Source organism: Mixophyes fleayi, chromosome 8, assembly GCF_038048845.1.
Source record: "Mixophyes fleayi isolate aMixFle1 chromosome 8, aMixFle1.hap1, whole genome shotgun sequence".
Taxonomy (NCBI): domain Eukaryota; kingdom Metazoa; phylum Chordata; class Amphibia; order Anura; family Limnodynastidae; genus Mixophyes; species Mixophyes fleayi.
In genome coordinates this window covers 44,046,310-44,167,798 of record NC_134409.1, presented here as the reverse complement: position 1 = coordinate 44,167,798, position 121,489 = coordinate 44,046,310, and the positions used below count along the sequence as shown (strand labels likewise).

The following is a 121,489-nucleotide window of genomic DNA, read 5'->3' as shown; positions in this document are numbered from 1 at the left end:
CATATATGTGTGTGCAGATTTAACTCTCTCTGCACATTTAGGCTGTGGTTTCCCAGGGAAACCACCACTCTTTCCTCTAGCAGAAGGTGGCAAAGTATCCCAATTGCCACATACTCCTCCCCTTAGCTTCGTCCAGCCACACGAAGCGGACTCCGCGGGGAGCGCAGTCCTGCCCTCTTTGTCATACACCCGTCCCTTTGGCTTCATCAACCCCAGTGAAGTAGATACTGCGGGAGGTGCATTTTTATTGAAGTGAGCATCCGCATTTTTAAGTTTAGGTCCTAGTCTATGCCTTCTCAGCGGGGTCTCCTCATGCCAGATTTGTAGAAAAGCAACATGTTTAACTTGCCGTTTTTGACTTTTCTCCAACTGGCGGACTCTATATCTCATCTTTCTATACAAGAAGGGTGCCCCTATAGTCAGGTTTTGGAGAGGTATTTTTACACTCTGGGCAGGATAAGCAATAGCTTTTTACAGCCCTATGTATTCCTGGCCAGTAACAGCGTCCTAGTACTCTTTCCCGAGTCTTATCCTCTCCTAAATGAGGCCCATAAAGATGTGTGTATGTGGTTTCCAATATTAAAGGCACGTGTACCTGTGATATTAACAGCTGTTCAATTTTTCTTCCATTTACCCCACACTGTAAATTGTAAGAATATTAGAAATTACCAGTTTTCCCCGTCCATATAAAGACACAAGGCTGCAAGCAGTGTGTTTTTACATATTTTTGTATACTTACTGGAAATCAGAGGTATAATACACTTATAATATACATACACAAATGAACTAAAGTGATGACACTTGTTCATACAACTATTTCTATATTATAAGTTACCGTATTTCCCCATGTATAAGACGCAGCTTAATTTTGGGGCCCGAATTTAGTAAAAAAAAATGTATGTGTAGGGGGCTTGCTGCCGGCGGTTGCACACTATGTGCAGTTCCGTTCAGCAGAGAGAGTGTGCTGGCCGGCTGCTCTGAACACAATCAGAGCAGCCGGTCTCTGCCGAACGGACCTGCACATAGTGTGCAGCGTCCGACAGCAAGCCCCTGCAATCGCCCCTGTCCCTGCCACTGTACCGCTATCCCCCCTGCCACTGTATAAGATGCACCCAGTTTTTAGACCCCAATTTTTTTGTAAAAAAGGTGCATCTTATACATTGGTAAATACGGTAATTATTTTCAACGTTGGTAATGTAATGTAGTATGAGTTAGTCCCATTTGTCTTGTGAAGAACAGGACATAAGAAGTTATATAGCTATATCTGGCTCCAGTTTTCACTCGCCTCAGTCTTCTAATCCTCACATAAAAAGTATGTACCTGCTCCTCCCACTGCTTATTCCAGTGAAGGCCTCAGTCTTTCTGGTCTCCCTTTGTCCCAAAGGAGCATTGATAATGCTGGATGCATGTGGCTGGTGTATACCATCAGTTTTGTAAAATGCAGCTATTCCTCACTAGGTGCAGCTACAGAAAGCTGCACGGTGTACGCCTGGTCCTTTCCACGCCCAACAACCGGTGGTCCTAATGCTGATCATGGCACTTTCATAGCATGATCTAACAGTGGTGAGGAACTGCTAAAGATGGTGATGCACCTGATCTTACGCCGGCCAGAAGCAGGAAGACGACAGCGAGGAAAATCGACTTGGGAAAGAAGCTCTGCTAGATCCCGCCTGCCGGGAAGAAGACATCGGGAGCGACTTTAGCTGAAGAAGCCTTCCCCTCCTCGGACCCAGCTCCAGCGGAAGAAGCACCTCCTCCCAGCGGAAGCCCTGCTCTCCTCTGTCCAGGGGGAGCATACCTGCACTGCTCCTACCCCCCCCCCCCCCCCCGGAAGAAGATTGTCCTCCAGAGCAGCCTTTCAAGCCTCTTTGCCCCAGGAGGAAGAGCCAGGAAGATGGCTTCAGCTGCTGCAGCTTCTGCCTCCACCCCTGCTCCTGTCTCTGTGAAGAAGGAAGGAAAGACCCCGGCACCAAAGCCCCTCCCCAGGGCTGGAACCTCTTCCTCCACCGCCCCTGCTGCCTCGGGATATGGTAAGCCCAGCCAGGATGCCCCCAGACAACTCTCACTCTGGAACCCTGGATGAGGCAGACCATTGTCTTGAAGGTAAAGGAGGTGGATGGAAGGGTCCCAGACCTGACGGTGGAGAACTTTGGGAAGATGATCCTCGATAAGGGCTTCTCGAAGGCTGAGACCCTCAGCATCCAAACCTATATCAAGGGCATCTTCTATATCACCTTTGCCTCCACAGCCATCTGCAAAAGATACTGGGAGGCAGTGAAGACTGCGAGACCGGACTCCCCATTTGCTCGCTTTGTGGGTAACTGCCCCATCCAGAGGGAGGAAAGAAGGGTGACCGTCTCCATGAGAAACCCTCACAAGCAGGCTAGGATATCGCTACTTCCTTCAGACGCTTCTGCACCGTGGTTATGGACCCCTCTAGAATCCTGGATGGGAACGGCTTCAGGTCAGGCAAGTGGTCTATCATTACCCGGCTGAGAAAAAGTGACACTACAACCGACGGCCTCCATCACCTGCCATCCAGCGTCTCCCTGGGTGGCTCTGCCAACCTCCTTTACTACGTGGATCAGTCAAGGAACTGCAGAAACTGTGGGCAAGCTGACCACATGTGGAGAAACTGCAAAGTCTCAGCCTGCAGGAATTGCAGAGTGGCAGGGCACGAGACCAAGGACTGCCCAAAGAAGACAGCCTGCAACCTCTGTGGCCTGGCCAGCCACATCTACAGGGACTGCCCCCAGAGGGCAAGAACCTATGCTGCAGCAGCCAGAAAACAACTTCTGGAAAGTGGACCCGCTTCAGCCCTTTACGTTTGGGTAATAAAGATTCCAACCCCTCTCCTCCTACCCCCCTTCTAACCTCCCTCCCCACTCCTTCCATCCTGCTCCCATTATGATAGTATCTCCCTCCCTGCTGTCACAACTCCCCCACCATCCCCAACCTGCTCCTGTCCTCTTCCCACCTTCACCCTCCCCCCTCTCTCCCCTGCAGTAACACTTACCCCCTCCAATGTTACTGCAGCTCCCTCCCTCTCCCTGGAAGATTTTCTCCCACTTGTGTCCGCTGCAGGAAGGGAGAGCAAATCGAGGTGGAAGAGGTAGGAGCTGGACAGCCCAGCTACCGACTCTGATACCAAAAAGCCAGCAGTCAACCTCGGAGAGGACCTCCTTCCGCAGGATGAGGCCCTGGAGGAGATGGTAGAGGAACTGCTGGCGGCTCAGGATTCCGAATCGGAGGTGGACTAATTCCAGCCTTTTTGACCAGCTGGAGGAGAGAGGTCTGCTCCTCCCACCAGACAAGAAGGGTAAATAATGTATTGAATGTGCTTTCTTTTTCCTCCCAGCTATTGGCTAATTTTTCTCTTTTTACCATTAATGTGAGGAATGTGAAGGATAAGATATGACGTCATTCCGTGTTTACCTTCCGTGACTGTCAGAAATGTGATGTTTACATGTTACAGAAATATTCTACTCTGAGAGAGGGAATGATCACGATTCTGTATAATGCAAGGGGGAGAGATGTGGCCTTAAAAATTGCCCATCTCTCTCCTGAACGTGGACTACAAGATCCTCGCCAAAGTACTAGCCAACAGGCTAAAGGTTCTCATTGGGCAGATGGTTCATCCAGATCAGACTTGTGGCATTTCTGGTCGCAGGATTGCAGACAGCCTTGCGCTGTTGAGGGACACGGTCCACTACATCAAAGATCGCCATGCACACATGGCCCTAGTCAGTCTTGGTAAGGAGAAGGCCTTTGATTGTGTTTCTCATGATTTTATGCGTAGGCTTTTGTGCAGGTTTGGATTGGGTGATATGTTTTGTTCTTATGTTAACCTGATGTACCTTGATATTTACAGCTCGGTGTTGGTAAACGTCTGGAAGACTGACCCCTTTTCAGTCCTGTCTGGGGTCAGACAAGGCTGTCCTCTTTTACCTCTTCTTTTTCTTTGTTGTATAGAGCTTTTCGCGATGTGCAGGCGGAAGTCAGAGATAAGAGGCATCACTGCACTGGGTCCAGACCGTCTAAAGGCCCAGTATTCACTTTACATGGACGACGTCACTGTCTTCAGCACTGACCAGCGTTCTGTGTCAGCACTTGTCCAGACCTGCGAGAACTTTGGCCGAGCTTCAGGGGCAAAGGTCAACTGCGGGAAGTCAGAGGCGATGCTCTACGGACAGTGGCACCTGTCATCCCCCACTGCATTCCCCTTCACAATTAAGTCGGACTTCATCAAGATCCTTGGAGTTTGGTTTGGTGGATAGGAGGCGGCCCTGAAGTGTGGGAAGAGACTTGCGACAGTCAAGCCAAAGATTGGCCTGTGGAGCCTCAGAGACCTTACCATCGAAGAGAAAGTACTGGTGCTGTGCAACGAGATCCTTCCTGTTCTGCAGTATACGGCCCAAGCTTGGCCGCCTCTTGCTACCGTCTGCAAGACCATCACGAGGACAGACTTACACTTCATCTGGGGCTCCAAAATGGACAGAGTGAAGTGGTCAGTTATGTACAAGGAGCACCTCAAAGGTGGGAAAGGGATCCCGGATATCCCCACCATGCTGCAGGCCTTCTTCGTTTGTAACTGCATACGCAGGACCCTCATCGAAAAGAACATTTGCTCTGCTGGGAAGTCCATGTCTCATTTTTTCCTCCTGCCTCTTTGGAGGTCCCTTGGTTAGGACAACTGGACTACACCTTGGTTTAACCTGTATGTCGGACAATTTGTGAGGGAGCACCATCTGGAGGTACTTAAACCAGACTTGTGGAAGCCAAAACTGTCCACAAGCTCATCAGAGCTAAATACATTATGGAGTCTGTTCCAGGGCTCCCTGCTGCAACAACAAAACACGTGTGGGAGAATGTGGCCTCTAAGAGGCTGACTAATAGACACAAAGACATTGCATGGATGGCTTTCCAGGGGGGTCTGTCTCTCAGGACATTCATGCACTCCCGGAACCTGTGCCAAAATGTCCACTGCCCCTTCTGAATCACCAGAAGGGAAACAGCACAGCATATTTTTTGGGACTGCCCCACTGCACAGGCACTGTTGGATGCCTTGGAACATGAACTCAAGGACAGTGTGTCCAGGACTTGCCTTTCATACCATTCGGTATTTTATGGATTATTTCCTGGGACCCACACCATTGGGGCAATCCAGGAGGCCTGGCGCCTTATGAACTGTTTTAAGGACGCTATGTGGCTGGCCAGGAATCACCTCATTTTGAAGCAGAAGATGACCATCCAGGACTGCCGCAGGCTGATCCACAGCCTGCTAAGAGACTATAACACCCTTGACAGTCCTGAGGAAAAGGAAGATGATTGATCGCTGTCTCCCTCTTCTTCTCCCCTTATGTGTATTTTTAATATATATGGATGACACTGTGGTGAGGTCATACAACATAGAGATAACATCATTTTATGTTCAAATGACCCTCTCAGGACTACAAAACATTGACTTGTATAGAAATGACCAGACCATGACTTATTCAGAAGACTCTTGATCCAGTTACAATTCAATTGTGACTCCTGTCATGTTTCGATTTATTACCCAAACAATTCTTTTTTTGACCTTTGGTTCTATAATATACAATTTTGTTTTTTATACATGCTGCGCAGTTCCTCTAGTAAAACAAGGTGAGAAAGTTCACCCCATTATAGGGGCAGCAGAGATGAATATATCACCTTGCTTCGTGTACTGCTTATTCCCCTGATGCTCTGGTCACTGGCTGGAAACTGCAATAACTTACCACAGAAAGAAATTGTCACTTTCTGTCTTTTCTGCAGTATATTGGGACCATAGTGACTGCGGGTGAAGTGGTGTCAGGAGAGGAAGTATCCACTAATTATGCCAGGCTCCATGGTCCCAATACACTAACTACAAGAGGGTTACTTAATCACTGTGATTTTTCCTGTAGTTAGCTGTGGCAATGTGCTGCCAGTGACTGGAAGCCTTTACAATTGCTGCACCAAGTATCAGGTACTTTTTCACATCTTGGACCACTTATTTTCTGTATTCAGTGCTTTTAGCCAATCAATGGAAGAGCTATATATGTTACACACCGGATATGACGTCAGACTGTTGCAACTCTTAGCTGCCCCTGTGTCACGCAGACTGTCACTGGATAGACAATGTCAGAACGTAACCACCCCTATACCCTCTGTGGTTCAGTCCTTGAGACTCTCATGTTTGATAACGGGGATCAGAAACTTGCATTGCCCAAGGCAGGTACAGAGCCTGACCGTCCTCGTCTAGCACCATAGAAAGCTCTGTTGTTGGGAAAGTCTGAAGTTGCCACCCATCTCCAGAACAAACCAATACGTTTTCAGAGGGTGGGGGAGGACATGAAGACTTGTTTGTGATTTGCCAGCGCTGACCCGAGTGACGCGTCCTCTTCCACCTCAGCTGTCTGCACATTGGAAGGCGCCGCTGAGTAACGGCCGCGTTGGACGTGTGGTCACGTGTTGCTGGCTGTGCGAGGAGGAGTCGCCGCTGACGGTATCGGTGCTGTACGGACTCCAGGACAGGACACCGCTGTAGCGGCGGCCACAGCCTCTGGCACTAGAAGGGCACTGGAGATGCCGGCGAGGATGCGACAAGACGCCGGGGAAAGATGACGAATCGGCTGCTAATGATATGCTGCCACCTCCTGATCTCTTTCTTATGGTGAGATTTGGTGACAGGATGTCCATGTTGTATATGTAGTGACCCTATATAGATGATTACATATGTAAATGGTGGATATGGCTATTTATAATGTATCTACAATCTACCTGTAAGTTGTATACGTTTTGTGTGTTTCTGTCATGTAGTTGGTTCATGTCCACTGTTTCCTATTTATCCTATATGATATGAGTATAAATATCCTCCTTACTGTCTCCTGATGGTGAGGTACAGTGACAGGCTGCCTATGTAACATATATACTTTATGTATTATTATATATGGTGTGTTTCCATAATGTACCTGGATGTATCATATACCAAACATCACTGACCTGTCTCCCACTGACAGTCTCTCTGGTCTCTCTAGGGTTAGACTTGATGACAGATGTCCATCACTCTAACATTATACAGTGTGCTGACTTGTTCTTGGAAATGTTTTTCCATATAAGAGAGATCTAAGTACATTGTTTTTTTTTGTTCTGTAGTTTTTATATTTGCTTTCTTATAATACTGTTTTGTGTGCAGCATTCATTTGAAAATATGTATTTGTGTGTAATTTGTCTTTGCTTCATAACATTGCATTTGATTGAAAAGTCTTGACATCTGTACAAAGTGAGCTGTTTAAGCGGTTTTTGCTTAAGTCTTAAATTTAGTTTGTGTATTATATCCATCTATATATTTTCATTTGAATTATTGTTTCACAAATCTGCTTTTTAACCCACTGATCTGCTCTTAATAAAATCAATCGCAGGTCCACGCAAATTGTTATTTTACATTCTTGCTAGTGTCTGAGACAGCTGAATTAAATTCCAGATCCTTACATACACAGGACCCACATGTTATAATCAAACTATATTTTTATATGTTTGGGACCGTTGCTGAATATGCATTTGTACTAAACACTAGTTTTCTGTTTTGGCATCATAGTGAGAGCCTGTTTTGTGTGGCTGGCACTAATGGGAGACTGTAGTTTTGGGGATTACAATGTGAAGGCTTGTAATGTCTGGAGCAGTAGATATATTTAGGATAATATGTAGGCTTGAAATGCTTATAACTTACATTTTTAACTAATGAAAGTGTAAAAAAATGCCGGGGGCAAAGTTTTAGATTCTTTAGTTACACAGTTCCTATAGCAGTCCTTTACTTATATATTCTGAGGCAGTACTGAGAAATTATAGTCTTGTTGTTGAGTAACCGTTCTAGCTGTTAACTTATCTACTGAAAATGTTTCTCATTCTTCTTCAGTGATGCTTTCTTTACCTCTTAGTTTTGTTGCATGTGTTTAACACACTTGTGTTTCATTTTTATACCTAGTACATGTGCGCTATTTTTGCCTAACTCAATGCTAAGCAGTTATTGTTGTTAGAACATAAAAACTAATTAAACCAGCAAGCGCTGTAGATGTTTTGTAAATTCTTGGTAAGCAAAGAAGGCATTAGTCTTGTAATGGGCAGCATGATGATTTTAAGGTGGATTTATGCTCTAGTTTATTATGGTTTGGTTTCATCTTCAAAACATGAGCAAAGTAAATTTATTATCCTTTTATAAAGTTCCAATAAATTACATAATACTGTAGATTGAGGAGGTCAGGATAAAACTAAATGACATGCAACAGATTGTAAAGATGGTACTGCCAACATTAGTTAACAATCGAAGAGGTGCGTGGAACAATTGATACATAAGTTAGTGTAATAACAATTATAGTTGGTGGTGTGGAAAGTGTGTGTGTGGTAACTGTAACACAGAAGCATTATCAGCCTCCCAATACTAAAGCAACCATTGGTGACCGTCCTTTCTGTGCAACTACCAGTGTTGTTGTACGGCTGGAATACAGAGACACAGTGGAAATGAAAGATGAACCAGTCCCTGTAGAAATGTCAATCAGCTGCTGGCAACCATGACTGTCCTTCACTATTATCTCAACTGTCCCTTATTCCTCTTCTAATTCTGGACAAGGCTTTGACTCTTATGCTGCATGGACATCCCTGTAGTTATTGATTTGTATGGGTTATTTACTGTACTCCAAGCATTTAGGTAAAAAGCAAATGTGCTTTGTTTTCCAAGGTATTTATATACTGGTGTGACAGGAAGTCTGCATTGGTTGGATTTTGCTGTCTTTTGTATCGCTAAATTTCACGGTTCAGTTCCTTGTATGTAATAACGCTTCTTGTACAATTTTTTAATCCGAGAAAATTACATATGGGGATGCCACTTAACCTTTCAAATGTATAATTTTGCTTTTTGTAGTGTTGACCAAGTACCTGGTAGTTATAATCTGAATCAACATCTCTCTCTAAGAAGAGATGGGATTCATGTGTTTGTTACTAAACTATTTTTGTGTAAATTGGCAACCAGTCATGTATGCATATAAAAAAAAAGTGTATTATATATCCCCAGCCTGTAATATGCCTCTCTATTCTGTAACCTCCAAGATACTACCAATATATATTTTTACTTAGTGACACAGACGAGTGATATGTTTTCGACATGCTATGATTGCATTTGTAAAGCTGGGTACACACTACAGAATTGTCCACCAACTTTTTATGCCGATGAATTTTACATGCGATCGATGGTCCGATCGCTCTGTCCATGGACTGCATACACACTTGCCTTGTATTAGAAGATAAAGGGAAGAGCGGTCTTCCCTTTAGCGACTTTTTACAGCCATGTTGTCGTGAGCAATGATTGCAATTTCGTACACATCGGAAGTTTATACAGACTACATAACGGAATCGAGATTGGAACGAAAATATTAAACGGTACGACCAACCAAATGAGGCAACAATCGTCCATTTGGGCAGACTTTCGACCATTATGTCACTTACACACACTGACCCGACTTTTGAACGAGCGGTCATGTGTCGGCTGATTGAGCCGATTATTGGACGAAAACCGTGTAGTGTGTACCCAGCTTTAGAGACATCCAGCCGTGTATGTATTTTGCATTTTGTGTGTATATGTATATATGTACAGTGTGTGTATACGTCTATAAATGTGAATATATAAAAACAGTGTTCATAACATGTAGACAATAACCAGAGGATTCATTTAATGGGACCACCAACTGAAGGAGTTACTGGAATACTCCCAGTCCATCTGTTTCTCTGCTGGGAATTTCTCAAAGTAACAGTTGAACACTAGGTTACGCTCTTGTGTTGCTGTCATGTAGGATGTTGTGAGTCCTACTTAATGGAACATGTAGCTGCAGTGGGCAGGGATCTGTAGTTATATTTTCACTTTTTCAAACATTTGCATTTCAGGAAGACCCAAAGTCCCACAAAAGTTGTTGCAGTTTGATTGTAATGAGGGGAATTTCCAACACTGGGATATGGGTACGCACCTGTGAAATTGGCGTATTTATATAAAGATCTTTGCACACACATGTTGTGCACTTTATTAAATGGCATTTAGTGTGATTCTCCTTTTTTATTTTTCAAAGACAGCATTATTTTGGGTCAGTCTAACAAATCCAGACAATGGTGCAAAAACTATGCTTTGAAGAAGAACCTGCAGTTACGAGGGGAACATGTTCTTGTATTTATTAAAACATCATACTCAACTGATGCAATGGCAAAAAACACCTTTGTGTCCTTCATCCATTGTTTCAATGAAGTGTATCTTTTACATATACCTTTTTAATTCGTAAAAACCTATAAAAACACATTAATGAAATGAGAATGCCATTAATTAATGTGTTTTGATAGATGTTATGACATATGCCAGTTTACTGTATAGCCAGTATTTTGGCAACTGACACCACAAACAGAGAAGTGTAAAGAAAATGTATGTTTAAACTAATTATATTATGTAATAAATGGTGGTTATAATTGTGTGCAATTTTATATTCGGATTAGACAGTTCTGTACGACCTTTAGTGGTATTTTAAGACATGAAGCTCTATCTTCCTATCCATGCTGCGTACTCCTGCTCTGCTAGTGGAAATGGGTATCCATTAGTGATGTTTGACAAAGTGTTGGCTGTCGAGAAGAATGATGAAATAAACAAACACTTCTAGTTAAATCCTCTCTGTGCACCGTTTCCCAAAGACTAGTTCTCCAGAAATACATTTCTTTAAAAAACAAAACCATATAATATCTTTTAAAACCATGTGAATGTGTGGATTTCTTAACACTGGCTGAATTGCAGCATCAGCTTGTACAAATCCAATTGTCTCCCTATATCTTAAACTCAGATTATATTAGGATCCAAGCTCAACCTGAATAAAATGTGATTAAAGTTCTTGTTCAAATGGCCTCGCTTTTTTAACATTGTTCTGGAAGGGTATATGAAATCTCTTTAAGCTTACAAGCTGCCTTTTCAGTTTTACAGGGCAGAAAAATGTCAGCTTATGCTTAGTCAGTGATACTTTTCAGGAAAATCACTGTTTGTGGCAACTTATATTAGAAAGTTGGGACATAAGGCCCCATTTAGAGTTAGTCATAAAACCATATGGAAGATGCATATTTGTGCCCCTTGGCAAACAATGTTGCACTAGGGGGATTAGCCAAACTCTAAATTGAGTCTTAAAAAAAAAATAAAAAAAAAAAAATGCAAAAGTGCTCGTCAGGAAGGATTACTGGGGAAACATTTTAGATTTGGTTGCTAAATCTTTAGTTTTGGTCATAATCCAATATAATAACGGGTTGTTATTGGTTAAAATAGAAGTATCTCAAGTTCCAGATAATAGGGGAGTTGTTCATTTAAAAGAGCGTGAAATAGCTACTTGTATTACTGATCATCTCCTACATTGTCAGCCAGTTATAGAATTTGTTTTATATTCTATCATTCGGAATCTGCAGATTTTAAACCTTTTGATTGTAAATAATATGGAACTTGCTTTAAAATTTTTGTGGTGTTTGTTTTTTAATTAGACTTTATAACCCCACTGTAAAGATGGTTTGTTATATTTTCTGGTGCAAAAAGCATACATTTAAGTTGTTTAGAATCTATCCGCATATGAACTATTGCCTAAGTGCAGCCACTAAATGTTTCCTGATTTCCATGTGGCCTCCGCTAATCCTGGTGAAGAAAGTTGTCTGCAGGAAAGCAGCAAGTGCTGATTTGTATGTCTACTGGTTGCCTCTTAGTAATATATAAAACTCCATTGGCAGAGTTACTCTTGATCACCAATAGCCACTTCTGTTTGTTGTAAGCGGGATATCCTAAATCTTCAATATATTTCTGTGCTTGGGACTGCAAAGACCCTGGACGCACGTTGCTATTCAGAGGTTGCTTTTCAAATGGGTGCCGTTACATTGTTATGAAATGTATGCTGTTATTGTGACAGTGAAGAGTTATCTAATCATTAAGGTCCTGTGACTTGCAAAACTCTTTCAATGTAATGTGTACTGTATCTTAAAGTTATGCATTTGACCACCAAAACTTGGTTGTCACCACCTTCTTTGCCGGTCCTACGCTATAGGTTTCAGTCTGTATGAATATTTTCTTTTGGTAAAGATAGTAGTTTTGAGCTTTCACATCCCCCCCTTCCTTACAATATCTGTACCGAAGTTTGAACTTTGATGGCAGCTGATAAAAGCTAAGTCCACTGTTAAGCACTATGTGTCACCATGATGTTTTTACTTATAAAGCGCTCTCAAATTCAAGAGCCTACATTGACCATTCTGTTTTAAATATTGCTGACTGTAACAGACAAGTGGCAGTTATGTTTGTGCTTATATAGGTGGTATATGCTATCAAATATTAGTGGAACCTGGGTTTTTCTAGATAAAGGTTTTTTTTTTCTGTAATATGTAACACTGATTAAATTGCTTTCAAATTGTACAACAGTCTTTCTTCACACAGACACTGGAATTACCCCTTTTGTTACGTTACTTTGTGCTCTGTAGGAGAAGGCTTTTGGTGAATGTGCATATGACTCTTTCACCAAAATGCAGCAGTTATTTACTGTTCTTTCATTCTAGTTTTTGACCCTCTGCTATATATCTTTTTATGGAGTGGATCTATTCCTAAGTGTATAGACATCAGCAGTCTGTGAACATTAGGATTGTTTGGTATGTGTTATTTAGAGCCTACATTGCGAAGGAAATTGTTTCCGTAATAGTTCAGTGCTCTGGGTGCAAGTGTCTTCTCTTGCAGTCGTTGGGAAATCTTTTATTATTAAATGCCTTTTTATTGCTTTCTGAGTTCTTCGTTATATAGCCAGTCATGATTTATGTGCAAAATATATTGACCACAAAAAGTTGTATTGAGCTTTGTTTTGTTGTGTCATACTCTATTCACATAAGTTTGTTATTCATCGGAAAAAAAGACTTCCACACGAGTGGGTTATAAAATTGCTTATGTGCGGTATCGGCACATCTGGTCACTTTAATATTTATTTGGCCTCTCTCCAAAGTAGAAGTTACTAGTTTTAGGTTCTTGTGAATTTTTATACTACAAAACACCTGCTGCTTTACCATGAATTTCAATACAAAACTGCTTTTGCTCAGTATTTCTACTCAAGGTGAGTAACTACCATCTAGAACACTGTGATTTAAGTATCTACATGAAGAAGGCTGCAAATACATTGGAACTCGTCTTGCAGCCAAATATTATTTAAAACTAATAGTCTGTGAAGGTTGGGAATACCAAAAAGGCTTGATGAACATTCGCCTTGTGATTGGTTAGTTGGAGAGCTCTGCTGTAGTAAGTTATGATTACAAACCTAAATATGAATTCTATGCAGTTCTCATGACTGTACCACTATATCCTTGCTTTATTCAGGCCTGTGCTAAACTCTGCAATGTCACCCTTTAATCCTTGGTGATCAGGAAGAGACACAGTGACTGCACTATGGGAAGAGTTTGATTGTGCTTCTGCTCTGCGGATAGCAAACTTGTCAGAGCACATTAATGTAAAGCTATTCTTTCCTGCACAAGAAATAAAATTCCAATACAAAGAGAGCTGGTGAGAACACTATATTACCAGCGAGATTTTAGGATTAATGTTGTTTGCATAGACCTCAGTAAAGTACAATTGTGCTGAGCTCCTCAGTTTTATCATTTAATACGGTTACTGGGCACTAACCTCTGGAAGATTGCCAGGATGACAAAAGCTTTTTGCAATAATGCTGAGAAAAATGGTGGTTTGTGAACAAAAATACCCATAATGTGGTATGGTACATTTATTGTTTGTAGTCAAATGAAACAAAATTAATTTTATTTTTACATTAGACAGGTTCATGTTAAAGCTCGTAGACCAGTTAAATCAAAATCAAAACCTTGTACTTTGTTCAGAAAGTGTGTGCGTGTAAAGGGTCCATTCACATCCATTATTTTATGGACTATGCTTTTCCGAACGAGGTTTATTGGCTTTGAAAATGTGCATTAACCACTGTAAAACACCTGTGTATATGATGCCTTAACAATGCACACGCAATGGGCAACTTTCCAGCAGTGCGTGAGATGGAAGACGTGACAATATTGGTACGAGAAGAGTGAAATGCTCTCAGTGCAGGTTTATCTGTTTTTTTGTTTTCCTGCTATAGCTCGCTTGTATTTTTGTTTCCTTGTGTTTGTAAAGCGCAGCCATCAAGCATCAATCTGTCTTGTGGAGAAGTAAATTGGTGCAGTTATATGTACTATATTTATTTCCGGAGGCACGTTGCTTGGAGAGAAAATATATCCAAGTATAAATTGGAGTTTATTCTTAAGTGAATAGTAAAACATGGTGTTTTTTGTGCTGACAGTGTGTTTTCTCTTTTGTATGTTTGCATTGTCGTTGTGTTGCATTATTACGCACATACACAAGTGGGCAAATCCTGATAGATTGGTAACCTGCTATGTAAAAATGTACTGCTGGCACCAAATTTGTTCTGGTAACAGAGATCACGGAGTGTTGTCTCCTTGCTCCGTAAAAGCTTGTGCTGGTTCTTGAATTCTAGATCATTCTATTTCTGTGCCTGTAGGAAATTCCTTCTCAAGCTTGGAGTACACCGTTGTGTGCGGATAGGTGGAAGAATTGTATAAAAAGTCCAACCTCCTCCACTTTTGAACTACCTCTATTATTAAATTAAACTTTACCTTGCTCTTACTAACATACTGCTCAGATTAGCCTTCTTTTTATAACTTAAACTAGTCATCAGAGATGGGACGCTTGGACTGTGTATTTACATGTGGCACTTTTATGTGTTTTATACTGGCAAAGTGTTCCTAGAAATGTGCTCCTTGACTGAAGTGCAACCTATGACGAGACGCCATTCAATTCATATCCTTTTGGTGCCTTGAAGTGGCCCCTCTGCACAGCAAGAGTCGTCCATAAGTCACACGCTCCACACAATGAAACTTTATTTCTGTACTTCTCCTTCCAGTTGGGTGCACTAATGTTCCTGTTCAGTGCTTCACAAGGATCTCCCTCACTGTGCCCTATGGCCTTTGCAAATGCCACCATTTTGCTGCTGAAATTGAGGTGCACAGAACTTTCAAAATGGGATTTGCTCTGCACCTCTGCTTTTTTTTGTACTACAGAAATGAAGCTCATTGTCGTTCTGTTGTGCAGTTACTAATATAAATAGTAAATTGAGTTGCAGTAGTTCCATAATCTTAATCTTTAGTGACTGCAGAGATCCTAATGGTGTCTGAGTGGGGGATAATGTGTGGAAAATGTGATAATGTTTTTTTTTTGTTTGTTTTTTTTCGGATGTAAACGATGGAATAAAATACTTTGTTGATAAGAGGTCTGTGTATTTATTGATTCAAATCAGGAACTTAATATGTGGAATGGAATTTCTCAGACACATGTAGCTTACAGTGAGCATCTTCAGTAAAGAGTTCTATAATATAAGAAAAGGTAAGTGCGAGCCTACACTCTTATACAATGTATATAAAGGTTTTCTGGCACTGTTATTTTTGAGGGGTATTTAATTAACTGTAAGTGCCATGGGAGCCTTTAAGCAATATGCATCCTGTGTGTACTTCTGTTTTATACTGCACTGAAATCTTAGCTCATTTATTGCTCATACCTCTGAGTGGCACTTCAGTATTAATTGGATTCACCCTAAGAAGAGTTGCTATAATAGGGGTTGTGTTGGTTGGTTTACAAATAATTAATCCTCAGTGTAAACACTATCAGATAGTTTGGCTTCTAATGTTTGTCAAACTTGCTGTTCCTCAACATATTTTCAGAATTGTCCTTGGGGCTCTATAGATTTAATGTTTTATAAATTCTTTTAGAATCTCTACACATACTGTAGTTGAACCCATCCGCTGGATTAGGCATCAGCAGTGTTGCCTGCACTCTTGTTTTGTTGCATTATAATATACTTGTTTAATGGGGATTTTACTAGCAGTAATATAGAAGATGAATTTTCTTCAAGCTACTTATAACCCCCAGTGTGTATTAGTCAGCAGTATGGATAGGGGGTATAGGTAACCAGTAGTATACACATTATCGCATATAATGGTTGGATAGCTAAAACACCACAATTTTGGGGATGCATTGGCGAACTTGTCTATTAAGATCGTGGCAATAGTTTGGCAAACATGTCCGTGCAATTGATAAATGTGATGGTCCATTTTTTTTTGGCTGTTATTTGCCAGGCCACCGTTTTAACAACACTGCAGTAACGCGCCCACTTCTACTCATTCTGACACACCTACTGTATTAGACTCTTCACATGACATATTGCACCTTATAACTATAACTCCTCATCAGGGTGTTTGAAAAATGCACAATCACAGCACATTACATGTAATTACACCTCGGTGGAAGGTCAGGACAATATTATTGAAGTTGTGAAGTGCTCAATCCTCTTTGTGTGTTTATATGTATGTGTGTGTATATGTATGTATGTATATGTATGTATATATATATATATATATATATATATATATATATATATATATATATACATACATTAGTTTTTATACATTTCGAGTACATCACAACTTTAATGGTGCTGTTGAATCACATCAGTTTCATATTATATTGGCATTAGATTAGGCTAATAAAATCAAATGTCACAGATATTCACTTTTTGCGATCTCTAATTTTAGATGTGACGGATCAGGGTGTGTTTTGGTGATTTCATCTTATCACACACTGCTTGCATCTGCTGTACCAGCTGGCTTTTTACAGTGGTAACATTAGACATTGAATTTTTGCAAATGTGAGCGTTAACTTAAAGGTGCAGAGGCATCTATTTGAGACTATGCATCTCCATATTTAAGTATTAGTCACATCTGGCGATTTATAATCAAATAAATGTTTTAGACCTACTTTTTAAACTGTTTTTTTTTTTTTTTTAAAAAAAAAATGTTTTATAAAGTGTTTTTGTGTATATGGGACACTCCTTTCCAGGGAAACAGGGATGTTGTGCGAAGATCACCTTTATTTCAGTCCATTGTTCCCAATCTGTATGTAGACTGGTGGAGAGAAGAGGCTCAATCGCCTGCATTGAAAAGATTTAGATCCAGATAAGGAGCCTTCAGGCACTTAAATTCTGTTTTGATTCCAGTACTATAATCAATAAAACATATTACCAATTAATTTGCATTAATAAATGATACCACGATAAAAAAAGTTTTAGTTTGCCTCTATAGAAAAAAAAATGATAGTTGTTCCCATACATATCAATCAATACAAGTAAATATGCAGAGAAATAAGGTTCTGGATGTAAAATAACTAATTGTGATTTATGTTTACAGAAAAACACAAGTGTTATTACACCCTACTGAAAAAGAGAAGTCATGCAGTATATTATGACCCATATAGAGGCCTATTTATTAAGCCAGAAACCATGTGGAAACTGCATTTTCCGCATGGTTTAGGCCAGGTCTGGCCAACCTGTAGCAATCAGTGTATAATGGTTTAATATTAAATAAAATTGTCTTGGAAACAAAAAAAAAAATAGGTAAATGTTGCTTATGATTGAATAATTGACAGAACATAAATACTGTGACTGTACAAGAACATTCTTTTCTTGTCCTTTTTCATATAAGCCTTCTTTGAAAACCTCTACATGCATATTAATTTTAGAATTTCCAGAACTCCAGTTTACGACCCTGTCCTCTCTATGAATTAATTTTGTTTTGCAGTCCATATTCTAGGAAGCATCTGAAGTATTGTGTGTCTTAATGGCATAATGGGACGATGCTGCAACCTGCTCCTTGAAGTTTAGGAGTTTTAAGTTCTAACTAATATTGTGCTACTTAATTCCTGTTCATGTAGAATTTTATATTGATTTCTTGTAACACATTACATGGCCAAAAGTATGTGGACACCCCTTGTAATTAGTTTGTTTAGCTATTTCAGCCACACCCATTGCTAACAGGTGCATAAAGACATGCAATATCCATAGTCAAACATTAGCATTAGAATGGGTTGTACTGAAGAGCTTAGTGATGCCACCTTTACCAGAAAGTCAGCTTGTTAATTGTTTGCTCTGCTATTGCTGTTCCGGTCAACTGCAAGGGCTTTTATTGTGAAGTGGAAACTTAAAGGAGTAACTGGTCAGCCAAGAAGGTGTTGGTCACACAAGCTCACAGAGCGGAGTAAAAAAATCCTCTTTCCTCAGATACTCCGTATCCCGTTGCAAACAGCCTTGAAGCCATGTCTGCATAAGAACTGCTCGTCTGGAACTTCATGGGTTGCGTTTCCATGGCTGAGGAGTGACACACAAGCATCAGATTACCATGTGCAATGCCAAACATCGACTCCATTGGTGTAAAGCACACTGTCATTGGACCCTGAAGCACTGGAAACGTTGTCAGGAGTGACGAATCGCCCCTTCACTGTGTGGCAGTATAACGAACCTGTGTTTGGCAGATGCCAGGCGAGCGCTTCCTATCAGAATGCGTACTGCCCACTGTCTTTCATGGTTTGGCCTGGGGCCCCTAAGCTCCGAAGAAGGGAAATCTTAGTGCTATAGCATACATTGACATTCTAGAGATTTGTGTTTCCAACTTTGTGGAAACTTTGTCATGTTGAAACAGGAAAAGGCGTTGCCCAATGTCCCAGTGCGCAATGCGAGGTCCATCACAAAATGGTTTTCCAAGTTTGGTTTGGAAGAACTTAACTGGCTTACACAGAGCCCTGACCTCGACTCAATTGAACACATTTGGGATGCATTGTAATGCAAACTGCGACCCAGGCTTGACCACACTAATGCTCTTGTGGTTGAATGGATGCGAATCCCCGCAGCATGTTCCAGACTCCAGTAAGAAGCCTTTCCAGAAGAGTGGGGGCTTTTCTAGTAGCATCTGAGGTGGGAGGAGAAACAGCTGCATATTAATGCCCATGGTATTGGAATGTGATTTTCAGAGAACTGTGTGTCTAAATATATCTCCTATGGGCCTTGAAAATTAGCTGAACAAATGTGATCTAAATGTTTACAATGTATAGTTTAATTGTCAAATTCTGTAATGAATTTGTAGAAATGTTGACATTTTCTGTAATATTGTGTACTGTAATATTCCTGTTACTGATTTTGCACCTTTTTGATGGCTAAACTTCACAATAATAGAATGTTTGTTACAATGACGTTACCTTTTAAATGAGTTATCCTAGTTTTATGTTTGGTTTTCAGGATATATAACTTCTAAGTTCAGTTTTCAGAATATGCGGTTTTCACACATTTGCAGCAAATCTATCAAATGTATCCTACATTTTATTAACGTTTTCAATTATATTTTTGATGGTATATTAACATTTCATAACACTGGCTTAGAAGTTGCTGAGGGAGTGATGACCTAGGCTTTTTAAGACTTTAGGCTTCCTTCCGTGAAACACCTATGATGTCACTGGTTTTCCCTAAACCCAGATGCAGCTTCGGCTGCATGACAGTGTTCTATGTGAGATCACTGTTCTGTGTGATCTAAGAGGGGTCAAGCAACCAGAGGGCAGTTCATTCTGTTTCCTGGACTCGCTGACACTCTAACTTGTAGTTTTTGGCTAGTGTTAAGAAGAGTAAGCCCGTGACTGCTTAACAATGTAGTCTTAACAAAACTGACTTCCTAAGTGTGTGCTTTGTTGTATAACCTCTGGTGTTGGTGGCAATAGGCTTTCAGTGGCTGTCCCATGACTGAGATGCTTTGTTTAAAAATGTTCATTAAAATACAAATATATGGAAAGTAGTAAGGGGTGACTGACTTATGAATGCTAGTGCTTTTCTAGCTGGAATAGTACTAGTGTGTAAGTACAGCATGGGTACCACCGTTCATGTCACTTAAGTTTTAAGCTCACATTTGATTTCTTTATTGGAATTATCAATTGCAAAGTTTTGCTTTAAAATAGATTGGTCTGTTAAATAACACATTATTGAAGTACTTACAGTGTAAAGTAATACTGTGACTTTGTATTGTGCTCTAGGTTTCCATCTCGCCATGTATTTTGCAATGAGGACACTGTACTACCTGCTGCCCTGGTCGCACAAAGTGATGAAGGTACAATAAATGAAGATGATTCTGCCACGACAAAGGTGTGTGCAAATTTAATTTGAAAAAAGAGGTTTGGTAGAAGACCAACTTGATATGTTTTTGTAGAAATTATCTAGTACATGAATTGCAAATTGAATCCTTTTGCGAATACCAAACTGCAGTGCAATTAATGTCACAAAGGGCATCAGTGATTCAGCATTGAAGGTATAATTGCACAAAAAAAAGAACATTGAACTTTAAAAACGTTGAAATGTCGGCTTGACCAGTATTTCTGGAGGGTTGACCTTGTTTGCGGACCTGCATGCAAGCATTGAGTAGATATGTCACTACAATGGATAGAGATATTAATAGGTTGAGCATGAGTAACTTGAGGGCGTTATCATAAATTTAGGTGTTCTAGTGTGGAGTTGAAATTTTGGTTGGTGTACAGGAGGCTTAAGAGTATGCTGCACAATAGACCTACAGGACGCCATCATTGCAGAGTCAGTTTTTGTTAGCAGAAGTGTTACTGTAACAATTACCTTACCATAATGTAGATGTAATTGGGGGTGAGCTTAGAAAATGCAGGTGTTTTGATTTAGGTTTTCATAAGTTTGTAAATATAATCATGTCTTTGAGCTTCAAAGGTATATAAATGAAGTGTATATATGTTTTGCAAAATACTCATATCGTTTAGATATTTGATTATTCTGTTACAGCAATTTTCCCACAGCTGTCATCATGCAAACTTTTATCTTAAGTCTTTATCTTTATGATAAGACAGTCTACTCCTTCACCTGTATACTGTACCAGAGTATGCTCTTCTTGGCACATCCAACTTCTCATAACAATTTGTAGAGGCAAAGAGAGCACACAAAATAAACAATGGAGTGTCAGAATCCACCTTTGTTTACGGATTGCATTTGTCAGTCTCTGTGATGCAGTTGTGAAGGAAATCAAATCAAATTAAAAACACTACTTACAATTTGTAATATGATGTTGTAGTGGGCAGTTGTAAAGCCTTGAATGTGTCCCCCCTACTATTCCTCACGCTTTGTATTACCTTGTCTTGTCCATGCCCTAAACGAATTGTCTGTATAAAACAAACAATTGCATAAGGCTGGGTACACACTACAGAATTTTCCGACCAATGTGTTATCTACAACAGTTGTACCAACGTAAAAGAAAAGTCCTGATCAATGTGACTATTCATGTGTGCACACTATACATGTTTTAAAATATTTACCCTCATATCTGTGCTCTTCAACTGTCAACCGTTGGCTGAAAAGATCTTGACTCTGAACTCTATGGAGTTCCTGATCATGAGTGATGGAAGGATGTCGTTCCATAGCTGAACGAGATTTATAGTTCTGCTGAACAGTCAAATGATGGTGCTCTGGAACGATTCTCACACACTAATGCAATATTGGGCCAAATGGTCGTTTTAATCATTTGATTGACCCAATACTCTGCTGACAACACTGTAATCTGTACCCAGCCTAAAGCATTGCAGATCAGAAGTTTTTTTCAGAACAGCCAGAAGCTATTGTTTAAAATTAAACCAGGAAACAAACTCCACTTTTCAACGCTCTAAACTTTGATGTCTCTGACTGCCTCACCAAGTTTTGTATTCCGTAAAAGATCTTTTGGTAATATTACAGGAAATGTTCTTCCCTCAAAAAATATCTCTTGGTAATGTAACTATCGATCATAATAAGCGATTACAAGCCTTCAAAAACCATTTTATTACTGCATGGCAAATCTTAGATCACAAACCTGTGCATTTCTAAAGTACCAAGCTTACTAAGAAACTATTCCAGTTTAGTTTCCCGTATGAAGTATATTCATTATCTTTTGCATCATTGAAAGAGAAGATTTCCTCCAGTTGGACATAAGAAAAAAAAAAAAGCTGGCATGGATACCGTCTACACATGCTTCCTTTTGTCTTTAATCGCCTTTAACACATCTATTAAATTTGTCCCTTTCTCAAAGGAGAGCATTCCCAAGCATCTCATTGTTTAAATCTGAAGATCTCTGTGATCCATCTCCCATTTCCCAATCAGAGCTGAACCTAGTACAGCAAGGTAGCTCAGTGGTTAGCACTTCTGCCTCACAGCACTGGGGTCATGAGTTCAATTCCTGACCATGGCTTTATCTGTGTGGGGTTTCCTCCCACACTCCAAAAACATACTGGTCAGTTAATTGGCTGCAGATGAAAATTCTCCTTACGGCTGTGTGTGTGTTTTAAAATACTGATCCTATTTTCACCTATTATGTATCTGATCACTGCCATCCTAGAAGGAACCATTTCCTTAATTGTCTAAGCTGAAAAGGTGTGTGTGTGTGTGTGTATGTATATGTGTGTGTATATATATATTTAGTGTATGTGTGTATATATATATTTAGTGTATGTATGTGTATATATATATGTGTGTATGTATATGCGCTATTTACTACTTTACCACAGAGGCTTGTGCTTCATCACTGGTCTCCAATCTTCACCAAATACTGCTCTTTTATATACAGTCAGAGGTTTGGGAAAATAAAAAAGCAGCTCTCCAGGCATACAAAGCTATTGCTGATAAAACTTATTGTTGATTGTCTCCCAGTAGGCCTGGGATATTTGCCCTCAAAAGCTGTTCACCAGTTTCTATTAAAGTACCAACATTTCTAACTCCTTTTGAGAGAGCTACCTTAGGGTTCGTCCTACCATAAATCTGGAATGTGCCACTGCTGTAACTGAAACTGATGATTCATGTTGGTATTACTGTGTATAAGCTGTGTATGAGAGCTTATATTTAAATATATATATATTACACAAGCAACTGCTTTCAATGATCTTTGCACATTCCACTCACCTAATTCAACCTCCCTGTTTTCTCATCCTCCTTCCCCCTTCCATCCGTGCATAACTCATTGTCGAGTCATCTATTTATCTGTTGTCCTAAATCTCACCCCCCCTCACTTATTTATATTCCTATTCCTTGAATACATAAAGAATATAATTTCCTTCCCTCCCAGTGTCCAGACCCCCTTTTCCCAACATTTGGCTAGCTCTCCTGACACATCTCCCTCTTGACATATTTGAGTTCCCTTTTACACTGGCTATGTCTCTTTACTTAAGTGAATACTACAATCTCCTTTTTGCACTACAATGCGTTTACTTTGCAGAATACTAAACCACTTCTATTTTATTTGGTTAAAATTGGTAACGACTTGCTACGTCATTGCATGTTCTACAGTCCAACTTTAACTCAAATTTGTCTGTATATATGTATTGTTACTTGACTTAATGCAGATCTCCCTTATAAATGAGCTTGCACAATAGTGTTTGCCTGGAAAAATAAAGATTTTAGAAGTTGCTCAATATTTGCTGCCATATTGCTGTCAAGACAAGTCTTTCAAATCAGAGATCACTTACTGAGTAAATAAGCTTACCAGTGAGTAACATTATATGCTACAATAATTCTGTTTGCCCATCCCCTCCTTTTCCAATCTTTATACAGCAACATATTTCCATTACCATGGGATGTACTTGATTTAAGCTTTTACAGCTCAATAGAGATCATTGTGGCAGCTTTCATTCAATGTAGGCTGAGATTTTATTTTCAACAGCATTAGATGATTGTAGCTTGCTTTTGAGGATTAAATATGTTTTTAATTTTAATGCTCCATTTTTAAGTGAATAAGCCAGCCAGGGAGCACTTGGTATTTATTACAGTGTGACATGCACATATAATAAAGTATTAACACAAACACAAAAAAAGAAACAAAATTTCCTTCTCCTACCATTAGCCATCGCATAACCGCTCGCCCCTCCAAATAAGTCATTGCTTCCAATGCATGTAAGCAATGAAAACCCTGTAACTGTGCTGCCCACAGCTTCAAGTTTCGTGGCATTTATAGTTATAGAGCTGGATCAATGTGGATGAGCTCTTTATTCCTTTGGTGTGGTTGTTGTAGGACTGGGAACTTTTAAGCGTACCCCCCCCCCCCCCCCCCCCAAAATCTGGGCTGGCGGCGGGGACATGGCCACACACTGTGGGCGTGCGTAGCGCTTTTGAAATGCAAGGCTGCCCACTGTTCATTACCCCCTACAAAACCCTTCACTATACAGCACCCGTTCACCAATGCAGAGCAGCAGTGAGCAGATTGCTTCCTAATTTACTCACCTGCAGTCCCAATCGGGATGGCGGGACAGAGTCCTCCAATCAGCATAGTTGGAAGGTAGGTTTAACTTGGCAAAACATGTAACATTTTATGGCCGAATGAGGAATTTAATGATTTTGGTTCAACTAATCAAAAGAATGTATAATTTTACTTGAATGACGTATTACTCAGTGACAGAAGTAAGTTTGCTGTAACCAGCAAGAGAAGAATGTACTCTTCAATAAAGTTATGGCTTTTTTAAAGTAGCCTATTTCCCCAAAACCCATTTCTAAAGTAGCAATTGCACAACATGTAAAATTATACAGCAGGGCTTATTTCTTGATGGTTTAATGTTGCAGTGTCCTTCGAAAATGCTCATGTATGAAGACAGGTTTTGACATATTGTTTACTTTGTTTCTAAAGTGGTAAAATGATTTGTTTTCTAACCATATAGGAGGAAAAAAAGCCGTTTAAGATTTCCGAAATTGTAGAATCTATATCACCGGTCCAAACTGGAGAAGACGTTCTATTAGAAGACTGCACAAAACATGAAAAGGTAATGGATATTAATTACATATTCAGTATTTCCAAGTTCTTATTTTGATGTTTTCGTTGGCATCAGTGTTATGTTCATTTTATTGCTCCCAATAACCATTGTCCGAAGCGATTATTGTGGTTCCAGCGCACAAAGCAATTTAATAGCAAAAGATAACAGGATTTACAGTAAGCTATGCTGGAGCATAAAAGATAGAACAATAAACAGGGAAGTATAACAACCGAATACATTTCATTTTCGCTAGCGCATCCAGGGCCCAGGTCCATGTAGTCTGCAGTCAGGAAGATAGAGATTTTAACAATGGCCCAGGAGCTTCCTTATATGCAGTTTGATTTAACATAAACCAAGATGTCACAATTATGCACAGATAACACCAAGAGAGGTATTAATTGGTCCAGGGTTAAGGATGTTCCAGTTGTCTGCTGATCATAGGTCAGTTCATTGGATCTTTTCCAAGGGTGGAGGGCAATTTACTCCAACTGTTGTCTGTGTGTCTTCCTGCCGAATAACCAGTTCAAACTGACCCATAAACCAAGTAATTTCGAGTATTAAACTCGTATTGCTCTTAATTTGCGACCGCTAGATGCGATCGCTACTCTGTCGAAACCATGTTAATGCTGGTGAAATAAGCTTTAATATGAGACCAAACTCTTTACCTCTTAGAGGACCTGAACCATAAATACCTGAACGTTTATGTATAATTAATCTACACTTTACTAATAAATAAATGTGGATTGGAACCTTAATAATTGTGTATTATTTACAAGTGTAAGTGCGAATGTAAATCCGTGTTTTTAATCTGCGATTACGTCATTACATGTGGTGTACTAATCGCAATTGCACGATAAATCAGTTTAGTTTACTTCATCCAATTATTTGAATTTCTCATCAGATACAGTGGAGTATTGAGTTGTGTGACCAGATACTTTATACTGAGTAATGTGAATTAAGTGTTGAGCACTTTCTTGAATACCTGTGCTTTTGAGAAGTCATGGACAGGTTCAAAGTGATGTATATTTGAATAGATCACAAGTCAACATTAATTATTAGAAGAAAGGAGGTTTATGGTAAGAGGGGTAAAAGAGGAATGTCGCCAACATAAGCTTTTGTTGGTTGCCCAATACTGCTGTCAGTATCGCAGTATGTGTGGCCAACTTAAGATGTACAGGAAGAGGTGGGGCTGCATTGGCTGCACTTATTGTCATTGTTTATTTCTGTGTCACATGTTTTAGTTTCCTACTTAAAGGACTTACATTCTTATTCATCTGTAAAGGTGTTTTTGTTCTCTCTTTGACTTCAGACTGACATTTTTGATTTTGTGCAGGACAATAAACCAGAGCAGGTGCTAAATGTGCTTCTTGGCGACACAAACACTAAAGACCTGGAGAACGAAGCTATGCACTTGGCTACCAGCGTTGAAAACATTTCCAGTTCATCTACCTCAGAGATCCCTCCTGTCCCACTCCCTGAGTAAGCCTTTTGCTTTCTAAATTGTGTTTTAAGCTTTTCCAGATGTAATATACTTTGTTGTTTATAAGACACATCGACTTTTACATCGCTAAAGAAGTAATATTCTACAATGAATGAAGTGCTCTCTGGAAAGTGAATTCCTGTTTTGCTGTCCTGCCAGGCAAATGATTTCCTTCTATTTTGTTTGCTTATTTAGTGACATTAATAAATGAAACTAAACAGGAACACATTCTTCACTGATATTAAAAGGACGCTGACACGTTTTTAAGCTTGAAAGCGTCTGTCCTTGTATAGATAGCTCAAATTCAAACCCTGTACTGAAACTAGAATAAAAGGATGGGAAAAGTCACAAGTTAATTTTATGTCTCCAAATTTACATGCCAACAGTAGGTACAAATCTATAGGTGGAAAGGGTCTAATTGCTACAGTCTGTGTGACTTGTGTTCTAATGTTGGGGTAAATTTACTAAAACTTCTAAAAAGAAAAAGTGGAGGTGTTACCCATAGCAGCTAATCAGATTGTAGCTATCATCTTCTCGAATGTACTAGATAAATGAAATAAATTCTGTGGGCAACACCACCACTCTTCATTTTTAGAAAATTAAGTAAATCTACCCCTTGGTCCCATTAAAAAACAGTGAATTCAACTTTCTAGCTGGTAGAAGTTGTAGAGTAATAGCTGAATATAGTCTGATTACATAGCAGACTGTTGCAATACAACAGGGGGATTAGGTTGCTAAATATCTACTTCTACCTACAGTTGAAAATCTATTTTTATAAGTTGTGCCTCTTATTTCAGTTAAAATTTAATGTTAGGTTTAATGTTGCTAATTTCTTGGTATAATAGGCCATTAAAAAAATCCAATAATATTTGGAATAGCAGTGGCGCACGCAGGGGGGGTTTATGAGTCTCTAGAAACCCCCCCCCCTGCGCTAATTACTGTATAGGACAGCGCTGGCGAAACGGAGCTGCTTTTTTTTTTTTTTTTTTTTTTTTTTTTTTTTTTGGGTCGGCGTGGAGAACCCCCCTCGACAATCCTCTGTGCGCCCCTGAATAGATTTATGTTTTAAAATTATTGCAATCTGGCAAGATTGATAGCTAGTCTATATTTTAAAATGCTCTTAGCTACTCACATTGGAAGCTGCCATTTTGTGGTCTGAGATTTAAGCCTGTGAATTCACTAAAGCAATAAGCCAGAATTAAAACCAAGTATTCAGGAAGTTATATACCAGAATATTGGTGATAATATAGAGGCATTGTGGGTGGAAATATCTAGCGGAGGAAAAAGTTCAGAGAAGTTTCTGATAGGGATATGCTATAAACCGCCAGATATTAGTACGATTGAGGAAGCCCAACTTCTACAGCAAATTGAAAAGGCTACACAACTAGGTCAAATTTTAATTATGGGGGATTTTAATTATCCGGACATTGATTGGAGTACTGAGACCTGCGGTACAGCTAGGGGAAATTGGTTTCTGAGCACGCTAAAAGACCATTACATGTCCCAATTAGTTGAGGAACCAACTAGGAACCGGACTATACTGGACCTAGTAATAACAAACAATGTAGACGTAATATCAAATATTCAAGTAAAGGCGCACTTGGAAAACAGTGATCATAATATGGTCTCATTTGAAATTAGTTTCCAGAAACAACAGTATAAGGGATCAACTAGGACTTTAAACTTTAAAAAGGCAAATTTTAATATGCTAAAGGAGTCTATAAAGAGCATAGACTGGGACAAAGCCTTTGAAGGAAAAAATACGGAAGAAATGTGGGCTGTCTTTAAAATGTTGTTGGAAACATACACGTATAAGTTCATTCCTATGGGAAATAAATGTAAAAGAATTAAGTCTAAACCAATGTGGCTAAATAAAAAGGTAAGGGAAGAAATGCAAAGGAAGAAGCGTGCATTTAAATTGTTCAAGTCTGAAGGGTCAGAGGAGTCCTTCCATAGGTACAAGGAATGTAATAAAACATGCAAAAAGGAAATTAGATTAGCTAAATTAGAAAATGAAAGGCACGTTGCAAAAGAAAGTAAGACAAACCCCAAAAAGTTTTTTAAGTATATAAATGGCAAAAGGATTAAAAAAGATAATATAGGACCACTAAGAAGTGAGATGGGTGAATTGATAAATGATACTAAGGAAAAACACGTTCTTTTCTTCAGTATTTACCAGAGAGGAACAAATGGCAGGAGTAATACATAAAAATGGAAATGAAACCATGCCATTAATTAATACTTGGTTGTCAGAGGAAGAAGTCCAAAGGCGACTGAAGAATATTAAGATAAATAAAGCTCCAGGTCCAGATGGCATACACCCAAGGGTCCTTATGGAATTAAACTCGGAAATAGCTAGACCGCTATTCTTAATTTTCAGAGATTCAATCTCATCAGGCTCAGTACCAAGGGATTGGCGAATAGCAGATGTGGTGCCGTTGTTTAAAAAGGGGACGAGATCACAACCAGGGAATTATAGACCTGTAAGCCTGACATCAACAGTGGGGAAACTACTGGAAGGTATTTTAGGGGACAGTATTCAGGATTACTTGGTACGCAATAAAATTATTAGTGGGAATCAACATGGATTTGTGAGGGATAGGTCATGTCAAACTAATCTAATTAGTTTCTACGAGGAAGTTAGTGGGAACTTAGACCAGGGCAGGACAGTAGATGTGGTCTACTTAGATTTTGCAAAGGCCTTTGATACAGTGCCACACAAGAGGTTGGTTTACAAAATAAGGGAACTGGGTCTAGAAATCAAAATTTGTACTTGGATCGAAAACTGGTTAGAGAATAGGGAACAGAGAGTTGTGATAAATGGAACATTTTCTAATTGGTCAAAGGTCTTAAGTGGAGTTCCTCAAGGTTCCGTGCTGGGACCACTCCTTTTTAATATATTTATTAATGACCTTGGTGATGGTTTAGAGAGTAAAGTTTCTATTTTTACAGATGACACTAAACTCTGTAAGGTAATAAAATCAGAGCAAGATGTAGCTTCTCTACAGAGGGACTTAAATAAACTGGAGGATTGGGCGGCTAAATGGAATATGAGGTTTAACACAGATAACTGTAAGGTTATGCATTCAGGGATCAAAAACAAGAACGCAATCTATAAATTAAATGGAATTAATTTGGGAGAATCTATAATGGAAAAGGATTTGGGAGTGCTCGTAGACAGTAGACTTAGCAATAGTGCTCAATGTCAAGCAGCAGCTGCAAGGGCAAACAAAGTATTGGCATGCATAAAAAGGGGCATAGATGCAAGGGAAGACAGTGTAATTTTGCCACTGTATAAATCATTGGTAAGACCTCATCTTGAATATGCAGTACAGTTCTGGGCACCACTCTATAAAAATATAATTTGGAACTAGAAAGGGTTCAGAGAAGGGCGACAAAATTGATAAAGGGTATGGAGTCATTAAGTTATGAGGAAAGGTTAGCCAGTTTAGGCATGTTTACTTTAGAAAAGAGGCGCCTAAGGGGAGATATGATTACTATGTACAAATACATTAGGGGTCAATACAGAGAGCTTTCATGGGAACTTTTTACCCCAAGGACCATACACAGGACACGTGGTCATCCCCTAAGGTTAGAGGAGAGGAAATTTCACAACCAGCAAAGGAAGGGGTTCTTTACAGTAAGGGCAGTCAAGATATGGAATTCATTGCCAGGGAAGGTTGTGATGGCAGATTCAATAGATATGTTTAAGAAAGGGTTAGACAAATTTTTAGCGGAAAGGTGTATCCAGGGATACGACCGTTAATTTAAAATAAAGGATAGTAGCGGATATAGGGTAAAAATTGGATTGCAATATTGAGTCTGGGGGGATTTTCAAAATTGAAACAGATGGGCGGTTGCCTACTCTGGATTAATTTCAAATATAAGTGCAGGATCGCAGGAGATCCAAAATAGGTTGAACTTGATGGACTGGTGTCTTTTTTCAACCTCATCATCAACTATGTAATAACATGAGGCAGTTCATGACAAACATTGATGAGAGCCTGGTTCCTTTTGTATAGGTTGGTTGCACTTTCTTGAATATGGTTTAAAGCCACAAACTGATAGCCACCTTTCAACACTAGTTCTCCAGTATCTCAAACAGTGATTTGGTTTTCAGAATTTCCCTCTGTGGTATCTGATGGGATAATTACTGAGCCAGTCAAATAGGTTAAATCACCTGTGAATGAATAAGGGAAATCTTGAAAGTGTGACCTGTTTGGGAGTGGATGACTGCACTATATTCTTCTGTTAATTAGATGTTTTTTTGCCTTAAAGGAAGAAGTTGCTGCTACAGTCTTACTCCTAACTGAGCATTTGTTTTCCCAGAGCTGTTGAGCTCAGAATAAATTCTGGCACAAAGCTGTACAGATCTTAGGAGGTTGTGGATCCTTTCTATGGGGCATATTCAACTAGCTTTCGGATTCGCGGTAACGCGCGTTACCGCGAAAAGTGCGCGTTCTTGCGGGTATTACGGTACCGCATTAACGCGGATTTTCGTTCGCAACCCTATGGGCTGCGAATGAAAATCCATGTTATTGCGGTACCCTGTATTACGTTTCGCGGCTGTTCCAGCGCGTTACCGCGAATCCGAAAGCTAATTGAATATGCCCCACTGTGTCTTACAAAGTTCTCCCCAACATGTATATTTGAGTCTTGTACATCCCTGCAGGAAAATCTGTAATGGTTTTCAGTATATAAGTATACATGGAATGTTGTACATTCCTGCAGTCTAAGCCAAAATGGTTTCAGTATATATCTTTATGGTAACTACATGTTTTTGTGTCCTATTTCAGGGGCCAGCAATGAGTACCATGTTTGCTTTAAGTTTAAAGTCTCTCTTGCTTTCAGCTGGCTTTCTTTTTGTTTTATGAAATCTAAAATGGCATGAATATGAATTAAGTATGAATTAAAGGTTGTCACAGGCACCTATAGCTGAGCTACCCTTGACTGCATAAACAGACTGGTGAAGACAATGTGTATTGCTTCAAATTAGTGATCTAAATTGTCTCCAATTACTGGAGAGACCATGGATGCCAGTACCGTAGCTTGCCGTTCATTGGCAGTCTGTACTAGGAGTATGCACTCTGGGACCTTTTTACAAAAAAAAAAAATCAATGGATTTACCTTCTGTTGAATACATTGCAGTACAACATACCAATGCGGAGAATATACTCTACATATGTATTTACTATAGGGTTTCTTTTGGGATTTTGGCCTCTTGCAAGTCTGCTTTCAATAAACATAAATAAATAAAAAATTGTAATTATGGTACTTTGTTAAAATCGTAGTGCCACAATGAGTTCAGTAAAAAATAACCTGTCCCTGATGCAGATTGTCTAGGTTCTAGATAGTCCTGAGAAGTATACTTTTATACATAAATATTGAATTGCAGTGCATTACTAAGTAACATATTAAGCTGGATACGTGAGATCTAAAGTAACTTTGTGTATTAGGAATTGTCTAAAGTTTCCTTTCTTAAATAAACTGGAAAAGAAACCCTGTTTCCCAAGGAGACCTGTTCAGTGCACTTAGTCTGCCATTCGGTCAAATATTTAATTGTTTTTAAGTACTGTTCAATTGTTACATTTTGGGAAAATAAGTGTTTGCATATAAACAATTGATATCACTACTTTATAAGCTAAAATGCCAGAATAGAGTAGTAGATGATTTATCCCCCCTCCCCCTAAAAATTAAGGAACGGTAGTAATTGGCAAAACGCTGTTTGTCCTCAATATGTTAACGTTTTGCTAATCTGCTTCTCCAAACTCCTTTTAGTTCCTGAGAATTCTGATGTCCCAGTTCATGTTGGCTAACCAACATATTGATTTTTAGATGATGCAGCACATTTTTAATTTTAGTTAATTTATTTTTTTGTTTATTGTACTTCAAAGTTCCATCTGGATTAACCAAAAAAGACAACTAAGTTTTTTTTTTTTTTTTTGACAAAAAATGACTTTATTGGACCCCATCTGACACTTGTCTTTTACAGCAGCTGTAGCACAAGTCAGCAGCTGTCTTCATTTGTTAAAGAATAAAATCACTGAAGGCTCAAACTCCCATGATTCCAGTTACATTTTCATTAACCCTTACCTGGCAATGCATGCACATTCCCTTCCCCTTCTGCGCAGAAACAATTTGATGTGTTTTAAAGATCCTTGTTTCCATGTGGTTCTCTAGTCTCTCTGTTACACTGTAATGGAAGGTAACATGATGGTGCTAACTTGTCAACTCTCTCGGAATGTCCGTGAGACTCCTGAAATTCGGGGAGGTCTCCCGGACTCCCGGGAGAGCAGGCAAATATCCCGCAAACGGCATCTTCCTGTCAAAACGAATCGCGTCATTTTGGCCCCGCCCAGCGACAAAAACGGCATTTTGGCGTGGGGGCAGGTCCAAAATGGCGCGATTCACCGCCCCTTGCGCCCTCCAACCACGCCCCTCTGCCTGGGATCTCCCGGAAAGAAGTTCCAAAATGTTGGCAGGTATGTGCTAGGTCCCATAGCATATTACAGTGCAGCAGGGAGGCCAAAAATACACATTGAAACCTGTTTATACAAACAAGTCGAATCTGTTTCATGCATTCTGGGAGCTGAGGAATGTGTACTGACCACATCTGTATACTGCTTGGTCTGTGCTGGAATTGTCGGGTAAGTTGAAAGTAAAATAAATTGTTAACATGTGAATAGTATTTCATAAAAAGTTGGGGACAATTTTATGTGAAGCACCATCTAAAGCAAGCTTCTATTAAATGTCTTACTTGATAATCTAATATGCATGTGAGTATACCATATTATGCTTTCTTTGCTGCAAGGTTCTTCGTAATATAAATAAGTGCTTTTGTTTTAACTTTATTTCTTTGGCCAGTATAAAGTGTACCTGCGGTCTACATACATTGGGGAAAATATTTGAGAATGCAGCCTGCAATATTCATACATTAATATGCAGCTGGGAAATCAGTATTCTTATGAACATTGGTCCGATCAACAAAATAGTATCTTCACTGTGTGTAGACAACAGGCTCACTCTAACTAGTCACTTTTTCATTTGCAAGTAGATTTTTGGAATGCAGTTTGCTGTGCAGCGTATTTTGATAGCCTGGCTGTTACGCAGCTTAGTCTTTTGCATAGGTATTGTCTTCTCAACCTGAACGCCATGTTATCTACAGGAAACATTTCTTCCCTCAGTAGTAATGTAGATATCTGATAAAATCGCAGTCGCGCAAGTGGTCAAGTGTGTAATTTCCCATTAACAGCATTTTCTTTAAGCCGCAACTCTGTTGGTTCACAGACAAATGCTGCATTTAAGACTCTTGATAACCTCCATAAAAATCTGAAATAATTGTTTGGTGCACAGTATTCATCTGCTATCCCTCTGTATTTGTCAGCTCCCCAATAGGCTTTGATGTCCATTTATAATGTTTGCATGGTAAGATTTTTCTCTGAAACTCCCCCAGGGTAAAAAGGATGTTATTTCTCTCCCTTCAGTGTGATAGAAGCGTCCAGTGCCGCTCTCCCTCTAGTCAGCTCTAGTGAAGTTGTGCAGTCAGAACCTGACTGTGACATAGGGGGGGCAGTAGAGGTTGAGCCTCAGAGGGAACCCTCCTTTATCAATCCATCGGCAAGGTGAGTATTGAAGTAGGTTGCGCATGTTAAAGCAAAAATCATTCCAAAAGAGAGACCGGAGAAAGGTAACTCTTAATCTGCTACTAAGGCCACGCAGCATTCAATCGCTCACATGCTCTGCTTGCCTTTCTCTTTGCATCTGCAAATCTGCATATTGTGCATGCATGAAATACATCAGAGGACAACTGTAACTGAAAGGCTTTGAGGATATTTCCGCCCTGTTCTAAAATAGCTGATTTCATATTTTAAACCAGTCTCCAGATTCTTATACTTCATTGTTAAATTTTGTACTTGCATTGTACATCTCAAATTTAATGATGACCACACATGGCTTTATGTAATTGTGGGGAGCAATTTTGTAATTTTTAACTATAGTACAAAGGCTTTGCTCTGTGTGAGGCCATAATGTCCCACAGTCCTGATCACAATCTGGGGGTAAATGTATGAAGCTCCGGGTTCTTCAACACCCGCGAGTTCGGCGTCTTCGGTGCTTAAATTTAAAGCGGCGCTGCCTTGTAAAGGGAAACTCCCCTTTACAAGGCAGCGCCGCTTTAAATTTGAGCGCCGAAGACGCCGAACTCGCAGGTGTTGAAGAACCCGGAGCTTCATACATTTACCCCCTGATGTTTTTGGTAAATTTAGTCTGCCGACTGCATTGGTTAGACCTCCCACAGTCCATAGCTCCACAAGTGTGGAAAATTTAGCTATTGATCTGGTAGTTTTGATGATTAGGCCACTTGGTCGTATCTGAACATCTGTGGCCTGCAAATTTGATTTAGTCCATAGCAACCATGTTATAAGCCTTCAGTATTCTGTATGGCCATATCATGATGGTAGTCGAGTTTGCCAAACAATTTCCTTTACGTTTTTGCAGCTGTACATTTTGCTTTATGTTTAATTTATGCAAACATAAACAGTGCTTAATATTTAAAATAACATCCAATTAATTGTTTAGAGAGCATGTAACATTCTTCAGTTTAATAGCTTTTTTTTGTGATGGGGGGGAGGGATGAGTGTGCAGATATCTTCATGTTTTATTGTTCTCTATTCTATTTCTGTTATTGCCATGTCAATGCTTACTGCACCTTTTATAGAATATGCATCTTTCAGTGCTTGATTTGCAGATGTAAGATTTGCATGATTTACTGTTTGCAGCAAAATATATTTTTGTATATATTTTCCCTTTGAACAATTCCTTTTTTAGTTTTGTGAATGAACATGTTGAAAACATCTCGGTATCACACAACAAGCAAAAGGTGACCTCCTCAGAAACAGAAGCCAAGGTCTCCACACCAGACGCTGAGACAGCAGAGCAGAAATTATCCCTGAATTCTTCACAAGAGTTAGAAAGAGAGGTAAGTGTCCCAAATGTTGTTCTTTTTTTGAAGTACAATAAAGCCACTATCCTGTTATGGATACTCAGCACTTACTGGCTTCTGATCACATATATTAATGTGATAATTTTGTCATTGAATTGGTTAAAATGATTTTGTTAAAATACTTACACTATATAACTGAATTTATGCATGCTAGGTCAGAGCATGTATTATATTCATTATTTATATCCTTCATTTCCATGTATAACCAATTTTGAAGCTAGTGTGCTATAAGAACTTGTAGCCAATAAGATGATCATGCTACTGAAAGCAGCACAGAGAATTTTAGAAGATAGAAGGGCTGATCTTGTGGCAGCGGTGACCTGTCTACTAATATAACTAATTGAGTTACTGACTGCATATGACAGTCAGTGTCAAGATGCCTAGAGGAGAGAAAAGGTCAATAGAAATTGACAAACCGGAAGGTAGTGGAAGGAACAGTTACAGATTAATAAGGCTCCTTTCAAACTGGTTCTAGACAATTTTTAAACTATCTCGTTGTGTAAAAATACTTCTATGCATTCTTGTCTTCTACCCTGGAAAAAAGCTTTAAATGGGGCATTTACTTTCAGACAGTGATACATTACATTACTGTTTCACTACTTATCACTTTTGTGGAAAATATATTAATATACTAGCCAAATAATGACTGTACTTTTAGTTTTCCTTTTCACAACAATGTGTATGAAACTTGCAGATGACCAACAACAAAGAGGCAACTGGAGGTGACCCAGTGGTCCCTGGGAACACAAAGGACCCCGTTGACATTCCAACCTTCGATGAATGGAAGAAACAAGTCATGGAGGTGGAGAAAGAAAAAAGTAAGTTATTCCACTTGCATGGCACTGTAATGTAAATAAATATAAAGGGTTTCTTTAAACAAAAATAAAAAAAATATTTATTGCCATTGAATGACAATATTTAATAAAATAAAAGTTGCTAGTCTATGTAAGATAATAATCATCATCATTTATTTAGTGCCACTAATTCTGCAGCGCTGTACAGAGACCTCATTAACATCAGTCCCTGCCCCATTGGGGCTTACAGTCTAAATTTCCTAATATAGACACACACTTACTCACAGACAGAGAGAGAGAGAGAGAGAGAGACTAGGGTCAATATTGATAGCAGCCAATTAACCTAGCAGTATGTTTTTGGAGTGTGGGAGGAAACCGGAGCACCCGGAGGAAACCCACGCAAACACAGGGAGCACATACAAACTCCACACAGATAAGGCCATGGTCGGGAATTGAATTCATCAGTGCTGTGAGGCAGAAGTGGTAACCACTAGGTCACTGTGCTGCCCAATTTGTCAGGAACACGCTCCCAGCTGCCGTGACTTTGGGGTGTTTCCTGTATGAGGTCACACACGATTTCAGCCCGTAGTCTCTCTCTACCTATCACACAGGTTATAGATCTACGGAATCACCCACAAACAGCGCTCTCGCACCCCCAGACACGTCAGGATTTGCCACCACCTATTGAGTACCCCAATATACTCTCCCACACTGGCACACAGGCTTCTAGTTCCACAAACTAGCAAGACCCACACCAGCACACACAGGGTTAACTCTTCACACTTCCAGACTGTTACACAAATGTAAATGCAAGCACACACAGCTCGTTAATCAAATGTATCAACAAATCACACACTGGCATTCCAAGGGTTAACTTGGTCGCGCAATCTGTCTCTTCTAATAGGCTAATGGATTCGTTAGATTATCAAGGACGCAACTTATTAAATGATAGATTTAATATACAAAAAATACAGGGCATTCAGATATAATGCATAAACAATTAATATATTGACATAACAATATATTGACATAAGATGCCTATGTTTTTAAGATAAAGCAATATAAATGTGGGTGGCTAAGAAACATCACTGTCCAGGCCTTTTAGAATACAGTATAATTTATTGCAGGTAAATTGATGTTTCAGTCCACCGAACAGCGCCTTCCTGAGGGACATTACCAGCATAAGTGTGGCAAACACTTGAATCAAAATTTTAATTTTGTACCATTTGTGTAATGACTGAGCTGTGCCATGTCAAACTCTTTTATGTATTACATCCACAAGCCGCGCACCCAGGCAAGTTTCCTCTTTTACACTCTGTGCACAGTATGTAGGTATCTTCTGTCAATGTTTATAATTTGGTAGCTTGACAGAATTTCTAATATTTATCATTGGATACGAGTTTGCTGTATTTAAGAAAAGTTAGGTGGGTTTTTTTTTTGGTGTGGATTGGGAACATACATAAACCCACACAGAAGAAATACAGCTAATACCCCATTCATACTGCACCAAAAACCCGGGTTTTTGCAGGGGCACGCTGAAAAACCCGGGTCTTGGTGCAGTATGAATAGCCCAACCCCAAAATCCCGGGTCTAAAATCCCGGGACTTAGACCCGGGATTTTGCGAGGGGTAATTCCCGGGTCTCACCATTCATACTGTAAAAAAAAAAAATGTCAATGGAAAAAAAAAATGATTTTAATGAATAAAACATGCATAACAAATGTTTACTTACCTTATTTTCAGCCATCGGTGTCACCGGTGCGTTGCCGGCTGTCAGGGGGACCTCTGGGTACTAAAATGACGTCATTTCTAATGGACTAGAAATGACGTCATTTTAGTACCCAGAGGTCCCCCTGACAGCCGGCAACACACCGGAGACACCGCTGCCTGAAAATAAGGTAAGTAAACATTTGTTATGTATTTTTTATTCATTAAAATCATTTTTTTACACTTTTTTTTTGTAAAACCCGGGTCGGGCAGGTGCAGAATGAACCCGCCCGACCCGGGAATCTTCTTATCTATACTGCCCTGTGCCCCGGCAATATCCCGGGTTAACAACCCGGGATATTGCCGGGGCGGCAGTATGAAAGTGGTATTACATGCATCAACTACACTTTCTAGACCACAGCAACATGTAGTTTATCAAAGATCTAGTTGCTTATTTAAAAAAAGAAAAAAAAATTGTGTTCATCTTTCTTCTTGAGGGAGAAATATAGTATGTCTGATATATAAGGCTAGGGGGTATATTTACTATACTGCAGGGTTGAAAAAGTGGAGATGTTGCCTATAGCAACCAATCAGATTCTAGTTAGCATTTATTTAGTGCATTCTGCAAAATGACAGCTATTATTTCATTGGTTGCTATAGGCAACATCTCCACTTTTTCAAACTCGCAGTTTAGTAAATATACCCCTAAGTTTGTGTGTGCCCATCCTCTTTCCAGTATGTGTGAGTTTAAGCAATAAGAGCTGAGTGCCCTGTATGGAGATACATATATTTTACACTCCATAGGCTCATTATTAGGTTCACCTGCTCGTTTATGCAAATATTAAAACAACCAATAGCACCAACTCAATTCATAAAATCATGCAGACTTAATCAAGCGGTTCAGTTGTTGTTCAGACCAGAGAGGATAAGAAATCTAATGAGGCTTTGACCATGGACTGATTGTTAGTACAAGACGAGGGGGTTTGATCTCAGAAACTTCTGATCCTCTGGATTTGTCACACACAACAGTCTCTCGAGTTTACTGAGATTGATACACAAAACAAAAGAAAACATCCAGTGAGCTGCAGTTCTTTGGGTGAAAATACTTGGCTATAATTAAAGGTCAGAGGAGAATGGTTAGTGACTGGTTCAAGCTGACAGGAAAGTGACAGTAACTTAAATAAGTATGCTTTACAACAGAGTTACATGCATCAGGCAGTTTTACACATCAGTCATTTATACACATCCATGGGCAGCACTTCTGCCTCACAGCACTGGGGTCATGAGTTCGAATCCCGACCATGGCCTTATCTGTGAGGTGTTTGTATGTTCTCCCCGTGTTTACGTGGGTTTTCTCCGGGTGCTCCGGTTTCATTCCACACTCCCAAAAACATACTGGTAGCTTAATTGGCTGCTATCAAAATTGACCCGAGTCTGTGTGTGTCTGTCTGTCTGTGTGTGTGTGTGTTAGGGAATTTAGACTGTAAGCTCCAATGGCTCAGGGACTGATGTGAATGAGTTCTCTGTACAGTGCTGCGGAATTCTTCTTCTACTCTCAGCTAAGAGCAGGAAACTGAGGCTGAAATGGGCACAGTCTCACCAAAATTGGACAGTTGATGATTGGAAATAAATTGTCCATCTGACAACGCTTTATTTCTGCTGTGATATGCAGATGGTTGGATTCCAATTTGGCATAAGCAATGTCCTTTCTGCCTTGTGTCAAATGTCAACGGTACAAGGTGGTGGTGGTGGTGTAATGTGCAGCCAACAAATCTGCAGCAACTAAATGACGCTGTCATGTAAGCGTGGACCACAATCTCTAAGGAATGTTTCCAGCACCTTGTTGAATCCATGGCACAAAAAAATACAGACTATTTTGGGTGCAAAGGTTTGTCCTACCCTCAAATAAAAAGGTGTACCTAATTGACCTGTGTGTGTGTCCATACCACCATTTCTCCTACTGTTTTCATTGTAAAACTGTCAAAATCCATTCAATGACATTTTACATGCGGCCGCTTCTAAATTTTCACTTTGATTGATTTTAGGATTAGTAGGTCTACATGGTGCTGTGGTCTAGGAAGTGTAGTTGACACCTGTAAGTACCTTGCAAAGGTAAATGCAATGTCAGACAGGTCAGGATATTGGAACTTTTACACACACCTTTTTAGTAGCTCCTTTAATAGAAGACCAATGTATTTTAATCCCATTGTTTGTTTTTTTGTTTTGTTTAAACCTTGTCCTACATTGTTCCACGCAGCTTGCAAGTTTCACTGATCCTGATATCCACCTAAAAGCTTTAGATATTGGCACAAAGAAATAACATTTGAAAATTGAATTTTGTTATTGTAAAATAAAGAACATAGTTCACTTTCCATTGTACACAACCTATCAACAGGTCGCTGTTTGTTTATTCAAAGATTTAAACCATTGCCACAGACCAAACTTCATCCTTCACTTTCTTAATGTTGAGACAAAAATAGCCACAGGCTGCAGAATAGGTTGGGATCGTTGTCCTAGTCTAGTCCCTTTTTTGTAGTTTACTTTCTCTAGAGCTTATGTGTTGTAAGTAGACAAGTAACATGTCATGTACTAAAAAAGCTCTACCTGGGGAGAAAGTGTTTAAAATGTGGATTTGGTAGCACATGGTAAACATTACACCACTGTATTCAGATAATTCTTCAGCAGACCTGCGATTTGTTTGAAATTGTGTAAATCTATTAATACTACATGAAGTTACAATAACACAACTTCATGTCTCTGCAATCTGTATTATAATAATATGTACACCCTTCTGTATAACATAAGTATCTTATAAATCCCATTAGAGTTCCTTGAACTGTATAGAAGTAGTATTCTGAGCCTGTGTATGCATTTGTGTTTATGCCGGGTGTTGCAGCCACTCTTTTCCTCCTTACATCTCTACCCTCCTTTCTGTCCACACTCGCTTCCACACATTACTGTACCACTGACCTCTGATTACCTCTTCTCACTCCTGCATCAAAGACTTCTCCTGTGCTGCTCCCTTCCTCTGAAACTCACTCCAACGTTCAATTAGACTTTCACTTCCATCCCATCTGGGGGACACTGCTACTAGTTCAATTTGTTAATCGCGATTATCGTGAGTATAAAAAGCTTCACACACGCCTAAATACTCACCTATTCATAAAGCTTACCAGCACTCCTAACCCACTTCTTTTCGCATCACCACCTTCTTACCCGCAAATTTGCACCCTCTGTTGTACACCTTCCCCTTATATTGTAAGCTGTTAAGAGCAGGGCACTCTTCCCTCGTATCTTTCTCCTATCTATCATCCATGCCACCAATGTACCTATATCCTGCACCTATCCCAGGGTACCTATATCTTCCACTTCCTCCCTTAGCCCTGATCTTTCCCTCCCTCGGTATCTCTGGTGTGGTTTGCTGCACCCATACTCCAGGGTACAGGGTCAGCTTGGGCTGATTTGCTCCCTGTTCCCCCACATCATGTTTGCTTGTTTTATTCAGTTATAGTGAGACACTCTGCTCATCCTGCTGTTTAGTCTTTAATTCATTGCAGTTTGTCATTGTGTGTTGTTTATATTTATGCATAAATGCTTAAATAAAATGTGTCCCACAGGAACACATTAATTGGAGTGAAGAGCTCTTAATTTATATTAAAACAGAACTTAAGACAATGCACATGGAAATACTGACCTGCTTAATATGCTAAAATAATTGTAAAGTGTTTGTATTTGTGACACATTGTGCTGTTGAAAGCAATGGTTTGTGAAAAGGTTGCACTTTTACTGCTGTACACAAGCAGACTCTTACTTGACCTTTTTGTTAGATGCACTTTCATGTGGATATTAATAACAAAATACATTTCTGGAGTTGGATGATGGTCAGATGACTGGGTGCATGGCCCCTGAGGGGGAATCTGTCTTTTAGTAAACTGAGTGTCTTCACAACTTATAAGTAGACGTTGAAAGTTGTTCTGCATCACATGAGCACAACGTTTTTCCATCCATAGAGTAGCTGTGTGAATAAACTTTTCCATCTATAGCTTGTACTAATGTGCAGAAAAAAATTGTACTCATTCAACATTTTATACTTCTGTTTTCTAGGCCAGTCAATGCACCCTTCTATCAATGGGGTGCAGCACACTGTAAAGGTCCAAAAGAATAGAAACAATTATGCCTCTGTTGAGTGTGGGGCAAAGATACTTTCTGCTAATCCTGAAGCCAAGGTAAGAGTTATGTGGCATGCTTTAAAGATCCTCAAATAAAATCCGTAAATAAAATAAATCATGAAGTATATTTGAGATAGGAAAAACATGTATCACAGTTTTGCATGGGATTTACCCAAGTCAATAAGCAAGACCGGACAGGACAGTTCAAGCAATATCCAGCACAACTCCACTGTTATACTACCTTATTTCAACCCTGTAATCCACAAATCCACCCCCTACTAAGTACGCTTTCCTCCGAAAGCAATTCAGTTAATAGGGAGGTAGAGGTTATTTGTTCAGAATAAATCTATGCTAGCACAGATAATAGAAGAAAACCTTTTTTTTAATTGTAGGGAATAATATTTTATTATTGCATGCCTACAAGTTACAATTTATAAACTATGGAACGTTTTTCTTAAAGGAAAGCCAAGCCAATGTTAAATAGCATAATAATAATGCATTACAAACATTAACAAGTAATCATTTTGCAACTAATACCAGAAATGCAACATCTACCGAGTTAACTAGCTGCAGCACAAATTATACTGTCTGTGTAGTTCTCTTTATTTTTAATAGGCATGTGATGTGATTGTCCCAACATTCCAAATTTTTCCAAACTTTTAGTTCCTGCCAGTGAACAGCACTACTAACCCATAAAAATGCTTTTCTGTCCTTACTCTCATTTAGTGGTAAGGATGGGGAAACAATCCATTCATTCTTCAGATTGAAATCTAACCCTAACCCACAGTAGTAATTTTACAATTATCTATAATATAAATGCCTAGTGGCGTGTGTTAGTCTGTCTGTGTGTGGAAAAAATAAGACCAAGCTGCAGCGCCACCTGCTGGGCGGAGTTATACACTGACCTACTAAATTCTTAGTGTGTGTGGGAAAAAAAAATTCAGAAAGGGCTGAAATTTGGTATACTAAGATGTTTTTAATTTGTTAATTTAATTTGTTAATTGATAAAAGTGTTTATAAAGATTTAAAAAAACATATATATATATATATATATATATATATATATATATATATATATATATATATATATATATATATATAATATATATATATAATTTCTTGAAGGAGAAGTGACAGTTGGGAGTGGTTGGTGGTTGCCAAGGGTGACAGTGGGGAGTGGTTGGTGGTTGCCGGGGGTAACAGTGGGGAGTGGTTGGTGGTTGCCGGGGGTGACAGAGTGAGAGGAGTGTGATACTCAGGACCGCTGAGAGAGATCCCTGTGTCTGGATAGACATCTGGATAGATGTGGCGATGAAAATGAAGGACGAGGTGATGGAGAAGAATGATGAGGTGGTGACATGTGGACAAAACCACGTTAAAAAAGGGCGCTTACGTCGGGAAGTAACGCATAACAAGAACCTTCTTAACACCTTAAGTAGCTTGATTTGACTAGAATGCATGAGTATCATGCACGGGTTAACTTGTTATATATATTTGTATCCTTTTATCTGAGGTTGACATATATTTCTCTTAGCGGCTGGGAAAATGAATTGCTTACACTTTTGTATGGCAGCCAAGTGTATCCACCATTCAAATAAGCAATAATCATTAATAATTTTTGCGAAGTGTCACATATTGGTATGGTGCCCAAACCTATCCCATTTCTCTATGTGAAAATAGCTGTTCTCAACGCATGGCGGATGTTCCCATCTTCATAAATCAGTATGAGAGCAGGTGCAAGCACAAAACTCAGCATGTGCTCTGCTCAATACATGACCATATATATGAGTAATTAGAAATTTTATGTAAAGTGTATTCTAGATATACCAGATAAAGAAGAACAAGGAATGGATTGTGACACATGTGGAATATTTTTGCAATTTTTCTCAATTCTTTTTCTTCTGTTTTTACGTTTATATTTTTAGAGCACATCTGCCATACTTATAGAAAATATGGACCTGTACATGTTAAATCCTTGTAGCACAAAAATCTGGTAAGTTATTATGCATAACCGGTGTTTACTGTATAGTTTGTGCAGATGTCTCATTCAACATGGCTTTAGAATTGGGATAACGAAGATTCTGTAAAGAAATGGATAGCAATAAACTTGTGTACAGAGTTCTGTCTGGAAGGTTGTGTTGTAGACTCCCAATGTGGCTGCTTGTTGTATGGTCATTTGTATATGGTACACTGCATTAGTAAGGTGGTCTTTCTTCCATTTTATTGCTGAAATAACTATAGTTACTATTGTAATGGGTATAATGACATGACACATGTTCCTTTTTGGAATATCTGTTATTTATTTTCAGGTTTGTAATTGAACTATGTGAACCCATCCAAGTGAAGCAGCTGGACATTGCAAACTATGAGCTATTCTCGTCCACTCCAAGGGATTTTCTGGTTTCCATTAGTGACAGGTACAAATCATTTTTATATATAATTTTGTACCAAATTATGAACTCCTATATGCAAGAGGCTTACCTTGATTTCAGAATTTAGAATCGTTTATGCCACATGCTATTTCAGAACTAGAAGTAACAGCTCTGCAGCTGGTTTCTACAATTAGTACTGCATGTTTCACACAGGAAGCTTTAAAAAAGCAATGTGTTATTTTAAACCTGCTCTATTTCTGTTTTGGACTTTTTCATTTTTGTTTTCCAAACAGAGATTTGGACAGATATATGAAGTGTAAGCTTTCATTGTAGAGTATGAAATATTTGTTTTGTATCTAAGTTACAAAAACAAAATGTGTCCTGTCTTTGTATCACAGGTACCCCACAAATAAGTGGGTAAAACTGGGTACTTTTCACGCAAGAGATGAAAGAACAGTCCAAAGTTTTCCTCTTGATGAACAGATGTATGCGAAATATGTCAAGGTAAGACTGCTTCATCTGTCCTTTTAATGCCAATAAGTCACTTTGTCCCCATATCTTGTGTTCATAGAGAACACTATAATGCTGAAATGCATCCTGTTTTTGGAGAAGAATCAGAAAATCCTGGTCAATTTAAAGTGAACCAGTCATTTAGAAAAAGATACCTAAATACACAATGTTTTATAGTTATATACAGTATTGACGATATATTATACACTTGTTTTATATAGCAGTTTAGCACAAAAATCTGCTAAATGATCAGAACTATAGTAGTAAGTTCCAAAGGAATGTATACACTATACTATAATCTGCCTCATATCTATTTTGGACTGAGCTCACAACTTGTGCGGTTATGTATATATTGCATAACCCAATATACCTTGCTTGTTCAATCAGTCAGAGCAGGACCATAATTCTAGACAAGACTCAGCGCTTTAAAGCTCGCAAATTAAGTTTTGGGCTTTGAATCTCCTCTTGCCTGGTTAATTTGTGGAAAGAAGTAGAGGACACAATGGCATGCAGCAGGTGTTTTGATAAATATAACAGAAAAATGAAAAATATTCTTGGCTCTAGCCACTCCTCTGACTATGACCATAGCAATTACTTTTTTTTTTTTTTTTTTTTTTTATTTGTTATTTTTGAGTCTAATAGAACAAATAAGATCATTTCTATAATGTTAACTGTAGAGAACAAAAGCGCATCATAATTAGCACTGTTCTGCGCAAAATCTGGGGTTCACTCTTTGCTTATTGATGGCTCTCTCCCTAGCTCTCCATGGAGATGCTTGTTATAGGAAAGTTGCCTACATCTCAACATTCTTTTAATCATATAATTAGACTTGCATGTCAGCAGTAAGCCGTTTATTATGTTATAGGTCTCTGAATGTCCTTAAACATGTACAAAGTACATTAAAAGACTACAACAATAAATTCCTATATATGTTTGTCAATATAAGATGCTGTTGTAGGCGGTGAAATACTTCTGGTGCGTTTTACGAGCTTCATCATTTAATATGCATGTGGGCTTTTTAGTCCATAGACATTGTTTCATATCCATCATAAAATCCAGAGTAACTGCATATTTTCCTCTACTGCTCAGGGGTATGTAACATGTTAACATCGTTACATGATATCCTGCATCTTTTAAGGTGTATGCAGAACAAAATGTGTTTCATGGTTCTTTAATGCAACCTGTCGTGCACAGTATTGAATGATATATATATATATATATATATTTTTATTATTTTTTTTTTTATATATATTTATTTTTTATTTTATTTTTTTTATTATTGTTTTTTTTTTTTTTTTTTTATATACACGTTTTGAACTCTACCATGAAAAGACAGCAGATGTCTTTTATTAGCTGATTATTTATTGCCTGAGCTTTGTAGGATTTGCAACATGGCATAGATTTCAGAAGCTGCAAGCAAAGGCTTATTCCTGTCATTACCTCTTTTCTATCTGGTGGAAAATTACATAATCTGCTTCTTTCTAAAACTGGTGACTTGCTTTCTAATACTTACACTCTGTGGCTAACTTGTATCCAAATTGATAAAGTTGTAGTATTTATTTATTTTTGTTTTATTATGGACACCTTATAGCATAATCTTTAGTTCGTGTACTGTACAAAATGCATAACCTTCCCAAAAGTTTCTTTAAAGATTGACTACATGCAGGAGACTATTCAAGGTGACTGATAACAGCTTCCAGAATTATTGGCACCCTTAGTAAAAAATGAACAAAAAGGGGAGTATACAATGACATTGTCTTTTATACAAAAATGGGGAATACAATTATTTTAAAAACATAGGTTTAAAAATGATTGGACCCTCTGTTTTTAGTATTGGGTGCAACCTCCTCTAGAATGGATAACTGCACAACACCATTTTTAATAAGGTTGAAAAACTCATTGAGGGATCTTGAAGAAAATTGCTTTGAGGTTTGTCTAAGATCTTTTATGATCCTTTAGTTGTATCCTTATGGTCTGCACTTTGCATTCAGACCACATGACTTCTCTGGTGTTTTAGTCTGGAAACTAAGATGTCCATTGCTAAATGTGGCTTTTGGTAACTATTTCTTAGGGGTATGTCTGTGGTCATTTTTGTACTGTACATTTACATCCACGTTCTTGATGCCATTTTATCTTAACGAGGGCCTTTGGGGCTTTAGGAACAGTATAGCCCCACAATATCAACAATCCACTGTCTTATTTCCCAGTGGTTATAAGGTTTTGTTCTTGGCATTTCTTTTTACTGACGCCAGACATATTGCTGGTGTTCGTGGCCAGAGATTTGGATTATATGGTCTCTTATGACCAACCCACCCCGGTTCCAATCCAAGTAGCATTTAGCAACTCCAGTCACCTTTTTAATTTGTTTATCATGACCCCAAAATGAAAATGTACACTGTACCTCAGGGGTGTCAAACTTGCGGCCCAATAGCATAGTTTTTGCAGAACGCGGTAAGCGGGGTAAGCAAGGCAATGGGGGACGCAAAGCCTGAGAGGCGCCCCACCTGCACTCCCCCACTTCTCCTCCGGCACCCGCCTCCCCTCGCACTGATCACATCCAACATTTGCAGTGCGGATCGCCCAGAGAGGAGCCTCAAGAAGAAAAGAAAGAATGCAATAGAAAGGTAAGTGGATGGGAGAAAACGCAGCATGGAGGGCACAGTGTCAAGCATCAGGAAGAAAACATTAAACTTTTATTTCTTTCTTAATATACCTTAAATTGCATACAAGACTATTTTTTTTATTTTTCTTACAGCCCACACAATCTTAGACTTTGATTATTTTGCCCACCTGGAGTTTGAAATGCCCGCTGTAGTTCTACTATGACCCTTGGATTTTTTTTTTTTTTATTTGTTCTTGTGATCCTCCCTCACTCTATCTTCAGATCCCTGCGTTCTCTTTCTGGTAATTTTATCACCGTTTTAGAGATTTGTGCTGCTTGTATGCCCTGGTTTAATAGATTGTTGGGGTAAAAAATTCCTTTTTATAACCTGCATTTCATTACATATTTCATTTTGACTTGACAATGTTATGTTTTAACAGCAATAACACGCAATATATTAGTATACTACAATGTATGTTGTTACAGTTGACAATTATGTCTTTTTAGTTTGAGACAACACACTAAAGTAGCGGTGGGGAAACAGGCTGAGCCTTCTCTTGCAGCTCCCCAGCCGACTGTTTCTGATCTTATTAGAACAGGGGCAGCTGAATTTCATGTCACGTGTGCAGGGAGTTCACGTGGGATACCCAGAGGAGGAGGAGGAGTGCACTGTACTCTCCCTCCTTCCTCTGTAAGGCCCCTTTGAAGCCTACAGTGGCCTTCCAGCTATTTCATGTTGCCCTTCACTGTATTAAAAAAACGAAACAAAAAAAAAAGCAAGAACAAAACTCAATTATAGTGCGTGTATATATATTTAATATTACACACAGTCTAATAGTAATATAGTAAAATGTAGTGTTCATTTATAATTAATCTTAAACTGCATTTAGCAGTTCTCTTTTAAAGAGGGTGACCAGATTTTAGTATTTAGTACTTTGGAAACAATCCTTACCAATTTTAAGAGACACACAGTAAATAATAGATTCAGATAGTTTTAGTTAACACACATGCAATAGAATTTTGTCCACTATGCAGTTTCTTTTCAGTTTAAATTAGTAGGTGGGAACAGTAAGAGCAAAGTGCGGACATTCATGCCTGCCAGATATTTTATGACACAATGTTGACTGTATGAACAAAGTATATGCAAGTCTGGTCTTGTGCTCGGGTTCCTTATATTCTCTGATTCACTTACCTCGGTGATTCCCAACCCATGTCAGTGCTGCATGTATGAATAATGTACATGCATGTCTAATCTTGTGCACAAGTTCCATATATTATTCTCTCTGATTCTCTTACCACAGTGATTTCCAACCCATGTCTGGATATCAATAGGTGAAATATAAGTCAAGGCTACTTTTGTCTTTCATTACGAATACCAACCTCATTCACACACTCTACAAATATACACTTCACACCAACTTTGTCCATGGACAGGTCACCCTGTCTTCAATGAAGTCCACAACATTACTTGTCTGTCCACTTTTACTTGCCTGTGACAGTGACTGAGCCCATGTAAGATATAGGGATTACAGTGGATCCTCCATCGGGAGGGGAAGGTCGGAAACTTCTATGAAGTGACTTCGCCTGCCTTTGTAGCTAATACATACAGTAAGGAAGTACATCATACACACTAATCTACCTCGCCTGTCCTTGCAGAACCCTGACCCACTGTTTTCTTGCAGCTCATCGGTTTCTTGTTTTCACCACCAATAACTTCTACATAACGCACCAAAAGCGTCACTTTACCTGTCTACCTCTTGAGAAGGAATTTTTCCACTTTATCTCGCAGCTGTGAATGACAACACTATTTTGTTGAGGTTCAGCTCACTGAAAACCACAGAATAGGCTTAGAAAAAATGGAATGTACTATGGAAATAATGCTTATTCGATCCCCTTTACGTCTTGGCTGTCACTTCCAAAGGGTGGCATTTCTATTCCCATGCGTCTTTGTAGGGGCCAGATCTTGAGGCGTGCCAGGGCATATACAGACGTCATAGATGCCTTTACATGCGTTATCGTGATCTGTCCAGCATGACCCTTGTACTCGTTATCTTTGGTCATTTAAATGCACCACTGGATTTAAAACATGACTCGATTGTGTCCATTACTGTGGTTTATTACATAATAGTAAATTGTGTACCACAAACATGGAAACCACGGACTTGCCCACATGCTAAAATATCTTTTCCAGCAGCAGATAACACTTTAGCCAAAAATAAGTTTTGTTTGCATTATTTCTTGCTTCTCTGTGAAAGAACTTTACGTTTTCTTCTGGGTTCTAGAAATAGTCCATTGGCTCCATTCCTTGCTAATGTTGAATAAATGATGTCTATCACAACGAAGCAGTGGAACCTGACTTTCAAGAAACTTGTCACAAATTGTACCACATCCTGGTGGAAAAAAAAAATGACCTAAGCTTTGTAATCTTACCATTGTGCTATAGTATGCAAAAATACAGTAAGGAGATAATGTGGCTTATTTGTTTGCACCACACCAATGTCAACAGGATATGAGTCCTTTACACTGTGTGACTTATAAATATTTGCAAAACACTATTACTAAAACCTCTCTTCCCTCACTATATTACACTGGGAAAATACGAATTCAAGGCTTTGCATTTGCAGCATACACCTGCATTTGTATTGTCCAAACTCCAAATTAATTATTTCCATACAAACACTTATCTGCCACTTCTGAATTTTTTTCTTAAGTTTATAACATAAGTATTTTCGTTGAAATTTGTGCAAAATACTACAACTTTATAAATTGATCTCTTATGGTTCTTTAATGATCCTTCTTTAAATGCTGATTCTTTAGTTATGGCTTGTGGCATGTATCTTGTTTCTGTACTGACACTTGTTTTTTCTCTTTTCCTTGTTGCTTCAGATGTTCATCAAATACATAAAGGTTAGCAACCTCTGAATGTTTTATGTACAGCAAATGAATGCATGGCAAGAGGCGCTTTCAGATCTTGTTACTAGAGCAAATTCATATTTGCTTTTAGGTGCGATTTAAGTAATCATAATGATGCTGTTATTTAAAACAAGTTTGCAGCTTGATTTCACTTCCTCTATTCTGTAGGTGGAGTTGATATCTCATTTTGGATCCGAACATTTTTGCCCATTAAGTCTTATAAGGTAATGTGGGAACGTGTACAATGCTATTAAGATTATTGTGGTAGCTGAGGGTGAAACTTTGCATACAAGAAATTTTATGTTGCATTAGTATTTTTTTTTTTTTTTTTTTTTAGCTTAACCCAAGTTAATAGGACACACATTAATCAATATTCTTAAATGAGAATTTTGCCCAAAAAAAAATAAAAAATTGGTTTTGGATGCAGTTAGGTGATGCAAATTGGACAAGAAAAAATCGTTCACTTGTGCTCCTCTGATCCGGTGGATCCCATATTGATGGTAATGGTGGGTTCTTTTTTAAGTTTCCTACAGAGTTGTTGAAGCTCTTGAGGGGGGGGGGGGGAATGAGCTGCTGACAGTGGAGCAATTATGACAACATTGCTGGCAGTTTTGAAAAATTTAAAAAACTTACACAGGAAATTTAATTTTTTAGATTATTTTAAATCTAGTACACTGGTGTATTATCAAAGTTAATAAAAATAACATTTTAGCAGTCTGCCTTCATTATTGGCCACTGTGTTGGATCTCTTGTGCTCTGCAGTGCTCAAATTATTACCAGTCATGCCCCACAGAAGTCCTGGTCTTACGTAGGTACATTGATCCTGCTCCATAGAATTCAGTTGTTGGTTCTAGTGGAAGGGAGTAATATAATGGGGACTGGAGAAGATCTAAAAAACAAAACAAAAAAAAAACCCTTTAAAAATACATTTTAAATTTAAGCACTATTTTGATGCATGTCATTTTCGTTCACGCACTTGAGGCATGCTAAAATGCCAGTGTTGGTATGTGTAACCTTCTCAGCCTGCTGATGAAGCTGAATGTTGTTCTCTGTATAAAGTTACATTCTGTATAGAAGCATTGTGTAGAACAGTCATTGCTGCATGTGGACTAGATATATGCTTGAGCTGATCAAAATTGTAAAGGAGTCTTACAAAAGGAAATATTTTCTGTGAAGCTGTGGGCAACAATATGTATGGAGAAGTAGTAATCCTTGAAGGCTGTTGTTTCATGAATTTATGTAGCAGAGCTATACCCACTTGTTACTGCATTTACATAAAATAAAACGCAAGTTCAAACGGCATGTGAAAATTAATATGAAGGTTATGAGCTTGATGCTTGAACGCAACTTGGCTGTAGTTTACTGCCCAAAAATGTGCACCCAAATATAGGGTATTTCAGTTCACATCTGTAGCATATGCGTCAGCTGAATGACAGGCGAACTTAGATACGCAGCACTAGGTTGTAGGTGCAGTCTTCATTTATATAGCACAAGCAAATGCCTTAGCACTTTAAACTTGGGAGCAAACACAGTAAAAAAAACAATACTGGGTAATACAGAGAGGTAAGAGGCCCTTGCTCACAAGCTTACAATAAATCTTTGTAAACGTTTATTTCCATTGGGAAAAACCCATTCACTATTGGGTGTCCTATAATACAGCAAATATAACTTCTTTCATGTGTATGCATGAAAGTAAAAATTTTTTTTAATCCGCACACAAATTCCTATAATATAGTCATTGAATATGTCACGGGAGAAGGAGTGCAAGAATACTGCAATCTTTACATGAATTTGCACAGAAAGAAGATAAATATGTAAAAATTAAATAAAGAGAAAAAGTGCTAGCAGAGCAAATAAAAATAAACAAATGTTAGTTATTGGAATGTGTTTGTGTGTTAAAATACATGTACTATTCGTATACAAACTAAATTTTAGTGCATATACTGGACCCAAAAATAAAAGCAAATATATAGGTATTTTGTACACTGTGATTCCCCCAGCAATCTGCAGCTTGTAATGTTTATAGCGCTTGTGCTGGGGGTAGGGGGGCGTACAGGAGTGTATGGAGCAACAAGCAGGATTAGACCATAGCAAGTCTGGAACGGATCTTGCCCTATAATATACCTAGAACCTCATCCCGAGCCGGATGGTAATTTGCAGAGTCTTAATTCAGTCCAAACAATTCTTGTTATGATCTCCAATACTTGTAAGTAGTATTTCACCACCGCGTGAAACGCAAAATGTTTCTGAGCCGCACAGAGATGACAAACCGCGTGAACCCAGTTTCTAAGCAGTAAATTTTACTTTTGTATATGAATAGTAAATGTATTTTAACATAAACACACATTCTATTCACTAACATTTGTTTATTTTTATTTGCTCTGCTGGCATTTTCTTTTTCTCCATTTTATTTTTACATATTTATCTTCTTTCTGTGCAAATTCTGGAAAAGATTACAGTATTCTTGCGCTCTTTCTCCTGTGATGATATAGATTGTATTATAAAGAGTGCTCCACATATATATCCTTAGTCGCCAAATATGAATGCAAATGGATATGTACATACAGAATGGAAATGGTTTTCATTTGTGATGGTAGTGTTTTATTTACCATAATGTATTTCTCATAATATTAATGTTTCTTTGGTTATTTTGTTTCAAAGTAAGCTCTGCTTTTGATCATTAAGATGTTATACTGTTCATGTCTTGAGATATTGTCTATGTGTGCTTGGCAACTTTTAAACTAGAAGTGTCAAAGCATGTGAACGTGTCAAGTGCAGATCCCACACAAATGATCATTAAACAAAACAGAAAAACGGAACCAGTTTATTAAGAGGTCTTGTAACATTCACAAATGTAGGTGTACAAGTTTCACTATGACAGATCAGAGATTTCACATTCTTTATAGGTGAATTCCGCCTATTGATAGTAATCGTAGACTCCCTTGGAACAGTGTTTATCTTAAGTCCTAAAACGCTGGCATTATACATGTTTGTATGTGTGCAATATTTGTAGACAAGCTAGTATCTAGAATGCTTGGGATTTTGGGTTCTTCTGGGTATGGATTTTCTTGTTCTAGACTTTAAAGTACTATGCTTGCAACATACTAAATGACCACCTCCGTTACATTGTGTAGCAGCACTTCTAACAGTGACTGCTATAGGAGGCACTTGGTGATTATATATCTATAACATTCTCCCTGAACACCAACAATGTACTTGATAAGTTGTTCAAGAGTATCGGAGAAGTAAAGGTGAACATATAAACTAATTAGTCCTAACATCCCATGTCTTTCAGAGTTTTTGGCACCAGCATGGTGGAGGAGTATGAAGAAATAGTTGACTCTCAGTATCACTCAGAACGTCCAGAAATTTATGATGAAGATGAAGGTACCATTATGCAAAAAGCATTTTCATTAGTTGATTAATGTGATTTTTGTTTTGTTAATGTGCTAATTTCAGTATTGTTTAAGTTCGTCATTCGTAAAACATATTATGACTTGGAAGCACAGACAAGAGCAACTTGCATAAATACAAGGGAAGAAATATTTCAGCAATAGTCCTTCTTCCTTGTACACGTGTTCTCAATCATGCCTGTTAAACCTGCTAAACACTTCCCCCCCCCCCCCCCCCCTTCTCCTTAACCAAGTAAACGTGTATATCCGTGAGCCATGAAGACATATTTATCCCACACCTGCTTAACCCTTTCTGTTCATTCAACCAAAAAATATAATATATATATATTTTTTTTTCCTTTAAATTATTTCTTATGGATTTTAACCCCACTGGCTACTCAGGGAGAGTGGGACTCTCTCACTACTTGCAGCTCAGAACTGGGAAGGGGCAAATTCAACTCTCCTTTTAGTTAAGGGGTTACAGGAAAAGCCACAGATCAGTGAGACCTGCTGCAGCATCATGTATATCTGTGTGCCACCAAGGGAACAAGCAATGAAAAGGGCAGTGATAGGTTGACGCTGTTTCATAGCTGCTATTTCATTATGTCTGGCTCAGAAAAACATGGGGGGAAATTTGTTTGAAAGGGGTAAGTCTTCTCTTTTAAAGAAGTGTGCGCTTGTTTAATTACCTGTTGACATTTTTTTGATCAGCTGACAATAAATTAACATTAAAGTCATCAGAATAATAGTATTCATTAAATAGAACGGGTGGCTTTTTTAGAAGATACATTTATGCACTCAATTTGCATAATCCGTTGGGGGACGGGACACTCTTCAATGAACAAACAAGGGAGAATATTTTTATCATAAAAAACCCCCCATAAAAAACATTTTATGTAAATTAAAGCAGTGGGTATATATTTATTCCTGGTATCCCATTTACACTATGTCAACTGATACCAATGGGGCAACATGCTTCTTGGGAAACCAGCAGCTATTCAGAAAGGCATGACAATCCCTCCTCTTTAACTGTTTGCCAAGCTCTTATTTAGTAAATAAATAATGTGGAAATGTTCCTCTATTGCGCCTCCTCCTTGATACTTGTGAATTCCAGGCTTGGGTTAGAGATATAATTGACCCCTTGTTTGATGCAGTAGGTTATCTAGTTTCCTAAATGGTATACCATCCCCACATTTTTTATTATCTTTCTCAGCATGATCTTAACAATGCACTCATCTCATATTGTGGGGGAGAGAGCAAAGAATGTTAATGTTCTTATCTAGAACCCTGCAGCTACTCGGCAATGTATGGTGATCTCCCTTTTTAATTCTACTGTGTGCCCATTAAATTATTTTTTTTGTTTAACTAAATGAAAAATGTATTTCGCCACAGCTCTACTTTACAGAAACTACTGTGCATTCTAGTCATGGTTTATAAAGAAGTCAGTGGTATTTTCTAAATATCTAAAGTCTAGAAAAATAACACTGGATAATCTGTGTGTACTCGTGTGAGTAATTCACAGAAACATTACTGACAATGAAGTTAGTACGTGATGAGCCCAAAAGTAATGGGGTAAGCCCGATGCAGGGGTGATTGACAGTGAATGGGTTAAGGGTGACTATTATTGATAATATTATTATTATTATTATTATAATATATGGATCCATACATCTTGCAACTATAGTTATATGCACGTTACTATCAATTATGGTAATGAAAAAATCTGCTAGATTTTGCTAGCAAGTAATAAAAAAAATATTTTTTTTTACCAAGTAACACATCGTTTGATGCTACTGCGGCTAATTGAATCTCCCCATAGGCTGTCATACCAGATTTAAATCTCTGCTGCCATCCAGTGGACTACATATTCTCTATAAATATAGAACATAGTGCTCCTTTCTTGCAGCCTCTACATTTCTCATGTCCGGACCTGGCATGCAGCCATTTGCTTAGCCACATTGTTTCTATACTACTCTATTTTCTTTAACGAATATTTTTTTTTATTGGTTTTTAAAGTTTTTCAAAAGGGGTACAGAAGAAAAAAAAAAGGGGGGAAAGGGTACATAAAGGGGATGGAACACAAACACAATGCACTTGAAAACATACAGAATCAAAATCAAATGTATCTGACTATTCGTTGTATACATTAGGCTTCTACCTTACACACAAAAAAAAAAAAAAAAGGTTCATTCACCAGCGTCATTAGAGGGCGAGGGTAGAGAACGTGATGGATTTCCCTCCCCATCTGTCACATAATTGTGCCAGGCTCTCCACTTAATCAGCGGGGACGATGTTGACGTGGAATATGGGACACCCAGGGTTTCCATTTCGAAATTGAAATTGATTTTGGAGATCACCTTGGCCAGGGTAGGAGGGAGAGGCTGCTTCCAAACCTGAGCTATAGCTGATTTGGTTGCTATCAATATCTGGCCTGTCACGTATCTATCCCAACTGGGAAGAGTAGGGGGATAGTATTGCAATAAAGCTAACTCTGGTGTGGGGAGGACCGAGTGACGAAGGACTGAGCTTATCAATTGAAAGGCCTTATTCCATATAGCCTTACTACAGGGCATGACCAAAATCTACTCTATTTTCTTTCAGTGTGAACTGAAGTGTAATTAAATGTGATTTGAAGTTCTAAGTATCTGTCTATTTTCTATTCTCAGATTATCCACTGGATTATAATACACGAGATGATAAATCTTCTAAAAACCTGCTTGGCTCTGCTACCAGTGAGTGACATATTATACCACAAATCAATATTAAAAAATATATATTTATAACATTTGAAATGCATTTTTCACTGTGAATTAACAGTCTTCTGATCCAGTGGTTTTTTACAGCTTAATTATTTTGCTGTTTTTTAATTTATTTATTTTTTTACTTTTATGTGTTTTTAATCTTTTCCCACTCTTTCTAGCTATGTTTATTTTCCTGCCTTCTAATCTAAAGAGTTTTCTCTTCTGCCACTGTGTTTTGGAAGATATAATAAGTAGTTGTTCATTCCTGTGTTAAACTCAAAATCTTGTAATAAATTTAGTTGTTTTAAATATACCCATTATCGTTTTATGTGGAGGTGACTGGTCCACTTTAATGTAATTCTTGCATGTATAAATGTAGTCATGAATTTGTCAGTCAGTAGCTATTGTGGAGTTTTCACAATTGCTCAGTTTGAAATGTCAGTATGTTGAGAACATCTGGGCCGATGGACAGTATTTTCGTTTTGCAGGCTCCTCTAAATAGTGCGCAGTATGTGTAACTACAGGTGTGGGCTGATCAGATAGATATCTGGAAACCCTCTATTCAGAGTTTTTTGGGTTTTTTTTCCTTCTAGAATACATTGATGCTGTTTGCTAGTAATGTCATACAGTTCTGATCCCCTAGTGATTTCTCTCAGTCACTGCGAGGACCTCTGCTAAACAATTTATTTAGGAAGCAGGGAACTACCATGTTTGCAGCGGTATTTATTCACAGTGACAGTGACCACTTACCAAGGGTGCACTTTGGAGATGCGGAGCAGCATGAAGGGAAAAGAGAAGCATCGGTTGTAACTACTGTCAGCTGGCATGATTGGTTGATAAAGCTTCATGACAGGAAATAGAGCTGTATGGTTTCCAGGCTGGCAGGGGGTTGAGGGTATGTAGAGGGCCTAACCCCTGCCCGTTATGACACTGTGAGGAAGGAAATTGTAGGGCAGCGTGTGTGTAAATATGGAGTTAATTTTTTGATCGAATTGAACATCTGGAATACACCCCAAAAAGTCCCAAGCATTCCAAATAGACCCATGTCTATATACTTATTATGTTTTATTACTGTAATTTGATATCAACGGTTAGTTCTTGTCTTATATAAAATGTATCAACATTTTGAAACACCTTTTAAGGGGGACCCTTTTTTGTTCATTGCAAACTGTTTATTTGTTTTTGTGTATGTTTTATTATGCAGTCTCGTAAGAGACCGTCTTGAAAACAACTGCTGCTGTCTGTGTTTTGGGCTCCCTCATTGTTGCTATGAGCTAAGCTGCTGAATGTCATCTGATTAGCTATTTATCTTTATTGGTACTCCCCTTTTTACATGAGTTTGACAGACCTCATTACCTATCTAAGTTGTCAACCTATACATGTACGTTCCGAAGTACAATAATGTATAATGAATTCATTTCAAAAGTTCAAGTTCCATAATTGTGAACCTTAAGTTAAAGTATTGTATAATTGACCTTCACTTTCTGATTTCTTTTAAATCGTTTATTGGCACTTCTAGGTATGTGTTTCCCATAAGCACAGTTTAATATTAATCTACTTTAACACTTAGTATATCATTATTTTTTTAATATTCCTCAATGATGTGGGGAATATGAGATGTGCTTTGTGGATCTATAATGTTGAAAACATACAAAGTGCCAGACAGTTGATGTATAGCCGAAAGTTTTATTTCTAATGTGAGCAGAAGTTCACACTGTTCACCTGGTGCATAACATTGACCCATTATAAACCAATGGCCATTACCTAAAACATGGTGTACTTCTATTGAGTATTGTTTTCCCTCCGTAAAGACAGCATTGGAACGAGTGCAGTGAAGTAACATTTGCTTGTGTTCCCTGCGTTCTCTTCAGATGCCATTCTTAGCATGGTGAATAATCTTGCAGCTAACATGCTGGGTGCGAATACTGAGGAAGAAATCACTGAAGGGAAAGGTAGCTGCTTTACGTTTTGTATTTAAGCATTTAAAATAAGCTTATATGAAGGGAAGAAAATGTATTTGAATATCTTATAAAATGAGAGGTCCAAGTAGGGTTTTCCACAGACGTTCCAGTTTACCTGATGGACTGGTGTCTTTTGAACCTCAACAACTATGTTACCATTACAATACTAATGGGTGTTGTAATTCTACAGAATGTCAGGTAAGAGTTCAGCGGTTGTCTTTGGTCTCCAAAATAAAACCAGCCCTGCTTAAAGTTCAGTAAACGTGTGACAAAAGGAGCTATTGGGGCTTTTATTGGTGATTGGTTTGCAAACAGGCTTGTGTGTTGCATTGCCAAATCTGTTTGTCTGCCTACACTATATATTCTATACAGATTACAGGCCTGATGGAGAGTCAGTCCAGTAAAAATGAGGCTTGCATAAAATTTGTTGCACTGCGCTTGTAGACAAGTTGCGCCCATGTCTTGAGCAGCTGAAATTTGCGTTTGGAGAGGTGGTCAGGTGCTTTCATGTGTGTCAAGTTCAATACAAGGGCATGGAGGAGACGCAGGAGAGATGTATCAGATTTTGCATGTATCTTTTTAAGATTTGCTTCTTAGGAAGCCTATCTTAGTGCGTTCCATAAGCTTGATGCTTAGTTTGAGAGTTGTTGATGGCAGCCCAAAATACAGTCACAGAAACATGGACACACTTTGGCGTGTTTTACATGTAACTAAAGCAGGCCCCTTATGTACAGCTGCCTTACGTTAAATGCTTTCAGTAGTGTAACTGTTAAACAATATAAGTAAGTAAAATATGCATTCATGCAAAGTACCAATTTGGTAATAACACAACTTTTAGCAGGAAAAAATTAGAAACCTGTTTTCTAATTGGTAAATGGGAAAGCAAGTTGTAAGATCTCTTACTGACTTGAGAAATATACTGTAGCTTAAGCACAACAGATCTTGTCTCATGGCTTCCAGTCCAGAGATCACACATTGATAAGATGAGTTGCTGGACTTTCCCTCCTATATCCTGCATTATGAATTGCTCTTTTCTCTTAAAGAAGCCAGTCAGGTTATTCTTATTTGTTGTGGTTTGTCTGTTTAGAGTTCTTTACACCTCAAAACATCTAAACTGATAGGGTGCATATGCAGTTGACATATTCAATGTTCTAGCAAGATAGCTTGTGAAACATGTTTTATATGTAAGATGTCTTTTAATATTATTTATTAAATCTATATATTTATATATAACACTTTAGAGTTGAGAACAAACAATGCAATAATGAAACTCTGGTTGTTGACAAACACTTTACCTGTTTGTAAGAGCTACATAGATTATAGTTAGCCGACCACAGTCGCCAAACGACCTTTATAAGAGCCAGCATAAAGTTTAGTTCAGCATCTAGCACAACACCTTGACTTTGCTAAGCACTCTACATCACAGTGACTTAATTATATTTTTTATATTTTTGTGTGTCCAGACATCTTCTGACTATCCTAATGTATAAATATGAGTATGTACAATATAAATTATATTTCTAAATAGTTTGATTATTTTCTTTTTTTTTTAGTTTTGAATGGCAGTAAACCCCAAAATGTTACCGCAGAATCTTCAGATGCAGGTATAACAAACATCATTGAAGAAACGCCATCTCCTACAACTACGTAAGTGTGCTTTATTATGGTTTGTTTATTTATTATAAGAAAGATGTAATTTGTGGAAACCAAATAAGAAAATATAGGCGCTAATGCTATTCAGTGTAATAAAGAAGCGGAAAAGCACAGTAGTATAATGTAATTAGCATGAAATAATTTCAACCCCTTTGTATGACGAAGAATAGCCGCCATCCTTTGTGCACCTTTTTGTTTTCCAGGTATAAAAATAAGAGATACCCAATGGTGAAATTATTTAAGTTCAACAAATGGTGACATTCCCCAAAACGACATGGGTGGCTTCATATCAGATATATTATATTGATAAAAATGTATCTGTATTGTTCAGATTCCAGATAATCTTGTTGGAGTGTAACACACTGTGTAACAATACCTAGAAACTCGGATGGATAATCAAAATATATAGTGTAATAGAGTTTAAATTATTGAATTTCATATGAGACACTTAAAATTTTATATATACAAAGTATGCAGTCAATATTATTTTGAAGATATAGTTGCTTACTGTGTATTTTACTATTGTACGATTACTATGAAATATGAACAGTGAATTCGATAGTACAAAATAAATTGTCCCCTTAACTGTTAAATTTACCCTAGCCCATTCAGGTTCTTATATGCTAGTGTGCCCTATCATTGCATTGTGCTATTAAGGTTTTCTCACTGCACACAACTGTTTTACGTCATTTATCTCCAAGTTGATGTCACATCTTTCAGTGCGCTTTGTATCTAATAAAGACCATTAATACATTTTTAAACAAGTTAATGATGATTTTGCTTATGTCAAAATATTGTTCTGTTAACCTCCAGTTTGCTTTCGAAGTGAGAGATGGAATGTGTACTAAATGTATTATATAGGTTGTGTGGGTTTAATGTGTCATGTATTTTCAAGGTTGGAACCCGAGAGTGTGACTCCTCCTGCAGTGCCCATACCAGAACCAGATGCTGAAAAAGAAAGTCTCATTGTTCAATTGGCTCAAGAGGAAGAGGATGAACAGCCAAGCCAGTCAACGGTGACTCTATTGGGCAACGATGACCAGGAAGATGAAAAAGTGTCATGGTTTGAGTTTGAGACCCAACTTTACTGTGGTGAATTCACAACCATCTGCTGTATATCCAGCTTCTCTGAATATCTTTATAAATGGTGTTCAGCTATTGTGGCCATTCACAGGCAGCATGGTAAAACAGCAGAGTACAAGCAAAGGGAAGAAAATGACACTGAATCCCCTCAGCAAACTTTAATAATGCCAACTGTTACTGAGATGTTGATAGAATCGTCCGAGAGTAAAATTGTAGAGAAGGACACAACAGACTTTATTTTGGTAATTCCAGGAGATACTTTACAAACTGGTATACAGTCAATCAGCCTGGAACCTAGTCAGACACAGGCCATTTCTCAGTCTCTTCCTGCACATGCAACAGCAAGTGAAACACTTTCATCAACTATGTCTCTTCCAGAGGCCACCAAAATGGAGACAATCCCTGCTCTTAGCTTGTTTTCACCAGATGTCATACAGGAAGAAACAAAGGAGTTGAAATCCAGCGAGAGTCTGATTTATGATAAGCCAACTGTAAACTTGGAAAAAAATATTTTGACAGATGTCCTAGATAGCACTATCAAAGAACGTGTTGACTACACTGATGTTATTCAAGCCACCGAGACTCTACAAGTTCAGGAAACCACCACTCCTCCTGTGGAGGGTGAATTAGAAGCTAAAGAAACCCTAAAGCCTGTGATGACACAAGCTGTTGAGAACCCACCTACAGTGGACAAAAAGGAAGAAGACCAAGTTATAGAAGATGTTTTGCTTGCCAGTAACACGGCCAGAACTCCTACTGATTTCTATGCTGAACTACAAAATTCTACAGATCTTGGATATACAAATGGAAATCAAGTACATGGTTCTAACCAAAAGGAGTCTGTTTTTATGCGTCTTAATAATCGCATTAAAGCCCTAGAAGTTAACATGTCTCTAAGTGGTCGCTATCTGGAAGAGCTTAGTCAGAGGTACGTTTTTTTACGCACTACCTTGTATTTATTTAAAGAGGTAACAGCAATAACACTTTTATTGTCCTTTATACCATCTTGTTTGGTAGGTGCCATATATGTATGCAGAGGTATCCAACCAGTACTATAAAGACCATATAAAGATGCATCCACTGGGGCTGCACTGATTCCATTAAAATTGCATTGCTGGTCGCCCTGTCCTGCTTCATGTGCTTTTAAAAAATGTCCCTTATTATTTAGGAAAACTATTTAATACGAGAGTGTGCGTCAGTGACTGCAAAGCCATAGTGGAATAATGGAATTGCTAAAGAATACTAATCACCCATCAGATCAGAAAGACGAGTGCGAGACGGTGAATGCCATTGACAGAATGGAGTGAGGGAGTAGGGGATTATTTCTTGATAAGGTAGAGGGAGAGGAGTTAGAGTGCTTTATAGGTGAGGGTAAACTGCTTTAATTGCATACTGGAGGGAATGGGGAGCAAATGAAGAGCGGCACAGAGGGAGAGGAAGATTTGTCCAAATTGAAGGGGTGGCAGACGTGACTAGAGAGAAGGAGATGGCAATAATCAATGTGGGAGATGACAAGCACGTGGACCCCTCTGGGTAATTAAGACAGACCATAGTTGCAATTGTCTCATTCATTTATGGTTATTTCCTGATATCCACTTTGACTTTTCTATGTAAAATTGAAAAATAAGCTTCAGAGTGGAGTGGTAGCGCAATTTAGAGAGAAGACTTTCTTAAAACTTTTTGCACTAGTACAGGTCAGTGACTGTAATGAGATTACATGCATTTCAATAGATAAAAATAAGCATTACACTATTAGCAAAAAAAATAATTATTTTAAATAACTCACACCAAAGATGTGTGTCTATATAAATACAGAGGTCTTATGGAGTCTATGCCTCGAAGGGTCAGAGCTGTTTTGGCGGCACAAAGGGGACATACACAATATAGGCAGGTGGTTTGAGGAACATGACAATTTCAAGGTGTTGGCTTGGCCTCCAAATTTTCCAGATCTCAATCCGATCGAGCATCGGTGGGATGTGCTGGAAAAACAAGTCCGAGCCATGGAGGACCAACCTCACAACTTACAGGGCTTCAAGGATCTGCTGCAGGTGGTTTTAATGTTGTGGTTGATAGGTTATTTGGAGCATTATTTAAATATCAATTTTAACTGCTAAGTTCTTTTTATGTGAATCTGCCCTAAAATTTTGTCTTTAAGGTACCGAAAACAAATGGAAGAAATGCAGAGAGCTTTTAACAAGACTATATTAAAACTTCAAAACACTTCAAGGATAGCAGAAGAACAGGTAATGGCTTTCTCCTAAACAATTTGTTTGAACTTTTATAATTGATTTGTGTTCAAAGCTGCCTGACTAAAAGGAAAAGTGTATTTTGTGAATTTAACCTTTTAACTTTTTGTAATTGCCACGACAGAACCATTTCCTAACAATAATAATGTTGCATCTACTGAAAAATGGCGACTCCCCTTACGATATTTTGTTAAAGCGGCAAACCCACCTAGCTTATTTTTTTCTTTAAATTGGAAGTGAAGTAGACTTTTTAAACTTACATTTGATAGTCCTTGTTCTTGGCTATCCTTCTACAGATCATTATCTAATTTTTCATGCCTCTCTGTAGGGTAAACAAGTGTGGCTGCCAGAAAGTCATAACTCCCAGCGTGTCATGTTACGGCAGAGGGGGTTTGATGTGACCGTGTACAGTGACGACACAAAACACATTGTCTAGGTGCCAGACAGAAATTCTCAGGCTGTCAGCATATCACAGTGAAGAAGAGGTCAGGGGGGGTGTGCCAAAGCCTCTCTGCGCACTAACCATGTACCATGTGACTGTTGTTGCCATTGTAGTCCATGACACTGTGAAATCTGAAGAATTATCAATCATTAATTGTGATCTGAAGACACAAAAAAAGAGGATTTTTGTACTTGCGTTAAATCCGTTTCTCTGATTCCGTCTGGGGGGACACTGCTACCATGTGTTGCGGAGGGGAGCACAGGAGTTGGCACCTAGCTATTTAAGTTTAGGAACTGCTGACAGACTCCTCCCCTCTACAGTCCCCCTGTCACCTCCCAGTTAATTAAAAAGCCCAAAGGAGAAAAGGCTAATCAACTAAGAGCACACAGAAGAAAAGCAGAAGGGAGGGATCGCAGTGTCCCCCAGACTGAATCGGAGAAACGGATTTAACGGAATTACGAAAATCCTCTTCTCTTTCATCCAGTCTGGGGGACACTGCTACCATGGGGACGTTCTAAAGCAGCCCCCTAAGGGTGGGACCACTCTGAAAGCCCGGCCCGTAGAGCACTACGAGCAAAATTTTGATCCGTGGATACAAACGCATTAAACTGATAGAAGTAAAGGTATGGACAGTGGATCCAGGTGGCTGCTCTGCAAAGCTGGTCTGCAGAAGCCCCATTTCTCACTGCCCAAGACGCCCCTACCGACCTGGTGGAATGGGTCGTAAACCTCTCTGGCACAGAACGGTTAGCCCTGATGTAAGCCTTAATAGTTGCCCTAATCCATCTTGCAATTGACTGTTTAGAGGCTGGCCAGCCTCTTTTATGAGAATCAAAAAGGACAAACGGGAGAACTTAAATACGGAGAGCCCTAACCACATCTAATTTCTCCATATACTGCTGATCAGAATGAGAAGCCGTCCTAAAGACCGGAACCACAGTTCTTAATACCGCTCTGTCCTCGTGGAACACAAACTATGGTTCTTGATAGGACAGAGCTCCAAACTTTGAAACTCTGCGTGCAGATGCAATAGCTAAAAGAATTACCACTTTCCAGGTCAGAGACCTAAAATCTGCCGCAAGTAATGGTTCAAAAGGAGGCCCTGTAAGCATCTCAAGCACCAGGTTAAGATCCCATGGTGCTGTAGGCGGAATGTAAGGAGGCTGGATATGTAAAACTCCCTGAAGAAACATCATGATGTCTGGCAAATCCGCTAACTTCAGGTGAAAGAAAATTGAAAGTGCTGATACCTGTACCCTTAAGGAACCTAAGCGGAGACCTGCCTCCAGACCATCCTGAAGAAAAGCCAGTAATCGGGAAAGACAAAAGGAAGACGTATGACCAGACCTATCTTCACACCATCTGATATAGGCTCGCCAAATGCGATGATAGATGCGAGCCGAAACCGGCTTACGAGCTCGCAGCAGTGTGTTCACTACACTGGGGGAGAAACCCCTAGCTCTCCAGAGCCTGGCTTCAACAGCCATGCAGTTAAATTCAGCCGAGGTAAATCCTGGTGATGAATTGGACCCTGAAGGAGAAGGTCGTCTCGTAGCGGAAGACGATGTTCTCGCCCTACCACCGTAGAGATTATGTCCGCGTACCACACTCGACGTGGCCATGCAGGTGCTACCAGAATTACCGGCAGACCTCCCTGCCTCACCCGTCTGAGTACTCGAGGAATCATGGGAATTGGGGGAAATAGATATCCTAACCTGAAATCCCATTGCATTGTCATGATGTCCACTGCTACTGCCAAGGGGTCTCTTGCCCTTGCGCAAAACCTGGTAACCTTTCTGTTGTGTCTGGAGGCCATGAGATCTAGATCCGGCAGACCCCACCTCTGAACCAGAGACTGAAAGACTTCCGGATGGAGGGACCACTCTCCTGACATCATCGCATGGCGACTGAGATAATCGGCCTCCCAGTTCTTTATCTCTGGAATGAACACTGCCGAGATTGCTGGAACATATTATTCCGCCCAGGTGAATATCTGAGCTGATACCCGCATTGCAGCTACACTCCTGGACTGACCAAAGACCTGGACCTGGAGACGGACTACGGCTCCCCAACCTTTCAGCCTGGCATCTGTGGTGACTATGATCCATGACCATGGAGCAAAAGACCTGCCCACTGACAGGTGATCCGGAATCGGTCACCACTGAAGCGAATTTCTCGCATCCAGAGACGGGGAGATCCTCTGGTGATCCAAATGTAGGTGGGGTTCCGACCACTTTGTCAAAAAGTCCCACTGAAAGCACCGGGAATGAGCACGACCGAAAGGGATCGTCTCGAAGGAGGCCACCATCTTTCCTAGGAGACGCATGCACAAGTGAATTGAAGGACTGGGAGAGGACAAGACCTGAGATGTTATCCTCTGAACCGACCTGATTTTCTCTTCTGGCAAAAACTCCTTCTGTTGTTTGGTGTCCATGATGATTCCTAAGAAGATCATGCATTGCCGCGGAACCATCTGGGATTTCATTGTTTATTAACCACCCATGTCTCTCGAGGAAACATGGTGAGGGACAAGTGCTGTTGTAAGCGAACCTCTGAGGAGGATTTTATGAGAAGATAGTCTAAATAAGGCACATCCTGAACGCCCCTTGAATGAAAACAAGCTGCCATTACCGGCATGATCTTTGTGAAAACCCTTGGAGCCGTGGAGAGGCCGAAAGAAAGAGCCCGAAACTGATAGTGAGAGGCCCTCACAGTGCATCTCAGGAGAGACTGATGACCACTCCAGATAGGAACATGGAGGTATCTGTCTTTTATGTCTATAGAAGCCATAAACTGATTCCTTTCCAAGCCGTTTATTACTGACCTCAGGGACTCCATCCGAAATTTGTCCACTTTTAAGTGCACATTTAGGTTCTTTAGATTTAAGATGTGTCGAAAGAAACCGTCCGACTTCCTGACAAGAAAAAGATTTGAGTAAAAACCTTTCCTTTTCTGGTTTTCTGGGACCCTTAACTCTTGCTGAAAGAGAAGCAACACAAATCTGTATCGCTTGTCGTCTTTGTGGATCTCGGGGTAGCAGGGTTACAAAGAAACGATGTGGAACAGGACCCAAAAGATCTATCATGTACCTCCTTGTTATAATGCCCCGAATCCAAGGTTCCTGAGAGGACGCTGTCCACTGTTCTTGAACAGACATCCCCTCACTATCGCTACATACCTGGCGAGTAGAATGGCAGTCAGGATGCAGGCTTCTCCTGAACCTTGGCGGCCTGGCATCTAGCGGAGAAAGAGGACCTACCTCTGACTGAGAAGCCTCTAGAATTTGGTTGTCTGCCCCTGGATGACTGGCCCCTAAGAAAGGAGGTCCCCCAAAAGGACTGCCTAAAGGAGCTGAAACGCAGGGGACGGGCTATGCCTGTGCTCACTGGCAAAAATGTGCTTTTACCACCCGTTGCCTGAGAAATGATACTGTCTATTTCCAGCCTGAACAAACCTGATGCTGAAAAAGGAATGGTTTCAAGGGATTTTTTAGATTCCGAATCCACATCCCAGGATTTCAGCCATAAGGTTCTTCTTGCTGAAATTGCCGAAGCCTGAATAGAGGAAGAAACAGATGCTGCGTTCTGAGCTGCCTCATAAAGATACCCAGATGCCTCTTTCAAATGTAAAGCCAGGGGAAGCAATTCTGAATTCTGCAAGTCCTCAGCCAGCTGCTCTGTCCATACTTCCATGGCTCTAGCGACCCAAGCCGAAGCAAATGTGGGTCTGAAGGAAGAACCCGCTGCTACAAATATAGACTTCAGCTGAGATTCAATTCTGCGGTCAGTGGGGTCCTGCAGAGCTGCAGTGTCCGGGACCGGCAGGGAAGTGTGGCGGGCTAAACGGGCTACAGGGGTATCCACCTTAGGGATTCCTTCCCAGCAAGCTAGATCCTTCTTGTAATGGATATAAGGAGGAGAATCTTTTAGGAATGGAAAACTTTTTATCAGTTTGCTTCCAAGCTCCCTCAGCAATATCTCTCAATTCTCAAAACGAATAACCTTTCTTCTGGCTTTCTTAAAGAGACTTCTCTCTATAGCACTAGGATTCTCTGCCTCTGGGAGGTCCAAGGCCTGCCTCACCGTAATACCAAATCATCAATGCCCTGATATCTGGCGGTTTCTTCCTGATCAGATACCTGAACCTGGTCAGGATCCAAATTTGTTTCCCCTTCAGAAAAATCCTCAGAATCCGAGGGGGACAGGAGAGGATTAGAGGATCTAAACTGCTTTCTTTTAGAAGGGCCCAAATCTGGGGATTCCAGTAACTGGTTTAGCCTGTCTAAACCCTTAATGATGAGGACCATGCCGGTTCTGCCGAGACAGGGACCTGATCCGTCATCAAAGAAGGGCCTGCTATAGCCTTCCAAGTAGAAGCAGCCGCAGCAGGGACCTCCAAAGCCTTAACTGCGTTATCCAATACAGAAGGAAGAGCTGCCGAGCTTGTCAGTAACTGAGTAGATTTAGTGCGAAGCTGGGCTAAAGAGGAAACCGACTGTGAAGCTACCCAGGCCGGTTCCTCCGACAGAGGGGCTAAAATCTGCTGAGTTTGCGTAGAGGGGGGTCTACCTTCGCAATCGGAGCAAAGCGTCAACGGGTCCTTCTGGCCACAGGGTAATTTAACCTTACATCTAGAACATGTAAAATATTTTCCCATAGGACCTTTCCCTTTATCTGACATTTTATAAAGGAAAGAATCGCCAAGCACACCAGACTAGAGAGAGACAGAGAAAAGAACAAGTAATCAACTAATCTACCATAAAAATTGCACTAGTACCTTTAAATAAACACTGATTTTGGCAAGTAAAGAGTACAGTATTACCCCTACTAGCCCCACTTGTCAGCAAATAAATACAGTATAAGTGCTTAATAAAAACAGAAATACTTAGCCAAAAGGGCCAAATATAGGAGAGGAGTCCCACAGCAGTGTCCTGGTGCCTTCTCCCACCGAGATGTCTCTCTTCCCGGGCTTCTTTTGGCGCCAGAAGACCGGAATGTGCAAAGTGTTCTGAAGAGCAGGGGAGCTCTATGTAGCTTTAGCTTCCCCTCTTTCGATTTTCTTCTCTCCTCTTTTTATTTGTTTTAAATAAAAAAATTTATATTCAGCAGAGTAATAGAGACCTCTAAAAAGCTTGAGGTCATCTGCAGCGGTGGGACCCTGATCTCCCCCTCCTATTTCTGAGGGGGGATCTTGGTCTACCCCTTCTTCCTTCTTCTCTGACTGCCCGGGCTCTGTTGTAAAAAAAAAACAAAACGGCGCACGGCTGATGATCCGATAACCAGCGCTCTATGCCTGCCGTGGCAGCGCCGGTTATCAGGGAGGCTGTGAGAGTGACAGCAGTCTGGAGAGACCGCTTGTCACTCTGATTCGGACACCATAAACTCTGCCAGTGAGAGCCCTCGGCTCTCATCTGACAGACCAGTGTCCGTGCTGCGGTTCTGGGAGTGTGCTCTCTATGGAAGAACACACTCCCAGGTCTGCTTCAAAATAAAAGTCCTAAAAAAAATTTTTGCCGTTTAAATAAGGAAAAATAAATTACATTTAAATAAAGTATAATAACATGAAAAAATAGCAGCCCAACTCCTTGGGCACCTAGAAAAAACTGGGATGTGACAGGGGGATTGTAGAGGGGAGGGGTCTGTCAGCAGTTCCTAAAGTTAACTAGCTAGGTGCCAACTCCTGTGCTCCCCTCCACAACCCATGGTAGCAGTGTCACCCAGACTGGATGAAAGAGAGAAGTTAATTGCCAAACTTTCTAAAACCTGCTACAGTGATTTTTGTTAAAAAACCAAAAGCAAAGCATATCTACTTTTCTGTTTGGATTTTCTGCTTTAACATACAGCATAGCATATTGTTAAAATATATGTTCACAACCACCATTGTAATGGTTTAGCGAGAGAGGGAAATAAAGGATCATGCGATACACCTAAATGCATTCATTGGTAACGTTTCTTGAACTAATAAAAAAAACCTTGTAATAAGAAATTTCCACTAAGGGTATAATAATGCCTTCTGGGTCCAGCATCTATCAGCCATAGGAAACCAACGTCTGTTCTCATCTTATACCTGCATATTACAGATAGCGTAAACGCCTATTAATAACCACAGCCATGTATATGCTATCTAGAAGTTTTGAAGTTTTTCCTGAGGCTTCAATGTGTGCAAAAGTTTAACACAGAGCTCCGTAGTGTCATTTTAACAGTCACACAATTGACCCTTAACGTAGGAAGTTACATGTACACTGCAAATTGTTACAGTACAGAATTTCCATCATTCAGGTTTTTTTTGGGCCAAAGTGTTTTGTTGCCCCAATTAGTCATGGAGACCAGGCTGACGTTCCACTGGTGTTTGCTCTGATTAAAAAAAAAAAGTGTCTACAAGTTTTGACAGTGGAATTTTAAGTGGGTAACAAAACTGAAACAAAATACCTGTGCACCCTTGACTAATTATTTTTTTGTTTTGGTGTCAAATGACCTTTTGTGTCTTGACCCTTATAAACAACATAATTGGTATTAGTCACTGTGTGTTTTCAGTGTGTTCTTCATCATATAGATAGAAATTTTCCCCATGTCTCCAGTTCTTAGACCAGAAACTAAAATGACCTAGATGAGACTTGGACAGACTTTGTGTAGTACAAGAAACTCCTGACTACACCTGATAATAGTATGAAAGATGATTATTCGTAGCATGCTTGTTAAAGGAACCCGTGGAATCCCAAAGTGTATCTGCTAATTAAAGTGTAGTGATTATAACTGGGTATATGTGTCCCATAAGTTTCTTTTATTCCAGTTCACAACAGGTCCTGTTTTGAGTATGTCTATAATCATGAACAGGTTAAATTAATCTATTTTACTCTGTCCCACATGTAGATAGATTAGTGTGCTGTGAACATACGAAGTAATATTCTGATGACAAATGAACACTTGAGATATGACTATATTAACGTCTTAATCTGAAGCATTCACAAAGAAACGTTTTTATACAACTTTTGATTCAGAAGCCAACTAGAGAATGATATTAAAAGCAATGTAATTATTTTGTTTAAAAAATAGGTTACATCAGTGGTTCCCAATCTTTTGCAGTTCGCGGCACCCTTAGAGTCTCCAAATTTTTTCAAGGCACTCCTCCAAAATAATTATTGAGCAGTCCTGTTTTAGAAGTAGTTGGGTCAAAAAATTGTAATAAGTATTTGCATCCAGACACACTGCCCTCTCTCATACTGCCCCCTCTGTCACGCTGTCCCCCCTCCACTGCCCCTCTCACGCTGTGTCCCCCCTCCACTCACGCTGTGTCCCCCCTCCACTGCCCCTCTCACGCTGTGTCCCCCCTCCACTGCCCCTCTCACGCTGTGTCCCCCCTCCACTGCCCCTCTCACGCCGGGACCCAGCAGCCTCCTCTCCCCACTGACGTCGATATTCAGTGACAGCTGCTGCGGGGAGAGGAGACTGATGGGTCCCGGCGCCCGGCGGATTGGTAAGTTTATGTGTTCTTTTTTTTTTTTTCCATGTCTGGCCCGCGGCACCCCAGTGACGGCTCCGCGGCACCCCTTTGGGAACCGCCGGGTTACATTATCATTTTAATTTGTTGCGTTTCTACTTTTCAATGCATTGGGACTATTGACAAATATCCCACCTTTACATTAGCCATATACAAGGGCGTATCCATGGAAAATAATTGGTGGTAAGTCCTAGACACGAGTACACATATGAACTTGAGTGTTCTGGCGAGAATTTCAGGAATATATGGAGAGTATCTTATTTTTGTCAGGAAAAAAAAATGCTGCTGCGGGGGGAGGGTTGGTGCAGGGTGGGAAGTTAAGGCATCATCAAATTTTGACATGCATAATATTTTTAATGTTTTTTTTTTTTTACTTTAATTTTAGGCTGTTTTGTTTAATTTAAAATTCTAGCATGACTTGTGAACCCGCTTAGCTTCTATTTTTTAATGGACAGTTTTTTTTTCTTAGAATGTATGTTAACACATGTTAAATATTGTGTTTATTATGTTTGAGCCAATGTCCAATACGTTTTGGAACTTTCCCAAATTGCCCAATGTTTTAAAGAATCTGTTTCTTGGGTTAGATGTAGATGTTGTTCATTATGTTAAAGAGTCAATCTGAAGTATGCAATAAGTCTACCGATACCTGTTTTACCAGGATCAACGTCAGACTGAATCCATTCATCTGCTGCAAGCCCAACTCCTCAATATGACCCTCTTAGTTTCCAATCTGTCTGCAACAGTCACTGAACTAAAACGGGAGGTAAATATGAAATATTTATTGTAAAAGCTTTAATAACTGTTTTTTTAAAAGATACCACCACACTTTATAGCCAACATATAAACTCAAATATGTGATTTATGGAGCCTTCACCGTAACCATAAGGTGCATGTATAGCAATGTACATAAATACAACATAAAACATGTGTGTGTATATGTATGTATGTATATATGTATATATGTAATAATCTACTGATCAGCAAAAACATTAAAGGGCAGCACGGTGGTTAGTACTTCTACCTCATAGCACTGGGGGTCATGAGTTCGATTCCTGACCATGGCATTATCTGTGTGTATGTTCTCCCCGTGTTTGTGTGGGTTACCTCCGGGACTTTGGTCCAGCAGGGAGGCATCACTTTCTATCAATGTCCTAGAACTGAAGGGCATTTATCTAGCTCTACGGGGGGGCTCAAGCCCTCCTCCAAGGAAACCGATTCATCTACAGTCTGACAATTGTGGCATACATAAGCCATCAGGGAGGAACAAAAAGTGTAAGCGCCATGCTAGTAGCGACTTGGATCTTGTCCTGGGCAGAGGCCTTTGTCCCAGCGATCTTGGCAGTATTCATTCCCGGAGTGGATAATTGGGAAACGGATAATCTTGGCAGGCATGCAATTCTCACGGGAGAATGGTCCCTATATCCTAAGGTCTTTCAGGAACTGTTCCAGAGATGGGGCCTTTTGGATCTGGATCTAATGGTGTTTCGGCACAATTGCAAGGTATCCAGATTTTGCGCAAGAACCAGGGATCCATTGGCAGTTGCAATAGATGTCATGATCATGAGATGGGCGTTTCGTTTGGGGTTCCTCTTCCCACAGATTTCAATGATTCAGCGCTTGCTCAGATGCATAAATATGGGAAGTATTCCCGTGATTCTTGTGGCACCAAACTGGCCCAGGCAGGGTCCGATTTATCATCAGGACTTGCTTCGGCAGGCTTTAACGGCATGGCTGTTGAAGCGTTCTTGGCAGGCCAAGGGGTTTTCCTTCAGGGTAGTGGTTTCTCTAATGTGGGCAAGGAAAACTGTTTCTGCTCACATATATCACAGGGTTTGGTGTGTTATATTGGGTGGTGTGAGCGTCGATCTTGAAATCTGATATCCTTCCGAATGTCTCGTTTCCTGGCTGTAGGATGGTCTGGAAACTGGGCTTTGACTTGATTCCCTGAAGGTTCAAGTCTCTGCTCTTTCTGTTTTCTTCGTCGTATGGCTACTTTGCCAGATTTTAGGTATTTTCTTCAGGGGGTGTTAAATGTTCAACCTCATTTTGTTCCGCCTTTGGCTCCCAGGGATCTCAATTTTGTTCTTGATGTCCTGCAAAATTCTCCTTTTGAACCTCTGTTCTACGGAACTTCGTCTATTGACGTGGAAAGTGGTATTCCTGTTGGCTATAGCGTCGGCTCGCCGGGTGTCGGAGCTTGGAGCTTTGTCTTGCAGGGTCCCTTACCTTGTGTTTCATGAGGATAGGGCAGTCCTTCAGACTGTTCCTTCTTTTGTAACCGAAAGTGGTACCGGGATTCCACGTAAATCAAAATATTGTGGTCCCGGCTTTTAAGCAGCTGGCGTCTTCATCAAGGCCTTCCTCCTCGGCTTCCCTGTTTTATGGTCAGGGCCTTGTGTATATATGTATATAGAACCTTGTCTTGTTGAAAAACTGACTCTTTATTTTATACAATTCCCATAAAAGGGGCTGGCTGGCCACCAACCAAACTATTGCTCATTGGATGAAATCTACGATTAGGCAGGTCTAGGTGAGCTCCAATCGGCCTGTGCCAGATATGCTCACGGCACATTCTACCCATTCGGTGGGGGCCTCGCATCATGGGGCTCCCACGGAGCAGCTTTGCTGGTCATCTGTCCATACCGTCAAAAGATTTGACCAATTCAATGTGTTTGCGTCGTTCTCCAGTTTTGGCCGCAGTGTTTGGCTACGTGCCAGGCAGTCAAGAGCGGCCCCTCCCTTAGGGGGTTGTTTTGGAGAGTCCCTATAGTAGCAGTGTTCCCAGATTGGATGATTGAGAAAACATTTTTTTTTGTACTTGCGTTAAATCTTTCTCTGAATCCATCTGGGGGACACTGCATTCCCTCCCTTTTGCTCTTCTGCTGTTTGAACTTGATGGTTTGACTTTCCTTCCTTGGGGCTTTAGTATTACACTGAGGTCTGTAGGGGTTGGAAAGGGGAGGAGCCAGCAGCAAGTTTAGTTAACTTTTTAAGTGCCAACTCCATGCACCTTCATAAACCCATGGTAGCATTGTCCCCCAGATGGATTCAGAGAAAGAGATTTAATGCTAGTGCAAAAATATTCTTTTAAATCTGCTACATTTGATATTGTTTTGTGATTTGAGATTGATATTTGATATCGATGCCCTTTATAGTAAACGTTGTCATCAGTAAAGCATTATCTGGGTGGTGATGTACAGATTTAGTAATTTATCTATGAGCTTAAAATACATTTTCTGTTTTTAAGGATTGCTTTCTTCTTGCATTTCAGGTGACTGATCAGCAAAGTTATTTGATCCTCTCCTTGGTTTTATGCATTATTATGGGGTTGTGGGTTTGCTTACAACGCTGCAAAAACTCGTCACAGTTCAACGATGATTGCCTATCAAAAATACCTAAAAGCAATAACTATCCAAGTCCCAAACGGTAAGTTCAATATGAAAATTGCATGACATGTATGTTGACTTGTATAAATATATATTATATTTACAAATATACAGTTGTGGTCAACATTGTCACCCTGGAATCTTAAGTATATTATGTAAAATCTCCAGAAAAAAATGCAGTGAAACACCTTTTGGTATATAGACGCTCATATTTGACACAGATCAGCTAGATTAGACTCGCCTGTGATAAATTGTCAGTGCTCACATGACGTGAATTAACCAGTGAATGATAGTTTTACTGTTTTAAAAGGTCAATTTTTATTCCCGGTTACTGTGTCACAATGGTTGAGACAGCACTTCTGATGCTCTCTGACAGCTCTCATATTATCACTAAGCGCAAGACCTCTAAAGGGTACAAGGCCATCTCCAAACATGAATGATGGATGTTGGTTACTCACTGTCTTGGCTGAGATAATATGCCACTCCACACACCCGCTTGAAGTGCAGCTCTACTGGAGATTGATCTCCTCTGTCTCCTCGGAAATCGAGTATAGTAATAGGAGTATAATCCTAAGCGATATAAATAGAAATCTCCTATAGATGGTAAGCAGAGACCTTCAAGTTGTAGCGGGTAGTAACTTGATGAGTGTCCGAGCGGTGAGCTTGAATGTACAAGCTAATAGGAATCGCGGTGAATGCAAAGCTGTATAGCCTCCTGACACCCTTTTCGATGATTATAGGTGGGTGATGAGGAATAGGATCAGGAGAACGGAGAGAGTTCGATGAAAAGCGCCATTCATATGATGCCAAATGAATCCACGAGTATAAATTCTTGTATGTGATCAGCGGTGAAGAAAGCCGGCAATTAGGCATATAATAAAAAAAAAAAAGAATGAAACTGCAAACAGTAGGCAGAAATCATTTAAGGACAACTAAACTGTTGTCTCTATACCCCTAACGCGTTTCATTACGGAACGTAACTTCATCAGAGGGAGTGGTCAGAATCATTGTAGACTCATAAGAGACTTAAATACACTGCAAGATCAATTAACTAATTACATATTATGCGATACACATTTGTGACAGCTCGTGATCACAGCCAGCACACATATCTATGTATGTGCTGATCTAAAAAGAACTCTATATTGGTTATTCGCGCAACTGAAGTATGGTTCCCCTGCTGAAGTGGAAAGTAGAACAGGCTAGATAGGCTGGGCCGGCCACACTGACAGGGAAATCTGCAGCATGGGATTCCCCTGCCATAGTGTGATTCGGTAACAATCTGGTAAGTGAGGGGCTCTTTGTGGTTACCAGGGTAATGGAAATTAAAATGCGCACCACCGGAGAAACAAGTTTGCCTCATTATTTTTCTAAGTATAATGTTAACAAATCATCATACTCTTTGACACTAAAGAATCCACACTGCCGCACAATCAACAAAAATAAATTGGAATAAAATACAGAAAAGGGACAAAAGAAACAATAGAATCAGTAAAAATCAATACAAGAGAGTATAGAGAAAGCAAAACATAAGAAGACAAAACTAGAACAAAGGAAAAATTACAAAGATGAGGGGAGGTAGAGAGGGCCAAACTTGTGAGAGTTAACATTAATAGATTTAGGGTGGCAAATGGAGACAATAGGTAGGCATGTGTGAAAAGGTGAGTTTTCAGGGAGCGTTTGAAACATTCAAGGTTGGTGTCGAGTCTAATTGGGCACGGAGTTCCAAATCTGAGGACCAGCGCAGGTGAAATCCTGAAGGCAGGAGTGTGTGGTGCTAATAGGTAATGAGGAGAGGTCATTGACAGAACAAATCCCGAATACTCCTCACACATATAAATGTAATGTAGAAAAATATATATTTTTAAAAAAGCGTGTGTTTCTAAACTGATTATTAAATAAAACACACCCCGATATACTCATTCGCCACTTTAAAACACCTCCATAATCCAATGGGATTTCTGCAGTTTTTAATCCAAAGGGAAATCATTTTAAACTGTAAACCAAAATGGAAAGCCAAACCAGATCTTCTAATCCAAACCGAAATGCCCTTAATTTTCAATCCAAACGAAACCGACAAACAAGAGCCTCCTTTTTTTTAATGAAGAAGGTAATTCAAGGAAAACTTCTTGTAATCAACTCACAATAAAGACAAATAGACCATAAAGCATAGCTCATACTGCTCTGCTCGGAGCCCTTTCTGATAAGTGTGCCCTCTATTGATCATGACTTTCCTTAGCTAATCGGCAAATCACAAGCGGTTTCCCATACTATTTGCTATATGATTGGCTGGTGGTGAAGGGGAGTCCAACCCAAGAACTTCCCTGCGTTGATCATATATCAACAGCTACGAATTAAACGTCTATTGATGTGAGAATAAAATCATTGCCAGTGCTGGCAAGCTTCACTAATTGCTATGGCCCATTAATTTTTATAGCCTATTGTTTTCCTTGTAGTGCACAACTCCATTGAAATGAATGGGTCATGGCAATCAATGGGAAAATACATCAGCAGATTGTGTAACCCCTCGTTAGAGTTTAACAATGATTACTTCTCAAAAATGCCTATATGCATGTTGGCTTATATAAATGAACTTCCCATAACATTTGCAAATATAGTGGGTATGTACACAATGCTACATGAATGCTACATGCTTGGAACGCACTGAAATGGAAAAAGCAGCGTATTAAGAAAAATGCTCCATGGCGCAACCGCATGCAGACAAAAGTGTAAACACAAATGGCTATAGGACACATTGCATGTAGACATAAAACCCATTTTAATCAGTCACATGCTTAGTAAGTTAAAATCAAGTGAGGCACAGCGTTTTTAGCCTAAAACACAAATGGTACATGAACTATTTTATGTTCTTAAGGCATTTTGCATTACAAGAAGAAAGTTCATTGATAGTATTTAGACAAGACTTTGGACACCCTACTGTACAAATTGCCACAAAGTACTGTAAATTAATTTTGTCAAATTGTCGATCACTTAAACATTTATATATTGTTGCACTAAGGATTCTCGAGGGCAACAAGTAATGAATTATTTTTCTTGTCTGTGTATTTGTATACAAGCTAATAGGTCTGAAAGCGGAATAATGTTTATTTAGTTACATTGTTGGCAAAAATAAACACCGTAGTTATGAATGTTTTTAGGATAATGAATCTGCACTACCCTATTGTATTGAAAGAATGCTGCCAATATGGGTATGTGGGGTTCCCAATAAAATCCAAACATGCAAAACAAAAAACAAAGGTGCAGTACCTGAGAGAAGAGAGAAAAATCAGTATGTAAGTAAAATGTGTATCTGAATATGTGACACAAGAACCACTTTGGATTATTATCACACACTTTATCTAACAAAACAAAATATATTATAAAGCAGCAAAAGGGTATTGCAAATAAAGATAGAATAAAATGTATTTGTAGCAGGAAGTTGGTACACCTTCAGGGATTCTGTGTCCTACAAAAGCATTGGATAATCAAAATTAATGACTGTCCTAAATTCCTCAATATATGATTATGTATATACCCAAACACTTTGGTAGCAGTGGGTGTATACCATATATGACAAATGTATAGATAGAATAACGTTTTTTTTTTAAATGCCAATTTGAATAAGTAAAAATCACATGAGCAATATCCAAAGACAAACATAAGTTCCGGATGTTGTGGTGTAAAAAGTTTTTAACGCTCACTCAGGCTTCCTTCTAGGGTTCCTCCTAGTGCACAGCATGCACATAGTCTTCCCAGTTGCTAGGTTGGGGGTGGCACCATGCTTCCGGAGAGGATGAAGTTCAAAGTAGGGTGCTGCAGTTATGTCTGAGCCAATTCTTTGAGCATTGATTGCTTGCAATGCAGAGAGCGCTCTTTTTTGTTTTGTTTTCCCAATACTCCACGTAGATATGGATGGTTGGCGGAGAGAAACGAACTAGTATGGAGGCAAGTAATCAGTTTGGTGTAGTGTCAGTTCTTAGTCCTATGTGTTTCACCCGTTCGTACAGTGGGCTCCTTCAAGCTATAGTGTAATGTGCAGATGTGGATGCCCAGATGGCTCTCTAAATAGCGGAAGAGTCCTTGGCTAATTGGACTAATTGGCTCAATTAGCTGATTGGTCAGCATGCTTACACGGATTTTGATTCATTTAGAAATGTGTTTAAATATTAAACATGTACGAACTTTTTACACTGCAACATCCTGAACTTATGTTCTCATTTGGATAGCGCTTATCTGATTTTTGTGGACTTTTTCTTTTCTTTGACCACTGTGTGGAATGTTATTCCATCTATACCCTTTTCATATAAGACCTATACCCACTGCTACCAAATTGATTGGGTTGATACACAATCATATCATATAATGAGGAAGTTGTCCCCTTTGGACATTCATACTGTTTGATTATCCAGTGCTTTTGCATGACACAGACTCCCTGATGGTGTAGCAGCTTCCTGCTACAAATGCATCTTATTTTATCTTGATTTGTAATAACTTTTTGTTGCTTCTTTGTTATGTATTCAACTGGTTGAGATTTGCTCTTATTATATAAAGTGTGATCGTATTCTAAAATTGTTCTTGTGTCACACATATTAAGGTGCACCTTACGTTTACATACTGAGGTTGCCCCCTTCCCTCACTTATTGTGCCTTTCTTTTCTTTTTTTTTTTGCATGTTTTTTATTTTAAATGCATGATATTTAGGTCAAATATTTGTATTCTGTTGAAATAAAATAACTGACTTGTCTACTATTTTACAAAAGCTAGGAGCTACATAAATTCATAGGGAGGGAAATTAATTGTGGCATGAATGCGGGGGAGCTCCGTAGCTATGCATGATTACACAGTTCTTCCATTCTATAGAGGAAATTCTGCAAAGTTGGGCCACCGTAGTACCCGGAAATATGCGGAGCCGAACATCGCAGCAATGTTCTGTGGCATCTTGTGTACAATTGAATACTTCCGCAAAGTCAACTTCTTTCCTTGGGTAAAACGCACTGTGCATAAAATGGTCATGGTATAGTTGTATTTCTAGTAACTGAATGCCCATGTCCATTTTACACAAGTAATTTTTTTCATCTGTATCTTTTGTAGGTGTTTTTCTTCTTACGATGATATGAATCTTAAGAGAAGAACCACGTTTCCCCTAATCCGTTCTCAGTCATTTCAACTATCAAGTAAAGAAGGTAAGTAATGAGATGCAATGTAAAAATACATAGGCTTTTCGTACAGTCTCTCTATGGTGGTGTTGAGAGAGGTTCTATATGAACAAAAACTTCAACTTTGTTTGAACTGGCGAGTGCCCTCTCTATCTCGGTTCTATTGTTGTGGTCTATTAAGATTACGGCGGAGGTACAGCACCCCAGCGGCTGAATATTTAGATGGGAGAGCAAGCCATTTGAAGATGGATATACTGTGTGTGTATGTGTGTTATATATGTGTATACATGCATGCATGCATACATACATACATACATACGTGAGAAATGAGCTATACATTCTTACTGTATAAATCACAGCCTAATCCAGTGGTTCCCAAACTTTTGCAGTTTGCGGCACCCTTTGAGTCTCCATAATTTTTTCAAGGCACCCCTCCAAAATATTTACCGAGCAGTCCTGTTTTATAAGTAGTTGGGCCAAAAAAAACCGTAATAAGCGTTTAGGTCAGGATAGAAATACTTTAGTTGTATGCAAAAATAATACACTTAAATCCAAGGGAAAATAATATATATATATATATATATATATATATATATATATATATATATTCTGTCAAAAAATAACTTACAACTAACTGACTCTGTGCCCTCCTTCCTTTCCACGCACACTCTGTGCCCTCCTTCCTTTCCACGCACACTCTGTGCCCTCCTTCCTTTCCACGCGCACTCTGTGCCCTTCTTCCTTTCCACGCGCACTCTGTGCCCTCCTTCCTTTCCACGCGCACTCTGTGCCCTCCTTCCTTTCCACGCGCACTCTGTGCCCTCCTTCCTTTCCACGCGCACTCTGTGCCCTCCTTCCTTTCCACGCGCACTCTGTGCCCTCCTTCCTTTCCACGCGCACTCTTGGCCCTCCTTCCTTTCCACGCGCACTCTGTGCCCTCCTTCCTTTCCACGCGCACTCTGTGCCCTCCTTCCTTTCCACGCGCACTCTGTGCCCTCCTTCCTTTCCACGCGCACTCTGAGACCTCTGCATCCCGGGGGCCAGGAAGAGGGAAAAAAAACTTGCCAATCCGGCGGCGCCCAGGACCCAGCATCCTCCTCTCTCCTGCCGCTCATCATTGAAAGTTGGACGTGATATCATGCCAGACATTCAGTAAGAAGCGAGGAGGGAGGATGATGGGTCCCAGGCGCCGTCGGATTGGTAAGTTTTTTTTGTTTGTTCCCCCCCCCCCCCCCCCCCCCCTCCCTCTTCCTGGCCGCGGCACACCTGTGACAGCCCTGGGAGCCGCGGGGCACACTTTGGGAACCGCTGGCCTAATCTCAACTTTTTCTTAACTCTATTATATATTTTTCAACTGTAAAAATTTCCTAAAACATTTTTACATTGCTAGTTTTGTTTAGAACTTGAGTTTGGACGTACAGCGATATTATACTGAAACATGGCTTAAAAAATGTTTTGCTAGGCTCTCCTCTTCTTCCTACATAGCACTATGTTTAGGATGTTTTATTAAAAAAAATGTATTGTATAGTAAAGCTTCTAGATGAACCACATTTCTTTAACAAAACCTAAACTTTACTTTTCATATTAAGTTGGAGGGTTTTACAGGGCAAAATCTTCTCTTATACAAGAAAGGTGTTAGTGAGGGGAAATAAATATAATATATATATATTTTTTTATTTTAGATACAACAAGATATTTTCTTGAGTATAGTACCAAAATAAATTGCTGTTTGTCTTTAAAACCAATAGAAATTTTGCTTGGATAGATTTCTTCTTTATTTGAAATCTTTAACTATTCATTTTCTGTCCATGGTTGGATATGCTTCTTTCTCGTTATGTTGACATGGGTACGCTTCTGCAAAACGTTTGAAGTGTCATCTTTTGTATCTTCTGCTTAGCTGTGAGTAGCAGATGTTGGTGTGTCCTGCATGCCTTAGACAGGAGAGGGAGCCATAGTACAGAAGAAAGGAAGATACAGTCATCAAAGTCATTCTGCAGCCTCCCCCAAACAGATTGTTGCCAGCCCAGAGTGAAGTTTTTTATATAGGCCCTGAAACCCAGAGTCTGCTCTATATAGCATATAATAAAGCTGTTCTTCTTTTACAGCCTTGCCCATTATTTTTATGTAATACAAGTGATGTTCGTAATATATGTAAAAACTTTTGGAAATATCTGAATAGTTGTGAAATCTGATGTCATAGATTGATTAGTAAAATGTGTCTGTTATAAGGTTAACAATACTCCTGCCTAAATTATTACAATATTGTAACTTTGGATCTCCCTGACCTATACAAAAGCACTTGGTTGTCAGCCAGGTGCAATTATGCACCAGTGAGTTCTAAAGCTTGATCATTTAAAGTTTGGGTGCTTTATTCTATTTGATCGCGAATTCTAACCTCTGAATGACCTGGTCCTTGTAACAGCTTTTACTGAATTACATCTCTTAAACAGAGGACAGAAAAATAAATTGTCACCCTTTCTAAAACCAAGGCATAAACATTTTAGGTGCTGTTATGAATTCGATGTTAAGGGAGGCCTTGACAAACTTTCCCAAAAGTTAGGAGCCAGTAAGAAAAAAAAGACAAAACCTGTGTTCAGACAGTGATGTACAAATCCTTAGGGGTGTGATTTCCCAATGTGTACTACCTAGCATGTACCAGCAGTGCCCACCACATCTTCCAAAGTGCATTAGCAGTATCCCAACACATTCACCCAGCAATGTCTAACATGTATCAGCAATGCCTTACTCCTTTACCCAGCATGTGCCAGACAATGTTGTATTGCCCAACATGTTCCTGCAGCACCTTATGTCAGGCTGTACGTGACCTAAGTGAACCGTAAGTCTAAATTGTATAAAGCAGTGTACAGGTAAGGGCAAAAGGAATTAAAACTAGCGACAGGCAGATGTCAATGGCATAAGATAGATCTTCACAAAACAGTCCCGAGATTACTCACCTACATGCAGTTAATCCGTATTGTAAAAGGACTTTTAGTGTTTGCTTCTGGCTATTAACATGAATCCCCCGCCCCAGATGAATGATTACTGGTCTCCAGCTGCTGGCTGTATTGCTTAGGGCCTCTCCACTATAAAGGTTTAGATAAACTGTTTCCTTTGAGATGAGGACTACTGTGCGCTCATGTTCTACTCCTTGGAGATACTGAAGATGGTTGACATAATTAATCCTTATGCAGCGTTCCACTTTTATATTGTGTATGCGCAATTTGGTCCACTATGCTGGTCCTTTCGATCCAAGGCTCCTGCTGAGCCAGCTCGCAATTACCCCAGCACAGCAAACTTGGGGCTTGACAATAAGTTATTTAGTACTGTGATACTGGAGCAATCGGCGTAATTATTAGAAGTAAGTTCAAACATGGTGTTAGGGTACAGGTGTAGCTTGAAATCATGGCTAAGACTATTTGAGGGATGTCCTATACAGGTGGGGGGAGGGTCCTTTCACCTGACCTACCAAGACTGCTATTGTTGCAAAATCAGGAGCGCAATTAGAAAGCCAGCAGATGACTTACTATATTCTTAGGATTGCAGTCATCAAAGTCAGCATGGCAGATTTTGTCTAGTATCGGAGTACCTTAAGTCTCCAGTTCCTTCTCATTAATATTGAAGTGTGTGGGGGGGGTTAATCAACATTTAGCCAATGAGATAATCAGTATACTTAGTGTTTTGATCTTGGGGGGGGGAAGTTACCTGTCCTCTCTTATGATTGTGTGAAGACGGGGCTGTGGTGGGTGGGCGGAGACTGATAGATGGTGGAAGCAGTAGGGTCTCACAACAGTAGTAATGTGGTTTGGTATCAAAAGTACCTCCTGTATGAAACACATAGCAGCTGTAGCAGCTATTGATGCAATTTTTTAAATAAAGTACATTAGGGATTTCTGTATGCCTTAAGTGGAAGACTTATCTGCACATTTAGTATGCAGCAGTGTCAATGCATGATGTGGAAAGTTTACACCGCTTACTAAATATATTAATATGTGCAAATGCGCTGTGTGTGTATATCTCTCTCTCTCTATATACTCTCTCTCTCTATATACTCTCTCTCTATATACTCTCTCTCTCGATATAGATATATATATATATATATATATATATATATATATATATATATATATATATATATCTCTATATCTATATCTATATATCTATTTATATATATATATATATCTATATATATCTATCTATATATATATCTATATCTATCCATATATATCTATATATATATTATGGTATTGAGTTTCAGAACCAAAGACCATAGAAGTTGCCTATATAGTAGGTTTCTATTGAGCACAGGACCTGTACCTAGTTAAGGATACCTAAAGTATCTGGTACATTTCAAAAAGTTTTACTGGATTTAAAAATAGAACACTCATGAACATAGTTTAAAATAGTCTCAAATTGCAAGACAAGTTTTGAACAAGGCATAGGCACAGACATTGCAGATATTCTGATCGGGTAATGATTACCTTCAGGAACTTGAAGCAACACATTAATGACAGCCTGACTGTCATTAATGAGCAGATGAAAACAGTTTTTCTGTCTTAAGGCTGCAGCATTTGTATGCTGTGAAAATACTGATGTCAAAGAACATTGTTGCTATATTTAAACACTTGTTCCAAGGGGCTGATTGGGGAATTTAAAGTTTTTCAGGACATTTGGTGAGTATTGTGCAAATGAAAGCCAAGTGGAACACCTTGCCAGCTATAAAATGACAATAAATCCTAAAATGCAGATGGGCTTCCAAATCAACATTTTTTTTTTTATACTTGTGTATGTATTGTTGCAGGGTATTTTTTTATGTTATGTATAATTGGTCCCACTGCTACTTTTAACACTGCTGTCTCATCTTGACTTTTCTAACTATTAAACTAAAGCTACCCGTGCACACCACTATTTCCACAAGCAAATAGGTTGTTTTATAGCATGCTGGTCATACATCAATGCTTGTCTGGGTCCAAAGTGGCCAGTGATTGAGATTAATCTCTTATTGCGGATAGATCAGATGTTGATAGTGGCTGCTGGAAGATCCAGTCAGCTGTTGGCCTATGTCATCAACAATGACCATATTAACTGGGACTCGTGATCCATGTGTGATCTGTTGCTTGTTCATGGTCACTTGTGTATTGGTAGTTATAGATATATGGCATTACCCTTACCTACCAGGAGTATGTAATAAAAGTATAAAATAGGGGAATGTTAAATTAACATGGTTTGGAAACAAACCATATATGCAGATTATAGTCATAACCTCAATATATGCCTGACTAAATACATCAAAGTCTTTTCTGTCAGTTGTAAAATCATTTAAGGTACACAGAATAGTGTGGGAACTAAAACATATTTACCATGTTTTTTTTTTGTTTTGTTTAAAGATTCTTACAAAAAAGCCACATTCTGGCCGATACTAGGTTTCACTTGACTATATTTCCCCTAGTACTGAATCTATTTACATTTATATAACCACAGATTTCACTGATTTTTCCAGAAAGTGTTGCAGCTTCAAATGATCAGGATCTGAGTAACAATGACAGTCATGAAAAGTCCTGTGCAGTTATTTCATTACATGTCTTCTTCTTTCTTTAGTGAATCCTGATGATTTGTATATTGTGGAACCATTGAAATTTTCTCCAGAGAAAAAGGTACTTTATAATCTCTTTAGCATATGTGAACAAAGAAAAATATAGAAAAATATAAACGTCATAGAAATTAAATCCCTCTGCAGTTGTTTCATGTTTGCTACAAGCATGGTGAGCTGAGCGGTAATGGCGCTGAAGACTTAAGTCATCTCTGGGATGGTATTTTCTGCTATGCAGTGAATATAGCACGTTTTATTGAATTGCTGGATTGCCTCCCTTATTGATGGATTAGAGGAAGTGAAAATGACATTTGAAGATTAAATCTCTCTTGCATTCCAACAGCAAAGAAACGTGTTTGCTCACCATGCTTGCCAGCATCAAGCACTGCAGTTATTACCAGGTAGCTAGGCAGGTCCCAAGAGAGGTGTCTCCATTGAATTGTCACCCTGAAGTTAGAGGAGGAGATGTTCCAACGGGTACCAAACCTTTTAACTTTAAATGTACCACGCCTAATATACACAAAACGCAGCTGCTAAATTAGGGCCAATTTCTAAGCCCTACTAAGGAACAACCACAAAACCTACATAGAGCAGCGCTGAAATGCACCCATATATCACATTTCAGCACTGCTCTGTGTGTTCTCTGGTATGTATAAGGATCATGTACTAAGCACTGATGACTTTGGCAATCAAATGTGCAATTCTAGTTGAATGCTCAAACCCCAAAATGCAGAATTGATTTGATGTCGACATGCTTATACATACAACTCTAAATACTCTAAGGCTTCATCCAGATGGGTCTTTGCCACATAAAAGAGAAAATACCTAGACCATTTTTCAATGTCCAGGAGAGTTGGAAGTGATGTAGCTTTCACTTTCTATGTATAAGTTTCTTTTAATATTAAATATAAATCCATAGATAATGTTTTTTTTTAAGAATCCAGTTCAAGCAAATGAAGACATTTTAGTAGCATTTTTGAAGAATGAAATCAGTCCACACTCCAAAAAAACAAACATCCATGCAGATAAGTAACTGTTTGAAGTTGCCCATAAGCAGCAAATATTATCATGGGCTAATGATTTTATTGAAAAGCATTAAAAATATTACAGATTTTTTCATTCAAGGAAATGTGCTTTTCATGTAGGTCAGGCCTGTCCAACCTGCGGCCCTCCAGATGTTGTGAAACTACAAGTCCCAGCATGCCCTTCCAGCTATCAACAGGTTGTCTACTGGCATTGCATGCTGGGGTTTGTAGTTTCACAACACCTGGAGGGCCGCAGGTTGGACAGGCCTGATGTAGGTGATTTAATTGTAGCAGTTGTATTACAGCTTTCATCAGCAGATGGCACTAAAACATTGATATTTGTAACTTAGTTTGTTCTAAGACATGCACAGTTGTTCGTGTTGTTTTATACTTTTTGACCAGCAGATGTTCTTATTTTTAAACTAAGGAAACATTCTTGAAATAAATGATTTAGTAGGTCATCTAGGGGTAAATGTATTAATGTCCGGATTCTTCAACCCCGGCGTGTTCAGCGTCTTCGGCGATTAAATTTAAAGCGGCGCTGCATTGTAAAGGGAAGTTTCCCTTTACAATGCAGCGCCGCTTTAAATTTAATCACCGAAGACACTGAACACGCCGGGGTTGAAGAATCCGGACATTAATACATTTACCCCCTAGAGTTAATTTCAAGTAGTCCATATTACCGCCACTTGATTTATTTATTTTTTCCACCACCCCTTTTTTTTATTTATTTAAAACAACATAAGCTCTTGTTAGCTGAAAAGCCCACCCCACCTTCTGTGTGTTATTTTTTTTGTGTCCTTTTCTATAAATTCTATAAAGAGAAATTTTGGCTTCAAAACAGAGGTCCTTGTAAAGATCCAGAAGAGGCACATCTTGGAAGGAATGGGAGAGATGACGAGGCCAAAAATAGCAGCTGTAATTCTAAGAGTATACAGTGTATACAATACAGTCCTTTCAAACTCCCATACTGGAGAATGGGAAATAAGCTGCCTGTGCCTTTTGTATGTGATAGATGCTATGCAATGAATTGGATATAATGGCCTGCTGGTAAACGCACATAGCAGTATAAGTGCACTGCATTTTTGTGGCTTCAGTTTGCACCGTTTTAGTGACCGTTTGAAGCAACCTATCTTCAGCAATAATTTGCATATTTTTCTAACATAACTGAATGTCTTCCCAGTACCCGTGTGAAATGTTACATAGTTTTATTTCTATTCTCATTTTTGAACTTGTGTTTACTGTTCTATCTGCAGAAAAAGCGTTGCAAATATAAAACTGAAAAGATCGAGACCTTAAAGCCGATGGATCCATTAAAAGCCCTCCCAAATGGGGACATTAAAGCAAAGAAAGACTTCACAAACCAGAGAGACTTCTCCAATATGGGAGAGGTGTACCATTCTTCCTACAAAGGGCCACCTTCCGAGGGCAGCTCCGAGACCTCTTCCCAATCAGAGGAGTCTTATTTCTGTGGCATCACAGCCTGCTCAGCGCTTTGTAACGGACAACCTCAAAAGACGAAAACTGAAAAAAGAGCCATTAAGCGCAGGCGCTCGAAACTTCAGGACCAAGGAAAGTTCATCAAAACCTTAGTACAGACTAAATCCGGGTCCATGCCCAGTCTGCATGACATTCTCAAAACCAACAAAGACTTGACTGTGGGAACATTTGGGGTTACAACAGTTTCTGGTCATCTCTAATCATTGCAGGGTATCTATTTTTTCTTTGTTTTCCACCTCTGTTACTACATAGAGGAAGTATCCAGCGTATGATTTAAGGATTACATGCACAACCTGACTAGATTGAGCTGGTCTTGGAAAAATATGAATCATCTCCAATTCCTGGACATTTTAAAAAAAGGAAATGGGGCATACCGGTCTCCATATGGAAATCATTAAATAGGATTAGATTTTACACAGTTCATTTACTTGGGGTGACATTTTATACCTAGTTTGTTGGGTTGAACTTGAGCTCAACCTCTCGTCCCCTATCCTGACGTTCCTGTACTTGCACCTTTCCATATTTATGTGCCTTCTGTCTATTTATAATGCTACCAGAGAGAAAAGCACCAAGTGTGAATGTGTGAAAATATATAATATATATATATATATATATATATATATATATATATATATATATATATATTTGTTTTTATAATTGTTTCTTTTGTTAATTTGCTTTTTTCCCCTGATCTTTCTTGCCGCTTCACAGTTTAACACTATAGTGTATCAGGACATTTCTGGGAGGAATGCGAGGAAAAAAAAAAAAAACCCCAACGTGAAGGGTTAAATATATTAGATGTTCTATGTGTGTTAGGTGTGGTTGTTTCCCAAAAGATAACCCTGAGCTTCTACAGCTGTACAGTTCTTCAAGAAAACCTGTTACCTACATTGGTTGTCTTCTGACTAAATATTGCAACTTTTTCCACTTGGTTTGAATGTGCGTGTGTAATCTAGAGTATATGGAGTAAAAGAATATGCTTGTGGTGAGTCCTTTGCTGCCAGGGGTGCCTCTAAAATGAATCAGTAGCCCTGCTGATCATAAAGGTGTTACAGCCTAATTTACATTTCTGACCAGTCTTAGACCTCTCCAGGATCCAGTCACATAACTTCATCACAGTCTTTAGATAATGTGCTGTAATTTTCATCTAGAGATAAAAGGAGATACAATGAAATGCTTATTTAAGCTGTTTCACTTAGTATAAGCGGGTTCAATAACTTAAGAATTAATGCATTTTACTTTGTTTTGATTGGGAATCCTACAATCGGTACATTTTCCACTTGCTACTCCTAATTAAAGATATTTTATATATGCCAATCTGCAATACAAAAGTCGTGTAACAAGCGTTAAGATATTCTTATGAACCCAAATATTAAGCTAAATTGAATTAATAGTTATGAACTCAAAAAGGCTCATGAGAAACCCACCCTGACAGTTCCTGCAGTCCTATGATCCTCCATGATACACCGCTTTCGGTTTACTCACACTGTCCATCAGTTATGGACATTAAAACTACAAGCTGTGAGCCTGAAGGATCATTAATAGTGTAAGAGCTGGTATGATGATTTTTTAACCAAGCCCTGGGGGTCCCGTGAATAGGATCACCATGGTTTTGCAAGTTGGGATGGTGGGCTTGACTTCTCAAATAAAACAGTTTTTTATTTCATGGCGTTCTCTCTTTTTAAGGTTTTATTGGTGCCAATAGCAAAAGTGTGCTTTGATCAATCTAGTGCAAGTTAGGCTTGTGATTGCAAATTGGCTTCATTTACAGGACATTTGCGCTGTTAACATTTTATTAAATAATCCTTTGATCACCTTAAAACATTTACATGGGCTAATTTTCAATATTGCCAAAAGAATAGCTATTTGCACTGTATACAACATATAAAAAGGTAATCTATTCCACAATTCTAGTATTTGACCAGGTTAACTTAATTATATTTTGTTAGATATAATTAGATTTGCATTCAGGATTTTTCAAAGAAAAAAGCCCTGATTATGTGAGCTTTAATAAAACTACTGAGAAGAATTCAGCTGTTTAAAATTTTACAAATGGTTGGATACATTGTATGTTTTAAATTGTTTTTTTTTTTTTATTTTTTATTTTTTTATTCTATTAACACTTTAATTAGGAACAAAAAAACTATTTGCCAAGTAAAGATGTCGGAAATTGGTGGTGAGATTGAGATTTGTAGACCTAGAATATTGTAGAAATCCAGGACATTTTCCCTTTGCCTCTGTCTATATGCAGTTGTAGCAGTATCCAGAGGCAATGGGACATGAGACGAAAAGGCATAATATACACAATGGAACCTCAAATATTTGTGTACCTGTACTCTAAGTTAATGGAATCCTACTTGCGTATCCACATGCGACTTGGCATTCTTCACAGTAAATTCTATGGATTTTTTTAGTGTCTCTCTTAAAGGGGTTGTATTACTATCTTAAAAAATACATATGTTGTAGGTCAGTGCCAGTCTCTTAAAACAAAGGCATTGCCGTTGCTGTACGATGCATCATTGCAATGTTATCAACACAGTGGAGGGTTATTTATTGTATACCATTTAGGTATCATTTTGCATGATACTGGAGCGATTATCTGCCGAATGCTTTTATAGACCACAGTTACCTCTGTAGACTAGAGGAAGGTATTATAGTCATTTCAAACAAATGCCAAAGAAAAGCAATGCATCTGGATCACACCAACCCATAAAGTTAGTTTGGGACATGTTAAATGGATACATTTCATTGATCGTTGGTTTAACTTTTACGTTTTAGAGTTTGCTTTTAGACATACAATGCATTGAACTGTTTTAGTACTGTGGATTTTGGGGGTGACTCATTCGCTGACCTGTAGAAAAAATGTATAATTTCTTCTTGTTACCTGCAGCAAAGCAGCACTTGGTTTAGCTAGAATTTACTGCGCCATGTTTATGACCATGGTAGAAATAGAATATTTGTGGTTTATTTGTGCATATTAAGTATTTTGTTAAGTATGCTTTTATGTTCCAAAGTTTGTAGTTTAACTGTGTATTTATTTAGTTTGGCAGAACAGCCCAATGTCTTTAAAATATTGAGTCGTATGATAGGATGCCTGGTGCTATGTGCACTGACCCATGTAGATTTATGTCCTATGGATATTATATTTGATATTTCCCTTTATGTGTAAAGGTTCCACAATGTGATTAACGCCTAATATAGGTGTTGTGGGACCTCATTATTCTGTATTTTTTATCAATGTCTAGGTTTAACTTATTATTTTGTAAAACAACTATTTGTTTTGACGCTAAATAATATTTTTTTCTTCATATCCTCCAATAGTTGTGATTTTTTTTGTTTTCAGGGCATAACCATTGTATATACAAATAGAAAACAGGATATACCCTATTAAAACATCTAACTGTAGTCAGACTGCTGTCTTGCCATGGTTTGTTGTAGTGAGAGAAACCACAAGAAGAGAGGATAGACAGAAACCAGACTAACAGAAGCTAGATTGTGCTTTAAGCCACTAGTATTTCCAATATAAGAATGCAAATCCTGTTACAGATGGAGAAGGGCTGCTGTAGACATTTTTGCATGCCCCAATGCTTGTCCAATTGATGCAAATGCACCAAATCACTGTGCATTAGCCCCCTACAAATCATTTTGTGGGAATGGAGCGTAGGTAAGGGGCACTTGTGTTGGTCACTCGTCTATAATAGCCCATCTGAATTTAGAATGGAAATCTCTTTTAAAGTACAATAGATTACTGCATCCCATAGATATGGCAAAAAGTTTTATGAATTCTACATAGCGGATTTAAAAAAAAAACCCAAAAAAAAAACTACTTAGGGCTAGATTTACTAAGGTGCGAGTTTGAAAAAGTGGGGATGTTGCCTATAGCAACCAATCAGATTCTAGCTTTCATTTATTTAGTACTTTCTACAAAATGATAGCTAGAATCTGATTGGTTGCTATAGGCAACATCCCCACTTTTTCAAACCCGCAGCTTAGTAAATCTAGCCCTTAGTTTCTAATGACTTGTAATATGTTAACGCTGTGAGATTAACATTAACTGCTTTTAGTGATTAGTCGATATGTTTGGAGACGTTGGCCCATCACTGAATACTTTACCCTGACCAAAAATATGCTTCTTGCACGAGTACTAATGGAGGCGTGGATTTATATGCATTTTTTAATTGGGTTTTTGAAGTTGGATTCATGCTGTGTTGAAAGATTTCGGTACTACAAGATCAAGTCTCTGTCCTGCTGGAAGAAGGGTAGTTAAATGTCAGCACTTTGTTACATTTTGCTGCAGTTTGTTAATGTGACAGTACCATTCAGTAATTGGCAACTTATAGCACTTTAAGTTAGCATCATGGGAGATGCAGTTCAGGAAGATTGGAATGCTGCAGGTGGATAAACTTCCGGGCATAATGTTTGAGTTGTTTGGGATCTTTATACATAGATTTCTAACATCTATGCAAAAAAACTATAATCAACATGACCTACTTAGGTACAGGAAATGAGCTGTGGAAGCTGAGAATATCTCTAGTATCACTTCATAGTTGTGGATTTGCAGCTAATCTCGTATCTGCTAATAGAGCTGCATTTATGAAATGTTAACAATCTAACCACAGTTGTTGTTTTCATTTCTACATTTTCATGAGCTTTATTTAAAGTGAGCCCTTAACTACCACACAAATCCATAGAAACATTTGTCGCAACTTCCTACTTTTTTTTTTTCCCATTTTAAAGCCTGTGACAAAGAATTGTAAGGTGATGGGTAGCTGATTAAAATATATGCATTTCTTGCATACATCTCTAGACGTGCAGTTTAAACAGCTACACCAATTGTCCATCTACATCATGAGCATAGCCAAGCTTTAACATACTAATCTGTAAGAATCAGAACAGGTGTAAAATATTTTTCATCATATGGTTGATCGTTCATAAATCCATTTCCCTTTTAAGAACTCTATTTATTTATTTTGTCTTGTACTAATATGCAAGTGACTTTCATGTTTAATTTGAGTGATAGAATTATGCAGGTTTTGTAGTTTTGAGGGTGATTGGATATTTACAATCCTCACTGATTTTGAAGACGGCAGATTATTTTCCTTATCGATATAGCAAATGACCTCCAGTTTATCTGGTAAATGGATTCCAGTAGCTACTAGCTGGAACCATGCGACTATGTAGATTCAGGAAGATCATGCATCTATCCTTTCATTTTTGGAAAACACAAAAAGGAAGAGCAGTACTTGTGTTTTCCTAGGGAAGTAGAATAAGCTGTGTGGGATACTCTTTACATCCCTATTCAATCTTCTTTACATTAATACTAACTAGGAGAGTACATAACATTTAGTGGCTTCAGAGATTGCTTTTTAAGGTTGTGAAATTACTATTTTATCATTTAAAGTGTTTAAAGCCTTGACTCTACTCTTCTCATTGAAATTCTGAATAACTGGATGCTTGGCACATTTAAAGTGTTAAAGTAAAACTATATCAAGAATCTTTAAGAAGTTCTCATAATACTCTCGGTCATGTCAAGTGTGTACACACCGTATGTCTATTCTACTTGTGTTTTAATATAATTTATAAATCTATCTGGCTCATTGATGGTGGCATTGATTCTCTATTCTTAACACACCAGCATTGAAGCCAATGGATCTCAAGTTTATCAGGGCAAATAAGTTATTTCTTTGTATATTTCCGATTATATATAAATGTTTCCTTGGTTTCAATTCTGGCACTCCAGAGAACTAAAAAGACAGCAAAGAAAATGATAGAAAGGACTAATATGTTGACGTTCCCACACATGGGCATGGTTATAGCTGTATAATTCATGTCCCGTCTAACTGCATGAGTTATATGGAACTCGTATTACAATTTGTTTTCTTCAGAGTCCCTTCAATTTATAATGACTTTTTCGGGTCCAAGTGGTTACAGCAGTATAACATTGTAATAGCTCTAACTCCAGTACGTGCCTAGATGTGCTTTTCATAGGACAATATTCCGTCTCATCAGTTTAAATAGGATGGATGTGTAAATCTTAACTTGTTGGAATTCAAAACCTTTGTGTCTAACTGCTTTTCTATGTATTCATGCCCCATTGTATGTTCGTTTCACACAATTCTGTTTTGGTTTTACCATTTGTAAAATGTTTGTCTCACCACTTAATGTTTTCTGAATACTCCCCCAGGCTCATTACTGTATTTGCTGCTTACATGTATTTTTCCAAACACAAACCAGATTGTTTGCTTTCAGTGTGACCATATTCCTAAATAGCTGTGCAGACAGCTTGAGCGCCCTGACCTTAATTTTTTAAACTGGTCTAGAAGATAACAAGCAGGGAATTTCATTTTTTATGGCTTACAACTATATGGTGAAAAGTGTAACTCCAGAGCCTTAGTGCAATTTAGAAACTGTGAATTTCCAAATAAATATGAACACTTGTCTCTACTATCAGTTGTGGTGTGTTTGTTCATAATGTGTGTTTTTGTTTTTGTTTTTGTTTTAATTTGAACCGTCCAGGAAGTAATGGAATATCCTAACATTTATAAGCTACCTTTGAATGTTCGCATTAGCCATGATGGATAACTGTATTTGCTACTTTTCTATACCTTCCCCCAAAGACCATTATTATTAGCAGTGGAAAGAGAATTTTCAGTTCAGTACATTTTCATTTTCAATGGATTTACACAATTAATACAATATATTGTATAATTTGTAGCAATATATATTTATATATGTTCATATTAAGCATAATTCTTAACTTCCATTTTAGTACCACTTACCAACAATTTACAAATCTTTTTAATATCAAACTATAAAAATCTATAAATTGGCTACAATCAAAAATTGTAATTATTCCTCTTTATTGGTGCATCATATCTCTGAGCTATTTATTCCCTTTATTTTGACGCATCACTCTTGACACTTGTTTGTCTTGTACTTTGATATGACACTGAATAGGCCTGCAAACAATGACAGATTTTCTTAGTCTGAGCACTTTCTAAAATTTACTAAAAATTTTCTTAAGGGATGATTATAGAATTAATTTTAATAATTCTTTAACGCATTATTTCAGCAGTCAAGGTTTCCACCATGGAATGACATTTGTACAAAGGTATTCTATGTTTTAATGGGTGCTTTTGTAGATGGTTATATTTGGCATAACAGTCCCCTTGGGGCAATCATACTTGTCTACATTCCTTTTTCATTTAGGTGTTTTTACTCTTTTGGAAAATAGATCTTTATTTTGAGGATAAAATCAAATCAGTCAATTTTAATATAATTTCTGATAGTTTTGGATAATGATTAACATATTAAAATCAAGCACACAACTGAAATGTTCGATATTGGAACATGTTTCTTAATGATCCATTTTTAGAAAAACTTTTTATCACAAGGATTGGGCATGTTCGGTGATGTCACATATCTGAGGATCTATACAAAATGGTGTGTTCAGTGCTGTCAAATACTCCTAAAATCCGTTTGCACACAGCTGTCTTTGATGAAAATTACAACCCTAGGACTCAAATTTGACATCCTGTCTACTTGTCAAGAGTAGTTTTAAAATCTTCCAAATGTGACTCGACAATCTACTTCGAATGTCACAAGTGACTAATTAGAAATTGAGTCCTTCATGGACTGGTACTATTTGTCTTGTGTGATCCAACAAAGAATATTTCTAATATGACTTTGAATAGGCAGATTATGTCTTTTTGGTCTCTTATATCTTTCTGCAGCTGTTACAGAATTGTCCCTGTTAGAAACATGTTTATTTTACAATCTAAATAAACTTATATTTAGGATAACAGCCCTTACAGTGCAAGTGATTTCTACATGTTTGTTAATGGAAATATAGAACATCTGTTTACATGTGATTGCTACAACAAAAAATGCTTTCTTTTACTGTTGTGAATATAATCGTTTGCATATGTTGTGGTTTTCATAGGACGCTTGAAGATAATATTCGACCATATGTAAGTAGATAAAGGTTATAAAAATGAAAAAAGCACTGCTCGTTTTCATCTACCCTTTGTTTCCGTAAGCTGGAAATAATTAACTATGAATACTTCAAATGTCTAAAATAAACACATTTAATAAAAAAAATAAGCCTAAAAACAGATTTTTGTAATCGTCCAACATATGGATGCAAAACTGGACATTTACTGGCACTGTATAAGGTTATAATAGTCAAGCATATAGAACCTCCTATAAGGAATACACAAAGACTGGAACTTTTGCAGGTGTGGTAAGTGCCTGATTCAGAACTTTTACCAGTCACTCAGGTCTTAATCAGTGGAATATCTCTATCCATTAGGAACAGTAATTAGTGCCAGCTGAGAGGTGTAATTGCTTTTACTGGAAATGATAGAGGCTTAAAACGAAGCTATAGTCAGTTCATCCGGTCTTTATTAGCAGATGTGTCTCCATTCAAGAACGGTAATCCGAATCTGCTGAAAGATGTACTTGCAATTGCCAGGAAAGAAGCATCCCTCGCTGGTCCTGCTATGAGATACTATTGTCGAAGTCGTATAATTAGATGAACGAAAGTATATTGGTTAATATTGTTTTATTGGTCGATTGCACGTAGCATACGGCGATCGCAAGGTAAAATACGCACGTACACACTCTCGTTACATCATTTATATAATTCATATTGGTTCCGTTACACTGTAATTTATGAGCAGATAGTATTTAGTTTATTATTAGTTTATATAATATGATTAAATGTACACTTCAGTGGTATTTAAGGTTCAGGTTAAAGGAAATGTGTCATGTCAATCGCTAGGGCAATGCTTATTTGAATCGATACAATTACTTTAATAATTTGGGGGCTCTGAGTTTGGAGGTTACGTTATCGGCAGGTATGCAACACTTACGGTTTTTGGTTCCTCAACAAAGGGTGTATTGACGGACGCGTCTCATACGGGAAAGAACGCAATGTGTTCAAGACCTGTGGTTCACTTTGTGCTGCGAAACCGAATGTCCGTTGTTGCATAGTCTGAAGGAACGCTAACTAGAATCTAGGGACAAGAAAGAAAAATGTTTCTTTTTTATTGTCGTTTTGCGTTTTAAAAGGTATTGTATTGCATAGCGTATGTGTACTTCCTGCTTAGCGTATGTGAACTTCCGGTAAGATTTTCCACGTGGTTAAACAATCGTTTTGATAGTTATTATATGTGCATAGTATAGTTACTTGTGAAAGCCTCTGAGACATTATTACTATTGTTGGGAACTTTCGATTTTCTGCGCAGAAAAGGTGTATGTTGTGTGATTTTGTGACGTAGATACAGTTTTATTGTTGATTGAGCTCAGTTGCTGTCTGACGAGGCAGGTTGCCTAACTGAAGGACGGTATACGGGGCAGGTATACCGAGTGCGAAAACTGGATTTTTCGCGAAGTGCCACCAATAGATCGCAAGGTTTACTGATAATTAGTATTAGTAAGCGGTGCGATCTAACCGCACAGTAAACACAGCCATGAGTGTAAAATTGAAAGTGTAGCGCGGATCAATAATATTGGAAAGGCTGGCCGATTCTATCGACTTAGTGCTTTCAGTGATAATAAACTCAACAGAAATTGGTGGTAGCCGGGCTATCGAGGAACTATTTCTGTGTTAGGGATTCTCGTTTGGAACGAGAAGAAGCCAGTGGACGCGGCTATTTGGAAATACCTCCACCGGGCATTAGAGATCTCTAGCGGTGCTTGTAGCAACAGGGTTGAAATTGTTTGCTGGAAAGAACAGAGTATTTCGGTATATCTGTGTTCCACATAAAAGGGTATTGTTTGCTGGAAAGAACAGAGCATTGCTGTGTATCTGTGTTCCGCATAGAAGGTACTGTTCAACATGGGTGCTAAGCATACGCTAGAGATGGCCAGTGTACTGCCTAAGGAAGGGCCTATTGGTTCAGCGAGGTTTCTTATGTGTAAGAAATATGGTGAATACCCAACGGTTATTGCGACACGTGGGTCAAGATGACCAAAGAGTGTGTTAGGCCATTCCCAACAATAGGAAGTTTTAATTCGGAGGTACTAAACGTAAAAGATAAAGTGTGGTTAATTAAGTCAACGAAAACGAGAATTAAACATGATTGTTTAAAGTTGTGGCAAATGGAAGGTAACACGTGACAGAACAGCGAATGCACAGCAGAAGTAAGTGTGGCGAAAAGTGCGCGCACAGCGGAAATGAGCATACCGGAAGTGTGCATTGCAAAGCGTGGAGAACTGAGCGCAAGCACGCCCCAGACAAATTCGGTTGGGGCGGAAAGTACAGCCAATACCAAAAATGTAAAAACTGTAACTAGTAACTTGTATGTTGTTTTAAGTAATGTTAAAAGTAGTGTTTCAGGACAAAGAAAAGGAACGATCCCACCAGCAGGGGCAGCAGCTGAAAGTGGTGAGAATAATGTAAAGGTTAACACAGGGGGAGACATCCATTATACTGTAACAGCAATTCCAACAACTAGTTCAGAATGTAGTGATTTGGTAGACTTACATCCTGTCTGCACAACAGCAGTTCCCAATGGGAAAGTGGACAGAGATGGTGACGTTCCCTTAAAACATGTAGCAAAGCATGATCCATGGACTAGGTCTAAAATATTTTCAATTTTGTCTGATTTCCCTGATCCTAGGAAAGATTTGACCAAGTGTCAGAAGTTTATTAGATATTATGGTAATGTGTACGAGCCAACTAATAACAATTGGCAAGTATTATTGAAGACCTGTCTTCTCAATACTGATATACAAAAGTTTATTAAGGATTGTATGTTGGAGGAGGATATATCCTCAACAGAGGGCGATAACCATGAGAATATTAACCACATAATTTCTCAGTTGGCCATATACTTTCCTACGATAGTGGACTGGAGTCAAATTTTTACTATCAAACAAAAGGACAGTGAGAGTGCAACAGACTATTTTTGCAGGGTTCCGATAGCGATGGCCAAAGACACTGGGGTAACAGACATAAAAGATAATGTACACTACAGGGAGGTTGCTGTTACAGTTCTAATGGATGGCCTCAGGAAAAACTTGAAAAGAAGGGTGCAAACTTCATTACCAAACTGGAAAGGAATCACTGTAAGTGCTCTCAGGGAGTAAGCTATAGGACATAAGTATAAATAAACAGAAAAAGACACTAAGTGATAGGGTAATGATGCCAAGTATCCCAACTCTAGAGGGACTGCACACACGATCACCAGCATATGACCCACATAACAGGAAACCTAGAATATTGAGATGTTACAATTGCAGAGAAGGACATATTAGGAGAGATTGTAAAAAGGAAAGACACAATACACATAGGGGTGGGTGACGTAGATATCCTCCAAAGAGGAATTCACATAGATTAGAAGACTCACACCGGCCCGCGCATGTTATAGCAGCAAATGCTGCGCGGGAAAGCAATAGTCAATGCTAGGAGTCAGGTCACACCTATAGTCCTACAACCAGGCGTGGTAAATGTTAAACTGTGGTAAGTATTAGTGTGCAGGTAACTGATTTAAAAAGTAATCTTTGTTGATTTTGCTTGTTTGTTTTATGTTGTCAAATGCTTGTTTTCCTAATCGCTGGCCGAGGAAAAAGAATGGAAATGTTTGTTTTGTTTGCTGTTTCAAGATAAGTATCTTGTTTTTCTTCTCACAGATAAAGGGTACACAAAAGAAATATAGACTTGGGGCTAGATTTACTAAGCTGCGAGTTTGAAAAAGTGGGGATGTTGCCTATAGCAACCAATCAGATTCTAGCTGTCATTTTGTAGAAAGTACTAAATAAATGAAAGCTAGAATCTGATTGGTTGCTATAGGCAACATCCCCACTTTTTCAAACCTGCAGCTTAGTAAATCTAGCCCTTAGTGTTTAAAGGGGTGGGATAGAGAAATAAAAGAATTACTCTTGAAAGACTAATTAACAATGGATCATTGGAACACTCTTTGTTTTAGACTGCAGTAACTCATGATAATTTGTTTGGCTGAGAATCATTATCCAAAAATGAAGTATGTACATACTTTGCTCCAAAAAATCGTTTTATGCATCTCAGATGAGTCATCAAGATTTAATTTTTTACATTTCTCTGTCATAAGTCAGAAAGTCCGTTGAAAAGGTATGTAGTTAATGTGATACCGAGTTCTTAATGAACAAATGATGGACGACACTAGATTGCACGGTTGACGTAAGACCCCCTAGTCAAGTATGGGGAGGGGTCATAGTTTAGCAAATAGCTAAGGGGATTAGTGAAATGAATACAGCCATTCTCCCCATAGAGTCCAATCCAGCTGTCATTTTTGCTGTAAAATCTCCCTTTCTGCTTGTATGTTTGTTTTCAAATCTTTGTGTTCCTATTATTCATTGCTTTCTTATTCTTTACATCTATGCTAGTCTCTCTCTCTCTCTCTCTCTCTCTCTCACACAAAGGGTGGGGAGGACAGAAGATTGCTAGAGGTTAAGCATACAGATATGCATCTCTGTATAGAACATTGGAGTAGGATTTTTACCACAAGATATGACATAATGTGAAACCCTAGAAAATTTAGAATTTTCGTGTTTTATATTTTTTCACTGTTAGACAGACATGTACTGGGTACTGTTATATTTGAAGAAAGTGTTATAGAAATAGACCCCTTTGTCTTTCTCACTTAGTCAAGTAGCTGAATGTGAGGTACTGAGAATGGCATGTGAGTTGGCAGAGGGAAAATCGATTGATATACATTGGCCTTCAGCATTTTTCTAGTCTAGGGGGCGATGTTGAGTTGACTGAAAAATCTTTTTATAGCAATACCAGCACCAAATCTATGTTTTGTTTTTCGTTGTATTGTTTTCATTTTAAAATGTGAACACACACACACACACACACACACACACACACACACACACACACACACACACACACACACACACACACACACACACACACACACACACACACACGCATACACATATTGGTTAATATATGAAGATTTGTGTTACCTAAAGAGCTAACTGTATGGAAGGTGAAGAGATGTGGTGAGGAGTCTGGTGGACTCTGGAGAGATGGACAAGGTAGACCAGTAGCTCCCAGAGTGTACCTTCCAGACCCAGCGGAGGCAGCACATGGTCTGGCTCAGCTGGGTACAGAAGGTATGTGCAAGCTGGTAAGAGTATATTGGGGTGCACCAGACGTTTCTTCTCAAGCTAGTAAAACGGCAACGTCCTATCTTGATTAAGAGAATGTCAGGAAAATGATACCAATAGAGCCATCCCATATCCCTCCTGCAGATGGGTTTTTCTCCAGGTAAAACAAATCCACGTCATCCAATTACCACCATGCAGGATTCTCAAGTATACACTGGTGTACCAATGAAATATGTCTGGGTAAAGGTGTATTGAAATGTGTCTAATGTATTACTGTGTCATACTCAAAGCTTTTGTTATTCAATGTGATAGCCCTAGAGTTATAATAGGTGATAGGGGTATTCATGTTGTTGATAATAGATGTATAATGTATGAGTAGTGGTAACAAATCACATACTTTCGATTAGCCACAAACCAGTGTGAACATAAAGTAATGGTACTCGGTAGAACGAATTGAATAGAATAAGAGTTGGAACTTGATTGAAGTGACAGCTTCGGCCACTAGTCCTTCCCCGCTATCAAAATAACTCCTAGGCAGCCTCTTAACCTGTCAGTTTTTGGGATGTTCTTGGCCCCCCCTTGAGATGAGATTGTAACTGAGAGGCTAGCTTAGACCTTGAGAGAAGGTAAACCGTGAGACGGCAACCGAGAACGTCCAAAACACGGTTTCCTGAAAAGTCACACTAACTGTCAGGATGTTGGATCGGGAGAGTAAGTTGTGAAACAGTAATTTCTTCGGCTCAGGTTATTTGACACAGGTACCAGGTGTAGGCTACCAGCATCACAGCTTCAAGGGTAGCAGAGACACACTGGTGCCCATTCCACACACTGCAGAGGAGCCAACACTCAGAGAAGGGTCCAAGGGCACTCATGAATCTGTTCTGGAGGGCCTCGAATGCAGTTAGTAGCACCTGAGCCAAAGGCTAAGACAGTTGTCCATCATGAAGTTGTAGTTTCTCCTTTTTTTGTGTCTCTTTCATTAAGTTCTCTTCTCAGGACGGTCAATCCTTTTAATTATTGGCAGGTGACAGAGACTGGTTCAGGTAATGATAATGAGGTATTGGGGATGAAGGAGAAGTTAGTAGCATAATCGGTCCAGCCAATTACTCTATTCGATTCAGGGTTAAAGGAAAATTTGGAAACCTTATATCTTGGAGAAGTTGCGAGGGCTATTGTCTGAGTAGCTTTACGTCCGTAAGTACGGTGACCCCATAATAAAAAAAGAGGAACACCCAGCGATGCCAGTCCAGTAATATTTGGACTTGAGCAGGCATCCTTGAGAATGATTATCATTCTTGGGTAAGGTTTTAGACCAAACATAGTGCTGGGCGTGCTCTCACGTGCCTCAGTGATTATACCAATTAGGACTAGTTCTGTTTCCACTAAATATTCTTGAGGTACCCGAATTATGGGTGGGAGGTCACTAGGGGAAAAGTACGACACCTAGGTCCCTTAGTCTGGAGTCTCCCAATATTTTGCAAGCCGATCACTATTTCACGCACAAAGAAACCTGAGTATTGGGAGACTGGGAAGAACGAACAGACAATAGCCCGCCCACAAGTGTTGATGAAAAGAACTGATGACATTATTAGAAGTGTGTATATTAACGCAAGCTGAAGGAGATTGTATATGACATTATTGATGGACATAGGATGATGCTATTGATGAACATGAAGTGTTTAAATGTATTCTGAGCTAATGACATGCGTTGGACAGATGAAACTGTTAAACTTGAAGAACTGCAGTAGAGTATTCTGTATAACTGATACATGTTCTATTGTACTCTGTACCTTTCCAAATAATGTATTACGTGTTTTATTGCACCCGTAAAGGGCATACAAAAGGTTATCTCCAAGCTCCAGAAGTGTACTGTCTATAGTAAAGGAAGAAATTGTTTTGAGGATTAAGACTCTCTCTTATGATAACTTGTTTAGATCTACAAACAGAGTGGTTATACATCAAGGGGGACTTGCATTACATAGCAATGAAACGTGGTACTGAGATCCTGCATATAACATCTTTAAGGTGATAGTTTATTATACTATCAAAAGGTGGAACTGTTTATGAGCAGATAGTATTTAGTTTATTATTAGTTTATATAATATGATTAAATGTACACTTCAGTATTATTTAAGGTTCAGGTTAAAGGAAATGTGTTATGTCTGATATCATATTAATCCCCCTTACATCAGCAGCTGTCCAGTGAATTCGGCGAAGAGATCGCACATTGCATACTCTAGTTATTGATGTTAGGGAATAAACCTTTAATATGATACTGACCATAAAATGCTAATAGACTAATTGTAACTGGAGAGTCAGGCGGGAAGAACAGAGCTCATCCCCTGGAGAGATGACCCCCACCTTTGGATTCCTTAGATTGAACCAGCCTATGACCTGTTTACCCTGGACCTATAGAAGCAAGCAAGCCACGTCATCTCTATTGTTCACTCTTACACTGACTGTATATATAATCATAGCTGCACCCCCACTAGCCTCAGTCTACTCTGACAGTATTTTAATCAGATATACTTTTCACTGGGGCCCGTGGTAGCGCAGCGGTATGTATGTATCTTTTGGTATTGGTTGTACTGTACTGTAACATAATATAATCATGTATTGAACTGTTAAACTTTGCATCTGCTAAAATAAATCACTTTGTGTGTTAGAAACACAATACAATCGCTAGGGCAATGCTTATTTGAAAACGATACAATTACTTTAATACTATGTTTACATATACCGATCAGCCACATTATTAAAACCACTGACAATTGAATTGAATAACATTTATTATCTTGTTACAATGGCACCTGTGACGACGTTGGTTATATTAGGCAGCAAGTTAACAGTCAGTTCTTGAAGCTGATGTTTTGGAAGCAGGAAAAATGACACTGACCAGGGCCAAATTGGGATGGGTAGAAGACTTGGTCAGAGCATCTCCAAAACGGCAGGTCTTGTGGAGTGTTCCTAGTATGCAGTGTTTAGTACCTACCAAATGTGGTCCAAGGGATAACAACCGGTGACAGGGTCATGGCAGTGGGATGCTCTGGGCAATGTTCTGCTGGGAAATCCTGGGCCCTGGCATTCATGGGGATGTTGCTTTGACACTTACCACCTACTTAAACATTGTTGCAGACAAGGTACACCCCTTAATGACAACATTATTCCCTCATGGCAGTGGCCTCTTTCAGCAGGATAATGCACCCTGCCAATTGTTTAGGAATGATTTGAGGAACATGACAGAGTTTAAAGTGTTGGCTTGAACTCCAAATTGAGTTCGAACATATGTGGGATGTGCTAGAAAAATAAGTCCAATCCATGGAGACACCACCTTGCACCTTACGGGACTTTACTGATATGCTGCTAACATCTTGGTGCCAGGTACTACAAGACACATGCAGAGATCTTGGGGAGTCCATGACTTGATGGGTCAGAGCTGTTTTGGCGGCACAAGGTGGACCGCCACAATATTAGGCAAGTGGTTTTATGGTGTATGTCCAAAGGCGGTTACCAACCATTACACTGAAATGTGTTAAGGAATTACACTGGTTGTGCATTGATGGACTAAAATGTGGATATTTAAGTTTGGTTGGTATTGGTTGGTAACCTTGTGATTCAATATTTTGGGGGAATAGGTGATTTTCAAAAATCTGTTTCTATGATTATTTTTTATTAAATGGGTTTATTTTAGACCTTTGTGGTACTAACTTTTAGCTTATATACTTTTCAGAAGAAAAGTAGATGCAGTAATCGCTGTTCATCTTCATTTTTATAACCTTTATTTTCTGGAAAGCTTGCACACCACCTTGAGCAGCAGTTAATCATTATTCCCCACACACTCTTCCTTTTACCTGATTCAGTATATTTAGCACCTAAATACACTTTATTTTTTAATAATGGAAGTAGGTCTATGAATAAACTGAAATGAATCAGCATTTGGGATACTTTGATGTAAATCCTCTTTTATCATTCAGCAGAGATGTTTAATGTGGTGCAGTTACTGTCAGAGTTTCCTGTTTAAACCTTTATTATATGTACTATTGTACATGGGTTGGAGAATAGTCTGTGTAAAGAGAGGTGGGATGACTATCTGTACTTCAAAACTGCACATTGTTCTTGTTTCTGAGTAGCAATGAGAACATAGGTGTCAGGAGTGAAGGGGTGGCAATGCTTACACATACAGGGAGGTATAGTGCCCAAAATCTATATGTGCTTAATTTTAGTTGATATTTCATTTTTGTTTTAGGTGGTAACCCTAGTGTTAAGGCCCGTGACCACCAAGATGAGCTTGTAGATCAGATAGAGTAGAGATTTTCACCTTTAGCAGCCTCCTTTCCCGTAGAGCTTTATGTGCTCACAGGTACTCCGATGCCCCCAGGTCTTAGGCTCATAGTAGTAAAAGCTCATCAAATATGGCCGTAGCGAAGGTGGAACGGGGGGGTGGTGCGCTAGCCTGGACTGGAGTGGGTGGTTAGCGGCAGGCCGAGGTCAGGGGTCCAAAGCAAATGGGTAAATCGATATCCAAGCAAGGGTCAACAGCAAAGTCCAGAATACAAGTCAAAAGGTCCATAGTTCAGGCAAGGGTCACAACAGTAGATCAGACAGGTCAGCACAGCACAAGACTGGAAATGCTATAACTGGTGGGGAGGCTAAGCTCTCCCCGCCTTAAATGCAGAAGGTAGTCAATCGGGGCCCTACCCAAAACTATCCCCAGGCGCTGCCTAATAAATGAATACAATATTAGTTAGCCCGCAAGCTGTTCCCCAATCTGCGTGGGGACGCCGATGGAGGAGAGAAGGAGCCGTGGATTGCTGCGGCTTGTAGCACCTAGTTACATATATTTTACACCCAGATACTAGGTATTCTGCCTTAGCTAGCTGGTATTTTATATTATACAGGAGCTTGTTTATCTAAAGGGCCCTTGGTTTATTGTGGTAAATGTATGGGTCTTAAAAATTTGTACTTCATAAGATGCTCTACATTGGGTACAGTAGGTTGACACAGTCGGCAGTCCATTCCTAGGCCGTAAGTGAAGGAATTAGATATACTATCAAACTGAAATAAATGCAAGCTGCTGAAAGGAAGTAACCTGTGTCTAGATGTCATTGTTTTTATTAACACACCATCAGGCTACCCATTTATATTTCAACTGTTTCAAATCATAATTCAGGGTATAGACCTTCTCCAGTATTTTTTTATTTTTTAAGCCCCTGAAAGCTTATGTCGGCAAAAAAACCCAGGCTGTTACCTTTTTTTCTCCAGACATCAGAGATCAAGTAACACAGATCATTTTATATTGCATAACCTACAGCCTCTTACTAATTTTCTATTATATGTTCTTCATAAAGCACTAACATAGTAACCAGCACTGTACATTAATGATATTATGATACATACAAATAACTTTCAATGATATGATACAGAAGGTAAAGATGACCCAGCCCAATAAGCTTCCAAACTAGTAGGGGAAAATATTGACACAAGGTAGCGGAATAGCAATTGTAGGTGGAGATGCACTTCGTATCTCTGCAAATTCTTGGCATGCACTTTACATGCCACAATTTTTTCACAAAATAAGCATTGATGAGCAGTTGGGGGAACAAGAAGAACCTTGTCACAGAGCTGTAACAGAATAGAGCGTACAAAACAATTGAAGGGGTACATTATAAAATAATCTCTCTGGGGCGTGGGATAACATTAATGAGTTACTTAAAGTAGGTAAAAGATGGCATGTTTGTGACATGCTGGGCAAGTGTAGACTCTATGGGTGGGTAAGGTTGTACAGCTTAGTACTGCTATTTTGTCATTCCTGCTAGTGCTTGATTTATGATCTCTTGACCATCTCTTTATCTCTCTCTCTCTCTGATACCACCTTTATGAAACTGAAAAATTCATTCATGTGGTGGCCTGGCAGCCATTACAAATGGACATGTGCTGGCTCATCCCTGGGAGAAATATCAGCCGTTTCAACTGTGTACCCAGCATATGACTCACCTGTACATTTAAGGCAGTGAGGTCTGCAGCCTCACTGCCGGTTATAGCTTCTGCTCTCCAGTCTGCTGACCTGCCTGTTCCCGTTCCTGTCTACTGAACTTCTGCTGATCTCCCGTGTATGACCCTTGGCTTGGAATTGGACTTCGCTTGTGTATCCTGTGACCCTGACCTCTGGCCTGTTTACCGTTTCTGCTATCTGCTTGTGACCCCTGACCCCGGCTTGTGAGCTGGAATTGCTACCTGCTGCCGGCCCATGACCTCTGCGTGGACCTCACTCCGCTTGCCTGGGTTCTCCCCAGCCGGTACACACTTCACGACCCTCTGTCAGTCTGCAGCCCAGTCTGTCCCCACCACCAGGGGCTCCAGTGAACACCTGATTGGCAGAGTAGATTCCGGGTTGTGTTGTGCTGGCTGTTGGGATTCCTAACTATACCTCTGGAATTTGCTTTACCCATTTAGCCTTCATAATTGCTGATCTCCCACGGAATTTTAGGTCTTGCATGCCAACGTGCCACCTCAGTTAGCTGACATCCATTAGGGCCTAGATGCTAAAGCCACACTAACTATCCTGCACAGTCTGGAGGTACTGGATCTGACTTCTCTTAAACCAAATACTTGACTGTACATCTATTGCCTGTGGAACACTCCAATAGCCTGGGGACTGGGATACTATGGGGACAGCTGTCAGCTCTTTCTGGCAGTCTATGGCTTCCCGTGCTGGCAGGTGAGCACCATCTTACCACTTCCCTGCTGATGGACGCATCTTCTCCCACCTTAAAGCTTGTGAAGACCCGCTCTGCAGACTAATCCCCACCCGGTCCTGCATTGACCAAACAACTTGATTCCACCAGGGCTCTACTGCAGACATAACCTACTGTGACTTGCAGACCCTTTCTTGTGCAAATGGGAAGTTGGACATTGGAAGTCACTCAACCTGCAACAGCAAGATATAAATCCTTACTATTCTGTTCTATCTTCCGCATCTCTGTTGGGACGATCTCTGTGACACTGCTGCTGCCTAGCGGTTAGCCAGAAGATTGTACCTGCTGCATTCATTGTTTACTTAAAACCTGCTAATTCGATTATCTCCACCCTTTGCACAGCCTTCCTTCCCCCCCACATACTTACATTGACCTATCTCTGCTCTGCCTGTGGACATCATACAACTTACACTCTGCAAGTTTCGCTACCAAAGTCTATTAGGCCTTCTCACTGTGAGTTTTGAGCAAGATTTCCATGGAAGCTTGGCTGTGCTTATCAACATTTTACCCTATTGGAATACTCAACTATTCTGCAGTAGTTGTTTCTGGAACTGTTAACACTCTAAATATCGTCCCTGAGTTTGTTACATTTTCTCTGACCTGCCTACTGTGAAAAATGTTTACCTTTCAATCCTCTTAGCCTTTGGGCCCATCAAAGAAGGACTATGTATTTCAAGTCTTGAGGTCTTTCCCATGGTAGCACTTCTACCCGTTCAAACATCCACTATCATATGTTGTACTCTCTTTAAGCCTTCACTGTCTCTTCTTAATGGAAAAATATTTGAATAAATCTCACCCAGAAGCAACTAAACCTGAAACACTACAACACTCTGAAGATGCACTACAACAACAGTCTAATGACTCAAGTCGTTCTTCTCGCTCAACCTCACGCCGCAAATGTAAGTCCACTAAAGCCTCCTCAAATTCCAAGCTGAAACCATCTAAAACTGCAGCAGTATTGGATCCCCTCCTTGATAAGAAGCTTGCTGGCATAAGGGAGTCCCTAGATACGGTTTTAACCCAAAAAAAATCAACACTCACAACGTCTTAACGATATAGAGCAGCAAATGTCAAATGTAGAAGATGACCTTCAGTCAACGAAATGCACGATCAAAGATCAATCAAAAGCTATTCACTCCCTAAATAAGGCCAACAATCTTCAAAACAGAAACGGGCACACCAACCCGCAGATATTTGGAGTCCCTGAATATATCAACTGTTTAGGAGCTAATTCATTTTTTCACGACCTGGCTTTCACAGCAACCGACCGTGGACTTGACAAATAAACCACTTGTCGTAGAGAAGGCTCATAGACTGGGCATCTGACCGACATATTCCAGCCGCCCACGTCCTGTAATCCTGAGAATTTTGAGCTATGCTGACAAAGTCAAACTTTTGGACCATTATAGAAAATCTGCTTATCTCAACTATAATGGTGATCGTCTGCTTATTTTTCAAGATTTTCCCACTACCATTGCCAGCAAACGTCGGGAATTCAACCCTACCTGTAAACATCGATTTAACAACAAAATCAAGTTTTCGCTTCTCTACCCTGCCAAATTGAAAATCCTCATAGATGGCACAGCCGCTTTATTCTATGACTCTGACTTGGCTAAGAAACATATTGCACAATTGGAATGCCCATAATTGTATTCATGCAGTTTTTGATATGTTACACTGTTTTCTTATTCACTTGCCCGAAACCTCTGATCCATATCTCTTCTTTCGACCACCTTTCTCTGCTTGATGGAATGGAGGAAAGCCCTTTTACATAAAGCACTTCATGCCTTTAACCACTTCTCAGCAGGGAATTGGATTATTCAACCACCATGAATTCTGCATCTTTGGTAACGGATGGGAGAACCCTACTATCCTCCCTGAACATTGTCTCATTGAATGTAGAAGGTTTAAACTACCCGATCAAATGGGAAAAAAGTCTTGGCTCATCTTAACATTTACCCACACATTGTATTCCTCCAAGAGACACATTGGGGCACAAATGAAAATGGAATGCTAGGAGAATTCATCTCTGCCCCAAATGTCAACACAAAGAGTTGGACCACTATTTTTTTCAGTCTGGTACACGATCCATAAAAAACGTATATACCCCAAGGGAAGATATATTATAGTCAATATATCTATAGACAGTGCCAGATATACTTTGTTGATTTTGTATGCCTCTAATCACCCTAATTCTCTTTTTGCAGCCATGCTACAAAAGATTGTGAGCTAGGGGGCAGAACTTTGGAAGAGACTTTTTAATACTGTCTGTGATCCGTCCATGGGTAGATCTGAGGTTAGTAGCCCACCTCACACCAGCACACACAATAGTATTAGTCTCCTTGCTACAAATCTAGACTTGATCGACCCTTGGCCCCTCCTGAATCCTCTGCACAAGGATTACACCTTTTATTCCACTCTCATGAGACACACTCACACATAGATCACTTTCTCCTTTCCCAACACCTATTCCCTAAAATTGGTAATGCTCTCATTAAAGATATAATTATCTCAGACCCCGCCCTCATAACTCTAGCCTTAAAACTCATCACACCTAGACATTTCTTCTGTAATTGGAGATTCCCACGCTATCTTAGCAAGTCTGAAACATTCAACACCTTAAACACTCCTGTCACAATTTAGTGGGTGATAGCTTAGAACATGTAGACGACACCATTCTGTTATGGGACACATCCAAAGCAGTGTTACAACCACATTATCTTTTACATTACATCGACATAATAAGGCATTCATGAGTAAACTCTTAGAACCAAGCTCCATTTTGACCAAAACCTACAGACACTGCTCTAATTTAAAACCAAATACTTACAGGCCAATCAGATTTGATACTTTTCTCATAGAGAGAGCCCAGAAATAATACCACTTTCAAAGTAACAAATATTATAGATGGGAGAACAAATTGGGCAAGCTACTAGTGAATCAAGTCAAGGGTCCAAAAACTAAAACTTGGGTATCACTCAAGACAGGAAACAACCCACGGCTTTCCGACCCTTTAGCTATTTGTGATGCATTTAGACAATACTACCAAACAATAAACACAACGAAACACGATGACAAAGATGAAGGCATTTGCCTCTTGCAAGGAGCAGGTATTCTCAAACTTTCGCCAGAGGAGTGATTTGCTTTAGACGAGCCGATCGCAGAACAAGAAGTCAGACACATTTGAATCACTAATGGCAAATCTCCTGGCCCTGTTGACTTTGTTAAAGCTCTCAGAACTTGGTCCCATGCTGCCCACACTATACAATCACATTCTCTCTTCTGGTGAAACCCAACTATGCTTCATGGAGGCTAGAATCATAATCCTGCCAAAACCTGGTAGGGACCTGGTGCTGGTTGGTTCTTATCAACCAATATCTCTCCTGAATCAGGATTTTAAGCTCTTTCCTAAATTGACTGCAAATGATTATGCCTCGCTTGATCTTTCCTGCCCAACTTGGCTTTATTGAACACAGACGATCAGTTAAAGGTATTCACACAGCTTTCATGGCCACCATTCACTCCAAACACAAAGATAACATAATAATGAATCTTTATGCCACAAAGGCTTTTCATACGATAGTTTGTCCCCATTTGAGTAGACTATTAAAATGTCAACATTTTGGTCCTGTGTTCCTGAAAGTTATAGGTACCATATATTCTGACCCTCATGCGCATGTCATAGTAAACAATGATAACTCAACCTCCTTCCTACTGGGTACGTGAACTAGACAGGGATGTGCCCTATTTCCACTTCTCTTCAATTTGGTCATAGATCCACTACTATGACAATTATCCTTGTCAAAGGATTTCTGTGGCATATCCATTTGTGGACAATATATACTCCTATTCATTTCGAACCTGAAGCAGTCCCTTCCTCTGATTAAACTTATAGACAGATGTGGTACCTCTGCAGGATTTACAATAAAATTAGAAAAAATCTTATGCTTTAGCAATGGTTGGCCAAGCGAGATCTGGCTGGCACACAGCTTTCCCTTTTCACTGAGCTCATAAATACATTACATTTCTAGGTATAGTCAACCCATCTCACCCCTCTCATCTTTATGCCTACAATGTCAAACCTATTACTAAACATATATACTAGATGGACTCCTAATGTGGCAAGACTTATCAATCTTTTGGGTCGTTGCAATTTAATAAAAATGTCTTGTTTCCCAAAAATACTATACATCATGCATCATCCTTTTAAGGCAGAAACTAAATGCTAGTTTTATATCTATTCATATGGAAAAACAGAAATTTACAGCAACTAACCCAAAAACGAGATATCGATTTACCTAATCTCAAACTTTACAACATTTCCTGCCTATTACGTCATGCCATAGACTTTATTGGTGGTCAAAGTCTATACTCTGATACCTTATTGGAAGCTCAATTGTGTGCCTCATTGTCCCTTGAATATGTAATCCATACTTCTTTAGACAAACTCCGTAGTCATGGCGTTGATAATCTTTTAATACTTTCTACATGTCATGCTTGGGTATTAGCCAGGAGAAGTCAAACATTATCTCATACAAGCTCACTATTCCTTCCCCTTGTGGGTAATGTGGAATTTAAAAATGGCAAGGCCTTATTATCATTGGGCATTGCAAAACTGAAAGACCTTGTGGGATCTTCCCAGAAACCTCTTGGCAAGTAATTGTACACTTTATTGACTTCCTCATAAACTGCAGATAAATGTTGTCCTAATCACATACCAACACAACTACTCAACAATCTGTTATATCAGACTATAGCTCAATAAATAAATAGCATAAACATTAATAAGACTGTATTGTAAAACGGGACATATATAACCTGATTATTATGGGACCTAAACAATGTCCAGCCAATTCTAGTATCACGATAGTATCAGAAATTCATTACATAAAGTAATGAAGGCATTAATAGCAAATATGTGTCTCGGATTAATAGATAAGGCAACAGCCACATGTCTACCTCACATACGTACATGGCATCTCTGTGCTCGGGTAAGTTGACTCTGACTCCAATGTTTTGGTTGTTATTGATTTGTTATAACTGCTACTTGTTTTTCTTTTCCAATAAATTACGGTCTTTGCTCAATAATATATTCCAATATATTATAACCTGCTTTATTCTTAGAGTTTACAGTATTCTCTCTTTCAAGATACCGATGCAGTAAAAAATGTTTTTTTTAAAAATGCCTGCCGTTCCTCAAATATCTTAGACTGCTGTTCCAGTTCAGGCAGCTGGGGATTTTGTTTGTTTGTTTACCATATCATATGCTTGTTCTGCATCTATTCCTTTCTCTTATGCATATACTGTAATATCAAAAGCCATAAAATATATAAATATATTTAAAAAAATAAATTTAGAAAAATCATCATGTTTAAGGACATGCAAATTTTGTTTTAGATGGAATATCCTTAAGGTCCCCAGTACCCAAAACTTATTAATTTTGCTGTTCATCTTTCTAAATATTCATAGAGGTCCCTGATGATTTCCACACACGTGCTACTGTTCCCCTAGCTGCTGTAGGCAGTGTTTTGTGCCACAGACTGGCAGTAGCGCATAAAATGTTGGAGTACGAGCATTGTCGGACTGGGACATGAAGGCCCCACCAGGAGACTGCAACTCTAGGGGCCCACCAGAGGGGGCATGATCAGCCATCAAAGAGGCGAAATCAGACACTAGAGGGGGAGTAGTCAGCCCACGAAGGACAGCTGGCACCATAGTGTAGTATATAAAGAATAAACAGTCTTGACCTGCCCCTTAGATTGGGCAGACCAGACAACAAGAATCGGGATTGTCCCACTGAACTCAGAACATTTGACAGACTGTCCTACCTGTTCTTGTCACTTTCACCACCTGTGGCTGCTGGTTCCTTTAGTTGCGGGTTGTCTGGATCCTGGAATGTTGGGGGCCCTATATGGGGTAAAAAAAATGGGTACATTTAGAAAATTCCAACCAGCCCCGGCGTTAAATCAATAGGACCAACAATTAATACTTAGGCCTTCCTCCAGCCCCAACATTAAAGTAATAATATTCCCATGTAATAAACAAAACCTATTTCCCTCCCTCCAGACAGCCCAAGCAATAAATTAATAGCATTTATGTGTAATAAAAATACCTATTTCCCGCAACCGTCAGAGCCATTAAATAATTCATATTCACATTTAATAAATAGACCTCATGCTCCTCAAACTCAGCCCCACATTTATTTTATTGCGCCCAAACCACCCCATATTAAATTAATAGTCCCCACTATAAAATGAAATTGCCCCACCATCACCCCACAAACAAAATAGCACCTATTAGTTAGCCACCACCTACCACACACACATTACATTGCCACAAGCATGCTGTGCCATCACACACACATACACATTACTGTGTCCCTTCATCACCATGCTTTGCCTCCTTATGATCACACTGCGCCCTCCTGCTGCTTTTGTGCCCCCCTTTATCACTCTGTGCCATGCTGTTTTGGCCCCCCTTCACACTCTGCCATGCTGCTTTTGTCCCTTCACACTCTCTGCCATGCTGCCTTTGCCCCTTCTCACTTGCTGCCATGTTGCCTGTGCTCCCCCCTCACTCGCTGCCATGCTGCCTGTGCTCCCCTTTTACTCACTGCCATGCTGCCTGTGCTCAACCTTCACTCGCTGCCATGCTGCCTTTACTCCCCCTTGCTTCCTTTCTTGCACTTTCCTTTTCTATTGGCTTCATTCTTCTCTTCTTCTGTTTTCTCTCTTCTTGATGACTCCTCTCTGCGGCACTCCTCACTGAACGTTTGGCGTGATGTCATGTCTGTCATTCAGTGCGAATGGAGAAAAGAGGAGTCGGGGAGCGCCGCGGTCAAGTGAGTTAATTTTTTTTTTTTAAGTTACCAGCTCCCCCCACAAACGAAGAGGGGAGCGATCAGGGTCGGAACCTACTGGGGGATAGTCCGGCTCCCCAGTGGCCCAGTCCGTCCCTGGACTTGAGATCAGCCATCTCCATCAGTAACGTACACACACCAGTCGAACCATTTCATTAATGGCGTAGATGTTGCTGTAGAGTAGGGTACCCCAAGCGTTTCCATCTCTAAACTAAATTGAACCTTTGATATGACTTTATATAGAGAGGGTGGCACACGTGATTTCCAGTATTGAGCTATAGTGGCCCTAGGAGTCTTCAAGATATGGCCAAGCACGTATCCTGTGTTGAGTCGAACTTGTGGAGGGTAATGGACTAGGACCCATAGATTGCAAGCTTGTGAGTAGCGCCCTTTTACCCAGTATTGTTTTATTAATGTTTGTTCCCAATTGAAAAGTGCTTCAAAATTTGCTGGCTCTATATAAATGTTGGTGATGTTTATGATTATAGTATAGTCAGTTTGGGTGAGGGGTAGGGGAGTAACTTTACTGTCGAGAGCAAAGACCTGCGTCCACAGGAGCTGAATAACCGGGCCACTCCAAAAAATAAGAAGCATGTCTCCCACTAAATTGCAATGACGTCAACAATATTTTGAATGGGAGGGCCACATATTGTGGAGTCTAACAAGGGTGAGGTATAGCCTATTAAATAAATTTATTAAAATTTTATGTGTGATTGAGGCACTTGGACATGCAATAGGAATTCTGGAAAATGGCTTCCCATTGCTCCGTAGGAAAGTCTAACTGAAGATCCACTTCCTATTGAATTGGACATTCAATTTGGGCGATGTGTCGGCTAGAGCCATAAACCTATACCAGAAGGTGAGGCACGCTTTTGTATCTCCTTTTTGTCAATTTTGAAAATGACATAGCGGGGGCTTGGTGTAAACATAAATTCTGTTTATGGAGGGAGGTGACCCAGTGTCTGATTTTAAGATATTTATAAAAATCTCAGGCATGGAGATGAAACTGGTCTCTAAGCTGCATAAAGGAGAGAAGGTTCTCAGAGGTGAACAATGATGTAAGGATAGTATGCTGCTAGACTGCAAAGAGTTGAGGTTAATATCAGGGATCAACTTAGTGCTGCTAGAGACAGATTATTGGTAGGGATGACAATGGCTGTATTTGTTGCTATTACACTGCCTTTAGGAGAGTCCCTGGTACGTTTAGGTAAAAGAACACAAGTTGGCCACCAGGGTTTGAGCACCCAAAGCAAATCCTCCAAAGGAATATTTGAATTAAGGGCTCTCTCCAACCCAACCCATGGTGATTGGGGTAGGGGCCAAACACTGAGTCGGGATAAGAGGGACACTTCCTGATATTTAACCATGTTTGGGAGGGCTTAGCCAGCACACTGTTTAGGGAGGTGCATTTGGGAACAGGCAATATGTGGGGAGTTGTTTTTTCAGATGTAGGAACATAGAATGGAGTGAAGTTTAGCAAGGAGTGTTTTTGAGAAAAGAAAGAACAATATGTGGAACGGATACATCATTTTCGGTAATCTCATAATTTTAAAGGCTGCAAGCCCATCCAACCAGGAGACCTCGTAGCACATCCATGATTTCGTAAGGTTGATGAGTTGTAGTATCAAGGCCAAAAGATTTGAGTCAAGAATATCATCTAAATTTGGCATAATTTGTATTCTTAAATGAGATGCAGAAGTTCTCCACTAGTAGGAAAAGGTGGTACTAAAGCGTTTCACTTTCTCTGTAGAGAAATTGGTGGGGAGGGCATCTGACTTTGTGGTATTTAACTTCTTGGAGGCCTTGCTCATGTATGGATGGCATCAAGGTCTCTGGGTCAGTGACAAAAAGTAAGATGTCATCAGCAAATTTTCATAATTTATGCACAGTATTATTCAAAACAGCACCTGGGAAAGACGGAAAAATTGAATTGTTGCTGCCTCAATAGCCAGTATAAAAATAATTGGAGAAACGGGACATCCCTATCTAATGCCATTAGTGATTGCAAAGCTCTGTGATAAGAAGCCATTACTAAATACCCTGGCAGGGAGCTATTGTAAAGGACTAGAATTGCATTTAAGATCTGGTCGCGGAAGCCAAATTGAAGGAGGACCTGTTTCATTTAGCCCTAATACATTATGCCAGATGCTTTCTCTGTGTCAGGAAAGCACCAACTGCTCCCTCTTGGCCTTATTGACCTGTTCAATTATACCAATGAGATGTCTTGTATTATCAGAGACCTGGCATCCCCTCACAAAACCCACCTGGTCAGTGTGTATCAACTTCGGAATATTGAAGTTGTCTGTTCACTTTAAGTTTCACATACATTTTACTATCTGTATTCAGTAGAGCAATGGGTCTATAATTCATACGACTTGTGGGATCTTTCCCTGGTTTAGTGATGTTTACAATTTGAGACTCCAACATTTGTACCGGAAAGCTCCCCCTCTCTGTACCTGCATTGAATAGTTATTATAGCATTGGAGTCGGTTCAGTTTGTAACGTGATATAGAAGTTGTTAACATAGCCGTCAGGGCCAGGGGCCTTATCTCTCGAGAGAACTTTAATTACAGCCTGGATTTCAAATTGCGACCACAGGGCATTAAGGGCCAATTTAATGTCTAAATCTAGAGTGGGCAGATGAAGGTGATGAAGGAATTGTTCTATGTCACAATTTCTAGGTTGAGAAGTTTCTCTGCTGTCTTTCAAATTATATAAACTAGCATAATATCAAGCAAAGATATTCGTGAAATTTGGGAGGATTAGATACTTTGTGACCCCTATCGTCAATGAGATGTTTTATTCTATTTTTAGCTTGTTGCCCTCTCAGTTTTCTGGCTAACAGTCTGCCAGCTCTCAACACATAGAATTTTGTCTAAGGCTGTTCAGGACATTTTGATTGTGTTATTAGCAATTTTTACAGTTGGCTTCTTACCCGTGAAAGTTCAGTCTCAAGGTCCGTTAGATGGGCGAGACTTATTTTGAGATTCAAGTGTTTCAAGTTTAGTTTCTAACTCACTTTGAAGGTGCATGCTAGCTCGCTTCAGTCTAGAACCCATCTGAATAGCCACACCCTTCACAACTGCTTACAGATAACACCAAAAATGTATATATGGAAGTATCTTTCAGACAATTAGTCTGACAGTACAGCAGCAGTAGGTCCTTAAGAGCAGTTTTAGCTTTAAGAGCATTAACAAGTAATTTGACAAACCCCAAGGCCTAGGGGAAAGAGGTTTGCAAGCCAACTGCCAAGTCCAGAGCAGTGGAGCGTGGTCAGACCATGTCATCGGGAGACCCTTGATCCTACTAGAACCCTGTAATATCCATTTATCTGTAAGGATAAGATTAATACATGGAATTCTGAACGTCGAGAAATACGTATAATCTCTCCCCTCCGGTGTAGTGGCTCTCCAGATATCCTATAGAACATACTTTGCTAGAAGTTTTACAATTGGTGTTGATGGACCTATGGAGTCAGGGGTAGGGAGGGGTGCTTTGGTGTAGATCTATCTAATTTTGGGTTTGCCACAATATTAAAATCTCCCAAAATGATCATGCTACCTTCCTTGTGTTTATCAATTTCGTGAAATGCCCTTTTTCAGAAACGGTACCTAGACTGTAATTCAGGGGAAACATAAATTCAATAGTCACCAATTTATTTTCTATAGATCCCTGCTGTTTTGGCTTTGAGTGTAAAAGATATGTTAAAACTGAGTAGAATAGCCCATATACCCATTATGCTTGATTGGTCCATTAGCTGTTTAACAGGTGGGAAAATGTTTTTTCATTAGAGAGGGATAGCAGAAGCTAAAAATTGAGTCTCTTGTAGTGCAAGAATATCATCTTTATATTTATAAAGGAGGTTAGAGCTAAGCACCTTTTTGTTAGGGGAATTCAACCTCGAACATTCAGGGAGCGAAATTTAACCATTCAAAACATTAGGTTAGAGTATTTGCTGGAAAGAAAGGAGTCCAGCAAAATATGTAACTAGGGGAGTGTGGCTTCATTGGGAAAAGCTTCCACCCATGTCAAAATTACATACTATTGCAACCTATAACATCCTAACTCATGTACTGACAAAGAAAAAAAGTAAACATTGAAAGTTGAGACACCAAAATACCTGAAACATCCTAAGAAACAAGAAACCATGTTTACATAAACAAAGACATATGAAGGACCTTTTTAGCGAGAATACCAGAGCACCTGAAATAGTATAGCATGAGGGCATCTATAAACAGTCTGAAACTAGACACATAGAGTTATAGAAGTCCATCTAGCAAGAAGTCACTAAAAGTGTAAAATGACAGAGAGGGATCGAGAATTGCGAGATTGGTGCCCCCACAGTGGTGACCACAGTCAGAGGAAGAGTGTCACCAAAATCAGCTTGAAGAAATGAAAAGGAAAATGTAGACCAATTGGAAATCCATCACGACAATGTCAGCCTTAATATGATTTTGACCTCTTAGAGCCTATAACTAGGGCGCATCCTATCTCTTGGATCACAATGTTCCAGGATTACAGCAAAATAACTCCTTTGACTGCAGAGATTACCTGTGTAGAGCTGCTCCTTCGGATAATGAGCTTAATCGGGAAGCCCCATCTGTAGAGAATCTCATTGTCTCGAAGCGCATTTGTAATTGCTTAGAATTATGTGCGCTTGGTGATTGCAGTCAAGGAGAAATCCTGGAAAAGTGGAAGGTCCAGAAGGATTTCTGCATTTTCTTCTAGTCTGCTACTTGTAATATGTGCACTTTAACTCGAAAATAGTGAACTCTCAGAAGTGTGTCTTTGGGGAGAGCTTCCAATCCGAATCTTTGTTTAGGAAGCTTATGGATGCAGTCAATAATCAGATCATGCTCTGATGCTGCAGGGAGTAGCTTATGGAACAGGTTGACCATAAAGATGAATAACTCAGAAGATAAAACAGATTCTGGAATTCCACGGTTTTTATTATTGTTCCATCTGAAACAATCCTCCATATGAGCGATTTTATTTTGTAGAAAATGCGCTTTGCTTTCCAACCATTTGTTGTCTGTGATTAGGTTGTTGTGTGCACCTCCATTTTATTTCCTGTGACTGGTTCGGCCATCTCTGTTCGGTAACAACCAGTTTTATCTCCATTATGGACAAGCGCATGTCTGACATTAGATCAGTTTTGAAAGCAGCAAGCATTAACTACATAGTCCTAACTGTTAAGGGAACATCAGGCTCCAAGAGTACAGGAGAGTCCTTGCACTGCCTAGAGGTAGGGTGGTCTGGGATGTGAGAAAGACACTTCCCTAGTGGCATCCGTATGTTTGGCAGTGTCAGAATCTAGAGCACCGGCCTGTGGTTTAGATATAATGGACAGGAGGTGCAGATTTGTTAGGTTCAAGATTTTTAGGAGCCATGATGCTGATATGTGGGAGATAGTAGCAATGTTCAGGAGTATGTTCAGAAAAGTTGGAAGTTCAAGGTTTCATAGGTTAAATAGAATAGTATCACAATATGGTCAAAGTTAACTGGCTACAGTACCACCTAGCATAGGCAGGTGGCCAGACATGGATGGAAGACTTTAACCGAGTCAAAGCATATCAATGGCAAAACATCACTTACATCCAGGGCCTGATCAGCCAATAGGCTGACCAGGCTGCAGCCTGGGGCGCTGGAGCCAGGGGGGCGCAACGTCACTGAGATGTTGTTGTTTTTTTTCCCTAAATGTGGCAAGCGGAGTCATCGGGACCGCCACTGGTCTAAAGGAGCGGTCCCGACTGTCACTATCACATGACAGGCAGTCTGGCAGCGATCGCTGCTAGCTGCCTGTCAGTGTGGCCGCGGGCGCTTCTTACTCTGGTCACGTGAGATCAGGACTTCCACATCTCACGTGACCACCAGAGTAAGAAGCGCCCGCGGCCACACCGACAAGCAGCTAGCAGCAATCGCTGCCAGACTGCCTGTCATACAGAGCGCTGAAGAGAGGACTCCACAGCAGGTAAGTCCGTTCTAATGTCTCGGGGGGAGGGGCGGCAGATGGGCAGGTGAGGTGGCTAAATGGGGCAGGTGAGGTGGCCGAAGGGGGCAGGTGAGCAGGCTGAAGGGGGCAGGTGAGGTGGCTGGAGGGGGGGGGGCGCTACGGCTGAAATAGCCTAGGGCAGCCAGAACCCTTAATCGGGCCCTGCTTACATCATCAGGCAATGTCGCTGTAGAATCCCATACAGCCAAGACTTCGGTCTTGCAGAGTGTTTAGATGTAATGAAACACAGGGCTTCCTGTGGGAGTACACAGGGCCAGTGGGGAGTATGCACTAAACAGGGACTACAGGTTTCCCGGATTAAGGTGGGTGAACAGGATAAGCCACAGGGCAAGGACCTGCACTGTAATTGATGTAGGTAGCATTGTGCAGAGAATGGATCGAGAACACCACCCACTATGTAAAGTAGCCAGAAGGACACTGCAGACCTTGAATAAATTGAGGACCCGGCTTTAGCAGAGGGCCCAGGGAATGAAACAGCTTCCAGATTGTTGTGGCATAAACTACCCACTCAGAAGGGCTCTGCGGAGGACAGAGTGAGCAAACCCATGGCGGTCCAACAGCAGAAGGCAATGGTGTTCAAGATCCTAAGTAAATTTAGAGGGGCCGTGTAGTGCACACCTGTCAAACCTCACATACAGTCCTGCAGTGAGACGTACTTACATATGTCAGGCCGGGAGTACGCCTGGATTGCAGTTGTGACAGCTGCCCTGCAGGTGATTCCTTGTTTGTGCGGGTCCTCCTGGAGACGTGTAGTGATGCTATCGGTGGGAAGCTGGAGATCCGTGGGCCAGAGACCCTTCGGGGCTGGTGACCCGGAGTCCT

The 121,489-nt window shown here is 39.5% G+C and overlaps 1 protein-coding gene across 5 annotated transcripts; it reads left to right on the top strand.

The window, feature by feature from the left end:
- The first annotated feature begins 6,274 nt into the window (after positions 1-6,274).
- SUCO (SUN domain containing ossification factor) lies at positions 6,275-88,360 on the top strand. Of its 5 annotated transcripts, XM_075182447.1 has the most exons (24): positions 6,373-6,673; positions 19,982-20,090; positions 24,632-24,733; positions 26,058-26,203; positions 33,689-33,826; positions 35,031-35,181; positions 35,900-36,023; positions 41,810-41,931; positions 43,800-43,867; positions 44,184-44,291; positions 44,645-44,750; positions 50,245-50,265; positions 50,440-50,495; positions 53,567-53,658; positions 56,330-56,395; positions 58,276-58,356; positions 59,919-60,012; positions 60,914-62,029; positions 63,257-63,344; positions 71,945-72,049; positions 74,558-74,712; positions 79,763-79,854; positions 85,423-85,478; positions 87,696-88,360. In XM_075182447.1, exons 1-24 carry the CDS (start codon positions 6,621-6,623, stop codon positions 88,137-88,139), a joined length of 3,693 nt encoding a protein of 1,230 aa, XP_075038548.1. In that variant the 5' UTR covers positions 6,373-6,620; the 3' UTR covers positions 88,140-88,360. The 5 variants fall into 5 exon arrangements, with proteins under 5 accessions (XP_075038553.1, XP_075038550.1, XP_075038548.1 ...); XM_075182452.1 differs by lacking the exons at positions 85,423-85,478; positions 87,696-88,360 and adding an exon at positions 81,725-81,899 and having other exon boundaries at positions 6,275-6,673; XM_075182449.1 differs by lacking the exon at positions 58,276-58,356 and having other exon boundaries at positions 6,372-6,673.
- The last annotated feature ends 33,129 nt before the right edge of the window (positions 88,361-121,489 follow it).

Excerpts from the sequence above, each read along its gene's own strand:
- SUCO (XM_075182447.1), top strand. The coding sequence starts at position 6,621 with ATGACGAATCGGCTGCTAATGATATGCTGCCACCTCCTGATCTCTTTC. Across the intron at positions 60,013-60,913 it reads ACGCCATCTCCTACAACTAC|GTTGGAACCCGAGAGTGTGA; the intron begins GTAAGTGTGCTT and ends TGTATTTTCAAG. Across the intron at positions 79,855-85,422 it reads TCAACTATCAAGTAAAGAAG|TGAATCCTGATGATTTGTAT; the intron begins GTAAGTAATGAG and ends TTCTTTCTTTAG.